The 120,133-nt window shown below is 39.2% G+C and overlaps 4 protein-coding genes across 13 annotated transcripts; 3 read left to right on the top strand and 1 right to left on the bottom strand.

Annotated features, from left to right (window-relative positions):
• The first annotated feature begins 35,349 nt into the window (after window positions 1-35,349).
• LOC108951714 (uncharacterized) lies at window positions 35,350-36,694 on the top strand. The gene has a single exon (XM_018820529.2). It carries the CDS (start codon window positions 35,374-35,376, stop codon window positions 36,433-36,435), a length of 1,062 nt encoding a protein of 353 aa, XP_018676074.2. The 5' UTR covers window positions 35,350-35,373; the 3' UTR covers window positions 36,436-36,694.
• A 2,740-nt stretch (window positions 36,695-39,434) lies between these two features.
• Window positions 39,435-42,944, top strand: LOC135597186 (mitochondrial import inner membrane translocase subunit TIM17-2-like). Its single transcript, XM_065089804.1, has 2 exons — window positions 39,435-40,267; window positions 42,623-42,944. The coding sequence occupies exon 1, from the start codon at window positions 39,505-39,507 to the stop codon at window positions 40,234-40,236; it is 732 nt and encodes a 243-aa protein (XP_064945876.1). The 5' UTR covers window positions 39,435-39,504; the 3' UTR covers window positions 40,237-40,267; window positions 42,623-42,944.
• A 653-nt stretch (window positions 42,945-43,597) lies between these two features.
• On the top strand, window positions 43,598-51,330 carry LOC135597185 (indole-3-pyruvate monooxygenase YUCCA2-like). Of its 2 annotated transcripts, none has more exons than XM_065089803.1 (5): window positions 43,598-43,745; window positions 46,245-49,888; window positions 50,404-50,652; window positions 50,745-50,867; window positions 50,958-51,330. In XM_065089803.1, the coding sequence occupies exons 2-5, from the start codon at window positions 49,163-49,165 to the stop codon at window positions 51,174-51,176; spliced, it is 1,317 nt and encodes a 438-aa protein (XP_064945875.1). In that variant the 5' UTR covers window positions 43,598-43,745; window positions 46,245-49,162; the 3' UTR covers window positions 51,177-51,330. The 2 variants fall into 2 exon arrangements, with proteins under 2 accessions (XP_064945875.1, XP_064945874.1); XM_065089802.1 differs by having other exon boundaries at window positions 43,599-43,745; window positions 50,952-51,328.
• A 3,275-nt stretch (window positions 51,331-54,605) lies between these two features.
• Window positions 54,606-93,085, bottom strand: LOC135583118 (helicase and polymerase-containing protein TEBICHI-like). 9 transcript variants are annotated; one of them, XM_065089797.1, is made up of 29 exons: window positions 92,858-93,085; window positions 92,289-92,749; window positions 91,883-92,108; window positions 91,069-91,798; window positions 90,806-90,999; window positions 88,362-88,426; window positions 87,407-87,512; window positions 87,109-87,309; window positions 85,048-85,257; window positions 78,696-78,857; window positions 78,362-78,598; window positions 69,650-69,862; window positions 69,195-69,545; window positions 68,930-69,082; window positions 66,687-66,908; window positions 65,690-65,908; window positions 65,469-65,586; window positions 63,101-64,140; window positions 61,040-61,237; window positions 60,680-60,939; window positions 57,869-58,058; window positions 57,685-57,798; window positions 57,255-57,607; window positions 56,434-56,542; window positions 56,223-56,363; window positions 55,767-55,863; window positions 55,587-55,685; window positions 54,966-55,180; window positions 54,606-54,875 (listed from the first exon to the last, which is right to left on the bottom strand). In XM_065089797.1, the coding sequence occupies exons 1-27, from the start codon at window positions 92,891-92,893 to the stop codon at window positions 55,603-55,605; spliced, it is 6,489 nt and encodes a 2,162-aa protein (XP_064945869.1). In that variant the 5' UTR covers window positions 92,894-93,085; the 3' UTR covers window positions 54,606-54,875; window positions 54,966-55,180; window positions 55,587-55,602. The 9 variants fall into 9 exon arrangements, with proteins under 9 accessions (XP_064945869.1, XP_064945866.1, XP_064945864.1 ...); XM_065089794.1 differs by having other exon boundaries at window positions 54,966-55,508; window positions 90,806-91,798; XM_065089792.1 differs by having other exon boundaries at window positions 90,806-91,798.
• Between the last annotated feature and the right edge of the window lie 27,048 nt (window positions 93,086-120,133).

Here is a 120,133-nt window from a genome sequence, read left to right as displayed (position 1 = left end):
AAGACCACTTGAGAGAAAATTCAAGTAATGAGGACTATGATGATGACTTAGCACTCTTGACAAGAAAGTTTAAAAAATTCATAAAAAGGAATAAATTTAAAAATGATACTAAAAATAAAATTGAACCCAAGAAAGAACAAGTTATATGATACGAATACAAGAAGCTAGAATATTTCAAAAGCGAATGTCCCCAAGCAAAGAAGAAGTAACCAAATAAGAAGAAAGCTCTTAAAGCAACTTGGAACGACTCAAGTGCATCAGAAGAAGAGGAGCCAACCAACACAGAGCAAGTTACTCACTATGCACTAATGGCTATCGGAGATGAGATAAGTAGTTCATTAGATGCAAATTTATCTTTTGATGAATTATTAAGTGTTTTTCATAATTTATTTGATGAATGTAAATTAGTTAGTAAAAAATATAAACTATTGAAAAAAGAGCATGCTTCTCTTGTTAGTAATTTTAATAGATTAAAAATTGAGCATAATAATAGTTTAGCTCCTTGCACAAAATGTGATGAATTAGAAACGTTTAAAAAGGAGAATTTGTAACTACATAAAACCTTAGAAAAATTTGAAATAGGTAGCAAATCCCTAAACATGATTCTTGCAAGTAAGAATCATATTCATAGAAGAGATGAAATCAGCTTTGTGAGTAACACTCATAAAAATCCAACCATCTTTGTTAAATGCCCAACTTTTCATGTTTCATCCCGAAACAAATGCAACTTTTATTACAAATTTGGACATATTGTCTATCAATGTTTGTTTAAGAGATATAGTCCACACAAATTGATTTGGGTTCCTAAAATAACCATTAAGAACTCCATGCAAAATGATAAGTTAAATCGACTAATTTTTTAGACACCCAAAGTCAAATGAGTACCTAAAAATCACCCTTTTTTGTAGAAATATTTACTATCATAAGCTAGGAGCAAGAGATGGTACCTTGATAGTGGATGCTCAAGGCACATGATCAGAGATACATCTCAATTCTCTAAGCTCACTAGCATAGACGAAGGGTATGTCATCTTCGAAGACAATAACAATGGTAAAATCATTGGCAAAGGAACCATAGGTAACAAATCCAACTTTTTGATTAAAGATGTATTGTTGGTTGATGGCTTAAAGTATAATCTTTTGAGCATTAGTCAATTATGTAATAAAGGATACATCATTAGATTTGAATCTAATGCTTGCATTATTGAAAAATCACACAAAACACATCTATGATTGCCCTAAAATAAAATAATGTATACACTATCAACATTGATGATCTTTGTGATAAAATATATTTTTTGATTTTGAATGATGATGCTTGGTTTTGGCATAGGAGATTAGGTCATGCTAGTATGAAACTAATCTCTCAAATCTTATCTAAAGAACTTATAAGAGGTATTCCTAACATTAAGTTTGTTAAAGATAATGTGTATGATGCATATCAACTAAGAAAATAAATAAAAGGTAGTTTCAAACCAAAGAATCAAATAAGCACCTCTAGACCATTATAATTGATCTATATGGATTTATTTGGACCAATCGATATATTAAGCGTTGGAGGTAGCAAATACGCCTTTGTCATTATGGAAGATTATAGTATATACACTTGACTTACTTCTTGGCACACAAAAGTGATTGCTTTAGGTATTTTTTTAAGTTTTATAAATTTATTCAAAATGAAAAAGGCTTTATGATTTTATTAATTCGGAGTGATCACGGTGGCAAATTTCAAAACCATGATTTCTAAAATTTTTGTAAATCAAATGGATATAACCATAATTTCTCTACTCCGAGAAATCCTCAACAAAATAGAGTAGTAGAAAGAAAAAATAGAAATTTATAAGAAATGACAAGAACTATGTTAAACGAACATAGCCTACCCAAATATTTTTGGGCCGAAGCCGTTAATACGATATGCTATGTTATGAATAGGGTTCTAGTAAGGCCATTGCTTTTCAAAACTTCTTATGAACTATGGAATAACAAAAAGCCCAACATTTTATATTTTAAAGTTTTTGGTTGTAAATGTTTTATCTTGAATGAAAAATATACCTCAGGAAAGTTTGATGCAAAATACGATGAACGAATTTTTCTTGGCTATTCTTCTATTTCTAAAGCATTTCATATCTTTAACAAAAGAACTTTGGTTATAGAAGAGTCTATTCATGTTATCTTTAATGAAGTTTTAGAACTTAAAAAAAATGAGTTTGATGATGATCTTAATTTTGATGCTTTGAATTTAAATGAATCCTCTCTTCAAACTAGCAACTTGGATACATCTTTCGAAATATCACCCAAGGAATTGAAGTATGTAGAAGCTCATCTTGAGGAGCTAATCATAGGAGACACATCAAAAGGGGTTCAAACTCGTTCTTCTCTTAAAAATTTTTGTGCCAACATCGCTTTTCTTTCTTAAATTGAACCTAAATGCATTGATGAGGCCTTGAAAGATGATTTATGGGTTATCGTAATGCAAGAAGAGTTGAACCAATTTGAGAGAAACGTGATATAAAAGCTTGTTTCTAGGCCAAATAATTATTTAGTAGCCAAGAGTTTCAACCAAGAAGAATGTATCGATTATGACGAAACCTTTACTCCTATGGCACGATTAGAAGTCATAAGGATGCTCCTTGCCTATGCTAGTAGTAATAATTTTAAATTATTTCAAATAGATGTCAAAAGTGCTTTTCTTAATGACTTTATTTTCGAAAAAGTTTATGTTGAACAACCTCCCGGATTTGAGAATGATAATTTTTTAATCATGTGTTTAAATTGACTAAAGCTCTCTATGGATTAAAACAAGCCCCAAGGGCTTGGTATGAGAGACTTAGCTCATTTCTTATCCAAAATAATTTCTCTAAAGGCAAGGTCGATACTACATTGTTTATTAAAAATTTTAAAAATAGCTTTCTTATTGTTTAAATTTATATTGATGATATTATTTTTGGTTCTACAAATGGATTTTATGTGAATCGTTTGTCAAGAGTACGAGGATAGAGTTTGAAATGAGATTAATGAGTGAACTAACTTTCTTTTTAGGCTTACAAATCAAACAACTTAGTGATGATATTTTTCTTAGTTAAATTAAATATGCATTAGACTTGCTAAAACGATTTAATATAGATAGTTCAAAGACTCTCAATACTCCTATGAGTACCTCCACTAAGTTAGACATTGACGAAAGTAGAGAAAGCTTTAATCCAAAAGCTTATAGGGGTATGATAGGTAGTTTACTATACCTCATCGCAACTAGATCGGACATCATGTTTAGCATAAGACTTTGTGCTAGGTTTCAATCTAATCCTAAGCCATCTTATCTTAAAGCAGTTAAAAGAATTCTTAGATATCTTAAAGGAACCACTAATCTAGAATTATAGCATCCAAAATCCAAAAACTTTGACCTAATTGCTTATGCTAATGAGAATTTTGCTGGATATAGAATGGATAGAAAAAGCACATCCGGAACATATCAATTCTTAGGTTATGCACTTGTCTCTTGGTCTTCTAAGAAATAAAACTTGGTTGCACTATCTACAACCGAAGCCAAATACATAGCGACGAGTGTATGCTATGCGCAAGTTGTATAGATGAAAAATACATTAGAAGATTATAAGATTTACCTTAAGAACATTTCAATAAAATGTGATAACACAAGTACAATATGTTTAACAAAAAATCATATTCAATACTCTAAAACTAACATATTGACATTAGACATCATTCCATAAGAGATAATGTTAATAACTATGACATATCTTTAGAATTTATTGATACGAAACATCAATTAGCCAATATCTTTATAAAACATTTAAATAAAGAATAATTTGATTTTATTAGAAGAGAGTTAGGGATGTTAAATTATCCGAATGCATGAATTTGATGTATATCTTTTTCAAACTTTTTTGATTTTTTTAAAAAGGCTTTCATGAAATTATTTCATTTCATATCTAAGGCCTTTATGAAATTCGGAATATCAATTTACTTGGTATCAAATTTATTTCATACCCTTGCTCCATCACTTAATGATTCTTGATACACTTAATCACTTCACTCATAGAATTCATTGATAAATGCATCTCTCACGAATTTCACTCTTGTGAATGTTTAATGAGAAATAGATTTGATTTATGAAGTTTTATTCATGAATTTATTTTTCATGTGATGCTCCTCTCCCATGAATTCTTCCTTATTCTTCTCATGAAAGATGAATTTTATGAATTCTAATGGATATCTTGATCCTTGAAAGATGAATTTTAGTGTGTAATGATTATTTGCAAGAATGGCTATTTGATTTCATATGGAAATCTTGATCCTTTTCTTGAATCCCTTCTCTTTGTTAAAATTGAAACATGAGTTAATGAAACTCATTTATTGTTTTGAATTTGACTTGATTCAAATCATTTCATGTATTTTGTTCTTAATGGATTCTTTCGTTACCTTTCTTTCACTTCTTCTTATTTTTATGATAAAAAGAAGAAAGAAACCTACATATCTAAAAAAAAAAACCCAAAAAGCTCTTGAGTAAAAATATTAGTTTATCCAAAAAAATTATCATGCAAAGTTTTTGCTTACCTTTCTTTATGGCTTGGATAAATTGGTGTGAAACTTGCTTAATGGTTCTCCTTTTTGTTTATCACACTTGCAGTGTTGAATGGTTTGGTTCTCCTTTTTGTTGATAACAAAGGGGGAGAAATGATATCAAAATGTGGCAAATTGATGATAAATTAGCATTGTAAATGTATGCAATGTATCTTATCATAAATGCTTATATCTTATCTTATCTACTTGTATGTTTTGCGAATGCTTGAAATATAATTGGAATCGTCAAATACATCGCAACACATCGCAAATGCTTGAAACATATCAAAATGTATTTTATATGCATTGTATATACTTGAAATATTTTATAAATGCTTGATAATTATCTATCATTATGATAAGATATCATGAGCTCAACTTGCTATTTATAATTGATATCTTGCCATGGAATGATGAATTGCTATCTTTGTCATCTTGCTAAATTTCATATTTGAAATTTGTATCATACTTGAAAATGATGATTGTCTATCATCATTAGACTTAAAAATGGATGCCAAACCTTAACATCATTTTTTATTGATAAAAATATGGTATCGTATTGATAAATCATGATAAGTATCATGATGTGCATGTTTGATAAGTTTAAAGAAATATAACTTATCGATTTGATGCTTGAATTCAAAGGCCTTGAATTTAAGAACATCTTTTAAGTATGGCATATAGATAGAGGGAGTTAAGGTTAACTTCGTCATTAATTGATTGTCATCATAAAAAAGGAAGAGATTGTTGAATCTCGGATTTTGATGATGAAATTAATTGGTAAAGTATTTGATCTAATCAATATGTTGAGATAAGTATGCAGGATTAACTACGATAGCAGTAAGGCATAAAGCAGATGTTGGGCCAGAGTAAAAAATCAGACGATACGTCGAAGATTCGAACGATGTGCTGGAAATTTGCTGGAAGCTCGCCGAGAGTTCATCGGGAGCTCACCGAGAATTCATCAGAAGATCACTGAGAGTTCGTCAGGAGCTCGCTGAGAGTTCGCTGAAAGTTCATAGAGAAGTTTGCCGAAAGATCACCGAAAGAACAATCGACATACCAGACAAGAGATTGCTTGTTTAAGTTTCTTAATTATCATAGTTAGACCTTAAGTTGAGTTAGGATCGTGAGGTAATCCCACTAATTCAATTAGGGGCCAACTGAGCCCCTAACAGGGTTGAACTGGGTCGATTGAACAACCCATTCAACACCTGAAGTCATGGCCAACAGTGGCACTGCTTGATAACCCAGTCTCCCAGGTGGTCTGGGTGGTGGTACCACCCAGACCGGGTGGTAGTATCACCGGCAATTAATACTGCCAACAGTGGTACCGCCCCTGTCAAGCAGTGGTACTGCCAGAGCTCGGTCTCCGAACTCTGTCAGGCAGTGGTATCGCCCGGTGTTAATATGCAAGAGGTAATACTACCCAATAATGGCGATGGTACCGCTAGTAGCCCGAAATCTAGAGATGTAATACTTTTTTACTCTAATTCTGAAGCCATTGGAGCCTATAAATACCCCACCCTTTTTTGCATGAAAGGGCATGAAAGTATGAACAAAATCTTGAATTCTTGGGGTGTTAGAAGTGTTGTAAAAGTGCAAAGAGTCCTCCTCCTCCCTTTCTAGTATTGTGATTATTCAAGAGAGGTGTGAGACTTGTAAGGGTTATCTCCTAAACCCATGAAAAGGAGAAAGTGCTGTGAAGAGGTGGTTGGTCTTCGTCTATTGAAGGAAGACCATTAGTGGATGTCGATAATCTCGATGGAGGAGGAATAAGAAGTGGATGTAGGTCACATCGATCGAATTACTATAAATTTTGGTTTGTATTTCTATTATTGCTATTTACTTACTTTGCAATAGCTTCACTTCCTTCTTACTTTGCTTTCACCACCATTACAAACAAACATGCTTTCCAATTATCTTCCGAGATTGTTCTCAACATACAAAGATTTTTAAATCGATGTTTTAATCCACTGCACTAATTAACCCCCCCCCCCCCCCCCCCCCCTCCCCTCTTAGTGCCGACTTGATCCTAACAATACTCCTAGAAAGCGATATCCCATATCTCATCGGTATAAGACCTTTCTTAGAATTTTTCATGTCAAACATTTTGATAATGGTGTCTATGTACTTAGATTGGGACAATCCAAATATCCTCTTGGATCTATCTCTATAGATCTGAATCCCCAAGATATAGGATGCTTCCCCTAAGTCCTTCATGGAGAAGTGTCTAAATAACCAAGCATTTACTATGGATAGCATTCCTACATCATTCCCAATGATCGGGATGTCATCCACATATAACACCAAGAAGGTGCTAGTGCTCCCACTTACCTTCCTATATACATAAGGCTCATCTTCATTCTTAACGAAGTCATAAGATCTGATTGCCTCATCAAATCTTATGTTCCAACTTCGGGAAGCTTATTTTAGTCTATAAATGGATTTAAGCAACCTACACACCTTATCTAGGCAGTCCTTGGATACAAATCCCTCGGGCTACATCATATATACCTCCTCCTCGAGATTGCCATTGAGGAATGTGGTTTTCACGTCAATATGCCAGATCTCATAATCATAGTGTGCTATAATAGCCAATAGAATTCAGATGGATTTTAGCATGGCTATGGGTGAGAAGGTTTCGTCATAGTCAATACCTTGCCTTTGACAATACCCCTTAGCAACTAGCATTGCTTTATAGGTTTCTACCTTTCTATCTACTCCGATCTTTTTCTTAAAGATCCACTTGCAACCGATGGATACAATACCCTCGGGCACATCAACTAGGTTCCAAACCTTGTTGGAGTACGTGGAATCCATCTTAGAATTCATGGCTTCTTACCACTTCTCGGAGTCTATACTCATAATAACCTCCTCGTAGGTCTGAGGATCAATATCCTCAATATCCTCTTCTCCAATATGTCCCACATATCTCTCAAGATGATGAGATACTCTGCCGAACCTACGTAAAGTTGGAACTTGTGTGTTAGGTACCTGAACAGACTTGGGCGATAGAGTGATTCTTGAGCGACGTTCTCCAACCTTGCTCAACTCTATCATGCTCACACTGTCTCCGCCAAGAATATGTTCCTTCTAAAGAAACATCGCTCTCTTGGCTACAAAGACCTTTTGGTCCTTGAGATGATAGAAATAATACCCACAAGTTTCCTTGGGGTATCCCACGAACTTGCACTTCTCTATTCTTGATTCTAACTTATTGGGGTATCTTTTAATGTGGGCAGGGTAGCCCCAAATCTTAACAACCTTAAGATCGGGCTTTTTCCCTTTCCATATCTTATATGGTGTAAACACTACCGACTTAGTTGGAACTCTATTCAAAATGTAAGCTGCGGCCTCTAGGGCATATCCCCAGAATGAGATGGGTATGTCAGCGAAACTCATCATGGACCGTTCCATATCTAATAGCATATGATTCCTCCTTTCAAATATACTATTAAGCTGAGGTGTATGAGGAGGTGTCCATTGTAATAGAATCTCATGGTCCTTGAGGAACTGGGTAAACTCTGTACTTAAGTACTCACCTCCTCGATCTGATCAAAGATTATTGATACTCTTTCCAATCTGGTTCTCCACTTCATTCTTATATTCTCTGATTTCTTAAAAGCCTCAGACTTATACTTTATTAAGTACACATGTCCATACCTTGAGAAATCATCAGTAAAAGTAATGAAATAGGAGTAACCACTAATGGCATGAGTTGACATGGGTCCACATACATCACTATGTATGAGTTCCAATAATTTAGTGGCTCTTTCTTTAGTTCTATTAAATGGAGAGTTGGTCAGTTTTTCACGAAGGCAAGCCTCGCAGGTTACATATGACTCATCGAATGGATCTATATATCTATCCTTTAACAACTTTTGAATCCTTCCCTCGTAGATGTGACCTAGCCTACAATGTCACAAGTATACACTATTCACCTCATCTCATTTCCTCTTAGACATACTCACATTCATGATATGTGGAGTAGTGTCTAGCATAAATAAACCATTATGCAATGTTCCTCTTGTGATGATCTCATCATCTAACAATATTGAACAACCATCGTTCTTAAAAACTAATTTATATCCACTAACTATCAAACATGAAATGAAAATAATATTTTTGATAATAGAAGGAATAAAATAACATACATCCAATACAATAATAGCTCCACCAAGCATATGTAAGGTGACCTCACCAACAGCTATTATAGTAACTTTTGCTTAATTATCCATCTTGAGGTCCATCTCGCCTCTCGCTAGTCTCATAGGCCTTACCAAAACTTGTAATGAATTATAAATATGATAAGCACTACCACTCAATGTAGAGAACTGGCTTCTCTTTCTTAATAGTGCTCTCTACCTCCCTCAATATATTGAGGAGCTCCGGGAGAGTCACATCAAGCTTGTTCATTTTAAATTTCATTATGAACTGTGAAAAGGAATTTGGTAGGGACTGAAGCACAAGATCCACACACAGGTTTTCCTTTAGGACCATTCTTAGACCTGTGAGTTTCTCTATCCACTCAATCATCTTTAGGACATGGTTCTGAACCGGTGTCCCCTTAGTCATCCTAGCATGGAAGAGGCTCTTGGATAATTCATATCGCTGAGTCATTCCCTGTTCCTTAAACAGTTTATGAACATGTAGGAGAATGAATCTGGCATCCATCATTTTATGTTGTCTCTGTAACTCAGGAGTCATGGAGCCCAACATGTAACACTGAGCAAGAGTGGAGTCATCAATGTACTTCACGTAGCGTATGATCTCATCCTCGCTTGCCTCTTCCTCGGGCGTAGGCATCACTGTATCAAAGACGTACGCGATTTTCTCCGCTGTGAGAATAATTCTTAAGTTGTGGAGCCAATCCGTATAATTTAGACTAGTGAGGCGGTTGACATCAAGTATGCCATGTAAGGGATTTGAAAGCGATATTTTCTAAAAATAAAGATGCAGTAGAAATAAATAACATGCAGATTTTACAAAAATAAACAATCAAGATATGGACTTCTATCTTCTTAATATGCTCCAACTATTTTATTGGTAAGTCACGTGACACCCTCAACACATGAAACAGAAGTCTCCAACAAACTTCTAGTGGGGATCGAGATCCAATAAGTATCTTAGTGTGACCTCTATTAGGATTGAGTCCGCACTAAGAGGGGGGGTGAATTAGTGTAGCGGATAAAACATGTTGATTCAAAAAATTCTTCTTACGATAAAAACCAATCTCGGAAAGATAACTTGAAATCTCATTCGTATATGTAGTGAAAGCAGTCGGCAAGTAAAGTAGTTTGTAGTAAAGGTAAATTGCTCAAATATAAACGCAAATCGTTTTATAGTGGTTTGGTCGTTGTGACCTACATCTACTCGATCGATTCCTCTTTTGTCGAGGCCACTGACATCCACTAATGATCTTCTTTCAATGGGTGAAGATCAATGCCCTTTTACACCCCTCTTCTCCTTTTCACAAGTTTATGAGATAACCTTTTACAAGCACTCACTCCCCCCTAAATAGAATTCTAAACTTAGAATTAGAGGAGGGATTCTCTTAAGTGATTGCTACAGCGTTTTCCCACTTTTAAGCTCTTTATGCTTGTGTCTCTTAACCAGGGATGAGAGGGGTATTTATAGGCCTCAAGTGGATTCAAACTTGGAGCCTAAAAGAGTCTCATCTTGGGTTTCCTAGGTCCTGGTGGTACTGTTGCCTGTAGCACTGATACTGGGTGGTACCACCACCCAGTGTGGTGGTACAACCACCTGACACCCTGTTATTGGGCGGTACCACTACCCAGTGTAGTGGTACCATCGCTTGACAATCTCTCGGAGACTGTGTTTGGGTCATACCACTACTTGACACAGTCTCAGAGACTGTGCCATGACCGTTTCACCTATTGGGTCATTGTTTGGGTCTTCCACTTGGCCTAACACAGCCCAAACTTGGGCTTAGTTGGCCTAATTACATTCTAAACCAACTCAATTAGACTCTAAACTAACTCGATCTAAATATAATCAATTACAAGCAAATCCTATGTTGTTCGACATGTCATTGGTTCTTCCGGTGCTTCGTTTGATCTTCCGGCTCATCGTCCTCTCCTTCAGTGTATTGCCCAATCAGCATGTTGTCTTCTCGTAATATTTGATCTCCTTGGCATAATGTCTGGTCTTCTTGGCCCGATGCCCGAATTCATGAACGGAAGCCTTATGCCGACACGTCGACCGATCCTCTGGCCCGACGTCCAGTCTTCTGACATGTTTGCTCCGGCCCAACATTTGATTCCTCCTACTTTAATTGATTTACCTTTTCTAATTGAAGCTAGTCCTGTATCACTTAAACACATATTAAATCATGAACACTATCAATTGGTTTCATCATCAAAATTCGAGATTCAATAACCTCGAGGGACTCGACCAATCACACTAAGCCCGAAAGGTAGGCAACTCTTGCCGATCACAACTCCTTGTGATTTTCGTCCCGTTCGGCCCCCGAATCACCATGGTCTCGAGGGACTCGACCAACCATGATATTCAGTCAAGTTAATACCATTGTTACAAGATAAGTCTAATTCGATGATATACCCTTGAGGGACTCAACTAAGTATACCATGTCCTCAAGTCACCGGTGGCATCTCTATGCCATAGGCAAGATAGCGAATCGCGATATAGGTGAGTCTCAAGGACTCGACCAACTCAACCTACACCAAGAATCGCTCCCTACCTATAATGATGGAAGGTCGCGTGGGTCAATCTAATTGCCTCCCGTTTACCGACTTAATATTATCGAGAGAGGGGTTTTTTTTATTTGGTCTCCTAATACGATATATCATACACATACATATTTAATATATATCAACATCGCATGCAAATATATATATATATATATATATATATATATATATATATATACATATCTATTGTGTATATAAACAATCACACATCACATGAGCAATTATACCATATGATCATGGACCATAGTCTAATGTGATCAGGCCTGAGCCAGTGGGTATAATCACTCACATCAAGATCTATGTGTGCAACGGTGCATCTTCATGCCTTATTATCCTCCATCTCTTCATCGTCAGTTCCATCGGCATCTCGACGCATCTCCATGCATCGCGATCGTCCGTCTCGTGGGTCTCGCTATCGCTTCCACGCTCCCGCTGCGCCTTCTCTTATGATTACAACTTAATCATAGGCAAGCAGGCTTGACAATAAATGAGAAATAAAATGGAGGCTCGTAGGTCCCAATAATAATAATCACAAGTACACAAAACATACGGTCTATGATCATTCGTCCACGTATCGTACATCACATGTATAAATCATCATCATGTAAGACTACTAAATAATAATAATAATAAATAATCAATTAAACTTTTTAATTAATTAATTTTTTTTTTTTAATCAGGGACATGTAGGAAAATTTTTAAATTGTGAGGGGTATTTTCATAATTTGGGTAAAAGATAGAATCTGAAATTTCTAAAATTCCGAGGGGCAAAACTATATTTTGCCCAGAAAACCCTAAGCCCCTTTCTCCCTCTTCCCTACCATAGCCACCGCCACCGCCACCGCCACCGCCACCGCCACCTTGCAGACGGTGGCCTGTGCGGCGGGGGGGTGCCGCCCTTGCCCACGTGCAGTATGCCCGCGGGTAGGCGCCCCTATGGGCGCTGCCGCCTCCGCAAGAGGTGCTGCCCTACTAGGCAGTTCTGTCCGCGGGCGCAGCACCTACAGACACTGATGCCCTGTTATCACAAACAAAATTCTAAACAGGATGTTTAATATAATGCTTATGTATGTCCGTGTCTTTTGGTTTGTTCATACTTTGTACAGCATGTAGAGAGACGGTCGAAGGCTTAACAGCCCCATTTTAGTTGGATTTGGTGGCCTTTTTAGGCTTGTAAATAAATGTTGTGTCATGTGAACACTTGTGATAGATATTCGATCTATAGTGGACCATTTTGACCCTTTGTTGTGCTATCATTCAAAGCTTATAAAGTCTGTTTATAATTTGTATTGGCTATGACGTGTTTTCAAAAATGTTTGCTTGTAAATCCCGAGTAAGGCGCTTTCTCTAATCCGTTTTTTCTTTTGTAGTTCCTAAGGGACCATGAGAGGTTTCGGGGAGACTGGCCTTTACGAACGGACACGCAAGGGTGCCGCATAACTTAGGCAAAACCAGCTAAGTCTGTGACAGATGGTATCAGAGTGGGATAAGCACTCATAGAAACACTTGGCATGCAAACATAGGGAACCTAGCTGGGCTGCGTTGAGGGCAGTCAACACGCGCGACCATTTGAGGGAAAATGGGTATGGAGATGTAGGGAAAAGGAAGCGCTTGGAGGAACGAGCATCTGAGAATGGCATTCAGAGGAATGGCTAACCCTTCGCGCAAGAGGCACCACAAGAACAAGCAAGCTTGGAAGAATGCATAGCGCATAAAAGTTGGGATGGCTGAGTTCGAGCTACGGCTCAACGTTGACAACTATACTTGATGGTGCTCAAGGCAAGCGAGACATTTGGTAAAGGATGAGACTATGCAAGGTGAAATGGGTTGCTCAGTAACCAAAAGAGTTATGCAAAGCTCACAAAGGTGAGGGGAATTGCTAACTCGAAGAATTCGGTACTCATGCAAGGGCTTGTATGTGGACGATGGAATGTTTGCGGTTATCCCAAGGCGACCGAAACTCAGCGTCATGGAGCATTGAAACTTTCTTTTCAGCATGAGAAGGATACGTCCGTAGGAAGCTAAAGTGTGTAGCGAGTTCAACATATTGTTAGACTTTGAGTGGTGTAACGGGGGTCGTATTGATGTGGAGTCATAATTTAGCAAGTGCGTTTGCAGGAGGCAGAACAATGCATAGTTTGTTCAGCAAGTCAGAGTAGTCCAAGGGGATGGTGGTCTCCGAAACTTTCAGAGGGAAGGAAACGAAGAGAGATGTTGCTCCAACGGAATAGATACCCAAGAGGGATATGTCCCGACTCTCTAGAGGGAGAATCATGTGCAACGGACCACACATGTTGAAGAGGAGTACCTCAAAAACAACAACTCCACAAAGCTCAATGGACCGAGTGAGTGGCAAGGAGTCGTCGCATGATCTCGCTTGAGATAATGCATTGGTGGATGCATTGCGAGATCAAGTGGGGAAGCGACCCAAAGCAACACAAATAAAGGCACACTTGGAGTCAATATAGAGATTAGACTCAAGGGAGGGTTGACCCATGGAATGGTGGGTGCGAGGGTCACCATCAACTCAATGCAAAACGAGGAGCGGAGCAACCTGGGTGTAACTTGGCGAAGTACCCAAGTCGCATGAAGGGAGCCGACATAGAAGATGGAACATGGAGCGGAGGCACAAAGCTTTCCTTGGACAGAGGTCAAGGACATAAACTCTTGTAAAGGCAAGACCAGGATCATGTTGTTCCATGGGTCCCTCATTCTGATAGAGCAGGCTCATCTTGCATGATGCCAAAGACAAAGAGAGCTTCTAGGCACATGCACCTTACCTTAGAGAAGCATTTGACGAAAGAACTAAGGTGACTTAACTTATAGAGGTATAGTTGGGTTCAGAAGGCCTTGGCATAGGGCAAGAGGACACGGAGGGCGGTACTCTTAAAGAATATGCCACAATGTTGTCATTCAAGTTGCCATGAAGGAAGCAGTGTGTAGCAAAGACTGTGTTGGTAGGGGCAGAGGCCCAGGATCTAAACAATGGTGCACTAATTTTAGTAAAGTCGGTGGACTTCGAGAGCTATTAGGTGAAGTACTGTCTTAGAGTGGTGCTTTGTCCAAGTGTGACCCGAGAGTAGGGGAACGAAGATTGATTACCAAAAGAGCAAACACAATTGAAGGTGGAAGAGGCCTTGTGATGTATTGGCAAAGGCCACACATGGAGGGATCACAAATCAAATTTATCACACAAGGATCATAATGCAATGGAAATGTCACCAGGAGGTGACATGGTGCATCGGATCATGGTGGAACAGTTTGTGGCAATACGATACACATGAATCTAGTCACATGAGAGACTATATCATACAGAGGTATAATCGGGAGCTAGTGGGAGCTCCACTTCGGTTAATAACACGACGGCAAGAAGGGCTATGGATTCAAGGAGTGAAGGCCATGGTATCGCAGAGGCGGGTCTTCCGTGCGTACATCAAATTTTACATCAGATGAAAGCCTTTGTCATCAACATATGAGGGATGTGTACTACCGAGAGAAAAAGTTCGAATGCAAGTACCAGTGAGTCCCATGGGAAGGACATGATCATGGAGAGGTATGATCGAAGTAGTTGGAGAGTTGGACTACTCCAAAGCCCATATTCGCTTAAGAGAGTCTAACAAGTCAGAGGACAAGATCGAGTAAGCGAATGTTGCTACCAAGAAAGCTAAGGAGAACAGAATCAGTGTGAACCCTATAATATGATGGTAAAGACCATGCATGGGAGTTGTAGTCTATCTTTCCATCGATCAAGAGGAACTGCTTGGAGAGCACAGAGGTGTTGAAGCAGAGGATCAAAAGGGGCGAGGAAGTGACAACGAGTCCAGAGGGACTTAGCTACCCAAAAACCAAGCATCGGTTAGAATGAAGGTGGACTCGGAGGAGTGTCATAGTGCTATAGAGGCAAATCTACCGATCGTGAAGAAAGGGATATAGATGTGAGGCGACCAAAACTATTAGAGACTTACTCCAAGTTGGGGTGAAAACTTCCTGTATTCCAGAAGTTCGATGGCATTAAGAAAGTGAATCACAGTAGCCAACTCAACGCAAGGAGTGCAAACACTTCAAGTGCTTTAGAAGTGTGAGTAAAAAGCAAGCGAAGGCCAGTAACTAGCTCGATACATAGAGTACAACCCTCGAGGAGGTAAGCAAAATCAAGTAATCTTTACCTTATCAACTCTTAAGAGAATGGGTGAAACCGAGTACCCCAATTCTCTTATTTATCCAGCAAAGGAGCTCTACATAGGTTCAAAGACCCTTCGAAGATAATGGAAGATAATAATTGTCAAATCCTCACCAATGGTGATCATGCTAGTCATAGGTGCCCAGCAAGCTAATCACGTGAGTGATGGCACGTGTGACTTGATACAAAATCTTTTTACTTATTATATTTTGGCGTATATCACTTTATATATATATATATATATATATATATATATATATATATATATATATATATATATATATATATATATATATATATATATATATATAGTGATGTCCTTGGATTTGTGCAATGGAAATCGGATCGTGATGAGATCACGATAATGAGATCGATTCACCTTTAAACACATATCCTAAATAATCCCGGTCATAGGTTACTCGAGAGGGACATCGTGATAACCGGATAGACTGGTGTGCTGTATACCCGTTCATATGATGGATGCAGCTGGTCTCATAGCTGCTCATGTAGGGACACTAGGGATACAATACAGGTGCTCATTGGAGAATGAGTTCACGGATTGATCCGCTTATGGAATGCTGGATGGTTGATGATGCCTTATTGTCAGACAGCGATTCCGTAGTCCTAGTGGTGTATCTGGTCCTTAGACTTGAGACACCAAGGATGTCCTGTATGAGTGCTCTACTCTTTGATACCGGACTTATAGGTTTGGCTGTCCCAGTTCTAATACAGCTGGTCATTGGGAATGGTAGTCGACCTTACGAGGGCTATTGAGTGTCGATAGAGGATCAGCCACTCTCGGCGTCATGAGAGGAATATCCCATATGTTCTTGCTCAGACAAATCCCTGGCCAGGGTCATTCGGGTTGAGAGAGAAAGAGTTCTCTGGGAGAATCCGATTAGAGCGAGACTCGAGTAGAAACCGTATGGGTCTGACAACACCATGCTCGATATACGGTCTCTGAGATATTAGATGGATGAGGGACTATAGGTACACGGTAACTGAGGACAGATAGGTCCAATGGATTGGATTCCCCTGTATAATCTGGGGACTATGGTGTAGTGGCCTAGAACGTCCGTAGTCGATGAGTCGAGTGAATTATTACAGAGATAATAATTCACTGAGTTAGAAGGAGTTCTGACAGGTATGACTCACGGCCAGCTCGATATTGGGCCTAGAGGGTCACACACATATGGTAGGCATTGCGATGAGTAGAGGTTCGGATATAAGATATCCAACGGAGCCCTTGTCTTATTGGATGCAGATCCAATACCCATTAGGGGAGGACCCATTAGGATTTGACAGGGGACCTCTATAAATAGGAGGGATTCAGAGTCTCATAGGCTAGAGAGCCTTTGCTTGCCTTTCCTATTCTCCTCTTCCTCTCCACCTCAGAGCAGGCTTGGAGTTTTGAGGAGCATCGTCGCAACCCTACTGTGTGGATCACCGCTAGAGAGGAGGACGCTTGACCTCCTTCACCCTCTCCTAAGGATCTGCCAGGCAACAGGGATATACGATCTCCCTAGGTAACACAACCTACTTTATACGCAGTTTTAAGTTTCGCGGATTTTGCGCACCAATCTTCGTACGACGACGAACATCTCTTTGGGAATCGGGGATTTTGTTTTCTTGTTTTTCCGCTGCGTATGTGATGTCGCCCACATGATTTCCCAACAGTGGTATCAGAGCCAGGTTGTTCGTGCGAATGATTGGTTTTGAACTGCGTGTGTTGTGTTTAGGAAGAATTTTGACGTCAAAATCGTTGACGCAAAAGCGAGGAAGGGCAGCAACAATTGCTGCCCTCGATCTACATGCATGCAGCCACCTGCAGCTACAGCCGCAACCGCAGCCAGGCAGCACAGCGTCGGCGCATGCGCAAGCGCTGTGCCTGCAGCAGCCGGCCGTTGGTCAGCTTGCAGCAGGCTTATGGCCGGCAGGGCTGGCAGCCCGCGGGTAGAGGCGCCTGCGGCCGCTGAGCCCGCGGGCAGAGGCGTCACGGGGCAGCAGCGCCTGCGGCTGCAGGCTGAGGCACCGCAGGGCAGTGGCGCTGGTGGCCGCTGCTCCCACGGGCCAAAAAAAAACCCGCAGGGGCGGCCGCCTGCGGGCGCTGCCTCGCGGGCAAAACCGCCCGCGGGGGCGCCCACCTGCAGTGGCAGCGCCGCCAGCGGGCGTGCTGCCCACAGGCGAGGGCAACGCCCAACCCCTCGCCGCACAGGCCGCCGCCAGCGGGCGTGCTGCCCGTAAGTGAGGGCAGCGCCCAGCCCCTCGCCGCACAGGCCGCCGCCAGCAGGGTGGCGGCAGCAACAGCAAAGGGTAGTAGGGCATTAGGGTTTTCTGGGCAAAAGATAGTTTTGCCCCTCGGAATTTGAGAAATTCCAATTTATTTCTTTTGTCCAAATTATGAAAATACCCCTATAAATTCAGAAATTCCCTACATGTCCCTAATTTCATAAAATATTAATTAATTCAAAGGTTTAGTTGATTATTATTTTTATTATTATCTAGTAATCCTACATGATGATGATTATTTATACATGTGATGTATGATGTGTGGACGGATGATCATGGACCGTGTGATGTGTGTACTTGTGATTATTATTATTGAGGTCTGCGAGCCTCCATGATATTTCTCGTTTATTGTCGGGCCTGCGTGCCTATGATTAAGTTGTAATCACATGAGGAGGCATAGCGGGAGCGTGGATGCGATAGCGGGACCCACGAGACGGACGATCGTGATGCATGAAGATGCATCAAGATGTCGACGGAACCGACGAGAATGAGATGGACGATCACAGGGCATGGAGATGCACCGTTGCACACATAGATCTTGATGTAAGTGATTAGGCCTACTGGCTCAGGCCTAATCATATTAGGTTGTGGTCCATGATCATCTGGTGTGATTGCTTATACACATACTAGATATGTATATATATTTGCATGCGATGTAGACATATATTAAATATGTATATGTGTGACTTGTCATATTAGGAGATCAAATCATAGAAACATCTCTCGATAATATTTAGTCGAAAAACGTGAGGCAATTAGATTGACCCACGTGGTCTTCCATCGTTATAAGTAGGAACCGATTCCCGGTGTAGGTTGAGTTGGTCGAGTCCCTCGAGACTCACCTATATCGCGATTCGCTATCTTGCTTACGATATAGAGATGTCACCGGTGACCTGAGGGCATGGTATACTTGGTCGAGTCCCTCGAGGGTATATCATCAAATCAGACTCATCTTGTAACGAAGGTGTTGACTTAACCGAGCATCATGGTTGGTCGAGTCCCTCGAGGCCATGGTGATTCGGAGGCCGAACAGGACGGGAATCACAAGGAGTTGTGATCGGCAAGAGTTGCCTACCTTTTAGGCTTAGTATGATTGGTCGAGTCCCTTGAGGTTACACTAAGACGCTGATTGGATCCTGATCCCCACTAGAAGTCTGCCGAAGACTTCCGTTTCACGTGCTAAGGGTGTCGCGTGACTCGTTAGTAAAATAGTGGGAGCATATTAAGATAGAAGTCCATATCTTGATAGTTTATTTCTTGCAAAATCTGCATGTTATTCATTTCTGCTGCATCTTTATTTTCAGAAAATGTCACTTTCAAATCCCTTACGTGGCATACTTGATGTCAACCGCCTCACTGGTCCAAATTATATGGATTGGCTCTATAACTTAAGAATTGTTCTCACAGCGGAGAAAATCGTGTACGTCCTTGATACAGTGATGCCTGCGCCCGAAGAAGGGGCAAACGAGGATGAGATTGCTCGCTACGTGAAGTACATTGATGACTCCACTCTTGCTCAGTGCTATATGTTGGGCTCTATAACTCCTGAGTTACAGAGACAACATGAAAAGATGGATGCCAGATCCATTCTCCTACATGTCCACAAATTATTTGAGGAATAGGGAAGGACTCAGCGATATGAGATATCCAAGAGCCTCTTCCGCGCTAGGATGACTGAGGGGACATCGGTTCAGAACCATGTCCTAAAGATGATTGAGTGGATAAAGAAACTCACAGGTCTATGAATGGTCCTAGAGGATAACTTGTGTGTGGACATTATGCTTCAGTCCCTACCAGATTCTTTTTCACAGTTCATAATGAATTTTAATATGAACAAGCTTGAGGTGACTCTCCCAGAGCTCCTCAATATGTTGAGGGAGGCAGAGAGTACTATTAAGAAAGAGAAGCCAGTTCTCTACACTGGTGAGACCAAAAAGAAAAAGAAAGCAGAAAGATCCCTTAAGAAGGTTAAGGGCAAGGGCAAACCAGGTAAAGCAAAGGTTGCTAAGAAAGACCCAGCAAAGGACAAAGGCCAGTGCTTCCACTGTGGTAAAGATGGGCACTGGAAGAGAAACTGCAAAGAGTACCTTGCAGAAAGGGCGAAATAGAAGCTTGGAGAAGTTTCAGGTACATTCATGATCAATCTCCAATTGTCAGATTTTTGTGATAGTGCATAGGTATTGGATACCAGTATTGCTTATCACATCTACAATTTATTGTAAATTCTAGCAATGTTGAGGGGAGATTGACGAGAGGAATATTGCATAAAGGTTTGTTTATGCAAGACACTACTCCATATATCATGAATGTAAGTATCTAGGAAACGAGATGAGGTGAACAGTGCATACCTATGACATTATAGGTTATGTCACATCCATGAAAGAAGGATTCAAAAGTTACTAAATGATGAATATCTAGATCCATTCGACTATGTGTCATATGCAACTTGTGAGCCTTGCATTCGTGGAGAACTGACCAACTCTCCATTTAGTGGAACTAGAGAGAGAGCCACTGAGTTGTTGGAACTCATACATAGTGATATATGTGGACCCATGTCAACTCATGCCATTGGAGGTTACTCCTACTTCATTACATTTACTGATGATTTCTCAAGGTATGGATATGTGTACTTAATGAAGTACAAGTCCGAGGCCTTTGAGAAATTCAGAGAGTATAAGAATGAGGTGGAAAACCAGACCGGAAAGAGTATCAAAACTCTTCGATCAGATTAAGGAGGTGAGTACTTAAGTACAGAGTTTACTCAATTCCTCAAGGACCATGGGATATTATCCCAATGGACACCTCCTTATACACCTCAGCTCAATGGTGTCTCTGAAAGGAGAAATCGTACGTTATTAGATATGGTACGGTCCATGATGAGTTTCACTGACCTACTCATCTCATTCTGGGGATATGCCCTAGAAACCGCAGCTTACCTTCTGAACAGAGTTCCAACTAAGTCGGTAGTGTCTACACCATATGAGATATGAAAAGGGAAGAAGCCTGATCTTAAGGTTGTTAAAATTTGGGGCTGCCCTGCCCATGTTAAAAGACACTACACCGATAAGTTAGAATCAAGGACAGAGCGATGCAAATTTGTGGGATACCCCAAGGAAACTTGTGGGTATTATTTCTATCATCTGGAGGACCAAAAGGTCTTTGTAGCTAAGAGAACAGTGTTCCTTGAGAAGGAACACATTCTTGGCGGAGATAGTGGGAGAATGATAGAGTTGAGCGAGGTTGGAGAACCAAGCTCAAGCACCACTCTACAGCCCGAGTCTGTTCAGGTACCTAATACACAAGTTTCAATTTTACGCAGGTCTGATAGAGTATCCCATCCTCTTGAGAGATATGTGGGACATATTAGAGGAGAGGATGTTGAGGATATTGATCCTCAAACCTACGAGGAGGCTATTATGAGTATAGACTCTGGGAAGTGACAAGAAGCCATGAATTCTGAGATGGATTCTATGTACTCCAATAAGGTTTGGAACCTAGTTGATGCGCCCGAATGTATTATACCCATCGGTTGCAAGTGGATCTTTAAGAAAAAGATCGGAGTAGATGGAAAGGTAGAGACCTATAAAGCAAGGCTAGTGGCTAAGGGGTATCGTCAAAGGCAAGGTGTTGACTACGACGAAACTTTCTCACCCATAGCAATGCTAAAATCCATCAGAATTCTATTGGCTATTGCAGCACACTCTGATTATGAGATCTGACAGATGGATGTGAAAACCGCATTCCTCAATGGGAACCTCGAGGAGGAGGTGTATATGATGCAACCTGAGGGATTCGTGTCTAAGAACTGCCCAGATAAGGTGTGTAGGTTGCTTAGATCCATTTATGGACTAAAGCAAGCTTCCCGAAGTTGGAACATAAGTGTTAGGACTCTAGCTTGGAGAGTCCTAATTGAGAGGGACATTCATGTAAAACTGTTAGGACTCTAGCTAGGAGAGTCCTAATTGAGAGGGACATTCTGTTAGAACTCTAGTTAGGAGAGTCCTAATTGAGAGGGGCATTCATGTAGGAGGTTTTTTCTTAGAGAAGAATTAGGAGTTGTAAGGGAATAGGAGTCTTGAGTAGGAGTCCTATTAGGAGTTGATTAGAAGTAAGAGTCTTAAGTAGGAGTACTATTAGGAGTTAGGGTTTAGAAGCCCTATAAATAGCCATGTATTCCTTCTCTTTTTTTAAGCAATAGATGAATCTTTTCTGCAGCCTTTGAGCAACAACTTGGAGGGAGGAACCCCTATAGAGTTCCAAGGAGGCCGATCCCCTAAAGAGATCAACCCTAAGTCTAAAATTTGCAAGGGTTCTAACACCTGGTATCAGAGCAGTGTTCTTGGCATCTTGTTGCCCTTTCACAGCCATCCATCAACCCTCCACAACCGCTTAAAGCAATTCCCACAATTGCTTAAAAGATCGTCACCAAATTCTGTCGTCATCTCCACCACCGCAGATCATCCTTTGATCTCCCCGTGAATTGCAATAGGTTCTGGTTTCCTACCTTACTGCTGCTGCAATTTAGTTATCCTTATTCAAAAATCCAAAAAAAAAAAAAATTATTTCTATATTGCTGCATAAACCTTTCGTCACAAAGTTTTCATCTCTACGACGAAAGACATATTGTAGAATTCCAACCGCATAGCACCATTTGTTTGATCTTGCTACTATGCTTTTTCTATCCAAATTTTTATGAAATTTTTATGACATCTTTGACACTTCCTAACAGCAGATTTCCCTTTGGTTTTTTCAAAAAATTCTCAATATAAACTATTGATCTTTTACGTCTAATCTGCTATACTTAAAAATATGCACTGTAAAATTTCAGCTGCATAGCACTGTTTGTTTGATCTTGATACTATATTGTTTCTATCCAAATCTGTACGAAATTTTTATGATAACTTTGAAACTTCCTAACAGTAGATTTCCCTTTGGTTTCATTAAAAAATTCTCAATATAAACCACTACGTCCAATCTGCTATATCTAAAAATCTGTGCTGTAGAAAATTTCAGCCGCATATTGTTGCCTTAACCCATCTATTTGCAATCTTTTTTTAATGAAATTTCTTATACACTTCATAGATCATCTTGGCTTCCATCTAAGATTGATCTATTAAGAAAATTCATCTCTAAAAATGATTTTATGTTACTGCAAATTTTCATCGTATCCCGCTAAAATTTTTGACGAGAATTATGTAATTGCAACTTGCACCAATTTCCTTGCTGTTATACTATCGAAATTTTCTTGATTAAATTAGATATCCTTGCTGTCATATAAACTGTGATTTTGCTATCAATTCCCTCCTCAATTCTCTCAAGTTTTTGATGGAAATTACGTCGAGAAATCGTTGTTTCTTCGACGACAATTCTACTCTTACAAGACAGCACATACTTGCTGCAACTTCCACGGATTTCTGTCAAACCTTTGCTATCATCTACCACAGATCTAAAACTTTCATCCATAACCCTAAAACTTTGCCAAACCACACCCTCAAACTGCACCCAAAACAGCCACAAAACAAGCCTAAACCACATCCTACATCCACCAATCCACCAACCCTTTCAACCATCACTTCTCTCAACCTATACATGCCTTTAACCCAACAACAAAAGAGAGATCTTAATATCATAGATTTGGGGGCATATACTATGGCATCTAAGGAGGCAATCAATGCTAAATTCGAAGCCTTGGAGGCGCGAATGGAGGATAAGATTCGGATGCTCTTTACCGAACTTAGATTGGGCCGACCACTAAGCCCGAAGAAATCATATCAAGGAGAGAGCTTTGCCCAATCACACCAAGCCCGAAGAGATGACTTCCAAGGGAGGGGAGGCTATATGACTGACCCCAACTATCCATGCATGAGAGTGGGCTTCCCTAGATGGGAAGAAGGAGACCCGATTGGTTGGATCTCGCGCGCGGAGCGATATTTTCGGTACCACAAAATCGCGGATGTATCTATGGTGAAAATTGCAGCTATACATCTTGAAAGGGATGCTATACAGTGGTTTACTGGTTTGAACATACTTATGGAGTCCTTTCATGGCGACAATTCAAAGTAGGACTACTGATTCGCTTCAGACCAACCGATTACAAGAATATTGACGAACAACTAGCAAAGATCCGACAAACCTCCACCATTCAGGAGTACCAAACCAGGTTTGAAAGGTTATCTAATCAAACTCATGATTGGTCTCAAAAATAGCTATTGAGGACCTTCATTGAGGGCTTGAAGCCGGAGATCCGAGGAGAAGTTAAAGCGCGACAACCGTATACGCTTATGGCAACCATCTCTTTCGCACGACATCAAGAGGAGCAATTGAACCATGAAGCTCGGAGGACTAGGGTCACTCCTCAACCAGTAATATTGAAGCCCTCAGCCCCCCCTACTATTGACCAAGTCCCTACACCAAAGAGGTTAACAAGAGAAGAGCTTCGGGAGCAATATGCGAAGGGGTTATGTTGGCATTGTGACGAGCCGTGGAGCCATGAGCATCGCTGTAGTAAAAGAGGACTTCTTATGATTGAACCGATAGAAGAAGAGGTCATTGAACATTTAGAAGAGAGCCTTGAATATGAAGAAAAAGATGTAGAAGAAGAGCCACAACCGACCGAAGTTACGGCACATACACTAGCTGGCTACTCAAACCCGCAAACGATGAAAGTTGGAGGCCTTCTCAAACAACAACCGATCACTGTTCTCATCGAGACGGACAGCACTAATAACTTCATAAATAGTAAGGTTGCTGTCCGTATGAACTTACCTATTGAGAATTGCAGCAGGTTTGTCGTTAAGGTCGCCAACGGACGGATTTTGAAGTGTAATCATAGGTGCCCGCAGGTGAAACTATTGCTGCAGGACCAAGAGATAATTGCATATTTCTTCCTCCTCCCTCTTGATGATCATGAGGCCATACTCAGAATTAAATGGTTGATGACATTAGGTGATATTTCTTGGAATTTTATGCAACTAATTATAAAATTTTATAGTAAAGAGAAACAGGTGATACTGCACAGGAAACGTAAGGGCGATGTAACGACGATTTGCACACAACAAATGGAGAAGGTTTTGCATAAAGCATGCAGCGGCTTTTTGGTACAACTTGAGCAGCAAACTAAGGGAGAGCCAACAAAATTTGAAGATCCAAATCTACTTCCTTTGTTTGCTGAATTTTCAGATATATTTGACGAACCGCGCAACCTACCTCTTACCCGTCGGCATGATCATTGTATAACGATTCTTCCAGGCAAATCTCCAACAAATGCTCAGCTATATCGGTATCCACATCTCCAGAAGGATGAAATAGAAAGGATTGTAAAAGAGATGCTCAAAACAGGAGTTATTCGACCATGTTGCAGCTCCTACTCCTCACCGGTGCTCCTCATACGAAAGGATGGAATATGGCGATTATGTGTTGATTACCGAGCTCTCAATGACATAACCATCAAGGATAAATACCCTATTCTAGTAGTAGATGAGTTGCTAAGGGAGCACAAATCTTCACAAAGCTAGACCTTCGATCCGGGTATCATCAAATACGAGTATGCGAAGAAGACATACCGAAAACCACCTTTTGAACACACAACAACCACTATGAATTTTTGCTTTCTTCAAAAGAAGGTGGAATATCTTGGGCATATCATATCAGAGGAAGGTGTGGCAGTAGACCCCTTCAAAATTGGAGTAATGCAAAACTAGCTGACCCCGAGGAACATAAAATTGCTATATGGCTTTCTGGGTTTAACAGGCTACTACTTCAAGTTCGTGAAAAACTATGGAGAGATTAGTGCACCAGTTACTTCCTTACTGAAAAAAGATGTCTTCCAATGGTCAGAAAGAGCCTCCGCTGCCTTCGACAAACTTAAGACAGCCATGACGACGACGCCGGTGCTAACACTACCAGATTTCAACCGACCCTTCATTATTGAGGCCGACACATCTGGAGTCGGAATTGGAGCCATTCTCATGCAAGATGGTCAACCACTTACATACACTAGCAAGGCATTATCTCCCTCCCATCAAAATAAGTCAACATATGATAAGGAGATGCTTGCCATTGTGCCCACAGCAACGAGGTGGAGACCCTACTTGATTGGTCGACGATTTCAAATTAAAACCGACCATAAAAGTCTCAAGTACTTTTTAAAGCGAAAGATATCATCCCCTAAGCAGCAAAAATGGGTAACAAAACTTCTTGGATTTGATTATGAAATAACTTACAAAAAGGGGAAAGAGAATGTTCTTGTAGATGCGCTTTCGCAGCTACCTGAGCAAGCTGAATTTTCGATCGTTTTACTTCCAACCAGCGACTTCCTTGAGGATATTAAGATGGAATGGCAGGAAGATTCGGAGACCAGTAAGAAAAAAAAAAAAATAGAGGAAGCACCAAGCTCCGTGGCTCATTACAATCGGGACTCAAAAGAATTATGCTATAAGGGACGTATTGTGCTTGTGACAAATTCTACTTGCATCTTCAATAGCAGATTTTGGACAAAGTTATTCCATATGCAGGGTACTAAATTGAAAAAGAGTACGACATATCACCCACAAACCAACAGCCAGACGGAAGTTTTAAATAGGTGCTTGGAGACAGCCCAAAGCCACCCACCAAATATGACTACCCAAAGAGAACTCCAGACCCAGCCAAATGCCATTATTGATCGACGGATCGTGACTCGACGATGACGACCCACTAATGAAGTGCTAATACAGTGGGTGAACCTACCAATAGAAGATGCCACTTGGGAGAACTATGACGATTTGAAGATCAAATTCCCAGAATTCACGAATCATCAGCCTCGAGGACAAGACTAATTTGAAGAGGGCGGGTCTGTTAGGACTCTAGCTTGGAGAGTCCTAATTGAGAGGGACATTCATGTAAAACTGTTAGGACTCTAGCTAGGAGAGTCCTAATTGAGAGGGACATTCTGTTAGAACTCTAGTTAGGAGAGTCCTAATTGAGAGGGGCATTCATGTAGGAGGTTTTTTCTTAAAGAAGAATTAGGAGTTGTAAGGGAATAGGAGTCTTGAGTAGGAGTCCTATTAGGAGTTGGTTAGAAGTAAGAGTCTTAAGTAGGAGTCCTATTAGGAGTTAGGGTTTAGAAGCCCTATAAATAGCCATGTATTCCTTCTCTTTTCTTAAGCAATAGATGAATCTTTTCTGCAGCCTTTGAGCAGCAACTTGGAGGGAGGAACCCCTATAGAGTTCCAAGGAGGCCGATCCCCTAAAGAGATCAACCCCAAGTCTAGAATCTGCAAGGGTTCTAACAATAAGATTTGATGAGGCAATCAAATCTTATGACTTCGTTAAGAACGAAGATGAGCCTTGTGTGTACAGGAAGGTAAGTGGGAGCGCTATCACCTTTTTGGTATTATATGTGGATGACATCCTCATCATTGGGAACGACGTAGGAATGCTATCCACAATAAAGGCTTGGTTATCTAAACACTTCTCCATGAATGACTTAGGGGAAGCATCCTATATCTTGGGGATTAGAATCTATAGAGATAGATCCAAGAGGATGCTTGGCTTGTCCCGGTCTAGGTACATAGAAACCATTGTCAAAAGGTTTGGCATGGAAAATCCCAAGAGAGGTCTCATACCGATGAGACATGGGATATCGCTTTCTACGAGTATGTCCCCAAAGACTCCAGAAGAAAGGGCGAACATGAATATGATACCTTATGCCTCAGCAATAGGGTCTATCATGTATGCCATGCTATGTACTAGGCCTGATATAGCGCATGCTTTGAGTGTCACGAGCAAGTATCAAGCGGATCCAGGCTTGGAGCACTGGAAAGCAGTAAAGTATATCCTTAAGTACTTAAGAAGGACTAAGGATCTTTTACTATGGAGGTAATAGCCTTAAGGTTGAAGGCTACACAGACTCAAGTTTTCAGTCGAATGTCGATGATAGCAAGTCGAATTCAGGGTATGTGTACACCTTGAATGGAGGAGCAGTGTGCTGGAAGAGTTCCAAGCAAGATACTACCGCTGACTCGACCACAGAGGCGAAGTATATTGCTGCATCAGATGCAGCAAAGGAGGGAGTCTGGGTGAAGAAGTTCATCACAGATTTGGGAGTCGTGCTGGGTAGCGAGGAGCCGATCTCCTTATATTGCGACAACAACGGGGCGATTACTCAAATAAGGGAACCCGGGTCTCATCAGAAGTGTTCTGATGAGGTTCCAGCTTATCAGAGAGATTGTAACCCGAGGAGATGTAGTAGTGGAAAGAGTTCCTTCCGAAGATAACATTGCAGATCCACTGACAAAGCCATTGTCTCATTTTGTCTTTGAGCGTCACAGGGGTCTGATGGGGATCAAACACATATGTGATTGGCTTTAGGTCAAGTGGGAGATTGTTAGTCATAGGTGCCCAGCAAGCCAATCACGTGAGTGATGGCACATGTGACTTGATACAGAATCTTTTTGCTTATTATATTTTGGCGTATATCACTTTATATGTATATATATATATATATATATATATATATATATATATATATATATATATATATATATATATATATATATATATATATATATATATATATATATTGTGATGTCTTTGGATTTATGCAATGAGAATCGAATCGTGATGAGATCACGATAATGAGATCGATTCACCTTTAAACATATATCCTAAATAATCCCGGTCATAGGTTACTCGAGAGGGACATCATGATAACCGGATAGACTAGTGTGTTGTATACCCATCCATATGATGGATGCAGCTGGTCTTATAGCTGCTCGTGTAGGGACACTAGGGATACAGTACAGGTGCTCATTGGAGAATGAGTTCACTGATTGATCCGCTTACGGAATGCTGGATGGTTGATGATGTCTTATTGTCAGACAGCGATTCCGTAGTCCTAGTGGTGTATCTGGTCCTTAGACTTGAGACACCAAGGATGTCCTGTATGAGTGCTCCACTCTTTGATACCAGACTTATAGGTTTGGCTGTCCCAGATCTAGTACAGTTGGTCATTGTGAGTGGTAGTCGACCTTACGAGGGCTATTGACTGTCGATAGAGGATCAACCACTCTCGGCGTCATGAGAGGAATATCCCATGTGTTCTTGCTCAAACAAATCCCTGGTCAGGGTCATTCGGGTTAAGAGAGAAAGAGTTCTCTGGGAGAATCCGATTAGAACGAGACTCGAGTAGAAACCGTATGGGTCTGACAACACCATGCTCGATATACGGTCTCTAGGATATTAGATGGATGAGGGACTATAGGTACACGGTAATTGAGGACAGACAGGTCCAATGGATTGGATTCCCCTGTATCGTCTGGGGACTATGGCGTAGTGGCCTAGTACGTCCGTAGTCGATGAGTCGAGTGAATTATTATAGAGATAATAATTCACTAAGTTAGAAGGATTTCTGACAGGTATGACTCACGGCCAGCTCGATATTGGGCCTAGAGGGTCACACACATATGGTAGGCATTGCGATGAGTAGAGGTTCGGATATGAGATATCCGATGGAGCCCTTGTCTTATTGGATGCAGATCCAATACCCACTAGGGGAGGACCCATTAGGGTTTGATAGGGGACCTCTATAAATAGGAGGGATTCAGAGCCTCATAGGCTAGAGAGCCTTTGCTTGCCTTTCCTATTCTCCTCTTCCTCTCCACCTCAAAGCAGGCCTGGAGTTTTGAGGAGCGTCGTCGCAACCTTGCTGTGTGGATCACCGCTAGAGAGAAGGACGCTTGACCTCCTTCACCCTCTCCTAAGGATCTACAAGGCAACAGGGATATACGATCTCCCTAGGTAACACAACCTACTCTATATGCAATTTTAAGTTTCGTGGATTTTGCGCACCAATCTTCGCACGACGACGAACATCTCTTTGGGAATCGGGGATTTTGTTTTCTTGTTCTTCCGCTGCGCATGTGATGTCGCCCCCATGATTTCCCAACATATCAGTGCTACTGAGAGTAGATTATCCGCTTCATTTCCCAACAGAATGCCAATCAAAAGCGGAAGTGGTGCAAATCTACTTTGAAGTGACAACTAAGTAAAAGAAGAGTCGATGGACAAATTTGGTGGAGAAATGACCTAAAACTTCAAAAGTTTACGAGGCGATGCTCGTTAAACAAGCATCCACCCAGTTCAAGCAGTATGAGACATTTGGGAGACTGGCGCATACTGAGGATGGTCTTTTCTTTCATCTGAAGGATCCGTAGGAACTAATAGGGATCAACACAACTCAGCCAACCCCATACTAGAGTTAGAGTTATTGGCGAGTTGAAGCAACATGGTGGATCGAAAGTTCGACTACTCCACAATAGTAGTAGAGAGCAGCTAGGAGCCAAGAGGCATATTGTAGCTAGAGTAGAAGATTGAAGACTCAGCAAAGGCAAGGAGTTGTAGTGTCGGCAAAGGCTTCGATGAGGACGTCGAAGGAATAAGTGGGGGAGAATCTCACGGACAAAATTCTAAACAAGATGTTTGATGTAATACTTATGTATGTCCATGTCTTTTGGTTTGTTCATGCTTTACACAGCATGTAGAGGGACAGTCGAAGGCTTAACAGCCCCATTTTAGTTGGGTTTGGTGGCCTTTTTAGGCTTGTAAATAAAGGTTGTGTCATGTGGACACTTGTGAGAGATATTCGGTTTATAGTGGACCATTTTGACCATTTGTTGTGCAACCATTCAAAGCTTGTAAAGTCTATTTGTAATTTGCATTGGCTATGAAGTATTTTCGAAAATATTTGCTTATGGATCCCGAGTAAGATGCTTTCTCTAACCCATTTTCTCTTTTGTATGTCCTAAGGGACCATAGGAGGTTTCGAGGAGGCTAACCTTTACGGATCGATACGCAAGGGTGCTGCACGATATAGGCAAAACCAACTAAGTCCATGACACTATGGTGCCTCACCCCGCGGGTACAATGGCCGTAGGTGCCGTTGCCCCATGGTGCCTCTGCACGCGGACTGCCAGTGGCAGCACCAGCGGTTGTAGGCTGCGCCAGCGGGCTGTCGGCCCTCGTAGGTTGCCGGCCGCCAATAGCAAGCCTACTGCATGCAAATGGCAGCGAGAGCAACAAGGACAGCAACAATTGCTGTCTTTTTCGCTTTTGCGTTAATAATTTTGATGTAAAAAGCTTCTTCAAAATACAACACACGCAGTTCAAAACCAATTTTTGCACGAACAACCTAGCTTTGATACCACTATTGGGAAATCTTGGGGGTGACATCACATGCACAGCAGAAGAACAGAAAATAAAATCCCCAATTCCTAAAGATATGTTTGTCGTTGTGCGAAGATTGGTGCGCAAAAATCCACGAAATAGAAAATCACATGTTAGATAGATTGTATTACCTAGGGAGGTCATATATCCCTGTATCCCTACAGATCTCTGAGAGAGGGTGAAGGAGGTCAAGCACTCTCCTCACTAGTGGTGATCCACATAGTAGGGCTGCGATGACGCTCCTTAAATCTCCAAGCTTGCTTTGAGATAGAGAGGGGAAGGAGAATAGGAGAGGAAGTAAAAAGCTCTAGCCTATAAATTATTGAAACCCTCCTATTTATAGAGGTCTCCTATCAACTTAACCCTAATAGATCTTCCCATATTGGGTATTGGATCTCCATTCGACTATCCAAGCCTCTTAGATTAGTGGATCTCTATCCAATAATCTATCATGAGCTCTTATTGGATCTCATCCATAAGATCCAATAATTCATGGGCTTATTGGATATCCAATAAGATAGGAGCTCCGACGGATATCTCATATCCGAACCTCTACTCATCGCAATGCCTATCATATGTATGTGACCCTCTATACCCAATATCGAGCTGGTCGTGAGTCATACCTATCAGAACTCCTTTTGGCTCAATGAATTATTATCTCTATAATAATTTACTCGACTCATCGATTGCAGACGCACTAGGCCATTACACCGTAGTCCCCAGATGATATAGGGGAATCCAATCTATTGAACCTATCCATCCTCAGTTACTGTGTACCTATAGTCGCTTATCCATCTAATATTTCAGAGATTGTATATCGGGCATGGTGCTGTTAGACCTATACGGTTTCTACTCGAGTCTCGCTCTAATCGAATTCTCCTAGAGAACTCTTTCTTTCTAAATCCGAATGACTCTGGACAAGGATTTATCTGAGCAAGAATACATGAGACATTCCTCTCATGACACCGAGAGTAGATGATCCTCTATCGACACTCAATAGCCCTCGTAAAGTTGATTACCACTCCTGATGACCGGTTGTGTTAGATATGAGACATCCAAACCTATAAGTCCGGTATCAAAGAATGGAGCACTCATATAGGACATCCTTGGTGTCTCAAGTCTAAGGACCGATACACCATTAGGACCACGGAATCACTATCTAACAATAAGGCATCATCAACCATTTAGCATTCTGTAAGCGGATCAATCAGTGAACTCATTCTCCAATGAGCACCTATATTGTATCCCTAGTGTCTCCACATGAGTAGCTATAAGACCAACTGTATCTATCATATGGACGGGTATACAACACATCAGTTTGTCCGGTTATCTCGATGTCTCTCTCGAGTAACATATGATTGGGATTATTTAGGATCCGTGTTTAAAGGCGAATCAGGCTCATTATTGTGACCTCATCACGATCCGATTCTCATTACACGAATCTAAGGACATCACTATATATATATATATATATATATATATATATATATATATATATATATATATATATATATATATATATATATATATATATATATATATATATATATATATATATATATAATATAAAGTGATAAATATTAAAATATAATAAATAAAAAAGTCACATATGTCATCACTTACGTGATTGACTTGTAAAACATCTATGATTACATGTTTGTATAATGATAAAATATGTCTATAATCTTAAGCACAGAATAGAAGATACGATGATGTACAAAATTACAGATATATTAGTTTTTACTTGTTTCAGATATATAGAGTTTTCATTATATTAATGGAGTTCTCCTGTAAATCTAAAGGTAATTGTGATCCACCTATTGGAGCAGACAGGCAGTAACAATCCCAATTGCTACAAACAAGTTCATCAAGTATTTGTCTCTACTAAATCTTAAATGTACAAACCTAAGTATGCACTGATACATGGCCATTTTTGAATTCAGACAAGTAGAAACCTCCACCACATTGAGACTAACATGGAGGACCTCCCCATGCTTGTCCTCAAGCACTTGGATTACCCCCTTGTGTGTCCTAAAATGGTTGGATCCATTCCTTGCAATGCAGGTGAGCTTTTTGAACCCACAAGCTAAGAGGGACATGCCCATCCCAATGACCTTTGTGGGAGTCAGAAACAAAGATCCCCCACATACGCCAAATTCTCCATCAGTAACCCCTAATCAAATGAAAGAAATTTTTTTTGTCAACCTTCCTCTCTGTTTCTTTGCTCTTTTATTTCTTTCATCTTCTAAGGGCCACATGTCCTCTAAGGGTTTGGAGCCAGGCAATGGACAGAGACAAACTGACATTTGTGATTGGGAAGTGAGCCCACAAGGACAGGAGAGGTGACAAAGCTCACCTCCGCTTTTGTCCACTCACTCTTCCCTCGCTGCATGGATTTCAAAAACACTTGGTAGGAAGGCATCAGTCCCTCTTTCTCTCACAACCTCTAACTTGGATGCATTCAGCAGTGCTTGGGATAGTGTGATCCCATGAGGTAGGACAATGGTTGGGCTTGGAGTTCGGGTTAGTTACCAACTATTTTGTTTGTTCATGGCTTGTTAATGTCCAAAGGCACTGTTTGAGTTGGGGAAAACACTGAAAGTGGCACTGTAGATGTTTGGGAGTCAATGGAGTGGTCACTTCACTGTTGTACTTCCAATTATATGGATATCCATGCTGTAATAGTTTTCTGTCCTTCTGAGTTCTGGACAACAGCAGCAAGCCTACTGTTGTCAAGCACTTCTGCTGAATTGGCTAATGAAATCCATATCTCATATCTATAAGCTCATGGATGGCAAATCTGGCCTCATGTTTTCATGCTCATTTGTGGCAATCTATACAAGAATAGACATTTGAAAATGAACACTCATATGAAATGGAATGTGGTGGTGCTATATGTCTTTTATGCAGAGTTCAAACTTTTACTTGCAGAGCATCCCATTGCTTACAGTGTGAGTGAACCATCTATGGAATACACATGAATGACAGGGGCATGCCTTGAATTGGGCAGTGATGCAGCTCAAGAACATCCAACTTTGAGGAAAGGGGACAGCAGATCACCTTTTGGACATTATGAAGTGTAAGGCTCCTTTAGTATGAAGGAGGGTAGTATATATCTGTCACAGTCAATGTGTAGTGGAGTCGTGGTGAGTGCATTGCAAGAAATCAAAGTAGCTTTGCTGAGCCATCAATGGCAAATATACTATTTTTCACATTAATTCCCTTTGCCAAATGTTGAAGAAAGAGTAGTGATAGGTGAAAAGATTTAGCTGGAGAAAGAACAGCATGACAAAAGAACATCAACAGTCCTTGTGGAATGAATCACAACCACTCCCCTAGCAATATAAAAAGGGAGACATTTGATGCATCACAAAACCTTTTTGCCATGTTTCTTGCACAAGACTTGGTCTCTAATCTTCATCTTGTATTTTTAGCTGCTGTATATATTTTTTATAAAAATAAAAATAAAATGATGAAAATAAGATTTTTAACCCTCACTCAATGCTTGACACATCACTACTAAATCAATATGTTTTATATAAAAATTATCAAATAAAATTTTATATTCTCAATTTTTATAAATAGATGAGGTACATAAGTAATCTTTTCGGTATAAAAATTTATTAAATATAATTTTAAACCATAACATTTGATAAGTGAATATGATACGCTATTAGGAGACCAATATATTTCGAGTAAAAATTCATCGGATGAGGTTTCGAATTCTCAATAACTGTAAGTGGTTTTGATACATCATCAACGGACTAATATTCTTGATATAAAATTTATTAGACCAAATTTGAAGACTATAAATGGGTGAATCATATTTGCCTAATCATCATTCTTATTTATGCATAAACCATACTGAATAATAGTCTATTCAAGAAATGTATATTGCCGCATCTTTCATGAAAATGGATCTTATCTACCCAACATTCGTATCTTCTTCATTTTCATTGTTGTTTTCGTAGAGATTAGGCTGAAGTTGATAGCATGCCAAACAGGAGAGGATTACTTGAACTTTCCTGTTCCTGTCGATGGATCAACGAGCTACAAGCCGCGTCGTTGTAGGAAGACTTACTGATGTATCTGTCCCTTACGAGGGAGTCAGTGTCCTCGCGAGGACTGATCTCACAATGATGGTAGGGCCCGCATGTTGCTGCAAGCATCCACCACGTCGAACAAGTTCATGAAATATTGAGTCCCATTAGACACACCAAATGCCGACCACAATTATTAGCCGATAATATAAGATCCCCATATCCATCATGGATTCCCCCCTCGCATCTAACCCCACATTTCAAGCCTTATAAATGGTGGTGCACCTCCCTCGCTCTTCTCTCACACCATCTCCTTTCGGTATGTGAGCACCAGAGAGCGAAGGAAGGACATGGAGAGCAACAGAAGCAGCAAGAAGAATGGTGGTGGTAAGCTCACTCAACGACTCGCTCGCATGTTCCGGTCCTCCTGCAAGCCTTCCACCTCCGTCTCGACCAATCTGAGCTCCACCGCCTCTACTCGGGCCCTCCTCGACGATGCTGTCCTTGAACCCGTCTTCGTGCCTTGCCGTCGAGACCGCAGCCTCGGTCGTCCACTCTCTTTCCCTGTACCGAACGATCGTCTCAGGCATAATACGGTGGGCGTCTGCAGCGGCTGCCGGCCGAAGCGTGCGGTCGAGTGTGAGCAATCTTCTCGATTGATGATGAGGAATGAGAAGTGGAAGGATCTGAAGGCGAGGAAGAAGGAGAGGAGAGTTAGGGAGACGGGTGGGTACTATGAGACCGGCGCGTGGGAGGGGAGGACGTGCCCTCCGTCTTCCCCTTCTTCCCCCTCGAACAGTTCTTACTACTACTACTGCTTTAATGGAGCCATGAAAGAAGAAACGAAGGAGATAAAGGTGGTCAAGAGGAAGAAGAAGAAGAAGAAGAAGAAGAAGAGGCTTGCGTCCAACAGCTATGGGTTCAACTGCTCTTCGTCGATGGAGAGCAACAATGACGGAGATGGTTTCTTTAGCAGCGAAGGAAGGGAAGTCGAGGAAGAGGAGACGGAGATGCTCTTCTCATCGCGGAGCTTCTCCTCCGACTCCTCCGAGTTCTACCAGAGGCCGACGTCCAAGAAGAAGAACAAGAACGTAAAGAAACCCCAGTGGGACAGAAGACGAGGGAGGAAGCGCGAGGCTTGGGGAGTCTGCAAGGGGTTTCAGCGCTTGCTCTCCGTCAGCTCTCCGGCAGGCAGGAAAGAGAAGAAAGGCTTCGCCGTGGTGAAGCGGTCGAGCGATCCTTACAACGACTTCCGCAGCTCCATGGTGGAGATGATCACCGAACGGCAAATCTTCGGCGCCCAAGATTTGGAGTGCCTGCTGCAGTCCTACCTGTGCTTGAACTCTTCCCATCTCCATCCACTTATCCTGCAGGCTTTCTCCGACATCTGGGTTGTTCTTTTTGGTCACTGAGTTCTGCTAATTCAAGTCACCGAATGCTATCTATCGCAGTGTCTTATCTTCTGATGTAATCCTAATCATGTTCATCAGTCCTCCGAGAACCATTCAACTCTGCTGTGTTTCCTTCTCCATTTCTGTTTACCCCATGGTTTGGAGCTTGAGCTGATATTAATGGATCACTTCTACTCTTCATGGGAGCCAAAGAGGGAAGATGTTGGAGCCTTGAGGAATTCTGGTGCAATAACGTAACATTGGTCTACTTTTACTCTGATATGGATGCTTAGCTGATAAATGTATAGAATTAGGTACGAAGTCATGTACCAAACGTTTGTTCCCTCGTTGTTCTGTAAGGATGATGTACCCATCAAACTGTGGCGCCCTTAAATTTAGTCTAAAGCAAGCTAGATTCTCATCTCTCTAGCTGCTTCGTCCATGGACGAGGCAAGCTCTCTCTAACAAGCCTCATCTTCCCACAGTGCCTAGCTATAACCTGCAAGCTTAACATAGACTAGCAAGACAATGCCTTACTTGAAGTGCTTGCTTGGTTATCAAGCAGCTACGTTGCCTCCAGTCCAAGAATCTTTACAGATGAAACAATAATTAAATGGTGCTGGATGATCTCCTGCATGCATAAGAAGGTCGACCTTCAACACCTCGAGTAATTCCCAACTCTGCTGTGTTTCTTCTCTGTCTATGTTCTCTATCCTACTGCATATATCAGGATGATTTTGGATTCCATGGGAGCCGAAGAAGGAAGAAGAAGGCTAGGGATGTTGAAGCCTCGAGGAATTCTGGTGCAGAAAAGTAACATTGTTCTGCTTTTACTCTGAATCCAGCATATGGATGCTTGGCTTATAGATATTACTGGAATAGGTACAGACTCAAGGATGACTTACAAAGTCATGTACCAAAAGTTTGTTCCCTTCCTATTGTTTTGTAAGAATGATGTACCCATCAAACTTTATGGCCCTAATCTTTCTTGTCCGCAGTCTAAAGCAAGCTAGATTCTATCTATCTCTCTCTCTCTCTCTCTCTCTCTCTCTCTAAGCAACGTAGCTGCGAGGCTCATTGACAAGACAAGCTATCTCCATTCCAACATGCCTCATCTTCCCACAGTGCCTGTAACCTGCAACCTTCACATACAAGAGCAAGTCAATGCGTTGCATTTAGCGCAAGCTTCCACAGTGAGTGCTTGGTTATCAAACAGCTACGTTGCCGCTTTCCTGATGAAATTATAATCAAAGTGTTGGACGAGCATCTAACACCACACGTACTTTAAACTTTGCTGTAACACATGGAAGAAAACATCGCAGGAAAGTTGATATGACTTGAATTTGAATGAGACCCAACAAGAGAACTAAAACCTTTTCAATTAGAATGAGTAATGTGCATGTGGAAACAAAAGGACCCTTGCAAAAGCAAAGGACAAGTACTCTTTGTCTTTCTGGTTTTTATTGAATCAATTAGAATAACCAGACGAAATATTTTCATGTAAAAAATGGGGATAATTGCAGCCAGTAAAAAGCTGTCATGCTCTGCTCTGCTCACAGAGAATGCTTGTTTGCAGAGGGGATACTGGAACCAGATGCATAAAACTGTGGCTTCGTCCTCCCAAGTTGTCAGCTATTTCTTCAGAGGAGAGGAACGTTTCATCGGTTACGTAGACACAGCCACCAAAGCTTCGGGGATACAGAGAGAGAGAGAGAGGGGTTGACAGGCGGCAAATGGAGACAGGGTAATTAATGGCAGCAGCTTTTTTTTGCCGACATCGCCTGTGTACTAGAATGGGCAACTCAAGAAGAAGAAAGAAGAATGCAGTGGTGCTGTGTGCCTCAGCTGTCTGTCATCAGTTGAAAGAGGCTTAACTGGGCGGTGTGGGTGGATGGATCGGTGCCTCATGTAACCTTCTTTTTCTTGTAATGTTTTCACTCTTATCAACTGATCTTATCTCAAGGACTTAATGGGTTCCTCTCTCTTCTTCTTCTTCTCCTTATGAAGCTGCATGTCTTTTCTGAGCTGACGACTTCTGCTGGATGCAGCTTTATAGAACACTCGACATGTAATTCTCCTGACCTATGATTGGATGTTTCTGCTTAAGAACTTTAGGAAATCTTCATAGAGAAATTGCTCGAAGCCTAAAGATGGATGGGAAACAAAGACTTTTGATGTCTTGATTCCCTGTATAACTTACGTGACTTAATTGATCTGGAGTCATGTGTTAGTGATTAGGATTCACATGCCGATTGATAATAAATATTAATTTTATTATGCTATATACTTAATGTTATTGCATCATATACCTATTTATAAAATTAATATTACTATTTCATTCTCAATGGTAGATAGGTAGAACAACAAGAGAGAGAACAATCACAAAAGAAAAAAGGTGTTTGTTTTGGGGGGTCAAAAAAATTATGATAGTAACTTTTAACGATTTACATGAACCATTTAGTCATTATCAAGCCATATATTTTCTTTTTTAGTTAAGAAGTAATTATCTATAAAAAAATAAAAATCATAATATCCTAACTATTTAAAGTCCACTTCATAAATCCATTTGAGCTAAGAGTGCTTTTCAGTTCATATGCTTAATGTTAATCATATTATACATTAATTCTTTACTAGTTTTTTGCAAACCAAATAAGATTTTTAATATCATAGTATCATAGTTTCAAATTTTTTTTAAATATATATAACATTGTAAAATTGGGAAAACATAGACAAGATCCAAAGAATTTCAGGAAATTTCAAAACCAAAAAGAAATTTAATTTGTAGAACATTTACAAAACATATAAGTTAGAGGTTTCAGTTGTTGCCTATTCTCTACATAGAACTTTTCTTTTTCAAAATAAAAATCATAATGAAAAATATAATATTCTCAGGATTGGATTTCTCGGCCGTGGTGTTCTTGGACCGATCCGGTCTTGGTCGAACCGACCCAGTCCAATACTATCACCGGGTCGGATTCGCTCACCGCCGTAGTCATATATTCGTGGTGTGCGGTCTTGCGACAACCGCTTCCTTGGGTTTCTTTTCGGAGGTAGGGTTTTAGATAGGGTCGGAGGAGGAGGAAGCCGGCGATGGGGACGCCGGAGACGTCGCGGGAGCCGTGCCCGGATCGGATACTGGACGACGTGGGCGGAGCGTTCGCGATGGGCGCCGTGGGGGGCTCTGTCTTCCACTTCATCAAAGGCCTCTACAACTTCCCGAACGGCGAGCGCCTGGCCGGCGGCTCCCAGGCCGTCCGCATGAACGCCCCCCGCGTCGGTGGAAGCTTCGCCGTCTGGGGCGGCCTCTTCTCTGCCTTCGACTGCTCCATGGTCTACCTCCGTCAGAAGGAGGACCCCTGGAATTCCATTCTCGCCGGCGCCGCTACCGGAGGCTTCCTCCAGATGCGCCAGGGTCCCGGCTCCGCCGCTCGTTCCGCTCTCTTTGGCGGCATCCTCCTGGCCCTCATTGAGGGCGCCGGGATCATGCTCAACCGCGTTCTAAGCGCTCCCCAGAACCTGCCCCCCGTGTTGGAGGACCCCAATGCCCCAGTCGTCCCGCCCAATATCACCGCCGCGGCCTCTGCTTCCACTCTGGGGTTCCAGCAGACGGCTTACCGAGCAGAGCCCCTCGGCACGACGTCTTCTTCTTCTTCTACTTTGTCATCGTCATCATCTTCTTCATCTTGGTTCGGGGGGATCTTTGGTGGTGGGAAGAAACAACAAGAGAATGAGGCAAAGAGCGAAAGTGGTGGCAGCAAGACGGAGGTGTTGGAGAGCTTTGATAAACCTAGCACACCTATTCCGAACTTCGACTATAAGTAGATGAAGCTAGGGAGGATTTTGCAGGAAACAGGTGAGTTTGTGATCTGTTCTACACTATTTATTTGGGACCAAATGAATTCTAGTCATAAAATGGGCATATGCATTTTATGTAGCTTATTGAAAAGTATATCTTTGTCTCTTCTGTGTTCTTTCAACATTGGCTTTCTTCTCCATTCTTTTATTTGTATTGACAGCCTTTTCCTTTGGTGGATATAACTTGTACATATATTCTTTACTATGCCTGCTTACCTAAGTTACCGCCACAGGAAGCTTGGTTTATTACCTAGCACTTGTTCAATAGTTCATGGTTGTTGCACTCTTATTGAAGCACTTTCTTGAAAAAATGTAGGAAATAGAAAGGTGTCACAACTTTAAACAATTAGTTATCATAAATCTTCTAGTTCTAGTTATTCTTTGCATTCTAGTCTATCACAGGAAGTAGCGACAAGAGAAAACATAAAAGAGATAAACTAGTTAATATAAGGCATGGGATTGATTTTCAATTCCTTTCGCCAGCATAAACTTCCTCCAGTAGGAGGGAGGGAGATTGTGGGAAGGGGAGAGAAGCATGCAGGAGGGAATGGGGAGGGTGTTGTCGGGGACGCTCCATAGGGGTGATGGCGAAGGAGGGGGAGAGACAACAAGAGGGACGAAAGAGGAGGGAAGGGGATAGGGGTATTATGGAAGCTCAACAGGGCGGCTATGGGGGAGGGGAGAGAGATAGCAGGTGGGAAGGAGAGTAGGAAATGGGAGAAGCATGGAGGAGAGAGGGGGTATCAAGGAGGCTTGATGGGGACGGCTTTGGAGGGAGAGATGCCATGATCGGAGGGCTGCACATGGATGCAGGGAGGAGCGACAGCGAGGAGCTATGGTCGCTAGGGAGGGAATCATCGTTGAAGAGGCGGTGATAGTGAGGAGCTACGGTACCAGATGACGAGGAGATGGGGAAGTGTCTGAAGAGGAGGTGGCGACTACAAGGAGAAGCGAGCAATCACAAGAATGAAAATAGGGTTTCAATCCGTCAAACTCCTATTTATTTGTATTATTAGTAAAATTACATAATATATACTTGGATCTTAGTTCTCCTTTTCTAAGAGCTTTAATGACTTCTACATAACTCATTTATAGAATTAACTCTATTTAGATTTTCTTTCACTACAACAATATTATTAACAAATAAAATATATGCCTAGGAGGTCTATAGCATACATGTTTGGTAAGTTTGTGCATTATTGATTTGTAAGGATTTAACGTGGATCTTTGATGAAGTTCTATGCTAATAGAAAATTCACTACACTTTCTATAATTCTAACACTAGTGATTACATTTTATAACATCAATAAAATTAGTAGATATATATTATTTTAAATCCATTATAATAAATTTCTAGGAACTTTAGCATTCTCTAAATGAATGAAAAGCATATACAAATTTATTTTCTTTTTATACTTTCTCAATAATTGTTTTAATAAATAAGTAACCTTAATTGTTATTGATCCTAAAACCAAATTGACTTTCAAAGATATTTGTTTCACATCTTATTTGACTTTCAAGCACTCTTTCCGAAGGTTGTATTGTGTGGTCCATAATCCTAATTCATCAATAGTTAGCACAGTGCTAGATATCACCCTTATTTTTTATAAATTGGTGTTAAAAGCTCCTCTTCTATTCACAAGATATCTTTTCTAAGTCTCAAAATTTTGTTAAATAAGCTATTCAACCAAATTATATCTTGGTCTCCTAAACTCTTCCAAACCTTAGTAGGAATGTCACTACCTGTTTGGTAGTTTTGGGCTTTTAGGATGAAGTTGCCATGTTCTTCAGTTACCGAGTACATATAGCTGTGGAACAATGATCGAGACCATATAGTATGAAGTGTACCAAAAGTATGTACTTGTGGATGGATTACCTATATACTGCACACTAGAAGTAACAGGTTAAAGATTTAAAATAATGGCCACATGCTTTTTATTTGCAAAAAGATGTCGTCAGGTTTATCATTTGCTCAATGATGCTGCCCTCAAAGTGAAAAATAAAGTGGAAGGTCCTGGTTGTCTTATAATAGATATTGTGATTTTGTGATATCAGCAAATGTACTATTTGGTAAGAGTAAAGCCTAACTGATTCAGTGGTTCAATCTATTGTCTACATAATGATGAATGGAGTTTTACTAGTGTTTTGATAACGGTATTACATTTTCATTTGGATTCCAAGATGCATCAGGATTTCTTTTTTATGTTTGGTATCGTGGTCCTAGTATTGATTGCCCATGTGGCAACCAGAGATCATATGCATGCACTGGCACAGGTGCTGCATTTTTAGGAACAAAATTTTGTTTGTTCTCATGGGAGCATTAATTTTGTTTTTGCCATTTTTGGTTTTGTAGGGGATCTGATCATGGATAAGCTGTGAGTATTAATAATTTGGCACCTGAAGGCGACAGCACTAGAGCAGTAACTTGCATCTTTGTATTTGAAGTCTTCACAAACACAAAACTGGCAACAGCCTGCTACTCAGCTTGAACACTACCTGCCCTACAAGATGGCTGAACATTATCATCCTAGTTAGCTAATGTTTTATATGCTAAAATGACAGTTGGGCCATTTTGTGAGGATTCTAAAATATGTTTTTATATGTATTATATGAAGCCATGGGAAAACTCAGCTGAGTGTGTTTGTATGTATATATGCTCCCTTTCTGTGGCTCAAGGAGTGATTGTGCTATGATCTTGTCTATTATACATGAGTTTTTTGCAATGGGTAAGTGACAAAAGGTGAGATACGAATCCAGGATCTTGCGATATAGTATCAAAATCAAAGTTTTTACTAGTTGATAATTTAAAAAAATGTATCAGTTGAGGTTTTGAACCTTCAACCTTTGATAAGTCTATTATATATGCATTGCTAAGGCTGCCAGGTGATGGACATGATATGCTGGCTGACTGTGTGGAGTAACATAGGGATTCAAAGTCCCAGTCTAGAGGACTTATAGCTTCAGTTCTTAGGATCATAAGATCATGTGTTTGTTTGGGAGCCGACTCATGGGAGCATAAACTCAAAGGATTTCCAACATTTGCTATGGCACAAGTTGTAGTAGGAAATCTGGGTTTAATAATTCATATTTGTCACACTGATTTAAACTTATTAGATATTATTTGGTAATGTTGGTTGTAGTTATTTAGTTTCAGAAATACTTTCATTGAATGATGTCAGATAAGTTTGCAACAACATGGTGTGTTAACTCTACATTTTTTACTGACATCTTGCACTTACCATTGTTGACTTAGTTTAATCAGGAGTCATATCGAGAAAGTGTGACATTCTTCTTTTTTTCCTTTCTCTAGGTACTTCATTTGCTGTTTGGACATTATTATGTGCAGTGCTCAGGGTGTTCTTCTACTTGTTTTTGCCTAGCTGCACATTGGATCAGGACTCCTGGGGTGCACCACCTCCTTCCTGAGGAAGCTTAAAATTATTGTCATTCTTTAGGACTTTGTCAGGAAAGTAGAGGTCAGTATTCTGCCTACCCAATCTCTCTCTCTCTGAACTAGCATAGTGAGAGCCTGCCTATTCTTCCATTTTTATGATCAAATCATCTGTTTGGCAAATGCTAACCAATATAGCTGTATCCCATGACTCCCACGTGGCAAGGAGTCTTTGCTACATTATTGAGCATTACCAGGATCCCCAAAATCTGTGGTCAGAAACAGGGAATGTTATTGGTAGGTAGGTCCTAAAGGCATCACAGTTGTGTAATGTGAATCATCAGTGGTTGCTTGTCTCTCTTACCTAATTAGATCACTGTTGTAGATTATTCTCCTAGTTTAGTTTGATTAGGAAAGTAGGCGGCTGAGAATATATTGATCTTGAACAACATTTTGGCTGCCACGATTCCTGCTTCAAAGATAAACATCCTGGTTTCTTAGTTTGCACTGTAACATCAGTCTCAGAGCTGCTGCATTTGTTTCTCTTCTCTTGGTATCAGCTGAACATTGAACTACTAGATCTTGAGTTCCTTATTTGGATCCATCTTCTAAGTTCTGTACACCTTGATTTCTTCTTCAAGTTCACCGCACTTCCGTTGTAAATTGCATTTTCTAATAATGATTCCTGAAATGAACCTCTCATTACATTTGCTGCAGTGGGACAAGCTTGCCAACTTCTCCACCATGGTACTTTGTAATTTATTTCCTCAGTCTGTAAAGTTGGCAGCATCTAGAAATCATGCTTCTTTTTCCTTGCTCTTGATTTGAGATTAACGGGTTCTCCTTGCAACCCACTTGCCCTTAATGGCCATCCTTGGATTAGAATTGCCACGAGTAGAAGAGTTTTATTGTGTCTTGTGGAGGAAGTACTATTAGAATGTTTGGTATATTATGAAAGTGCTATGGCCAAGAAAATCATGGAAAAGTTGCATTCTTTAGGCTATCTAATCACTCGAGTGTCATTATAATGAACTCAAGTGGTGCTGGGTCTAATCGTCCCTGCCTACTGATAGTTTGTGGATGAAATGATGTTGATTGGATGGGAGTATATGATGGAAATCATATGAAAAATTTGGGCAACTAATTGAATTTATGGTGTTGCCCAAATCTTCAAGTACACATTGTGCCTCAGCTTATATATATATATATATATATATATATATATATATATATATATATATATATATATATTAGCCACTGAAAGGTTTGGGCAACTAATTGAGTTCAAATTTATGGTGTTATTGTTGTAAGTCAATTGTTTATCTTGTCACTTGAAGTCTTTGTTCAGCCTTACTAGAGTACCTTTGTATTGCAACTTCTGCAACTAAATAGTCACATTAATGTCTTCCTTGTGGCCAAGAGTTGTACCTTTCTGAAGAAAACAACCTATGGTTTAAGCATGGTACAAAACACCATTGTTCTGCTTTGATACGAAAGAGAGAGTCTTATTCTGCAATGTTGTCATCAAAGTTATGTCCTCTTCTAGTTTATAAAGCACATCTTCAGTAACACTCATCATCAAACTTTATTAAGATGCTCCACACATTTGTGATGTTTTTCTACTAGTTAGCTCTTTCAAACTGACTCATTGTTTAACTTAAGATGATTCACAACGAATGTTGGAAGTGAATTGTTATTTGAAAAGTACAGCCATGTTATACAAAAGAACTCGGAGGTCTTTCAAGTTATGGGACGAGACACTAAAGTTTGTCCCACATTAAAAGTTAAAAAGGATGAATGTGATCGTAGATAGAGCTAGATGATTATAATATGACTCGTTTTATCGATTTGTATAAATATATATCAATCGATCATTGATACAGTACATATCGAACTATATCGATATATCGTTAGACATACTGACAAATCGGCATGTATCGTCATATTGGTCTCCTATCGGATCAATATGTATTGCTTGTACCGGACAATATGCTATGGTACGATGAATATTGAATTATACAATTATTAACTCGGGTTTATGCATTTTAAACAGACCTTTAGTGTGTTTTGAGGTGATGTTTTTATTTCCGTCCAACATGTTAGATAGAAAATTCTATGCACTTTATCTAATCTAGGCATGGTTGACCCCACTAGTTTGTATTTCTATTTGCCATTTGAGTTGGTTAACTTTGCTCTTCATGTGCTTTTTAGGCAACTTATTCCTTCTTTAAACAGAAGCAAGAAAAAAAGATGTAATGAAGCTGAAAAGGTGTGTGTAATATCACTTCTCAAAAATATGACTTGTGAAAATGATCTTTGAGCTACAGATGGTTAATTAAGACTTGATGCTTTCACCTTGTTAACAACAACGTATTGATCAAGAGCACAGCTTTTTCTCATCTCTGTTTTACACCCTGCAATGACTGAACTCAGCTGAATTTTCTGAAGTCAATGATAAACCTAATTCTATCTTGTCTTGGTGGGCTTGCTTGATAAATAAGAGAATATGAGTACATAAATAGGAGCTTGTCTTACAGTCTCAAAGAGAAGATTGGTTCTTGATCTTATGTTAACATTACTGCAGGAAAGGTGTTCTTCATTAAATAATAGCAGCAAACAGCCTGAGCTTGACATTTGGCGCACTTGGCAAAGGTACTAATTTCGTTCCATCCTATCATTTACGAGTACTATGACATTCATTCTTAGGTACACATAAGGAACCTAAAAAAGTGTATTCATATCATAACATTTTCTCTGCCATTTAGCCTATTTATTTAATAAGAGTAATTTGCATAATTACTTAGTCCTTCTTGAAGTCATTACTAAACGAAGACATAAAAGGAATAGAGTAATAAATGAGAAGCAACAAAGTTAAAGCGAGATTTGTCATATATCTCGATGTATTGTTCGGTATGGATGATATATATCGGTCTAATAGAAGATCAATATGAGTGGTATATATCATTCTGTTGGTATCTCCCATCGTATCATATGGTATCTCCCATCGATACAATGGTATGGACCAATAAGGTGAATCATGAGTTAAAGATGGAAAACTGATTTAAGATATAAAAAAGATTGAATTTTGAACTAAAAGAGAAAGACATTTGTTGGTAATTTCTTATTTCAAACCTTTTTTAATTTGAACTCTTCGGCGTAGATGATTGCACATGGACATTTAGCACTCGGTGGAGTACTTGTGCTGAAAATTAATAATCAAACTTGATTGTGTAAATTAATAACCAGGCTAGCATTTGTTATGATGGCAATCAAAACCACTTCTTTGGTTTACTAGATTATTCTCAACGGTGTTGATCAACCTTATATTCAATGTTTTTCTGTATTCTAACTCAACTATATACTAGTAGGCTGTAGCACTAATCAATCAATGTTGTTTGTTGATTAGTGGTAGTGTACCAAATCCATTTATTAGCTGTCGAGCAATTGAAATCCCATCCTATAATTTTTTTATTTTTATTTTACATATACTGGTTTGATGATAATCCACTTATAAAAGATTGACGGTCGAACCCTCATCCAATAAGCCTTTTTTTTTTTTTGAACTTACCACTTTTGAAAAAAGAAAAATGTTGCTTGTCGAGGACAGCTTATTGATGACTAAACTAGATTAATCTTATATGCTTTATGCGACTAATCTCTCCCTCTCTCTCTCTCTCTCTCTCTCTCTCTCTCTCCTCTCCTGTTATCGTTTACCTGTATTCCATCTTCTATTTAGTGGCATTCTGGTCTTTAGTGTTATTTCACCAAGGCATAGTTGGGATTATACATTTCTCTCGATCCAACATGATGTAACCAAAACACTATCCATTCTAGAGAATTTGGGGCAATTTTTGGTATTCTTTGTGCATTGAAGTTTGATGGACATCCAAATGAACATCCAAATGCACAGCCAAAGAAGTTCCTTGGGTGCTTCACTTCCTTTCTCTCGAAACATCAAAGAATTTCCCAGACAAGGACAATGCTGTTCTCAAGTCAACCTTGATAACCTAGTTTGATGGAGAATGTTCTCTCCCAAAAAATTAAAAAAACACAAATAAATAAATAAAGGCTTGATGGAGTATCTTTGTATTCCATCACACACAGCACAACATTTGTTTTTAAGGTGAAAGGCCCCACAAAAAAAAGAAAAAGAAAAAGAAAAACATCATGAACTCAAATCAATATGGAAGAGGCCCACAACACAGCATTATAAACTCTAATCACTCATGTAAGTGTGCTTTATTTTACACTAAACAGCCGCACTTTGAAAGCTTTTCACAAGATAGATGTTTAATCTATAGATGTAGCTTTGTTGCAGCTTTCTGAGTGTGATATGTTTTAATATATAGAGACAGATTGGTAGCTTCGCATAATATATATGCCCAGTGTCTTAACTGATACAGTTTCCCAAATAAGTTGGCCATGTCTTTTCACCTTAGTCTTATGATCATCTTTCTGATGGAACATTTTTATCAATTTGAGTAGCACTAAATTGCCTGTCTTAAAAATTCATGGGTGGATTCATAGACTTTGTGCTACATCTGTAACATCACAATATATATTCTCCTATTAACTGAAATGAGGTGGTAGTAGTAGTAGTAGTAGTACTAGCAGTACAAGTTGGTTAGGTTTGTGCCTAAACCTTGTGTCTCAACAATTTTCATGTGCGAGTGATCGTCCACACAGCTTTATGTGCATCAAATGTCAGCAAATTTATTTCCTACCACTTTTTGTGTCTCCTCTCATCTATTTCCTGTTGCAGCAATAAATTATTCCCATTGTGATTAAACTAGAAAATGCTGTTGGTTGATTATACTTACCTAATAATGAAAATACCACAATTCAGTCTTATAATGATTATAACTCAGTAAGGACAAGCATTTTAAACTAGTGATTCCAGCTCATATGATCTCGATATATGTGTGGTAGATCCATTGGTGGTCAATAATGTTGTGGGGTTAGGCAACATTTACGCCATAATAATTAAGAGAATGTTGAGTGAAACCCACAATTAAAGGAGAAAAGAACAAAAAATAAAAAAAATAAAAAAAAGAGGAATGAGAACAAAATTAATGGATGCTTGAGCTTTGTTCATAACATGTGAGTTATAGTAGTGGTGATGGTGATTGATGACGAGAGAGATTGGAGATGGCAGAGCTGCATCTGTATAATTAGCTCGCCACAACCTCTCACTCGCTCTTCACTATCTCCTCACCTCTGCAGCTGATCTAATGCCAGCGTTGAGGCCTTCCCCATAAGAGTAGGAGAAGTCCCGCTTCTTTCTCTCAGCCTAACTCATTTTTGGATAAGAGCAGAAGAATCCTTCTCATCTGTTGAGCACCAACATCCTCCGGATCCACTCGCCTCTCTCTCTCTCCTCTCCCTCCTACTTCTACTTATACCAGTGCAGGAGCCAACCATGGAATCCCTGTGAAGAGAAGATCTTTGGTGGTCTCCGTGCGCGCCACTGCCGACCCCACTCCTCGCCAGATCTTTAGCTTCATGAAGCGTTGGCGAGAAGCTGAATGCAAACGAGTCCATGACCCATTCTACGCCGGAGATGGCCGTAAGGTGGCGGTGAACCCTGTCGAGATCGACGGGAAGTGCATATGGGTGCTGGGGCCGATCATCGTGGGCGGCGGCCCGTCCGGGCTGGCCGTCGCCGCCTGCCTCAAGAAGAAGGGAATCCCGTGCGTCGTCCTCGAGCGCGCCAACTGCGTCGCGTCGCTGTGGCAGCTCAAGGCCTACGACCGCCTCCGCCTGCACCTCCCCAAGAAGTTCTGCGAGCTGCCGCTGATGCCGTTCCCCTCGTGGTTCCCTACCTACCCCACCAAGCAGCAGTTCGTGGCCTACCTCGACGCCTACGCCCGGGAGTTCGGCATCCGGCCTCGCTTCGACGAGGCGGTCGTCGCCGCCGAGTACGACGCGGTGGTCGGATTCTGGAGGGTGAAGACGGCGGTGGTCAATCAGGGCAGGGAGGAGGGCGGCAGGGAGTACATGTGCCGGTGGCTGGTGGTGGCCACCGGGGAGAACGCGGAGGCGGTGGTGCCAGGTTTCGACGGCGCAGGGGACTTCAAGGGGCCCATCCTGCACACGAGCCTGTACAAGAGCGGCGACGCCTTCCGCGGCAAGCGGGTCCTCGTCGTCGGCTGCGGCAATTCCGGCATGGAGGTCTGCTTGGATCTCTGCCACCACGGTGCCCACCCCACCATCGTCGTCAGGGACTCGGTGAGCTTCGTAATACGTATTTCTCTTCCTTCCATTTACATATTCTTTTCTGTAGCTTCTGCATGCATACCACATTCTGTCGTTCGATAGGAATAGCAAATCATTAAGTTCATATGTGGTGTTAAATTACTAATACCTTTTGACTATGTGGTTAATGGCACTGTCACTAATCACCGGCAAAGCGCGTTAAATGAGTAGTTCTTTGGCATGCAAACAAAGACGCTACTTTTGCTCCACTGCTAAATATCTTTAACCAAATTCTCGCGTTCTCAGTTGCCACATCCAAGAAGCAGGCTCTTCTAACTCCAATACTGACAAGAAAAAGAATGAGTTTATCCTCTCTCTCTCTCTCTCTCTCTCTATATATATATATATATATATATATATATATATATATATAGAGAGAGAGAGAGAGAGAGAGAGAGGGGATGTGGAGACTCCACCTGCCAAGATTAGTGTCGAATATTCCCCCACCTTTTTCTGATCTGCGTGGTTGTAATCTTCGACGTCTGCAGGTGCACATCCTGCCACGGGAGATACTCGGACGCTCCACCTTCGGCTTATCCATGTGGCTGCTCAGGTGGCTGCCGGTGCGCGCGGTCGATCGACTGCTGCTGCTCGCTGCCCGTCTCCTGCTAGGAGACACAGCCAAGCTTGGCCTGCCGCGGCCGCAACTCGGGCCGCTCGAGCTCAAGTTGCGCTCCGGCAAGACCCCGGTCCTCGACGTCGGCACCCTTGAGAAGATCAAATCGGGAGCCATCAAGGTCGTTCATCATCCCGCCACAACTCGGGCAGGTTGCATCGTTTTCATCCTTCTCACCCTCGTTCTCACGGTCTCTACCTGCGCCGCATGCAGGTGCGACCTGCTATCAAGAAGCTCATGGAACATGGAGCGGAGTTCACGGACGGCAGATGGGAGGGATACGATGCTGTAGTTCTAGCGACTGGCTACAAGAGCAACGTGCCCTACTGGCTCAAGGTACGCCATCATCCATCCGATACGCACAGAGAAACCGGTGCGTGCTGTCATTGTAGTGATTCGACATTGGCATTGGTTGGGCAGGAGCAGGAGTTCTTCTCGGAGAAGGATGGGCTGCCGAGGAGGGCCTTCCCGTATGGCTGGAAAGGGGAGAGAGGGCTTTACGCCGTCGGATTCACCAAACGCGGGTTGATGGGTGCTTCCCTGGACGCGACGAGGATTGCCGAGGACATCGAGCGATGCTGGAAGGCTGAAGTGAAGACGACGATGGCCTTCGCATGCGCACCAACACGACAAGCGCAAGAATGAGAGGCTTTGAGGGGTTGATTGCAGGAGGAGGGAATCATGTAATGACTAACTTATCTGTACAGACGTATATTGCCACAAAGAGTTGTTGGGAGTCAAAATCTTTGTTTTATGTCTAATGCAATAAAACAGACAAATCAAACTGAGACTCAAAGATCTTAGAGACTTGAGACGTCCACCTCTCTAAGGACCACTACTACTGCGCCATGATCTCATGCCCCTCACAATCTGAAAGGTTGTAGATTCAATGACCTATTCACCATGTTTGCTCGTAACTCTCTTCCTTTGGGCCTTGAGAAGGCCAAAGTAGAGAGTACCTCGTTTCATCAACATGATAGTTAGAGAGAGAGAGAGAGAGAGAGAGAGAGAGCAGAATCCAGTGGGGGAATCGAGACCATGTGAGGATTCCCAAGGTGAAATGATTGAGGAACGAAGGGAGGAGGAAGTGGCGGTCCCAAGTACACTGACATACCAACAAAGGAACAGGGAAAACGCACGCTGGGGGCACCTGATGGAGCTCCATCGACGCCCCCAACATATGAGTGGGATCTCTGTCACTCGCCCCCCCAGTGGCCCGCATCCATCTGATGATTGACTGCACTTTTTGTACTTGCAACGCCGTGCAACTAATCTCATCCTTGTCATGGAAGTTAACACCCCGTCTGGAACCAGATTTGCGTCCATGGATGAGGAAGGTCGATGTTCCCAAGTATAGACCTGCGTACTTTTCCATGCATGTTCTCCAACACATCTCCTCTTCCTGCATGCATACTTTTGGTTAAGAGCCGAGTTTAGCATCGGGAGGGAAACAAAACACATGTACTCCTCCTTCCATGTTTTGTACTGCAAAGTGCGCAAAAGTGGGAACCTCCTCCTTCTGCAGCCCTCCGGAGAGTGCATGCGCGCGGTGGCTGCTGCTTTTGGCCCCTCCAACTCGGTGGCAAATGGGTCCCCGGACACATGCGGCGCTAAGAATTAGCACTCAGTTACTTGATTGCCTTTGTGGCATCATTATTGGCCATTAGGACCATTAAATGGCTGTGATAAGGCCAAAAAAGAAAGAAAACACCCTACGTTAAGAGCCGCCCCACTTCCATGCAGCAAGATGGTCACCGCCATGCTTTTCTTTTCTTCTTCGGTGGTCACGAATGATGATGATGGCTTGGTGCAAGCTTTCAATCAATTCACATGATTCCTCATGGCTTTCAAATATAAACACATCTGTCGATCTCATCAGGAGTGGGACTGCGGCAACCTTGTTGGCCCTGATTAAGTGAAGAGACTGATGGCAAGCAAGGCCACACACTGCTCTCTTTCTCCCCCCTCCACCCACTTGAGGTCATTATTGCGACCACAGCAACAGGGACAGCCTCTCCGGTCTCTTGTCTCTCTCATCCACCGTCCAAGTTGGAATGGGAGAGCGGAGGGAGGCGATTCGTTGCCGTCATAAAGGAGGGCAGTGAGGAGGCAGTAGACCAGTTTGGCTGTTGTCCATTCACCTCCGAACATAGTAGTCAGAGAATCTAGAAAGGAATTAGGGATCTTCCCAGTGAACTGCACTCACCACTCCATGATTCTTACTTTCACTTTCTCCATGTTGTTTGCTTGCATATCTCTCGGTCAGTTCTAATAATTATCATTTATTAATTATCTATAATTAACTATCTTTAATATTTCGATCCTTTGATTTATCACTAAGTAGGTATAGTATTTTCATCAAAATAGTAAGAATAACTAACTACAGAAGATAACATATAATTAGTCCTTGTTTTATGAATACCAATAACCGAAAGAAAAATAAGATCAATAAAAACTCTTCTTTCAATACCGAGAGGGAGGTGTGGCGTGGGAGGCATATCAAAATTCAACACATGGCCGATCATCTTATTGATCGGTGTGAAAAGATTATGAAGATTAAGATTAATTTATGACGGCTGTATTTTCATAAGTTAGGATTAGGATTTATTAATTCTAGTTATTTGAATCCTACTGGCCCTTTGACATCAGGTATATGCTCTTCAAGGTTCCATTCTGACTTTTGTTTGAGACAATTGAGTCAGTCAGGAGGTACTGACTGCTTCAACTGGCCGGCTTCGGGTTAGAGTGAGGCGGGAGGAGCAGCGCTGCGAGGTTGCAGGTGAGCGGAACTCGATGGTGAGCGTTGTCAGATCCACTGATCTTGAGCAACTCATGTAGGAGGTGGGAAACTCGGTGCATCCCAACACCAACAGTTGCCTCGGCCACCCAGCCAGTAGTCTCTCGGTGCAGCAACCTAACTTTGTCGCCGGGCACCCACATGGCCGACCCCAGCGCCATCCCACAGCGGCCCTTCTTCCTTGCTCCGCCGGCCCTCTCCCAACCCCCGTCTCTCTGCCACTGCCGCTCCCAGCCTGTAGCCCAATCACGTCGCGCGGAGGTGGTGGAATCTTCAGCCATGATGCCAAAAGGCCACCGCAAAGGCGGTCTTTGTTACCATGTGAGGAATGTACTCATCGTGAGCACATCAACAACAGCACACAAATGTGGGGTTGGTGCCGGATGTCGATCCTCTGAGAAATCCCCACAAATTATGGACGACAAATCCGCCAGGACGCATCTTAGTGACCACATGATGATGCTTCGGGGTGACCCCTGAAAACTTTTTCCAACAGGGTGGAGAGATGAGTTGTGAGGGACGCTGCCTCCCTGGGCTCAACAAGTTCCAATGGCTATGTCACTGCAGCACACTCTACTCTGCGGTTGCCTTCGTTGTGGGACTGGGTTATTCTTCGGCTTCACCACCATGCCATGACAGGAAGACGTCAACCACGGTTTTCTAAAACCAGCGAATCCAAGCCAACCCAACACTATCAGAAGTGGCATTCTGCTCGCCTGCAGGATCGACAGCATCAGTTCGCAAACAACAGGGATCAGGTTTCACGACCACATTAATCATCCTCGTTTTGCAGGGCTCATTGAATAGAAAACTCTGTTGAACGTCACGACAAATACACAATTTATCCAAAATGGTCATCATATCATGTTGGTTTGGGTGATCACCTTGTGTGGAAGAATATCATTTTTGTTGCTGACGTGAATGGCGCAACACGTCCAATGTCATCCTGTTTGCTTCTGAATTATATCGGCTTTACATCACAAACCAAATGCAAATTCCCTATTTGCCCTTTCTAAACCCCATTAACAAGCCCGCTAATCCAATTTTAGCAGATGGTATATAGACCAATACAAAAGAACCTAACATCCTAAACGAATGCAGGGGATTCTTGAATCTTTTCTCCTCGCAAAATTGTTACAATGATTGCATTTACGGTACATTCATTATGCTACACTTGCTAAAGTACAAGAACACTAATCCAACAAAAAATTATAAAGTACACATCTAAAGTACACAACAAAAAAAACACACACATATCTAACACACTATACTTAGGCTTGACAAATTCCCAACTGAATTATTTTAATTTACGCTTCAGAAGTCTTTGTTCAATCCAACATATGTGCTAGTCATCATTTTGGTTTGAAATTTGCTTGTGGAAGAGTAAGTTGTCAATGATTCAAGGGCTATGGGAAATGAGAATCGGCTACAACATTTGCTCCTTACCTAATTTGTTGGTTTTGTTAAATAGCTCATGGTCCAAAGATTTGCACTTCCATCACCAATGTAATGACCAGCTCCAGCTGAATGCAGACCAAGTCATATAACTGGTAAAAGCACAAAACCCATGTTAGAAAATCTGGAAAAGAATCAGTTATGAGTTTGTATGCTGTCAAAAGGAACCAATATAACTGCACCTATTTCCTTTTTCTGCTCTCTATTGATTGTGATGAATTTATGGTTGTACTTGGCTTCTCAATGCGTTCAGTGGCTCATAGGAACCGCAGCTCCTAAATCATAGGCAGAGTTTCTATGACCTGCACCTATAGCTGCATGATACAATGCCTGCTTACCCAATGGTCTGCAAGCAACGGTAACCGCTCCTGTGGTGTCTGTGTGATGAACCAAGCACCTAATAAGATCCACAAGTATTGAAACATGACTATTGCAAATCTGTTATGGGCCATATCTTGAGCTTCAGAGCCAGACAAAAAAACTGAACAATGAGGGCGCTGACTGCAAGAATTCAACTATTAACTTTGTCTGAAGATGACACTTTGCATAAAAGTAAAATAGTAGCAAAACTTGTTTTCAGAGGTTCTAATGTTCCAAGGATACACCTGAGAGCCAAATGAATAGGTCTGAAAGTCGGGACTTCAACCTAGTTGAAAGTTCCAACCAATGGCTAGAACTTTGTTAGGCACACAATTGTCATGACTATTCAAAAAAGCCTAGTGGCACTGTCACAATATCACAAGAATTAAAAGGCATAAAGAAGTAATATGCTCTTAAAAATTTCTTTAAAAAAAATCCAATACCTGAATATTGATTTCTTCAGTGAGAGTTTGAAGGTTCGACCCTGAAAGGCTCCAGGGAACCCCATGCTTTTCCAACCATTAGTTTGACACGCAAAGGTACTGGAACAACCAATAAATCACTTAGTGAAAAAAAAAAACACGAGGCACTTCAAGCATCCCTAATGTTTTAATGGGAGGTACCCAGAAGTGACGCAGCATTCTCCATGTTCATTTGAAGCAAAATCCCTGCTTCCTTGATGATACCTGGGTCAACCTCCAATACCAATTCATCATGTACCTATACAGCCAGAACAAGAACAATATTCATCAACCTAGATGTCAAAGTTATTATATAAATATGTCACTTTGTTGTTTGATGTCAAACTTATTATATAAATCTAAATACTTCGACAGTCCTTAACTAAAATATACGACACGGTAAGGAATTGCCCAACAAAGAAAGGAATCAATTGATTTATTTTTAATCCAGAACTTATGTTGTTGATGGAAAGCAAACAACAAAGTAGCCACAACAATATTAACTTGTTGAGCAAATTGTGTAATGAGTAGAGTAAATGGCGATGCCAACATCATTTTCATTTTAAGTTCTTCAAGGAGAATATTGAAGAAATTTCAGTATGATCTGATGATAACAACCTGCAAAATTATACGACAACGGCCTTTGACATTTGAGAGTTTCACTGCAAGATCATTGTTCAGATTACCATTTGATCGCCCATCAACAATTACAGAATGAATGTTTATCATAGCCATCTTAATTATGTCTGCAGCAGATCCCTGAAAAATGAACATTCAATAACATTGAAACATGGAGAACCCAGAGATAAGTTTAAAAATTCCTAGCCACCTGACAAATGGAGTTTACAGCTTGTCTTTGAGCTTTAGCCTTCTCTTTGCTATTTCCAAACTTTATTTTTGATAGAAAACGTTTCCTGCCCATCAATGTTTCGACATATCTGCATCATAGTATGGTAGTGTAAATTGTCAGTGGAAATACAAAAAACAAGCATGACGCAAGCCATAATTCACAAACACAGTAACAAGAGCAAACACTCTATTAGCTGAACTGTTTGATTGAAAAGGGGAAATAACGAAAAAGAGTAGATAGTTAAAGTAGATCAGGCATCTCCTCATTCCAAAAATTGAAAAGCACTGATCAAGAAGTAATTGAAAGGGTAACCATGATGAAATGCGTATTCTCAAATCAATAAGTTGATAAACATGAATTTCAAACAAGAAATTCAAGAAGGTACACAAATCAAGGCATGTCATAGAGATTCAAACTGTCGCCAAGATTAAACAAATCCCTTACTAGTTGCTATCATTTTCTTTAGGCTGAAATACTAACACCACATGCCGAAAATCATCAGCTGGATATAAAGTCCAAGATGATTAAGGCCACCATTAATATGAACCTTAACTATTGACTGTGAAATTTCACTTTATTCATGATAGATTGCACATTCAAGATGATACATATTGATTATTATATTATGAAGTATGTACAGAAAGGCCACCACTTTTGTAACCTAAAATAATCAAAATTTGAAAGCTCAAACAACAACAAAGTTGATGTTTCACGTAATTAATTGTAGAAACATTACCAATATGTAAGATAAAGGCAAAGAAATAGAGATGCACACATCAAGTATTTGAAGATGAACCAACCCTTTCTGCCGGCAAGATGCAACTGCTTCAGAAAGCCAAGCAGAAACACCAGGAAATGAGTTTTTAAAGCTTTGTATTTTCTCTGCAGCTTCTTCGGGGCTGCATTGAAGTTGTTCTCCAAGAGTGTTAGCTCCCATACCATACAGGATACCGTATATCAACCTTTTAGTGTAGTCTCTCTCCTCAGAATTAATTGCAGACTCTGGCTTACAAGTCCATCTTGAAGCTATCATTGTAAAAACATCACCATCTGGCTTACTTAAAAGTTCAATTAGTGCTAAATCTTTTGAAAAATGTGCCATTATTCGTAGTTCTATCTGGGAGTAGTCAGCTGTTAGCAGCAACCAGTTATCCTGCAACCAAATGCCACTGTTAATGATGCCAGACAAGTCAGATCTATACAGAACATGATTTCAAAAAGAAGCATTACTTGAGTAGGAACAAAGATGTCACGAGCATTGATAAGATGATGATCACATTCTGATGAGCTTGAGCTGTTTTGATCAACTCGATGGGTCGTAAAAACTACCATATGTTGAACACACTACAAAATCAGATTTAAAAGGTCAGTCAATTATTCAATTTTATGGCAGATAAGGAAAAACAGAAGAAACCTGAAGATTTGGTTCCTCCATAGAAAGGCGTCCTGTTGCTGTCGAGGTCTGGAGCCAATGTCCTTGTATTTTGTACTTTTGGGACTTCACACACAGCTGAGCCCTTGAACAAATTGATCCAAGTGTACTGTTCAAGAGCTTCGACAGGGTTCTGTGTTCCTTAATTACCGAAATGATAGGATGTTGACCCCTACCATTGACACTTGAGCACTCAGAAAAACCATATATTGAATCAAGAACATTAAGTGTCATTATTACAGGCATAAGTGTCAAAAACATGTCAAATCAATTGTTGATGCCTGCATTGTCGTGTGATGAAAATCATCACATGACAAAATGCAGGGTCTGCAAATGCTGTTCATGCCCATTAGAACAATAATTGAAGTAACATATGTTAATAATAAAACAATAAAATATCAAAATAAAAATATTCAATTCATCATCCATGATGGAACAAAATATTCTATGACAGCATTTCTGAATCCATTCCAAGTTGGTTTTCTGACAAGGAAGATGCAACTAGTACCAACACCACTAGTGGTGCCATGGGATCATCAAAGTAGGAACATGCTCAAAAATTGCTCTACCCTAAAGATACAATATACAGGGCCACCATCATTGACATTGCGACTATGATAAAAGTTTGACAACAAAGTTCACTGCCTGCCAGCATAATTGCTTGAGGGAATAATGTTGTATCGACTACTAATTCCAGCCACTGATTGTCATGGCAGTTCAGGACCGCTGATCAGGCAAAGAGACATTATCTAGACATCAACAACCATCCAATAATTTATTTCAGGGTTCTAGTCCGAAAGAGCTAATGATCGATCTATAAAGTAATTAATATAGGAATTCCATTAGATAATGATGGAAATCCTCCACTTCAACCACTAGGTCAATCCCTCCCGGGTCCTGTATCATCCAGTAGGGAGAAATTGGACCATTATTATTGCTAACAACAGTTGAGGAAGCAACTCTGTTGTGCAAGCCAAATGTGACCTACGTTCATTGTGCTTGTTGCACAACACAACACCTGACAATTGTAAGATTTAGAACATACTAGCTATGTCAGAGACAATTGGGTTCAATGTGACTGTTGTACTGGTTCCCACAAGGGTGGCTCCCTTATCCCACGAAAATCTACTTCTAGAAGGTAGGAACGTGAGAATAAAATACAAAGGTTTGTGTCTTACAAAATTCCTATTGGCCCAGAAAAAAATCTAGAAATTTATATTAAATGTTTTTTAATGATTTTAATGGTAGTGAAAATTAAAAAAAAAAGATCTTCCTAATCAAACAGTGGACACTAAAGATACAAGCTTGTTCTCTGAAACCATGATCTAAGTTCTTACAGTGGCATTCATCTCTTGTTTACATGTTAAAAAGGAAACAGCAACGAAAAAAACCAAATCCCCAGTGATGACTGGATATGGACTTACTCCAAGTGGTGAGGCGTCAATTAAGAATGTACACCATGAGAGATGGAGTACCATATAAGAATGCTACTGTGGTCCGACAGGAAGGCGCTATGGTAATTAAATGTTTATCTCAAAATTAAAATTTTTTTTATGGAAAATGCTGTGGAATAGATTGCATACTTCCGACTACATCACCAAAGTCATAGACTCACAGGTCCTTATGACTGGTGTGCAAGTGTGTGGAAGAATCCTCAATTCATTTTTGTTTTCCACCTGTTGCTTTGCTTGCTTATTATGGAACATGACCACCTGAGATCACTTTTAATTGAACTTCAATGATTCTGGCAACTGGATGGGAAATGGTTGGAGGGACAACATGGCAATGTAAGAGAGGAGACGATCTTATCCAGGACAGTTATTGCAAACTCCATATGGCAACTGTAGATAAACAGAAATGAATGTCATTATCGTAACCACCAGACCAATTTACATTCTATGCTTAGGAAACTGGATAAACAGAAAATAGTGTCAGCCACTATCAATTTCCTGAGTAATATCCAGAGGGAATGTTCAGATATATAGAGGCAAAGATTCTCCACAAGAGAAGATGCGTGATTTTGTAATACTATGTGATGGATCTTATTCTTCTAATGATGCAGGTTTGGGATACATAATCAAAACCAAGGATGGTCTACTACTGGTTGTGTGGGCTGTATGGTGCAAGTCCCAAGGCAGGCTGAGGGCAGGGCCATTTTGGCAGCCTTGAACAAGGCAAAACTTCAAGGATAGAGGAATGTAGTTGTTTGTACAGACTCTCTTGAATGAATCAACTTTGTAAATGATCACAAGCAGCTGCCTTGGCACCTACAGAATCTACAATTTACTTACTTTTAGTATTACTTAATTCAACTCACAAATTCCACAATGAATCTGTTGATTCCGCATCATAGGATCGGTCAGTGTCACAATGGATGAATCAAAATTTTCTACCTATGTCACACATAGTCTTCATCTATAATGACTGATGAATCCAGAATTTTCAATTGGACCTAAACTAATTCTGTCAATTGATCTTTTCTTACCATAATATTTTGTAAAACTTGAAACTTACGTAAGTGTCTTATCAACATATGTAGCAAAAGAACATACGGCTTGCCAAGGAGGTCGACGTTGTTAAATTCTAACATATACAGTGAATCTATAATGATTCAGCGCATAGACTAGTGAACTGGGGAAAGGTGACTAATTCTATAGCTTTTTGGGAGGACAATTTTGATGGGCATGTAATGCCTTTATCCATGTTCTACGAGAAGTTTGAGTTTTATTGAAATTACCGTTCCTTCTCAAAAAGAAAACAAAAAAAAGAGATAACATATAGCAAAGTAGATACCTTAACTGATCTAAAGAATGCTTATCTGTGCTAGGATGTAGTTTTCCCTTATTACGTCCCTGAGGAATAGGCAACTTTAAATGTGTATATAGGACATTTGCAATATCTGCAGCAGTATAAAGTGAGAAGGCCATCCCGGCAAGTCTGTAAGCTTCCTTCTCCAGCTCCTTCAACTTTCTCATTAACACATGCCTCTCACGAAGGCATGCCTCCATGTCAACAGCCATGCCCCAATGTTCCATGTCAGCAAGGACTTCAACCTACAATGATTTGTGAAAAAATAGGGTAAGAAATCAGATGTGGTACAAACAATGCAATGACTAATTATTCTGTGAGAGCTTAAAAATCAATAAAGAATACCAATGGATTCTCGATCTTCATAAGCACTTCAACAAGTCCCTCTGCAACCAGAAGTTTCCATAAAACAGAACCTAAAGCACGTACTTGTGCCACACGGCGGCAACAACCATTATGTGCTGCTTTACGCATTTGATTTCTCCACCTACCATCCCGATTAGCAGCTGCAGCAGCCTCATTAGATAACCGTCTTTTGACCACCTATATAATGGCATGAAACAACACATTTCCAGTTGTCAAATGTTACTTGAAAAGTTCAGAGTTTCCAATAAACATTCTCATTGCTGGTGTATAAACCAAAAGATGAAGTCCAAATAAAAACTTCTGTGACTAATAGGTGGTCTAAATCTAAGAAGATCTAGAAACACTAGGCAGAAAGCCAAAGCATACATATGAAGTATGAAACAAATAAAGAAAATTTTCTAAATCTCTAATGGTAAACTTGAAAGTTCTATAAGAGGGCTAGCAGCAAACATTGGTTCTGGCACTACAAGTCCATATAAAACTTGGCATGGGTTCAAGTAAACCAACTTCTCTGAATGCAACTGTCAGATTGTACATCTAACCCTCCCCAAATCCAATGGTGATAGGAACATCATGTAAGATTGAATGATCAAATGACGCAATACACATAACCGCATGTGCCATCAACCTTGACATTCTCAGCAAATGAAATGATTAGAAGAATAAGCCCACTAAAGAAAAGAAAAAGGAGTAAAATGCAAGAGACTAACATAGAAAAACTAAAACATGATAAAAACCAAAAAACAGACATTATTATGTAGGACACTATTATATGTCCTAAGGAATGTGCAAGTTCAATTTTAAAAAATAATGTTAGCAGTAAGTTAATATCTCAACTTCTATCTCTCATGGAACAATGTGGAGACAAATCAGGTCCTTACAGCCTTAGGACATGTGAACAAAGATGTCAATATCTTAGCACAATAAGTACAAGTTTTTTGTAGCATTTTGCCATGTAGATAGTGTGCAACAGTGGAATGTGACAACCAGCATGGTCCCATACAAACCAATATTAATGAGACAAGTTACAGAATGCAGCATCTATATTGGATACTTCGAAACACATTAGACTATGTGGATCACCAAATACATATGCAATGCTCATACCATCTAAAAAGGCAACCAGACAACAGGCAATATGTACATAATTTGGGAATTTGACATAATATGATATAGACAGTCTCCAACATCAATTAAGTATTTTTGCATGGTTGGTATACATTACATATGTGTTTCTGAATTAACAAGCTGTAATATCCAAACCATTTTGAGCCAGCTATATAAATCCTTTTCCTCAGCAAGCTTAGTTTCATACAATCTGGAAGATTAAAATAATTACCTAAATAGCAGATTAAGTATCCTATATGCAACAAGTGTAATTAAATGCCATGTCTACACGTCATGCCTTACTTTCTAAAAAATCATTGTGTCATGTGCATGTCTCATGCCCTGTCCAAGATTCATAGTATAAGCTGTTGATTCGATATATAAGCATACCTTTGGCAATGTAAAGGGTGAAGCACCAGTCCCTAACTGGGATATGAAAGGGTACAAAAGGCATTAAAGACAAATATGACAGACATATCAAGGCCCTTGCCCATCTAAAATTCAATTGGTAGAGTTTTAGCCACTAAACAATTTTTTTAAACCATCCTATATATATATATATATATATATATATATATATATATATATATATATATATATATATATATATATATATATATATATATATATATATATATATATATATATATATATATATATATATATATATATATATATATATATATATATATCGAACTCTACCAACTAACAACTGAAACAAATAATAATAATGCATCTGAAAATTACAGCATTGTTGAAAACAACATCACAAATTAGCCTAACAAAGAGCTAACTGGAACCCTATGTCAAATGTTCAAGCAAAATGTTCCCACATGAAAATAAAACATGGAACATAAATTCAATATTCAATATAATACATATAATACAATTGACATCATTAAACTAAATGGATCATGAATTTATTAAAACTACCTTCTCGAGGTTTGGAGTTGATTTGCTTTCCTCATCAGGCCAAAGAATCCATGACACCAAGCATAGATCAACTCCATTATGCACAGACACAGATGGTAATAAAATAAATGAGTCATCAATTATCTTAATATCGTCCCATTTTATATAGTCACCATTGAGCCACCCAATTTTCTGGACAGAAGCACAAGGAAATTTTAAAGCCTGAATCTGTATTTTTAAGTTCCAAGTTGTCTTCCTAACACCATCTTGCCCCATGATTTTAGTAATCCTGTTCCATCTGCTTCTTGCAAGCTCCCATATGTCAAATTTATCTAAATTACTGCAGGCAGCCAGATCTTTAGATAAATTGCAATAGTAAACTGGTGATTTATCCCAACAAACGGCCAAGCCAAAAACTTCATAAAAGACAGAAGATTGCGAGTTTGGTCGTTTTAAGAAATGAAGATCAAAACAGAATTCATTAACTGAAGCCCACTTATCCAGGAAGCAGTCAAATCCACCAGGAAAACTGCTTGCACTAATAGGACCTTCAGATTTCTTATTGCTGGTATTCCCATTTAAACCAACCTTATCTCCAGGTCCAGGGTTACACTCGACTCTCATCTCTATAGCAGCATTAGCATGGTTAGCTGTTTCCCTCTTGATCAAGCTCCCAACATCGGTATCATTACCATTATACTGCATTGGTATTGCTGAACTTGTTTCTCCAGCAGCCTTCATTGTCTCGACTAAAATTTCTCTGTTACCTATAGGAGAAGCACTATCAGAGTTGACAATTTTATGATCTGCAAGTAGACTTTCAGCAGGCTGAACATCTTTGCTAGGATCTTCTCCGAAACAGGGCATTTTACCACCTCCAGGGGACTCGACTATATCAGAAAGCAAGGGTCGTGAAAACTGGGGCACATGAACTCCAAGTGACTTTAAAGCAGAAAATGCAGCAAGTCTTGATTCCTCTGCTTGGTCAAGAACAATTTTTCGTGCACTATTCTTTATCTTCTTGGCTACACCAAACTGCATGCGTCGAAGCTTTGAATCATCTAACGTACATTCCAAAAACATAATATTATCACGAAAAGTTCACACCAAAAGGTATTAATTGGAAAACTAGCATAAAAACATGATCAAGAAAAAAGTAGTAAAATTATATATTAATATGAATAGAACCAATCAACAAGAAGAAGAAGCTCCAATATCCTAGCCATTTGGGTCACTTATGTTTTTCTTTTGCCGCCGCTGAGCTCGATAATCATGCACTGTACCAAGCATGATTACAAATTTTGCCAAATTTCTGAAGAATTGGAATATTTCACACAGTGATACTCATGATAGTGACATGAATTATATTACTGTTTCACTATATAGTCTGAAAACATCACATAGTATTGGCAAATTAAGCATCAAAATTAAACTGATCATTGAGTTTCATTGATGACTACAAATTCACATATAGTCATTAATAAATCAAAATGTAAAGCATACATCCTTTGCTTACAAGTTGGATCCATCTACTTTATGTTAACTACTGGTCCAAATTCCTTGCCATATAACATCTTCCTCCAACAAGCAGGAACATGCTATGCCACAAGCCTAAAAAGCCTGCAGCACTGCACCTCTCCTATCACAGGAAGCTTCAAGCTTTTAACCCAAGAAAACACATCATTGACAATGCAGAATCAATTTACCTGTACGAGTTTTAAATAACCTCTAGTCCATGTTTTGAACTTCTCAACAATTACCTCCACACTTGGTGTACAGACCCTTTCTGCAACATCATATGCCATAACAGCAATTATAGATGAAAACAAATTCTTTTGAATATTTTTCCATGTTCTGTTTTTAGAAAAAGATGCAAAAAATTATAACCATTACAATTTTTTTTTTAAGGGCGAAAAACAGTCTATACTTAGACGACAACTATCAGATGATCTTGTTATAAAAATTCTACGGTAATACAAGGACAACGTCTTTAGCAGGAGAGAAAATATAATTTATATGGTGCCAACACCAGCAATCAGTTATTTGTGTGTAAATTTTATTTGAATTTAGAGCAAACTATTTGGTCGCCCAAATAATGGAAGAATTTATAAGTAAATTGGCGAAGAAAAGGAAAAGCAACATAGCAAACTTTCTCATTGACTTCAAACAAAGCTAGGCAAGCACAAGTTAGAGACAACGACTGTTAAACTCAATTATATTTAGCTTAGTTTTCTTTACAAAAGGCCAAGAATAAGTGTGGGTACTCAAAATATTAAAGTTAGTTTTCTTTACTCAGACCAAGAATAAATGTGGGTACTCATAATATTAGAGGTCAACTGCCATGAAATGATAAGAATTTGGAGGAAGATCACATAAAACAAGAAATCACCTTGGTGAGTCCATGCAGAACTATCAAACATAGCTTTAACAATCTCAGTAACTGATGCTTCAGCAATGGCTAGAGGAGTCCGCAGACCAGCCTTATAAAGTGCCCGTGCTCTTGAACCCTTTCCAAGGATGGGAAATAACAAGAAATATGAAAATGGTTTTTCACATAACATAAAGTACAAAGAACAACACTATTCAGAGTAGAAGTTTGAGTCGTAGTACTTTAACATGTGGTATTGTAGTAAGTTCAACAATCTCTGCCCTCACTCCAAATGAAACACGATTCTGGAACTTAGCAACAAGCCCTTGTAAATCATGCCAGCCAAGCCTCTCACAGAATACAGACACCATCAAGGCAAATCTGCCAGCACTTTCCTGTAAAGCTTGAAGCATGCCTCTAGCAACTCTGAAGGCTTCACAAACATCAGAAACAGGGACCTCCTGCATAAAGGCAGATTTATAAGTAATTCACAGAAGCAATCTGAAAATATAATCATGCAGAGTTGTAGACAACTCATTTTATACAGAAAAGCCTGGAAATCTTCTACAAGGAAAGAAACAATGTAGTCAACTATGACAAAGTTAATGAAAACAGCCCGAACATAATGAACCAAAAATTATAAAGTAAGCAGCTGCATATTAAAGATAAAGATTAGTTTGAGGCATCAAAATCACATACATACACACATGAATATCCACTTCATGTGATTCCAACAACAATGCAAGCAACCAGCCACCAAGCCAAAGATGAACCATCAAATGCAACTTTGATGAGTCATATGTACTGTGAAACAGCCACTTGTTCGAAATTTCTCAATACAAATGCGACAGACTGGCAATAATTATGGATAAAAAGTTAGCCTATCAACATTTCTTATATGATTAATTATTAGCCAAAAATTTCAGAAAATATCCTTCAACATGTAGTGATGGCAACAGGATGGTATGCAACAACAGAACTAACAAATTATGGCACAAGAACAAATGATCTTATCAAGCATCATATAAGCAGTGGAAAATTTAACATTCACATCCAAGGTTGTCCTTCGTTTCAACATTTATTCCTTGACAACCATCTTCATGCGTGAAGATGATCTCATCATCGGAAAGGTCTCTGCTCTTTTTTATCACAGTTATAACAAAAATGATTAATTATAACAAAACTATAGCTCTTAAGTTAAACAAAAAAATTCCCGGAATATGATGAAAATCAACTCACCTGTACAAGCCTTGATAACATCAATGCAACATAAAAACGTTTTGATACACGTAGAGTTTGTTCATTGGATAACATTCCATTGTCAACTTCCGAATTTCGAGTTTGAAACTTTTCATTCAAACCACTCTTTTTTCCTCTCAATCTATTTTGAACAGGCATCGGTGCACCATGAGCCATGCGCATCAAGAAGGGTTCTGTTACACCCACTCGATTGCCAACTGACTGCATTTATCAGATTTTGGAGAAAATCAGAGGGATATAAAAGCAGCATGGGCTAGCAGTAATTGACAAAGACAGAAGGGAAAACTGAATGTCAAAAGAAAGCTGTACAGTTGTTACAAACTAATAGCTCGAATATCTGCCAACAAATTACAGCTATTGCAAAGTTGTCTAGCATAAAATAAACTGTAAAAAATGTTCAAGGTGATACCATAGAGAAACAGCACAAGGATCCCAACTTTCAGCAACTACATTAAAAATGTTAAGAATTCCAACATTGAAAATTCCAAGGCATCACATCCAAGGTTCTTAATTTCATACCGTACCGACGTTTCGAACTTTTCTCAATATGGTACGGTATGAGTGTACCGAGCGGTACATCAGAGTGTACTGCTCGGTATACATATATATATATATACACATATATATATATATATACACATATATATATATATAAAGAAAAAGGAGGCGTATGCTGCCTCGACGACGTTGCGTCCTTTTCGTCTCCTTGTCGCGTCGGATGAGGAGAAGACCGTGTCTTCTCCTCATCTGCGGTGTTCGATGAAGACGTCGAAGGCCGCAAACATCTCTGAAGAACGCAGCGACGACTGCAAGCGTCTCCAACCTTCGGCAAAGAACATGGCAACGAAGAAGCCGAGCCACCACCTCTCCATTACCTCTTGGACTGGGATCGTCGAGGGAGGGCGACGTCGGATCGGGAAGCGTCGAGATTCTCTCGATTCTTCTCCCTCTTCTCCCTTGACGCTTCTTCTTCCCTTGTTGCAACCAGGCTGATACCGTCCAGTAGCGGGTGGCGACAATTGAAATTGACCGTTACCGACCTGTTTCGAGCAGTAACGGTTGAAATATTAACCTTACTACCCAATACAACCCTGTAATGTCCGATACAGGGCTAGATCAACGGTACCGCCCGATAGCGAGCGGTCCGTGTATCAGTCTGCTGGCGGATCGGTACATACCGTCCAGTACGGGCGGTATCATTCAAAATTAAAATCCTTAATCACATCCACCCCTAAAAATTCACATATAGTCAGTTCTCGAAGTGTCTCAATGATGACTTAATCCAGCTAATAACAAAATGAGCAAAGCACAAGAAATATTTGCACCTCAATAGCAGAAAAGGTATATCTACACCTCATAGTACTGTAAACTAATATTTAGGATCGTAAGACATTTTGTTTAAAATTTTTCTGATGTAGACAGCATTTTGTAATTGACCACATATAATTTCTTAACAGTGGCAAATGTTACATCCTTGTCTAAAATATGATATTGGAATATCATATCACCTTGTTCTTCATAACTTGAGTATCCCCACCTCACAGGAGCGAGAAATGCCTATGGCAGCAAAACTCTCCAACAAACCAAGCAAAAGGAAAGAAATGAGTAGAATATGATCATTAGTTTTTTCAAGGTTTCTAGTACCAACCATGGACATAATTTCTTTTGAAGCAAAGAAAGACCAAAGTGGATTTTATGCTTGAGTGTTGAACACATCAAGAATTTTGCAAAATTAGTAGCAGAAAACTGTATAAACTTCAAAAATGGCGGCAACCTAGACCTTCAAGATTAAGAAACCAATAAAATGGAATCACTGGAAAAGTCTCTGAAAAAACCCATATCCAAAAGATTCAATCTTCCATACTCATGATAAACGTTTCAGTAATAACTCTAACCAGGTGATACAATGCTTCCCTAAAAGTGTCTCATCTTTTATTTATTATTAGATTACTTATCCAAAGCAAATCATGCTGCCATGTCCGACCAGTTTGCAGCCTAAAATAGAAACAGGTACTATAATCCTTTTCTATGCAATACAGAGCAGAAACTACAAGCTTTCATAACAGGAGAACAAGTATCAAATACATGTATAAACACGGGGAAGGAATCAATATCATAATTGATGCAACTAACCACAGACATGTAAACTTTGATAAGCTAACACATACCAGGTTTTCAATGAACAAGACGAAGAAGAAAGAACAAAGGGCTAATGATCACACCTGGTCAAGAGCACACATTTCCATAAATCGTTCATAGTATAATTCCCAGTCAGGTTCAACTTCAACATTAATGGGAGTAACCAAGTACACTAAGTGCAAATCAGATGCAAGAACAAAACCCTCTCTTGCCCTCAAAAGATCATCCAATACAACCTGCAGAGAGGAAGAGATGTGGAATAAAGTCGAGCAAAGAAAATTAAGTTTAAATTAAACCTATAACAATAATAGACAGATATATATGACTTTAAAACTTGCACAATCCTACCAGTGACTCTTCAGGGGTAAGAGAACTTCCAAAAGCAGCACGTCCAAGCGGGGTTGTGCTGTACAACTTGGTATCTTCATTCCATTTGAGAAATTTCTTGTGACACAACCATCGAAGAGAATCTTGAGCAGATTTAACAACATCTTGGAATGGCTTTGTTGAGTTCAGAAGTGTGCATCTAACATAGCGATTGATGTCATGTGCAGTTTGCACAATCCCACCAGCAACAACTTCCATTATCGCATGAGTCATCCCATTTTTATCTTCAGATAGACAAGAGTGCAATGGGGGGCAGCAATCATTCAGTATAGCAGCAATTCTTTTGGCCTCATCGGCCTTGCAGATAAGAATCTGGTTTAGAAAAAAAATGAAAAAAAAATTAAAAATTTATGTTACTCATTCAGAGATACCCAACCAAACAATGAAAAAGACACCCATTGAAGACAGCAACTTACACTCTCCCCTTTTGTGTCTATCCCAGTTCGACCTGCCCGACCAGCCATTTGTCTATAGCGTGTCCCATCAATAAAATCACGACCAACCCTTGGTTGTCTGAATATAACCCGTCTTGCAGGCAAATTGACTCCAGCAGCCAAGGTAGAGGTAGCAGTCAAAACACGTACAAGTCCTTTACGATAGCATGTTTCAATAATCTCTCTTTCCTCAACCTGTAAATGTTGTGGTGTGATATGGCTACAAATACAGAATAAACACACTACATATATGACAGCTTCATGTGTTCAATAAAACTACTAAACAATGTTAAAAGCGAGTTCACAGCCAGTTAACTCTACGACACACACACATACTGTTGAAGTAAAGAACGCTTCAAAGAATTACAATGACATCAAAGAAAAATGGGAGCTTTACTAAAATTTTATGTTTATGCCTTTTAGTGCCACAAGTAGTCTAGGACAGAGGAAGAACATAAGGATGATCCAAATTTATATGGGCAAAACCATGACATAATCAACACAACTTAGCGATATCCAGAAACATATAAGTGCACATATGCACAATCATTAGGAGAAACCACATGTGCACACCTAGACTCCCACTAAAAGTTTATGCAAGCCAAAGGAAGAAATAGAAACAAGCACATTAACTTGATCATAACTTGTAAGAAGCAAAGTTCCTAAATTATTTGTACTTAAGTGAGCAATCAATATATGAGAATCCTGCTAAAGAGTCCTGTATTATGCTGCCCAATATGTAATGTATACCATGGGTATATATGTCTCAGTGAAGTCACCAGGCGAGGCGAGGCGAGGCCCGGGAGCCTCGTAAATGGTCCTAGAAAGTGCCGCCCAAGTGCGTGACTGAGCTCATGAGTCGAGTGGTTCAGAGGTAAATGTTGTTCGAGTCGAACTTGAACCGAACCTAATTGGAGTGGCCCCTTGAGATCAAACCATAACAATGTGTCTTCCAAACAACCCCCCAACACACACACACACATGCACAAAACCTACCCCTTGGAAAACCTAATCAACAATGGGTATTCCTCTCCATCGACAAACGATGACAATGTCTTCTTCAAAAAAGAGGCTTCCATGCATTGAGAGGATTTATAGGAAGCTCTTCTTCTCACAACAACTCTCTTCTTTCCTTCCCATTGTCATCTCTATTCCCTCATTGTTGCTCCCCCCTCCTCCACCTCGGTAGATCCCCTCACTATCCTCGCCTTATCCTCAACCCTACCTCCCACCCCTGCCATCCTCCAGTGTCAAGCTTCCCAACCTCAACAACCCCCTCTCCTTCCTCCTCCCACTTCCCCTCCCAACTGATAGCTACCACACCCTCCTCCTCTAATAGCTCTTTACTCTCCTCCCAATCAACAACAACCCCCTTCTCATACCATGGTAATCCCCTCTCTCCTCCTCTAATAATCCCCTCTCTCTCCTCCTCCAATAGCTCTATGCTCTCTTCCCATCTGACAGCAATCCCTGTTCCCAACCCTAATAGCCCCTCCTCATCCTCCTATGTAAATTTTCTTTTAATATAATTAATAAATTTTTTAAAAGATTGAATTTGTCATTCCTACTACCTAGTGTTTTGGATTGTCACTACAATTTTCGATCTTAAGTCATGGTACCTCAAATGAATATCAATAACAAAATAAAAAGAGGATCATGTATGGAAGTTTAATTATTTAAAGGACCCAAAGGATCCTAATTTTGTATCATGTATGTTTTATGATAAGAAACCGAAAGGTGCCATGATTTGTTCAAAACAACATCAAGTAGGGACTTTCAAATATGTTTACACATCTTAAAAGTGACGTGCAAAGGTGATAGAGGCATATATGAACAAGAAAAAGATGCAAAAGATTGAATCACATGGTTGATTATCTAAAGAGGAAGAGGAAGATGTCGAGAATATTGGAGATAGTGTTCAAGAGAAAGATGGCATAGAAGAGGTAAATGCCAACGATGAGAGAGTATCGGATAGGAGAGCAATGAAGTTGTTATTGTAAATATGTGAAAAATTACACAAAAGAAAGGACAAATGGGCTTGTATATGTTTCAAGAATCAGATAAAATTATGTAAAGCCAAAAAAGGGCAAGGTTAAGGCAGATATGATAAAAAAGCAAGAAAATGAACAATTCAATATATTGGAGATAGTGTTCAAGAGAAAGATGGCATAGAAGAGGTAAATGCCAACGATGAGAGAGTATCGGATAGGAGAGCAATGAAGTTGTTATTGTAAATATGTGAAAAATTACACAAAAGAAAGGACAAATGGGCTTGTATATGTTTCAAGAATCAGATAAAATTATGTAAAGCCAAAAAAGGGCAAGGTTAAGGCAGATATGATAAAAAAGCAAGAAAATGAACAATTCAATATGTTACTTCTTTTATGAGGATGTTGCTCACTTCTTCTACAAGGAGGTATTCTTTTCATTGCAACCCGTTAGATAGCTCTAAGCATATGATTAAAACTATTGGAAGACATGATCCTATATTAAAGTCTTCAACATATAATAAGTTGAGAGTTACAATATTAAAAAAGTTGAATTACACAAATAGTTTGATAAATAATCATAAGGATGCATGGGCAAAACATAATTGTAAATTATTCTATTATGTTAGATGCATGGACCAATAAAAGATGAAGTATAATCAACTTGTTGGTCAATTGTTAATTAGGAGCTATGTTGGTTAATTTGATTGATGTATTTTTTATAAAATATAAAGAAAAATTTTTTTAATAACATGACAAGTTTGTAGAAAAATAAGAGCAGAACATTGTTCATGTTATAACACAATGGAAGCAATTATATCTTAGCCGGTACATAATAGATGCAACTATATTTTAGCTAGTACGATTTTTTTCTTTGAATATTTTAATTATCTTGATTTTATGTTTTAGACACTTATCAATTATAATTTCCTATTTTTAGGTAAGTTACTCCAAGCAAAAAGGCTGCATTTGTATTGGACTCCATGTGTGACACATTATATTTATATGATATTACAGGATATTAAAATGGTTATTTATCTAATATTAGAGGATATTAGAATGGTTATTTATCTAATATTAGAGGATATTAGAATGATTACAGACCTTGTAGATTGCATCTCTATGATCTTTCAGCATATTATTTGTGTAATTCAACTCCTTTTCAAATGATGGAACTCTCAACTCATGATAAGTTAAAGATTTTAGGACTGTCTTACAATAACTTCAATCATATACGATAATTTAGAACCATAGCTATGCATGACTTTAACTAGTTCTTGAAACATATACAAGCTCGTTGGTCCTTTTTTATGTAATTTTTGACTTCTTGGCAAAATTGACTTCCTTTGCTCTTCTATCTATTATTTTATTGTTACTAGCAGTCCTTAAAGATTGCATCTCTATGATCCTACATCAGACTTCACCTTATACTCTCTTGTCGCTAGCATTTACATATTTCGTACCATCTTCCAATGGAACGTCATCTGCAAGATTCTTAACATCTCTCTCTTCCTCTTCAGATAATCATTCAAGTCATTCAATCTTTTGGGTCTTTTTTTCATTTACATAGATGCCTCTATCACCTCTACAAAAGCACTTTTTACATACATAATCATTTCTATAAATCCCTACTTAATGTTGTTTTGAATGAAATATGCCACATTTAGTTGTTTTATTGTAAAAAATGCATGTTAAAGCATTATGATCCTTTGAATAATTATAATTTCATGCAAGATCCATTTTTGAGTTACTTATAGATGAATCACTTGAGGTATTGCCTCCGGTATTAAGGATTCAAGATCCCAAAACTGTAGTGGCAATTTCAATCATTTAAACAATTCATATATTAACAGAAAAAATTAACATAAGCGAAGGAGGAGAAGGAAAAAGAGGATGGAAAGGGGGTTATTGGGGTATGCTGAGGGACTGATGTCAGATGGGAGGGGCACAAGGAGCTATCAGGTAAGGAGGGAGAGGGGACTATTGGGGTATGGAGAGAGGGTTACTGTTGGTTGGGAGGAGAGCAAGGAAATAATCGAGGAGGCTATGGTTGATGTAAGTTGAGAAGGAAGCAGGAAGCCATCGGAGGAGGAGAAGGGTGTGGTGGTTATCACTTGGAAGAGGAAGAGGGAGGAGGCAGGGTTGCAATTGTGGTGGAGAAGAGGAAAAAAAAGGGCGTTATAGGGAAAGAGGAGGCAGCAACGAAAGAAAAATGAGAGGGGGTTATCGTGGAGGAGAATAAGCAAGCAACGACAGTGAAGGAGGAAGGAGAGGGGGGTTGTCGGGAGGAGAAGGGGGTGGTGGCGAAGGATGAGGCTATCAGGTTCGAGGGGCAACATTAGAGGACAATAATGGGGGCTATCGAGAAGAGGGGTCAAGGGAAGCTCGATGTGGGAGGGTGGGAGGGATGACTACAGAGGAGGTGTAGGCATGGACAACAAGAGCTATCGAGGAAGAAGAGAAGGGAGGGAGGATGAGGAAGAGAAGCAATTGTAGCAGAGGAGGGACAGGGGGTTGTCAGGGTTCAAGGAGGCTCAATAGGGAGGGGTAAGGGGCAACTAGATAGGACGAAAAGGAGGGAGGGGAAGTAGAAGAGAGTTATCACTAGAAGAAGCTGTCAAAGATCGTATGGAAGCCTATTATCGAAGGAAGATGCCATCATCAATTATCGATGGAGAGGAAGGCGCTAACGCCCTTCATTAATTAGGTTTTCAAAGGGGCATGGGGTTGATCCAATTCGATCAAAACAAAATTAACAAACCATAACATGACTCAAATTAGATTTGGATGGATGCTGATCTGGTTTGATTGAACCAACAACTCAGATTGGGTTTGGCTCATGAGAGTGCCAAAACCTCACGACACCTAGGCTCAAGCACGCACCTGCGCTACCCCAATTCATGGCACCCACTCGAACCACTTACCGGGTCCTTGGGCCTCGCCTCACCCAAGCACCTAGTCAAGACTACGATGATCTTATTAACACAGATAATAAGACAATGTCAAAATCGAAAAATATATACATATATATACATACATATACATACATATATATACATATATATACATACATATATATATATATATATATACTTATATATACATACATATATATACATATATATATACATATATATATATACATATATATACATATATATATACATATATAAAAGCTTATGGTAGAGTCGAGGAAACAATTCATAAATTTTACATGAGAATTAAACAATTATAAGGACAACATTGCAATCATAATATAAGGACACTATTTAAACCCAAAATTGTTTTATAGCAACTCCATTATAAAGTTAATGCAGAAGTTGTATCCGAATTATATCAGGGCATTGCAAGATTAATTCTTAACAATAAAGCTCATGATAAGATCATAAATGAATTATCAAGGCCATTTTAGAATCTCTATAGCAATTCGATCTATTGAATCTCCGACTTAATCTCCAGGTATTTGTAACTTCATATAATTAAACACCATGTAAATGTTTAAAGTAAATTTACAACTAAATAATGGAGTCTATTTGGAAATCACACCAAGCATACACCAATTTGGTATTAATATTTCGAGGTTGACTTGTAACACTTCAAGTTATGTACGAAATTATAGTGTCTTTAAGAATATAACTGTACAGAAACAATTTAGTTTTAACAAATATATTATTTTTTATAAATGAAGCAACTAATTACACTTAATTTGTATGTCAACACATATTCACAAAGAAAAAAACTTAATGGAGCATCAAGATGGAGCATCAAGGACTACATGATTTTATTCGCATAAAATATAATCAAGCACTTAAGGCTCATTATAATTTATGAGATACCATTGATCCCATTGCATTAGATGATATCGATGATTCAAACAAATGGCTAGCGGGAGAAATGGGTGCTAACTTGTAAAATGCCAAAGAAGATCTTATTTTTTATGACAATTTTTCGTCAGGAGTTATAAAAAGAGATTAGGGTGTTGAAGAAATATAAATATACACAAGATAACTCTTGAGAACAAAGATGGATGCAAAAACTTCAAATTTATCGCTTGCCTGTCGAAGAAGAAGAACCTTATTCCGAAGAAGATATATAAGAGCTTAAGGGATATAAATCAGTTGAAGAGGAAGATGAGATAAGATTAAGAATGATGAAGTGGATTTTGATGATCATTGATGTTAATCTTGTTTTGTTTTGTCATTTTGTTATTAGATTTTGACAATGTAGTTTCGTACTTTAAATGAATGTAATTTGATATGTTATTTTTATTTTAGTGATCATATTCCTTAATGATAATACATTTTTTAGAAACTTTAATATTCACGAGCACCAAGTGCTTAGAGCTTCGGGCTTTTTTGGCACCTTGGTAGCACCTAACGCTTTTAACTACATTGATATCTTGACACCAGACATGTATTGATTCCTGGCCAACTGATAAGGATCCGATAATGCACCACCAGTATATCAATACAAAGCACATTGGCATACCAATTCAAACAGGTTGGAGGGGGAGGAGAAGAGGTGAAGGGGAAGGAAATATAAGAGAATGTAAAGAGAAATGGAGTAAGAGGAGGCAGAGGAAAAGTATGGAAACGGTGAGCCAGCAGACGACCTAAGAATATGGGCAACAACAACGACCAACTAATGCATCATGTAACAGCGAGCGACAACAATGAACAATGGGTGATGCAAGCATCAAATGATGTCAAATAGTGGACGATAGTAGCAAGAAACAGGAGACATGAGTAGTGGACAAGACGAGGCAAAGAGAATTGAGATCGAGAGAGAGTGAGAAAGGGGAGTTAAACAAACAATTGTCACTATCAGAAAAAAATAATTTTGAACTATAGAATGAAATTGCATGGTCCACATGTCATCCATGCCTAAACTGATAAATAATGCCTAATACACAACAATCCAAGCAAAATTTAAAAACATGGTACATATGACTTGTCCAAAAGGATCTGCTCAAATTACCAAACCAACCAAAACAGCCCAAACCATTCTTGATAGCTTTATTTCTATCGATTTTGGTTAAAACTTAGCGAATTTTAACCCAAAAAAAAAGAAAAAAATTCAAGCAGTTTGCAATAAGGATATAAAGCTAAGCACCTAAACTAACTTGCGAGTGATGATTGAAGTATTTGACACACCAAATTAAGGCTTTTACAACAACAACCATTTATTATCCTTCAATTTGCATAGAGAAAGAAGCAAAAAGGACATGATGCAATCCAGTGATTTAAAAAGCATTAGGCACCAAAAGGCGCCAAGGTCCAAAAACGCCCGAGGCGCTAGGCGCTCGTCCGAGCGAAGCGAGACACTAAAATATAAAAATATATAATACAATTAATAAATATAATTATTTAAATAAAAATATGATATTAAATTAAAAAAATCTTACAAAATCACAATATCACATTAACAAAAAATCTCAAAATTCAAAACAATAACAATAATTTTAAATAAATAAAAATTAGCAGTATTAAAATCAAAATAATATATTATTAATCTAATAAATAAAAAAAATTGTTACTAGTACACAATTAACAGTATACTATTAATATACTGTTAACAGTATACTATCGAGTCGATGTGAGAAGAGGTAGCAGCGAGCAACGACAACGGCAGCGGGAGCGGGAGAGGCGAGCGGCGATAGTGGCAACGGCAACGATAGCAACAAGAAGCGACAGAGCAGTGAGCGACGACAATGGCAGCGAGCAGCGGCAACGACGAGCGACGACAGTGGCAGTGGTAGCAACGAGAACCAACAGCGGGAGTGGCGAGCGACGACAGTGGCAGCGGAAATGGTAGTAGCGAGCAGCAACAGCGGGAGCAACGAGCGGCAATAGTGGCAACGACAGCGGGAGCGGGAGCGACGGCAGTGGAAGTGGGAGCGGCGAGCGACGATAGTGGTAGTGGTAGCAACGAGCAGCGATAACGGTAGCAACGAGCAGCGACAACGGTAGTGGTAGCAGCGAGCAGCGGGAGCGGAAGCGGTGAGTGGCGACAGTGGCAGCGACAACAACAAGCAGCGGTAGCGACAAGCAAGGTTAGGGCTGGGAAGTCACGAGAAGAAGGCTGATATTGGTGCTTTAGTTGGTTTGATTGAACCAATTAAAGCACCGGAGATCGAACCAGACCTAAACCGCTGGTTCGGTCACCTGGTTTAACTCGGGCGCTCGCCCGAAGCGCCCGACACCTGGGCTCAAGCGAGCACCCAGGCGACGCCTCTTTGAAGAGTGCCGCCTGGAAATGAAGTGAGGCACTCAGGCCTCGCCTCACATCGCCCGAGCGCCTGGCAAGCGCCCGAGCGTCTATTGAAATCACTGATGCAATCCAAGTTAAAGGGTTTGAACAATTCAAGTCTATATTGTTTTTAATTTGTCTAATGTCAAATTAGTTAGAACAAAGGGACTTCTTATTTTTTGATATTCTCGTTCAAATTTGTATTTCTAAATAAAAAAATAATTCAGTTTGAATTTATTTTGATTATGAAAAACATAATTTTTAGGATCTTCTAGAAAAAGAATGACAGTAAAATATAAGCCCTAAAAAGGAACTAAACCAAATTAAAAAATTAAATGATGAAGAAAGATAGATTTGATGGATTCAACATTACACGTGTGCCCACGTATGCAAATAAACACAAACATGATTACACATGTATAGTACTATTATGTAATTAAAAAAAGAAAATAAATACCGTGAGGCCAGCATGATGATATGCAACACCAGATGGGAGAGTTTGTTCAAGAATAGGGTCCAATCCAGCAGGAGACCTCCTTAAAGCTTCAATTGCAGCAGAAGCATCATTAAACTCACAGTCTTCGTGAATACCATCAGAAAATTTCTTTGAAAATCTGGCTACATGCCTTGCAGTTGACTCGCATCCTTTACGGCTGGAACAGAATAAAAGAACTGAATGACCATCTTGAACAACCTGCACAAAGGGTGATATAAGGCACTCGAGCATGTTAGGCAACCAACTTTCTTAAATGTCAAGCAGAAAGCCCACAATGTGCACAATATAATCATACCTCATTGCACAATTCAATGATGTGATCTGGATCTTTACCCCCAAGATCAGCAGTTTTTGAGATAATGCGGACGACATTCATTTTCTTGTCAAAAATGGTATTTCCAACTTTAACGAACTCTTCTAATGGAACAGGCCGAAAATCCGTCTGATAAAGAGCTGCCTAAATCATATAGTAATAACCATTGAAATATTTTAGTACTTACACTAGGACATACAGAATTCAGGAAGAAACTCACAGATATAAGACAGCAACCATGATGTTCATTTTGTTTTCCTAACCAACGTGGTGAGCCTTTCTTAATAATCATCAATTTTCATATCCTAGTGAATTATGCATCTGACTATCCGCAGATACTTCTCTACTGATCATTATGTGCATAATTGTTAATTATCAATTGCTAAAAGATAAGAATTTCTTTCAAAAACATAATCAGCGATTCAGCTAATCACCAACAGATCAACTTCATGTTGAAAAATGCAAGTAACAGAATTCATGCACAATGACTGAAATAGTGTTGAATTACTAACCTCTATGATCAACAAAAGATAAATACAAATTTAGAAAGTATGAAAACTCCATAAAAAGGACATACCTAGTGCAGGAGACTCTTACCAATACAACATCTAGGTAAAGCAGTATTATCTCATTTATAAAGAGGTATGAAAACTCTCCAACTGCCCTTTGTGCTAGAACATGGGGCTAGAAATGATACATTGGTCGTTTCTACTCTTTAGTTTCTACCAACTAAAAATTACTCAAAACTTACTTGGAAGGCTGTTTCCAAGAACTGAGAACTCTATACAATATGAAAATTTACACTGCTTAGCTAACTAATAAAGACGCAAAGGTCTTAAAGAAATCAGAATTGATGTTGAAACTTGAAACGAACTATAGTTTAGTTTGATTTTATAACTGTCTTGAAAAAGAAGAGAAATCCACATACAAATTTACTAGCAACTACTTCTACTAGATTGACATAATGCCAACCACACTTTTTTTTTCAGTCTGAGCACTTTATCCCAAAAGCACTTAAAATAATGCCCAGAGACCAGTTAAATGTTAAGTACACAGATATACACCTCAATGAATATTTTGGAGCAGAAAAGATCTGTGTAACTAATGCAAGAGAGCATCTGTAAATTGTATCCATCAAAGAGTAGAGTACATCATTTTGGATAGTCGAATTCCCGTTCAGTTCTATCATGATCATTCTATTCATTAAAAAAAACCACAAGTATTTATCTCGGTTAACAGGCATGAGTGCAGATTGTTTAAATTTGATACGTGCTGACAAGGCAGAAAGCTACTGGATTACAACCCAACAGAATAAAGAGAATTATAGATTTGTTTACAACTTGCAAGCACATCAAAAGCACAACACACAAACATGTAAATAATTTCCACTGTCCCAAACAGACTTGGATAAAAAATGATCAAAAGAAAGCACCAAGAGAGAAGGCAAAAAACAAGATGCAACAAATAAAAATAATTATATACCCAACAGATTGTAAAACAGGAAAAAGTGCCTCCATGAAACCAAGAATCTTATGATCCCAAGCAGGGACTGCAACGATTTGTGAATTCAATCGAGACTAATTTGGAAAGATTAAAAGGAAGACCTTTCTAATCAGGAGGTATTTATTCGCTTTCTTTAATTAGAGAGTAATTAAGATCTTTAAGATTATGATTAGTATGTTTCATGCATATTAAATATTGAATAATATTTATGATAGTAAAATAAGTTTTATTAAGTTTTATTAAAGTTATTTAATACTGTGATTAGTCATTTTAATGATGATTTAATCAAAATTTATTCGATTTTATATCAATTTAATGTCTTTAATACCTATTAGGGTGTTTGTCATGTTTATAATATTGAAAGAGAAGTAATTAATGAAAAATTAACTATGTTAATCGTATAATTAGTGTATCTAATAATGATTTTATCATAATTTAAATTATATTGGATTAAAATTACATATTTAATGTTTCTTTTATGTGTTTGACATATATATGATGATAAAATAAGTTTAATTATGTTTTATTAAAGTTATTTAATACTGTGATTAGTCATTTTAATGATGATTTAATCGAAATTTATTCGATTTTATGTCAATCCAATATCTTTAATACCTATTAAAGTGTTTGCCATGTTTATAGTGTTAAAAGAGAAGTAATTAGTAGAAAATTAACTATGTTAATCGTGTAATTAGTGTATCTAATTATTTTAATACTTCTTTTATGCATGTAACATATTTATGATGATAAAATATGATTAGTTATGTTTTAATAAAATTATTTAATATTGCGATTAGTGATTTATGATCGATATTTAGTCAATTTAATATGTTTATACTTTATAGTTTATTTGATTTAAATTTGGTAGGATCATGGCACCAAAGGAACAGCCACGTGATGATGCATGGGTTCATGCCCGAAAGATAGATGGAAACCGTCATCATTGGCAAAGTATTTATTGTGACTACATTGGCAAAGGTGAAGGAATAACTCGGGTGAAAATGCATTTGGCTGGTGGGTATCCTGATGTTGCAAAATGCAAGAAGGTTCCAACAGAGATCCGTAAATTATTTCAAAGCAAGCTTCAACAAGCAAAGGAAGATACATTAAAAAAGAAGGCAAGAGTTGAGGAAGAATATTATAGGGCTACACAGGAACGAGTTTATGATCAGTATGAGGGTTACGGCGATCAAGTCGACCCGGATCTCATAGTTGGGATTCGTGCATCATTGGAGCATCAGTATGCGGTCAATGAAGCAATGAGGCATCAACGACCTGACTCATAATTGGAGCATGGCAGTGGTAGTGGAATCCAGAGGTCAACCAACATAAGGCAACCAACTGCTCCTTCTCAGTTAGGCCGAACTAGTAGCATGAGGTATGGTGGACTCCGTGATTTTATGAGAGGTCTTGGCAGGAGGTTTGCACCAGATATTGTTGATATTGATCCGCAAACCTATCCCCCACAAACAGCGAAACAGACACGGATAGATAATGCATACACAAAAGAAAAAAAATGGGATATTGGGAAGGCAATCTCAAAATGGTTCAACTTCCATAGGATTCCAGCCAACACAGCCCAAGGTCCATATTATCAGAGCATGATCTCTTCTATTCAAAAGTCTAGCATGGGAATCCAACCTCCAACACCGAAGGAGATTTACGGCGTGTACTAAGATGAGGAGGTGGCAAAACTAAAGGATTGGATCAAATCCTTCAAGAGGTAATGGGACGAATATGGGGTGACATTGATGTGTGACAGTTGGACAGGACCAACAAGAATGAGTATCATAAACTTTCTTATTTATTGCAATAGAAGAGTGGTGTTTCATAAGTCTGTTAATACTTCTGAAAAGATCCAAGATGCAAACTACATTGAGAGCTTGACGGACACTATGGTAGAGGAGATTGGACCATAGTATGTTGTCCAAATAATAACCGACAATGGAGCGAATTTCAAAAAAGCCAGTTTGCAATTGATAGAAAAAAGAAAATCTTTGTTTTGGACTCCATGTGCAGCTCATTGCATAGATCTAATGCTGAAGGATATTGGTGAGTTGGATGCGGTCAAGAAATGTGTAGCTCGAGCACAATCAATTACAAAGTTTATATATAATCATCATTGGGTCCACGCTTTAATGCAAAAGTATATAAACGGTGAGATACTTCGACCTGGAATTACTCGGTTTGCTACCAATTTTATTGCATTAAAGTCATTACAACAAAAAATGCATGGCTTGAAGGCAATGGTTACCTCACAAGAGTGGTCTGAATCCAGATATTCGAAATTGAGCGATGGAAAGAAGATAGAAAAGTCCATTCTTTTCTCAAGATTTTGAGAGACTACGGCAGAAATCATAAAAGGTGTGAAACCACTTTATATTGTCCTTCGTAAGGTCGATATGGACAAGCATCCACAGATACCGTATCTTAAATATATGCTGATTTCAACAAGAGATGAGGTCATGAGAGCATTCAAAGATGATTTTAAGGTCGACCAATACGTACGATTCATTGATCGTCGGACCAAAGTTTATATGGATCAAGATATCCATAATGCAGGTAAATTCATATTCAGAATAATTTAATTTATTATTATTTAGATAATAAAAAATCATATTAACAAAATTATGTTTTGTAGCATATTATCTAAACCCGGCAATTCAATATCGATATGCTCTCGGAACGCAAAATAATTTCCTAACGACACTACGAAATGTTATATATCGGCTCATACCAAACACTACTGAGGCAGCCGATGCTCTTATGGAGGGTCGATTATTTCGAGAAACAGTTGGTTCATTCTCCGACGTTGTAGCTGTATCGTGTCGTTACACTATGGATCCTGGTGAGGAAAAGTTATGCATATTGATTATCAATTATATTTAATGTTAATTATTTGTTATGCTAGTAAAATCTTATTTATATCTTTTTGCAATCGAGTGGTGGCTACAATTTGGAGGGGATGCACCACATTTAAGGAAGGTTGCCGTTTGTATACTTTCACAGACAACAACATCTAGTGGTTGCGAACGTAATTGGTCAACGTTTGCATTGATTCATACGAAAGTCCACAACATACTCTACTACAGACGGTTAGAGAAACTAGTATATGTCCATTATAACATGTGGCTAAGATTGCGATGTGCTGAGTTGGATAAGGAGTCAGAGGAACCAGATATTGATCCCATTGACCTCCAATTCTACAACAAAGATTCAGAGCCAATGTTAGACTGGGTTGAAGTAGCAAAGAACCAAGAGGATCCTCTACTTGATGAGGCGGGAGATCCTCAGCGTCCTTCACGTTTTATCACCGAGGCAATAGAAGAAGAAGAAGCACAACCCCAACAGATGGAAAATCCCCCTCGATTACAACGTGGTAGAAGTCAAACTGCTCGAGGAACTACCGACACCCAACGGTCACACTCGTCCGCACAACGTGCAAAGGCAAAGGGGAAGGCAGTAGCATCAGTTGCATCGTTGGAAAGAATCGAGTCGGGAGACGAGACACCTTCACAATCACATTCAGCAACTCGCTCGGTCCAGAGACATGACAGCAACATGAACAGCAGTGCCTCGACAGATGATGGCGATGATGCCGGGCAATCGTTGGTCTCGTCTACACAACTTGAGGGTGGTGAATGGACTGAGGAATGTTTTACGCATGCCACTCAAGATTCAGATCATGGAATTCGACAAGGTACTGGTCAAGTTTATGCGCGGAAGGAGAAGAGGAAGGGGAAGGCGGTGGATGAATTTGAACAAATGCAACAGAACATACATGATATAGACACAGAAAGAGGCTCATCATATTCACAACTATCGTATTATGGAGAATCATACGGGCAACAACAGTATGGTAATAGTTGGTCATCCTTCTCTGAGCAACAGTATGATACAGAACAGCAAATCAGTAGCGAAAGTAGAAGCTCTGACATTCACCAATATATGTCTCGAGAGCTGCCTTGGACAAATATGGTTCATAACGATCAGTCTACGATCAGCACCACATTGATGCATCAATGGTATACGGTGTATCAATACACTATGTCATGGGATCAATTTCATGATTGGGTCCAACAAATGTATCATATTGATATGCAGATGTATCGGATTGAGGACCCTGATCCACCACCCGTGGAGGCCCATCGTTCGTTTTGGTGGTAGAATCAACAATTAAGTATATTTACATATGTGATTATTTAATTCATTTGAATTTTAGAGTTTATATTGTAACAAAATAATCTAACAATTCAAATGATTTTTCTGTAGATATTTCAATCTATGACGGGCTGAAATACGAACCTCGAACAAGACTAACTCAAACACCAAAAAAGATATGTGATACTATTCTTACCTAATTTACATTGAGTTTGCTAAACTTATACTATTACCATATTTATTTGTAACTTAAAAACCCTATCCTAACTTTTTTTTTTTTTCAGGTATTTTCGGAGGGTTTAACGAACTAAAATCAGGTGTACCGCTCGGTACACCGTACCATACCGTACCGAGCCAAGCTTGAAACACCGGTACGGTACGGTATTGCGAACCTTGGTCCCAAGTATGAAAGAGAAAACCAAAATAATACACTAAAGACATAAAGGGTGAAAGTTTGAAACCACTAAAAACAAAAAACAACTAATCCAAAGAAAATAAAACCAGCAGCAATGGCCACTGTCTAACAAGTGATCATCATAGAAAGGTAAAACCATGCAATCGCAAAATACATCAATGTCCTGTGTCATAACCATTTTGGGATCATACATATACAAGTCAAACTATCCATAAGTAAAGAATATCTGAAGACAATAACTAACTTCCCACATACCTGAAGCCAATCAGCAACAGCTGCTACATTAGGCATGGTGGCACTCATTCCAACAATCTGCAAACCATGAGCTGGGTCAGCCTTCCCACTACTAGCTCCTGAACTTCCTAAACTTTCTCCGTTAGATGAGTCAGAGCTTCCTTCGCCAGCAGCATAGCGAAGCTTTGTCAACATTAGCTCCAACAAATAACCTCTGTGCTGATCTGCAACCTATAATAGCAAATAAAACGGACAGCCTTATGTCAAAATTGTGGAGTTCAACTTCCGGAAAAATATAAACAGCTGCAATTATACCTATATATAGGCCATCGTGTCAAAGTTTAAACCATTGTTATCTTCATAACTAAATGAGGATGGCAGTTGTTCCTATTCTCCAGATGGCCACATAAACTGAGAATTAATATAGGTGCTACTTGGTTATGTTTGGCTCGATTCTCAGAATCTTATTCTCAAAAACATTTTTCTTCATGAATGAGAACAGATAAGAGTTTATTATTACTTTCATTATTAGATATTTGCTTGACCAGTCATGTTTCAAAAACAGATTTACAGAAAGAAACAGAGACAGAGGGGGGGGTAGAGAGAGAGAGTCTTGCTAAAAGCCTACATGTGGTGGATGTCTACATCCTTATACTTTATTTCATTCTCAGAAATTTGTTTTCATTTATTTGTTCAGTTTTATTTAAGCTTATGCAGGTAAAAAGAGCATCAGATAATAGAATATAATCATATATATCTACAGTATGTTTTTGTGTTATAATTGTTCTTATTATAACAAATAAACCTCTTTGAGAAGGAATGGAGGCCTTTCTCATTGGGGATTCTTACAAACACTAGGATTGACCGAAAGGAACAGTAGGCAGAAATACAAGAAGACAAAGATCTCATTGGGAAGAAGAGAAAACTCCCACAGATTACTTATTATGTTGCTTGGCCCCTACAAGCTTATATTAAAGGCTTAGCGTTTCCACTCCACCTTCTGAACTTCTTCCTTGGCATTTCACTCCACCTTCCGAACTTCTGATGCCAGATGGTCACATCCATGGTTTGCAGTACCGGTCCGTACCGCCCGGTACGGGCGGTATGTACCGGTCCGCCAAACTTTCGGTACGTAGACCATATGTTACCGTTCCGACACTGTAGTAGTACTGTAGCAGTGTAGCACTGCTACAGTGCTCGACACGCCTGAATATACCGCTCGGTACACCTGGGTGTACCGAGCGGTATACCGTACCATACCGGTACCGAGCCCAGGTCGAAACTCCGGTACGGTACGGTATTGCGAACCTTGGTCACATCAAGGTCAAATTAACTGTCTAAGTTAGAGGTAGTTTGGGTCTGATTGGTGTGAGACAGTTTTCCTAATCCCTGATGTTCTTGTGATATATTTAATCAACTTTTATTTTGACTGTAACCGAATCTAAGCTGGAATTGTATCATCATGTTGTATTGATTAATTTCCAAATTAACATATTATTTACCTCAAAGTATTTATTAAATCACTAAGCTACCAGTAAACAACCATCTGAGTAATGCTATTTATCGCAATAATAAAGGTACAGGAATCATGCACCCAATTGGCAACTTATATTGCACATTATGTAGTTTCCTGCTCAAAATATTGCCCAAAATTAGACAGAGCTGAGCAAATTAACAACCTATTATCGCCAAACTTGATGGACGACATGCAATGGTGAAAAAAGCCACACACCCCCTAATTTCTGATCCAACAACCCTTCTTGCTTCTGGTTTGGCTACACAACTCACCATGTTCTTTCTTGTAAAAGCATAATATGTACCCACAAATGTGGGTTGGTGCCTAGCACTTAAGATTCACTTTATAAGCGCCATAAACATGGAAACTACGATACGCTCATTATCGATCATTCCATACTACAGAAATCAGGATGAAGAGGTTTTGGAGAGTTTGAACATTAATGATCGTTAGAAATCATTAATGATCATTAGAAATCATTCCATACTACAGAAATCATTCCAAAAGAACAAGAGTTGGAACAAAATAAAAGATACAAGGTCAAGGATCAAATATAAAATAAGTACCATATGAAGTTCATCTATCACGATAATTCCAAGTTCAGAAAGGCGACCTTCCTCCAACAAGCGGTTAATTAGAGAGTTTGCCTTCTCAATGGTACATACAGCCACGGATGTATCTTTAGGAAGTGATCCACCACCTTGATTTCCATAAAAACTGCGAACATGCTTACCAAGTGGCTCAAGAAGTAGTTCCAAATGTTCAGCCTAAAATAAAACGAGTGGCCATTTGTAGCACATCAAAAAGTATTAGTTTAATATAGTAATATGAGTAATTAGATTTGACACAAATAATGAAGTGCACCTTTTCAGCACAAAGGGATACATATGGAAGGACAAGAAGAGCCATTTTTCCGGTCGATAAAACTTGCCTCAACATCAAAATTTCAGCCACGAAACTCTTACCAGAACTGTCAAACAGCTGCAAGACCATCAACATTCACATGCTTCACATAAAAAAGTTCTGAAGCCAATATATGATAGCCAACAAAGAAAATCAAGAAAAGCAAAATTAATTCCAATGATTTGTAGGTAGAATAACTTGGATTTACGGGGATGTAGGATCAATAAACAGTGAATTTAATGTATTCTTGTATCCAAGGATTCAAGTAATGAGCATGTCGCTCAATATGTCTCCAACTAGTGCATTATCCATAACAATTCCAGGGCGTATTGGATGTGATATAATGGGAGAAAATTTTCAAAAAAAAGAATCAGGAGTTTCCTAGGGTTAATTATTCTTACTAAAACTGCTCTGTAACTAGAGATCTTTGTAGAGAAATGTTAATATTTGAAATTCAAAAGATAACCCTCTAAATAGTTTGGCAAAGAAGCAACCCAAAAGGATGCAAACATGAACTCACAAGAAAGATTGAACAAGTTGCAAAATGTGTTTATCCCTCCAGTTTTTTCTCAGGCTAGGGTATTTCTTGACTGAACTTTGTGATTTCAAGGCCAACCACATTAATATCCTACCCTTGGTTTAGGTCTAGCAATATGAATTGGAGAAAGGACTTTCCTGGAGTGCCAATTGAAGTAACAGTTCTCAATATTAAGAGCACTAAATAAGACCATTGACATAAAAAGGTCAAAAACAACAAAAGAACAAGTGGCTCAATGGAGTGAACATTAAAATCTTGTAAAAATTCATGCAACAAGAACTAGAAAAGTTTGAATGCAAAAGTCAGGAAACAATTTCAATCAAAATGCTCCATAAGTTGGATCATTTCTTTTTTCAAAATTCCTTAGTGTACACGTACCTTGTAGTTGCGCAATACACAAGATTTCTTTTCTCTAAGACGCCATCCACAAGGAGACATTCCACCTAAGATTCATGAAAGTTGTCATAAGTATATGAAAGTCAACATGTTTCAAATAACATTATGTTGTAACATGTTATGGTTAACCGTGATTCATCTAGTCCTTGCTGAACCTCTTATAAGACCCACTATATTCGACATGTTAAAGAACAAGTGCAGATCTCGGTGCAAGAATGAACATTTGTAAGTGGAAGTCATGGTTATTGTGACCATGCATAAATTTTGTAAGTGCATGACTAATAATCCAATTTATATTCATATGTACTCTTAGCCACAACAACTTAAATTTATACAATCGGAAAACAATCTAAAAATTTAGTAGGCACAAAATTTTAAATTTAGCAACAATATTTGCTATACAGATGCAAAGAACAAATATGAATAGGTGAATAAAATAAGAAGACTGTCTCATGAATCAAGGATGCCACCAATATATCGAATATTAGAATATTAGATAAGATGAATAACAAATACTGAAAACATGGGTCACCTAGGGGCTGTGATTCAACAACCAAATCAGAAATTCAAATCAATCCTGCTATTTGCTAAATGAAACAAACTAATCAACCAGAACTTTCAACTATCAAACCTAGTCTAAAACACTTATGAATATTTTCTAGGTCAATTAGGGCACGTCATGGTCAGATTTAGACTCTCTTTCATCATGTCTAGTTAACATCAGCTTAGCTTTTTTCTTTTTAGGTTTAAGTGCTAAACGGCTGGAAAAATGTGCCAAAGAATCAAAAAGGAGAAGACAACAGCAAATAGAAGCATGGTTGCAAAGACATGGTAAATCAAAATATCTTTACAAGAAAAATTATATAACTATCAATGTCTCCCAAAATTTGATACGTTCAAGAATAATGCAGGTAAATACGATAGTCAAGAGAAAACATCAATAAGGATACACACATCAATAACGACAATGCAACTTTATGTATAGTCATAAGTCATAAATGTGGATTGTCATACAAAATGGGTTGTACATACCGATCCAACGACTCACCAAACCGTTTCAGTCAATACATTGGACGTGTGAGGCGTATCAGTAACAATAAACATGCCTCATGTATCACATGATACGATCAAAATATGACTGTCACCAAACAATACCAGGCTAAATTTGATTCACACCAGCCCTCAATGGTCAAATTAACGATTGGGTGTTGTTTTGGGCTTATAAGGGCCCCTCCCTCCCCCGTCTTCCACTCACTCTCAATTAACTTGCTTAGTCCCTCTGATCGATGATTCGTGGCAGTCATTTGGATAAAAGATGGATTGGAACTCGAGATCCAATAGAATTTGCCTCAAATTGAAGGTATTTAGCTATGCTCTATGTTTTCTTCATCGTTTATGTAGTTAGCATCAAGAATACTGATAAATATTGATTTATTAGGGACTAATGATTAATTAAGGCCTAATTAGAGGTATTTAAGAAAATTATTTAGATTAACAAATGATGAAGGGTCGTTCAACAAAGTTCTTGCTCATGAATTCGAAAACATAAGAATTGCAATTTTCGATCCTTATAGTCTAGAATTTCAACTCATTTATGGCATAGGTATACTTTTTATTCTTATTTAAATTTAGTTTATATACCAAGAAATTAGGATTAAAAAACTTTAAAATAGGGTTTTTCTAATTTTGACTGAATTTCAGCCATTTTTTTGGTTTACCGGTACTGACCGGTATTTATCGGTCTGGCAAAGGGCCGATACAAGTGGTATATGAGACGACGACCCATGATCATAATTCATAAAACTATTGTGCAAACTTGATAACAAAGGTCGTTCCCTAAAAAATAAGAGGAAATGTAACATCCATCACATTCCAAAAAAAACATGGAAGAACCAACACGTGAGACCCAAGGCTGCAAAAACTAATTATAAGACACTAAGACACCAAGAAAGTTCTCATATGTCAGTTTGGCCTATTGGACATACAGCTTACTAGCAATGGCATAGGGGTCTAAAATACCAGGAAGAACTCTAGCCATAAAGCAGGCATTAAGCAAAAAAAAAAAAAAGGAATTCACAAAAAACAATGAAAATCAAAGGAATATTTTCCATATAGTTAAAGAAATTAGAACATTAACCAATCGATTAAAAATTAACTAAATAACCTAGCAGAAAGGCAATCGCCTTTGGGTAATATAAAGTGACCCTCCAATTTTCAATTTCTGCTAAAGAAATTTAAATATTTTATGGACATCCAAAAGATCTAGAACTTTCTCCCAATATCTCTTTAAGCTTTAATTTTAAAACATTTAGAATTCATATTATATAACACCACAAGAACTTTGCAAGCTTCCAAATCTCTCATTTGCATAATTTTCAGCATCCACACCTTCAGTTAAACAGAATATAAAAGGTTATATGTTAAACCTGCCAAGGATAAAGTTCTGAGATTCCTTTCCTCTTGTATATGTTGCAAACCTCTGGAGGAAGCCAACTGTGAAGTTGCAAACGGTATTTTGGAGGCACAGAACTGGAGGGAGTGCCAAACTCTTCATAATTGCCATTAGCGATTAATTTGTTCTTTTGTTTTCTCTCTAAATTAGCTGAATCATAGCCAGTTCCTGGCAGACAAACAGGCAACCTTACACTCCGAATTTGACCCATGTTGTTTTCTTGAGTTGGCAAATTACCTTTCCCAGGACATGCATCCAAGTCAGAACCAGCTCCAGTTTGATACGATTTTCCAGTCGATGAAGATGAACCACCAGAATTACAAAAAGAAAAATCAGAATTTTCTTTAGGAGCTAAGCAGTTTTCCATATCTTCCGAATGTTTCTTAAAAAGCAAGCTGTCTAGATGTTTCTGTTGTATATAATTACTATTTGCAGGTTCGACACTGACACCAATAGCACTTTGATTTTTCTCTACACCACGCTGACGGAAGCTATCCTCACAAGAGAAATCAAAATGCTTTACAGGCAGCGGGGATACTTCAATATGTTGACTGATCTTGAGCGATGTTTTATTTTCTACAATAGGTTTCTCACCAATTTTCTGAGAAATCTTTGATGCCATGGAGCCACTATCTAAAACACCATTAGTAGCTCTACAGGAAGATTCATCTGTCCGTAACTTATTATCAGATGTTCCACATTTTGAAAACTGCAAACCTTCAGGCAAATTACTAGCTGCAGGAAGTAGACCATCAGCGACTTGAATTGCTTCAGACCAAAACTCGTCTCCAGGTGAGAATATCGAACATCTTAATGCAGATTTTGGGGTATCATTGGTAACCCTATTATTACAACACATACCAATCATATAATGTCTTGTCTTAGTGAAGCTACCATCCGGGGTAGCAGTGCATCTTCTCAAGCTTACAACTCCATCAATTTCACTGCAGAGTTTAACACCTGGCACCTGCATATACTTGACCTTTTAACTTCTGCCATAAAATATGAAAATGAATTAAACAAAATTGTAACAACGCATATTAAGTTCCACCTTATTATTTACCACTTCTTCAGCCACAGGATGCAACTTGTGTGTTGGTGGTTCAGGAAAAGCATGGGAAGTAGTTTCTGCCTCAACGAGCATATCGCTATGGTCCAAGGCACATTGCCTTTTACTCAATGTCTTGCTGCAAACAGCTACAAGCGATGGACTACCATTTCTCTTTTGGCCCTTTTGATCTGGTTCCAAAGGAACACTTTCAGCAGATGGTAGATCACTGGTCACAGAACATGTGTAAAATTAAATCAAAACAGAAATCGCTCCAAAGCGACACAAAACACATCACCTATCAAAAGATTCAAGATAGAGACTCAAAGATTTACAAGAACACAAAACCTAGTGCATTATAAGGAAAATGAAAGGGGCACTTGAATCATAGCGGAAACAAGGTCATCACCTGCAGTACAAAGACAGAAAATCGGCGGCAAACCTCTTGAGTTCTAAATTTCCTTCGTTGCTGGTCTCGCAAGCCAATACCGCCTCTGGAGAATCTTTCTCTGCAACAACAACAGCAGAAGGAGGCCGAACGAAATCAAGATGATCCCCGGACCCACTTTCTTGACCAGGAGCAGTTCTCGATGAACTCCCAGTTTCCGCGGAATCTGAAACCAAGTCGGGCTTGCGAACAGCATCAGCGATCGAATCAATCTCCGAAACCAGATTTCTTTTCACAAGGTCATGCCTAGGCGAATTCCGAGTCTGACCCTGGCCGGCGACCGATACAACGTCCGGAGACCTGGCCAGGAAGCCATCTAGGGTTCCCTTGGCCCCAGGAGATCCAGCGACCGGGCTTCTGGATTCTTTATCCGGCTTTCCATCCTTGGGCAGAGGGGTTTTACGTTTTCTTGAAGCAAAGAACTGGTTTCCAAACGAAGAACACGCTATAAGCTCCAAATCTTGGCGAGATGGACTCCGAACGAGAAATAGAGATGAATAAGAGAAAGGTAAACAAGGGTTTCCAGAGACCTGATCGATGCGAGCTCGAGAGGGATCCGAGGCCATCGTCAGAGCGAGATAGAGAGAAAGAACGCCGGCGTTCCTCCTTCTTGGCAGAGGAGGAGATCGGTGCTTGTCCGCTCGACGACAATAGTGGGCCGCCGAGCCGATTTTGAACGCGAGGAACAGCCAAGATAACCACACTCGAGGGCAAAATGGTGCGTCGTTGTATCGCGTCTGCCCTACCGGACCTTCTTCCTGCGGCGATGGAGACTGACGCTATAGATGATTGATGGACGGTCGCGATCACTTTTCAATTAAAATACATGATCAATATCAAGATCCAGAGGAGTAATGATCAGGGCCAAGATGTTAACACACGAACGGCTAAGATTGGTTCCTGACACACTACCGACTGTCCGAGGACCCGGATGCGAAGAACTACGAGTTATATCGATCATAAGAACTATGATTGGTTCTCCACACATTACACATATATGTTATTCTTCTTCTTCTTTTTCCAAAGATAAATCTATATTAATTCAAAACTCTAGAACATCAAAGATTTTTTAATAGAGAATCTTTTTGTTAACGAGTTTTTCGTAAAAGTCGATGCTTAGAGCACTATGATATGACTATTTTGTCAGCTTCAAATATTATCATAAATTTTTTTTTAACTAAAAAAATCAATTGCTTATTGAATATCAGGGAAGGAAAACAATCTGCATTGGCACAACAAGTTATTATTATGAGCCATTGCTTGATCTCAATATAATATTTGACTTTTATGAGATCTTGGTTTTATTCTTGAATGGATACAAGATTAAACATGTTCATCGATGGTTAAAACAAGCATCTATGTGTCATCAAAATTAACTTATTTAGTTAAGAAATTATCATAAGAAATGAAACTTACTTTTTGTTGATGTCTTGATGTCATGAATCGGTACGGCTTGATTATGTCCCGAAGGCATGAAATCATCTAAATGACCCTCGTGATGGTTGGATGAGGGGGTCACACTACCGGAGACATGTTAGTCAAGATGGACTTTGGGCATCCAAGGTAGCTTGGAGGTTATGTCAAGGTAGGCTTTGGTCTCCTCGGGGATCTTGGGGGTGTGTTGAGGCGTGCCATTACTTCGTCAAGGACTCTGCACAAGAGGTTAGTATCGGGGAGATTTCCTTACCCGACCCTTTCAATAGTAAAGTTAGCTATTTATGGAGTAATAAAAGCAAGGGGGTTCAGAGTGTGGGGGTCCAATCCTTGTTCAAACATTAGGGATCAATTTTTATACATGTGGAGCCGACTAGAGGGGACTAAGGCTAGTAAGGACTGCCTATACCTTCTGTAACATGGTTGGGTGGGCGACTAACCCATACACTCCCTACGATGTGAGTCAACCTATTTGGGCTCCTGTAGTGTAGCATCGATCTATGTAATCCTATATAGTGCGGAGCTAGTGAGGCACAGTTGAGAGAGCATCGCCCACCATCTCAACTCTTTTCTGCATCAAACGAGAGCTGAGCTATCTTCCATACTGACTCCATGGTGGTTGCAACTTGCAACCTATGGCTAGTGTTGGAATATTCCCTATTCATTTGTCTCCCCCGGAAGGAGTGCTTCAGGGCTCTAGCGAGGGGGCTTAGGGCATGTCATTTGGCCTTTTCATTGGTTGGGGCCAACTTTTTCTAATCGGGTTTTTCTGATTCATAGGTCTCGGGTGCATTTAGCCTACTATCTCTATCATAGTAGATTTATCATAGCGCAGGTTAGATTTCCCCGACTCATGTGTCTCGGGCACATTTGGCCTTACGCCTTCGTTACAACAAATTTATCATAGCGCATATTGGATTTTCTAACTCACACACACCTTGGGCACATTTGCCCAAAGTTGCTGTCATAGCGGATGTCTTTAGTGTGGGTCGAATTTTTCTGACTCATATACCTTAGGTACATTTGCTAGAAGTTACCACTGTGGTGGATTTATTATGGCACAGGTCAGGTATCCTGACTCACACGCCTCGGACACATTTACCCCAAGTTGCCACCGTAGCAAATTTATCATGGCATAGGTCGGGTTTCCCTACTCATACGCCTCAGTTTGCCCCAAGTTGTCACCATAGTGGATTTATCATGGCACGAGTCGGGTTTCTTGACTTACATGTCATGGGCACATTTGCTTGAAGTTGTCATCATAGTGGATTTATTATAGTGTAGGTCGGATTTTTTGACTCACATGCATCGAGCACATTTGCCCGAAGTTACCGTCATAGCAGATTTACCAAGGCTTGGGTCGGATTTTCCAACTCACACGCCTTGGGCATGTTTGCTCGAAGTTGCCGCCATAGTGGATTTATCAAAGCGTGGGTTGAGTTTCCCAACTCATACGCCTCAAGCACATTTACTCGCTACCATAGCGGATTTACTTAGGCGTTGGTTGGGTTTTCCGATTCACACATCTTAGGCACATTTGCCTGAAATTATTGCTATAGAAGATTTATCAACACATAGGTCGGGTTTTTTGACTCACACATCTCAAGCACGTTCGCTTGAAGTTGTCGTCGTAGTGGATTTATCATAGCGCAGGTCAGGTTTTCTGACTCACATGCCTCGGGCACGTTTGCTTAAAGTTACCGCCATAGCGAATATATCAAGGTGCGAGTCAGGTTTTCCGACTCACATGCCTCGGGCATGTTTGCTTGAAGTTGCTACCATAGTGGATTAATCATGGCACAGGTCGGGTTTCACGACTCACATTCCTCAAGTACATTCACTCGAAGTTGCCACCATAGCGAATTTATCAAGGTGTGAGTCGGGTTTTCTAACACACACCTCGGGCACGTTTATTGAATCTTGGATTTTGATAATGAAACCAATTGATAAAGTTATAACTTAATGTGTAAAACTATCTTCGATCAAAAAAGATAAATTGATTGAATCAAGAAGAATCAAACATTGGGTTGAAGTGAACATGTCAAAAAATTGGACGTCGGGTTAGAAGACTGGTCGACATATCGGTAGAAGGTTTTATGCCATGAGTTCGGGCATCGAGCTAGAAGGATCAAAAATGATGCCAAGCAGATTGGATGTTGTGGAGGTCAAAATGTCAATTGGACAATACGCTAAAGGAGAGGACGATGCATCAAAAGGTCAAACGAAGCGCCGAAGGGTTGGACAAAGCGCTTGATGAACTAATGATAGGCCGGACAACAAAAGATTCAAGTTTTGTAATAATTTATCAATATCGAAGTAGTTTAGAGAGCTAATTGAGTTGGTTTCAGGTGTAAGGTGTTGGTACCACCTAGTGTCAATCTATAGGCGGTGGTATCGCTAGTACCCTGAAAACTCGGGATAAGACCCTTTTTAGCTCCAAATTTGAATTCATTTGGGGTCTATAAAAACCCTACTCTTTCCTGCTTGGGGTAGCAAGAAAAAGGAGTAGAAATAGTTTATTATTCTGAGTTGAAAAAGTGCTAAGTGTCCTCCTCTTTAAGTTTTAGGCTTAGTCTAAGAGAGGTATGAGGCTTGTAAAGGTTGGCTCTGAAACCTATGAAAAGGAGAAAGAGTTGTAAGAGGATAGTTGATTTTCGTTTATTGAAAGAAGATCGTTAGTGAACGTCGATGACATCGACGAAAGAGGAATCAGGAGTGGACGTAGGTCACGATGACCAAACTACTATAAAACTCAATTTGCATTTTTATTATGCTTTTCATTTATAGTTCTAACTGATTTATTTGCTTACTATACTTATTATGTTTATAAATATTTTTAAGTTAAACATCTTTCCGATACGAGTTTTATCGAATGGAATTTTAGAATCGCTAGAAGTTTTATGAAAGCATTAATTCAACCCCCCAGTGCCGATTTCGGTCCTAACAGTTGGTATCAGAGCAAAGTTTCTCTCTGTTTGGTTTAACACCTAAGAGAGATGGCTTTTTTCAGCTTTCAAGAAGATTACTTTATCATTCATTCTCCTATATCCAATGGGACGAACTACACATATTGAAAAATATATATGAGACATTTCTTATTTTCTATGAATTTAAATTTATAAAATATTATTGAAAATGACTTTCAAAAATCCTCTAGACTAATGAATGAATGGATTTATCTAGAGAAGAAAATTTTTTCTTTAAATGTTAGAGCTTTGAATGGTCTATTTTGCGCCTTAGACAAAAATGAGTTTGATCGTATTTCTTTATGCGAAATAGCACATGAGATTTAGCACGCAGTAGAAATAACTCATGAAGGCATGAATAGAGTAAAAGAGTTTAAGGTCAATCTTCTAATGCATAGTTTTGAATTATTTCGAATGAAACCAAGTGAAACCATTGGAGATATGTACACTCATTTTACAAATGTTGTCAATGATTTAAAATCACTTAGTAAAAGTTTTTCAAATCTTGAACTTATAAACAAAATTATAAGATCTCTTCCAAAAAGTTAGGATCTTAAAGTAACAGTAATACAAGAAGCAAATGACCTAAATAATTTTTTGCTTGAAGATCTTATCGGGTCTTTAATAACCTATAAAATGACTTGTTTGAAATATGATGAACATGAGAACAACCTTCTAAAGAATAGGAAGGATTTGACACTTAGAATAAAAGAAGACCACTTGAGAGAAAACTGAAGTGATGATGATGATAATAATGACCTTGAACTCTTAACAATAAAATTTAAAAAGTTCATAAAACAAGAATTAAAGAATAAAAATGAACTTAAAAAAAATATAATAACTTATTATGAATGTACTCGGCTAGGGCACTTCAAAAGCAAATATCCGCAAAAGAAGAAAACACTCAAGACAACATGGGATGAAACGAGTGCATCCAAAGTCGAGGTTGCAAACTATGCTTTGGTGGCTTTCGGCAACAAGGTAAGTGACTTAACCAAAACCCCTTTACTTTATTATGAAATTACTTGATGCATTTCATGAGTTATTTTTTAAATTAGGAAGAAATATAAAATGTAAAAAGGAGGGGAGAAGAGGGTTTGGGGATCATGCTTCTCTTTCTAGTGATTTTAAAAAATTAAAAATTTTGATCATAATAATTACATGTTAACATCTTGCAAGAAGCAATAATGTGTATCTTGATTATTTGCGTATTACCTTTCATTTCCAAATGATGATGTAATGCATTTGTATGAAAGACCAGAGCATCACACAAATTAAAACTAATAAGGGAATGCAATTTTTTTGGAAATTTATCTATCCTATCGAGTTTTCAATAAGAGATTGAAAAATCAATTTATGTCATTTTGAATCTCTTGAAAGTGATTTTGAAAATTTGATGCTTTGAATTTGAATGTTTTATCTAAATCTTACACTTGATACTTGAAATTTTTTTATTATAATCTTGATAACTTGAGATTTCTTATGTATGAATCAAGTTCTCATATGTTTCTCTTTGCTATAGAGATGTTTTTATCCTAATCATGATCTTGATTCCTCAATATTTGACACTTGAGATTTTTTTATGAATCAAGATCTCTTATTTGATCTCTTATTTGATCTCTTATATTTCTTTTTGTCATTTACTAAAGAGAAAAATTATCGAAATGAATCATGATTGTTCTTTTTTATTACAACTTGAAAGTTTTCTATGAATCAAAATTTTTCCTTTCACTAAAGAAGAGATTCATCCAAACAAATCTTAATTCTTTCACTTGATATTTATGAATTAAGATTTATTATAAATCAAGATTTTTCATTAATTGTCCTCCTATGATTCTTCTTGGTATTTTCTAAAGAAGAGTTATTCAAATTAACCATGATATGTCATTGGACTTCTTGATGTTTATGACTTTAATTTTATTATGTACAATTGTCTTGTATTTATGATTTGTATATCTCATGATATGATTGAATCATTGATTAAAAAAAAATTTATATTATTGTATTCTTCCCTTCTCTTTGACAATAACAATGGGGGAGAAAGTCTTACTAGCTTGCATATCACAAAGAAAAGAAAATTTGCTAACTTGTACATTTCAAGGAAAGAAAACTTGCTAACTTGCATATCACAAAGAAAAGAAAATTTGCTAGCTTGTACATTTCAAGGAAAGAAAACTTGCTAACTTGTAAAAGGAAGCAAAAATTGCTAGCTTGTATGTTACAAAACAAAGCAAAATTGCTAGGTTGCACATTTCAAAGAAGCAGAAACTTACTATCTTGCACATCTGGATGTCCTGTATGAGTGCTCCACTCTTTGATATCAGACTTATAGGTTTGGCTGTCCTAGATCTAGTATAGCTGGTCATTGGGAGTGGGAGTCGACCTTACGAGGGCTATTGAGTGTCGATAGAGGACCACTCTCAACATCATGAGAGGAATATCCCATGTGTTCATACTCAGACAAATCCCTGGCCAGGGTCATTCGGGTTGAGAGAGAAAGAGTTCTCCGGGAGAATCCAATTAGAGCGAGACTCGAGTAGAAACCGTATGGGTTTGACAGCACCATGCTCGATATACGGTCTCTGGGATATTAGATGGATGATGAACTATAGGTATACGGTAACTAAGAACAAATAGGTCTAATGGATTCGATTCCCCTGTATCGTCTAGGGACTACGGCGTAGTGGCCTAGTACGTCCGTAGTCGATGAGTCGAGTGAATTATTACAAAGATAATAATTCACTGAGTTAGAAGGAGTTCTGACATGTATGACTCACGGCTAGCTCGATATTGGGTCTAGAGGGTCACACATATATGGTAGGCATTACGATGAGTAGAGGTTCGGATATGAGATATTCGACGGAGCCCTTGTCTTATTGGATATCCAATAAGCCCATGAATTATTGGATCCCATGGACGAGATCCAATAAGAGCCCATGAGAGATTATTGGATAGAGATTCACTAATTTAAAAGGCTTAGGTTATTGGATGCAGATCCAATACCCACTAGGGGAGGATCCATTAGGGTTTGACAGGGGACCTCTATAAATAGGAGGGATTCAGAGCAGGCCTGGAGTTTTGAGGAGCGTCGTCACAGCCCTGCTGTGTGGATCACCGCTAGAGAGGAGGACGCTTGACCTCCTTCACCCTCTCCTAAGGATATGTAAGGAAACAGGGATATACGATCTCCCTAGGTAACACAATTTACTCTATACGTAGTTTTATGTTTCGTGAATTTTACGCACCAATCTTCGCACAACGACGAACATCTCTTTGGAAATCAGGGATTTTGTTTTCTTGTTCTTCCGCTGCGCATCTGATGTCGCCCCCCAAGATTTCCCAACAGTACCACCACTTGCAGCCTGACACTAGGCAGTACTACCACCCAGTCTAGTGATACTACCACCTGGGAGACTATGTCTGGGCTATACCACCATCTAACATAGTCTCAGAGATTGTGCCATGACGGTGCCACCTGTTGGGTCATTGTTTGGGCCCTTCACTTAGCCCAACACAGCCCAAACTTAAGCCTAATTGACTCCTAATTGAGTTTACTCAAGTCCAACTCAATTATGTGCTAACTATGAATTTTAAGACATACACTAAGTTAAATAAGCTCGGTTAGTCTATGTTTCTTTCGGCGAGCTTCCGACGATTTTCCAACGAACTTCCAACGATCTCTCAGTAATGTTCCAACGGACTCCCAGCATGCTCCTGGACTTCATGATGATCTTCTTAGCAAGTTTTGATGAGCTTCTTTGGCAAGCTCCTGGACTTCTCGGTCAATTCCAATAGAACTTTCGATGAACGTCCGGACTTCCGACGAACTCTCGAACTTTCAACGAAATCTCGTTCTTGACTCTAGGACTTCATTTTGCTTTATGCCTTGATCGTTATCATAGTTAATCCTGCATACTTAAAGTCTACTTCGATCTAAACAATTATTACTAAGCTAATCAAATGTTGTCCGGCATGTCATTGGTTCATCGATGCCTCGTTCGATTGTTGGGCGCATCGTCCTCTCTTGTGGCTTATTACCCAATCAGCCAGTTGACCTCCACAACTATGATTTCTTTGGTCCGATGCCCAATCCCATAGCCCGATGCCTTCTGTCGATATGTCGACCGATCCTTCGGCTCGACGTCCAATTTTCTGACATGTTTATCTCCGGCCCAACATGATTCTTCCTGCTTTAATTATCTCTCCCTGATCGAAGCTTCCTACGTCACTCAAAATACAGATCAAATCATAAACACCATCAATTGGTTTTATCGTCAAAATTTAAGATTTAATAATCTCTCCCTTTTTTTTGATGGCAACCAATTGATGACGGAGTTAACCTTAACTCTCTCTATCAATATGCCATATTGATAGAACCTTGAATTCAAATTGAATTCAAGTCAAAGTAATATTTAATCATGAATATTTGTAACATATGATTATAAAATCATGCATAATCAAATTTTCAATACATCATTCCATGCATGATCATCAACATAACTTCTCTCCCTTTGTTATTAACAAAAAGGAGAAGTGCAACTAGCAAGTTTTAGAGATATGCAAATTTTGTAACATATTGTTTATCAATTTACAACATCCTTAATCACCAAATCATCATTAATTTTAAAGATATGCAAGATTGTAAAGTTTGCACTTTTGCTTCTTAAGATAGGTAAGCTAGCAATTTTTGGTGATGTTCAAGATAGTAAGTCTTTTCTTCTTTTTTGAGAAGTGCAAGTTAGCAATTTTGCTTCTACTTGGGATGTACAAGCTAACAATTTTTGCTTCTCTTATAAGTTGGGCAAGCTAGCAAGTTTTAGATATGCAAGCTAGTAATTTTTGCTTCTCTTTTGAGTTGGGTAAGCTAGCAAGTTTTAGATATAAAAGCTAGTAATTTTTGCTTCTTTTTTGAGTTAGGCAAGCTAGCAAGTTTTAGATATGCAAGCTAGTAAAATAATAAGTTTTACATCAAGCAAGCTAACAAATTTTGCACTATGCAAGCTAACAAATTTTACATCATTTTAGAATACACAAGCTAGTTCTTTCTCCCCCTTTGTCATTGTCAAAAAGAAGGGAAGAAAATAATTTTGTAATTCTTTTTCCCTTTACAATAATTTTTAAATCATGATAAAAGTAAAGTATCAATCTTATTTTAATATATTTGTGCATTATTATAGTTTTAAATTAAAACATGCATAATTTCAAAACCTTACATTTCATCCTTCATGCATGATACCAAAAATAAATCATCACTATGGCATATTATACATGATACTCAAGCATTCATGATACATCATTTTAGCAATAAATTATAGTATTACATGTATCATTCCAAATCATAAATAATTCAAATCATGATGGTATCAAAATATTAAATTATATTACATCCTACCATGCATGATCATAACTTCTCATTTGTATGCATCAACATAAATTCATGAGTATTTCATACATAGTATCATATCATCACATGAAGAATATCAAAAGAATTTTGGTGATGAGATATACTGAATATAAGGAATTATAAAAATCATATCATGAAAGATAAGATCATGTGAATACCAAAAGACATAATTCATATAGAAAATTTTCTCTTAAACAAAATGCAAGAATCATATGAAAATAAAGAGTAAGAAATCTTGATTTATAAAAGAAAATCTCAAGTTAAGAAATTAAGAAAAGGTTCATGATTCGATTAGAAAAATCTTATTTAGATTCAAATCATCAAATCATCAAAATCATAAGAGATTCAAAATGACATTAATTGATTTACCAATCTCTTAAGATACTCGCGATTTTCTTTCTCCCTTTTGTCATTGTAAACAAAAACGAAGAAGGGAAGACATTCATAACAAAAATAAAGTCATAAATTCTTAAGATATCAAGTAGCATATTATGGTTTGTTAGGATAAGTCTCCTTTTTTTTTGGTGAATAGCAAAAAGAAACAAAGAGAAAATGATCTTAATCCATAAAAAGATTTCAAGTATCAAATATTGAGAAATCAAGATCATGAATTGGATTATTTTCCTCTTTAGTAAATGGTAAATAAAAATATAAGAGATCAAATAAGAGATCTTGATTCATAAAAGATTTCATGTTATAAATCTCAAGAAATTATGATTTCGATAAAAGTCATTCAAATTCATTTTCATAGTCCAAGAGATTCACAAAAGCATAATATATATAGATTCATACATCTTTTATCGAAAAATCAATAAGCTAGAGATGTTTCATTTTCAGTTGTTTGTTTCATACAAGCATGCCTTTGTCTTTTTTATGCCAAATAAAAACATACATCATTGTTTAAGACTGAAAAATAAATTTCATTATCATGACAAAAAATGACACATTAAACATATGACTTCTTTAAACAAGAGATTTGATTTATCATTTTAATTCTAATGATCATATATTTTCCTTTTTATGTGTTTTATTTTATATTTCATATAAATATGCTCAAGTTTTTCATATGAAAACCATCCATCTTGTTTAAAATCGAAAAAATAACTTCCATTGTGACAAAGATCAATAAGCCATGAATCACAAAAATCATCATGCATAATTTTGAAATATAAATTTATTAAGCATGATCATTATGCATCACTACTTTGGGCATGACATCAAAATATTGTTTGAAGTTTTCAAGGTATAACATGCACAATTGCAAACTATAAACTCATTAAGCATGATATCATGATTTCATAAAGCATTTTCAATCAAAATAAAAAATCATCAATTTAGATACACATTATTTTTTTTAACATACATAGGATTAATCATTAGATTTAAATCTAGCATATTGTTATATTTTTATAAAACATGTAATTATCATTATCATTTTCAAAATTAGCTAGAAAAAGAAAAGCATGATCCCCTTTTATTTATTTATTTATATTTTTTTACATATTATATACTAAATTAAAAACAACATATGAAATGCATCAAGTAATTTCAAAATAAAGTAAAGGGGTTTTGGTTACCTCATTGTTGAAAACCCTTAAGGCATAGTTTGTCACCTCGCCTTTGATAGTTTGTTCTTCATCTTCGGATGTAATCGATGTTGAATCTCGTATTTTGATGATGAAACTACTTGATATATGTTTATGATTTAATCTGCGTTTTGAGTGACGCAGGATGCTTTGATCAGGATGAGACAATTAAAGCAGGAACATCATGTTGTGCCGGAGGAACATGTCAGAAGATTGGACGTCGGGCCGGTGGATCGGTCGACGTATCGACAGAAGGCTTCGGGCCGTGGACTCGGGCATCGGGCCAAGAAGAGCGGGTATTGTGCCAAGGATATCGGAGTTGCGGAGTCAACAGGCCGATTGGGCAATAGGCTGCAGGAAAGGACGATGCGCCGAAGAATCGGACGAAGCGTCGAGGGACCAATGACATGCCGGACAACTTGGTTAATTGCTTAGGATTAATTGTCTCGATCGAAGTTTTATTTTAATTGTGCAGGATTAACTATGATAACGATGAAGACATAAAGCGAAACAAAGTGTCAGAGTCAAGCGCGAAGGATTTGTTGCGAGTTCGAGAGTTCGACGGAAGTCCGAAGGTTCATCGGGAATGCTACCGGAACTAGCCGAGAATGAGTTGGGAGCTTGCCGAAGGGTTTTTCGGAAGCTCGTCGGAAGGTTCGTTGGGAGTTCGCGGAGCTCGCCGAGAAAGATCGGAGCTTGCCGAAGAAGCTTGTTGGAACTCGCTAAGAACAAATCGTGAAGTCTAGGAGCTTGCCGGGAGTCCGCAAAATGGTTTCCGAGAGTTCATCGGAAGACCGCCGAAAGTTTGCCGGAAGCTCGCTAGAAGAAGTCTTGACTTGCGGACTTTGTAATAGCTTAGAAAATGTCTTTAAAATCATAGTTAGCACATTAATTAGGGTTAGGATTAGGTGTTAATCCTATAACCCAAGTAGGGGCCAATTAGGCCCAAGTTCGGACTGGTTTGGGCCAAGTTTGGAGCCAAACCAAGTGAGCTGAAATAGTGAAAGAGGTGGCACCGCCCCAGCCAGGAGGTGGCACCGCCTGGGCTAAGCCTCCCAGCGAGACTGGGCGGTGCAACCTCCCCAGCCAGGAGGTGGCACCGCCTGAGCTCAGTCTTCGAGCAAGACTGGGCGGTGCAACCTCCCTAACAGAGAGGTGGCACCGCCTGAGCTCGGTCTTCGAGCTCTGGCAGAGAGGTGCAACCGCCTCAGTCAAGAGGTGGCACCGCCTGGGCTCAGTCTTCGAGCTCTGCCAGGCGGTGCAACCTCTCCAGTCAGGAGGTGCAACCGCCTGATCCCGGAATTCCGGGATTTGATCGTTTTGAGCTCCAAATTTGAATTGGGTTGGGGCCTATAAATACCCCACCCATTCAGCACTGAGAAAGCAAGAACTTACCCGAAATCTTGATCTTTTCAGTGGTTCTTAGAGCTCAAAACTGCTAGTTTTCCTCCTCCTTCTGTTCTTCAAGTTTGAGTTGTGAAGAGAGGAGAGAAAACATCTGTAAGGGTTGTCTCCTAAGCCCGTCAAAAGGAGTGAATCTGTAAGAGGGTAGTTGGCCTTCGCCTATTGAAGGAAGGCCTCTAGTTGACATCGGTAACCTCATCGGTGGAGGAAGCCAAAAGTGGAGTAGGTCAAGACTGACCGAACCACTCTAAATCTCTGGTTTGCGTTTATTTTGAGCACTTTATCATTACTGCAAACCTCCTACATAGCTACTGCTCTCTGCGCTTTTACGAACGAGTTCTGTGCAGTTTACGTTCACGTCTTAATTCCATTTACAAACTGCAAACTGCTCTCTGCGCTTTTACGAACGAATTCTGTGCAGTTTACGTTTACGTCTTGATTCCATCTACAAACTGCAAACTGTCTCTCTGCGCTTTTATGAATGAGTTCTGTGCAGTTTACGTTTACGTCTTGATTTCACTTACAACTGCAAACTGTCTTCTGCGCTTTTTTTACGAACAAGGTTCTGTGCAGTTTACGTTTACGTCTTTTGATTTCATTTACAACTGCAAATTGTCTTCTGCGCTTTTACAAACAAGGTTCTGTGCAGTTTACGTTTACATCTTGATTTCATTTAGAACTGCAAACTGTCATCTGCGTTTAGACGCAAACTGCGTTTAGACGTAAACTGCGCTTAGACGCAAACTGCGCAAACTGCGTTTAGACGTAAATTGCATTTAGACGTAAACTGCACTTAGACGCAAACTGTGTTTAGACGCAAACTGCGCTTAGATGTAAACTGTGTTTAGACGCAAACTGCGCTTAGACGCAATCTGCGCTTAGACGCAAACTGCACTTAGATACAAACTGTGAATCAGCTTTTGCATCATAATAGTTTCTATCGAATGAACGCAGCTTTCGGTTTTAATCGCTGTAAAATTTCCGCTGCACTAATTCACCCCCCCCTCTTAGTGCTCTCGATCCTAACAATCGATTCATCCCATGTCGCCTTGAGTGCCTTCTTTTTCTTTGATAACTTCTTCTTTTTAAGTTTATTTTTAGATTCTTGTTTAATGAATTTTTTGAATTGAGTCGTGAGAAGTTCAAGGTCAACATCATTATCACTTGAGTTATCACTCAAGTAGTATTCTATTGTTTAAAGTGTTAAATTATTTTTTATAAGAATTAAAATGGATTCAAATTTAGAGCTAAAAATTTGAATCCCTAGGATTTCGGGGTACTAGTGGTACCACCGCTTGCTAGTCTGACATTGGGCGATACCATCGCCTGACACTCTAACACTAGGCGGTACCACTGCCTAGTCTGGCGATACCATCGCCTGACACAATCTAAGAGATTGTGTCCGGGTGGTACCACCGCTATACCCTACTATAAGACACTGAATGAGCCAAACATTAGGCCCAATTCAGCCCTAATACAGGCCCAATTAGCCCCTAATTGAGTTGGTATTGTTTCACCCCAATATCTACTTAATTAGACCTAAACTAACTCGATCTAGATAAATTATTATAAAGCATGAATCATATGTTATCCGGCATGTCATTGGTACTTCCGACGCTTCGTTTGATTCTTTGGCGCTTCGTCCTCTCCTTAAGTATATTGCCCAATCGATATGTTGACTTCTGTAACTTCTGATCTCCTTGGCGCAATGTTTGATCTTTCGGCCCAATGCCCAAACTCACAGCACGAAGTCCTTCTGCCGACACGTCGACCGATCCTTTGGCCCGATATCTAATCTCCTGACATGTTCAACTCCGACCCTGTTAGTCGTAGGTGCCCAACAAGCTAATCACGTGAGTGATGACACGTGTGACTTGACACAGAATCTTTTTGCTTATTATATTTTGGCATTTATCACTTTATATTAACTATTGCTTATATACATGTATATATTGTGATGTCCTTGGATTTGTGCAATGGAAATCGGATCATGATGAGATCACGATAATGAGATCGATTTACTTTTAAACATAGATCCTGAATAATCCCGGTCATAGGTTACTCGAGAGGGACATCGCGATAGCCGGACAGACTAGTGTGCTGTATACCTGTCCATATGATGGATGCAGCTAGTCTCATAGCTGCTCGTGTGGGGACACTAGGGATACAGTACAGGTACTCATTAGAGAATGAGTTCACTAATTGATCTGCTTACGGAATGCTAGATGGTTGATGATGCCTTATTGTCAAACAGTGATTCCGTAGTCCTGGTGGTGTATCTGGTCCTTAGACTTGAGATATCAAGGATGTCCTGTATGAGTGCTCCACTCTTTGATACCAGACTTATAGGTTTAGATGTCTCAGATCTAGTACAACTAGTCATTGGGAGTGGTAGTCGACCTTATGAGGGCTATTGAGTGTCGATAGAGGATCATCCACTCTCGGCATCATAAGAGGAATATCTCATGTATTCTTTCTCAGACAAATCCCTGGCCAGGGTCATTCGGATTATGAGAGAAAGAGTTCTCCGAGAGAATCCGATTAGAGCAAGACTCGAGAAGAAATCGCATGGGTCTGACAGCACCATGCTTGATATATAATCTCTGGGATATTAGATGGATGATGGACTATAGGTATATGGTAACTGAGGATAGACAGGTTCAATAGATTGGATTCTCTTGTATCATCTAGGGACTACGGCGTAGTGACCTAGTACATTCGTAGTCGATGAGTCGAGTGAATTATTATAGAGATAATAATTCATTAAGTTAGAAGGAGTTCTGACAGGTATGACTCACGGCCAACTCGATGTTGGGCCTAGAGGGTCACACATATATAGTAGGCATTGCGATAAGTAGAGGTTCGGATATGAGATATCCGCCGGAGCCCCTATCTTATTGGATATCCAATAAGCCCCTGAATTATTGGATCCCATGGACAAGATCCAATAAGAGCCCATGAGAGATTATTAGATAGAGATCCACTAATCTAAAAGGCTTGGGTAATTGGATACAGATCCAATACCCACTAGGGGAGAATCCATTAGGGTTTGACAAGAGATTTCTATAAATATGAGGGATTTAGTGGTTCATAGGCTAGAGCATTTGCTTGCCTCTCCTATTCTCCTCCCCCTCTCCACCTTAGAGTAGGCCTGGAGTTTTGATGAGCATCATCGTAGCCCTATTGTGTGGATCACTGCTAGAGAGGAGGATGCTTGACCTCCTTCACCCTCTCCTAGAGATCTACAAGGAAATAGGGATATACGATCTCCCTAGGTAACATAATCTATTATATATGCAGTTTGTTTCACGGATTTTTGCACATCAATCTTCGCACGAGGACGAACATCTTTTTGGGAAATTGAGAATTTTTTTTTCTTGTTCTTCCGCTGTACATATGATGTCGCTCCCAAGATTTTCCAACAGTGGTATCAGAGCCAGGTTGTTCGTGTGAATGATTAGTTTTGAACTGCTTATGTTGTGTTTAGGAAGAATTTTGACGTTAAATTGTTGATGCAATAGACGAGAAAGGGCACCAATTGTTGTTGCCCTTGCTGCGCTCAAGGATGGTTGCATGCTTGCCGCCATCTTCGTGCAGGCAGGCTGCCTACAGCGGTGGCGTGCAAGGGTGGCGCCTGCGGGTGTTGGACCCGCGGGCAGAGGCGCCGCGGGGTAGCGGCACCTGCAACTGCTTCTCCCGCGGGGTTAGGCGCCGCAAGGCAGTGGCGCCTGTGGCCACTGCTCCCACGGGCAAAACCCCTCCGCAGAGGTGGCGGCCCGGCGGGGCGGCACCGCTAGCGGGCGTGCCGCCCACAAGCGAGGGCAACGCCCCGCCCTCCGCCGCACAGCCTACCGCCGGTAGGGTGGTGGCAGCGGTGGCTACAGTAGGGGAAAGGGAGAAAGGGGGTTAGGGTTTTGGGCAAAAAGATAGTTTTGCCACTTGGAATTTGAGAAATTCCAATTTCTATCTTTTGTTCAAATTATGAAAATACCCCTAGAAATTCAAAAATTCCCTATATGTCCATGATTTCAGAAAATATTAATTAATTAAAAGGTTTAGTTGATTATTATTTTTTAGTATTATCTAGTAGTCCTACATGATAATGATTTATCCATGTGATGTTTGATGTGTGGACGGATGATCATGGACCGTGTGATGTGTGTACTTGTGATTATTATTATTAGGGTCTACGAGCCTCCATTATATTTCTCGTTTATTGTCGGGTCTATGTGCCTATGATTAAGTTGTTATCACATGAGAAGGCACAGCGGGAGCGTGGATGCGATAGCGGGACCCATGAGACGGACGATCGCGATGCATAAAGATGCACCGACGAGAACGAGATGGACGATCATAGGGCATGAAGATGCACCGTTGCACACATATATCTTAATGTGAGTGATTAGGCTTACTGGCTCGGGCCTGATCACATTAGGTTGTGGTCCATGATCATCTGGTGTGATTGCCTACACACATATTAGATATGTATATATATTTGCATAGATATATATTAAATATGTATATGTGTGACATGTCATATTAGGAGACCAAATCATAGAAACATCTCTCTCGATAATATTAATTCGGTAAATGTGAGGCAATTAGATTGACCTACGCGGCCTTCCATCATTATAGGTAGGAACCGATTCCCGGTGTAGGTTGAGTTGGTCGAGTCCCTCGAGGCTCACATATATCGCGATTCGCTATCTTGCTTACAACATAGAGATATTACTAGTGATATGAGGACATGGTATGCATGGTCGAGTCCCTCGAGGGTATATCATCAAATCAGACTCATATTGTAATGATGGTGTTGACTTAACCGAGCATCATGGTTGGTCGAGTCCCTCGAGACCATAGTGATTCGGAGGTCGAACAAGACAGGAATAACAAGGAGTTATGATTGACAAGAGTTGCCTACCTTTTGGGATTAGTGTGATTGGTCGAGTCCCTCGAGGTTACACTAAGACGTTGATTGGATCTTGATCCCCACTAGAAGTCTGCCGGAGACTTCCATTTCACGTGTTGAGGGTGTCGTGTGACTCGCTAGTAAAATAGTGGGAGCATATTAAGATTGAAGCATATATCTTAATTGTTTATTTCTTGCAAAATCTACATGTTATTCATTTTTGCTGCATCTTTATTTTCAGAAAATGTCAGTTTCAAATCCCTTACGTGGCATACTTGATGTCAACTGCCTCACTGGTCCAAATTATACGGATTGGCTCCGTAACTTGAGAATTGTTCTCACGGCGGAGAAAATCATGTACGTTCTTGATATTGTGATGCCTACGCCTGAGGAAAGGGTAAGCGAGGATGAGATCGCTTGCTACGTGAAGTATATTGATGACTCCACTCTTACTCAGTGCTATATATTGGGCTCTATGACTCCTGAGTTATAGAGATAACATGAAAAGATGGATGCCAGATCCATTCTCCTACATGTCCGCAAATTGTTTGAGGAACAGGGAAGGACTCAGTGATATGAGATATCCAAGCGCCTCTTCCGAGCTAGGATGACTAAGGGGACATTGGTTTAGAACCATGTCTTAAAAATGATTGAGTGGATAGAGAAACTCACAGGACTAGGAGTGGTCCTAGAGGATAACTTATATATGGACATTGTGCTTCAGTCCCTACCAGATTCCTTTTCACAATTCATAATGAATTTTAATATGAACAAGCTTGAGGTGACTCTCCCAGAGCTCCTCAATATGTTGAGGGAGACAAAGAGTACTATTAAGAAAGAGAAGCTAGTTCTCTACACTGGTGAGACCAAAAAGAAAAGGAAAGCAGAAAAGTTCCTTAAAAAGGACAAGAGCAAGGGCAGACCAGGTAAAGCAAAGGTTGCTAAGAAAGACTCAGCAAAGAACAAAGGCCAGTGCTTCCACTATGGCAAAAATGGGCACTGGAAGAGAAACTGCAAAGAGTACCTTGCAGAGGGGGCGAAACAAAAACTTGGAGAAGCTTCAGGTACATTCATTATTAGTCTCCATTTGTCAGACTCTTATGATAATACATAGATATTGGATACCGGTAGTGCTTATCATATATGTAATTCATTGCAGGTTCTGGCAAGGCCTAGGAGACTAGAGAAAGGCGAGATGGACCTCAAGATAGGCAATGGAGCAAAAGTTACTGTAATAGCTGTTGGCGAGGTCGCCCTACATCTGCCTGGTGGAGCTTTTATTGCATTAGATGCATGTTATTTTTGTTCCTTCTATTATCAAAAACATTATCTCCATTTCATGTTTGACAGTTAGTAGATATAAATTAGTTTTTTAGAATAATGGTTGTTCGATATTATTAGATGATGAGATCATCACGAAAGGAACATTGCATAATGGTTTATTTATGCTAGACACTACTTCACTTATCATGAATGTAAGTGTGTCTAAGAGGAAACGAGATGAGGTGAATAGTGCATACCTATGGCATTGTAGGCTAGGTCACATCCATGAGGGAAGGATTCAAAAGTTGCTAAATGATGGATATCTAGATCCATTCGACTATGAGTCATATGCAACTTGGGAGCCTTGCCTTCATGGAAAACTAACCAACTCTCCATTTAGTGGAATTGGAGAGAGAGAGCCATTGAGTTGTTGGAACTCATGCATAGTGATGTATGTGGACCCATGTCAACTCATGCCATTGGTGGTTACTCCTACTTCATTACCTTTACTAATGATTTCTCAAGGTATGGATAAGTGTACTTAATGAAGTATAAGTCCGAGGCCTTTGAGAAATTCAGAGAGTATAAGAATGAAGTGGAGAACCAGACTGGAAATAGTATCAAAACTTTTCGATCAGATCGAGGAGGTGAGTACTTAAGTATAGAGTTTACTCAGTTTCTCAAGGACCATGGGATATTATCCCAATAGACACCTCCTTATACACCTCAGCTCAATGGTATCTTTGAAAGGAGAAATCGTATGCTATTAGATATGGTATGGTCCATGATGAGTTTCGCTGACCTACCCATCTTATTATAGGGATATGCCTTAGAGACCGCAGCTTACCTTCTGAATAGAGTTCCAACTAAGTCGATAGTGTCTACATCATATGAGATATGGAAAGGGAAGAAACTCGATCTTAAGGTCGTTAAGATTTGGGGCTGCCCTGCCCATATTAAAAGATACAACCTCGATAAGTTGGAATCGAGGACAGAGCGGTGCAAGTTCGTGGGATACCCCAAGGAATCTTGTGGGTATTATTTCTATCATCTCGAGGACCAAAAGATCTTTGTAGCCGAGAGAGTAGTGTTCCTTGAGAAGGAACACATTCTTGGCGGAGATAGGAGGAGCATGATAGAGTTGAGCGAGGTTAGAGAATTAAGCTCAAGCACCACTCTACAGCTCGAGTCTGTTCAGGTACTTAACACATAAGTTTTAACTTTACGTAGGTCCGGCAGAGTATCCCATCCTCCTGAGAGATATGTGGGACATATTAGAGGAGAAGATATTGAGGATATTGATCCTCAAATCTGCGAGAAGGCTATTATGAGTATAGACTCCGGGAAATTGCAAGAAGCCATGAATTCTGAGATGGATTCTATGTACTCCAATAAGGTTTGGAACCTAGTTGATGCACTAGAAGCTATTGTACCCATCGGTTGCAAGTGGATCTTTAAGAAAAAGATCAGAGTAGATAGAAAGGTAGAGACCTATAAAGCAAGGCTAGTGGCTAAAGGGTATCGTTAAAGGCAAGGTGTTGACTATGACGAAACCTTCTCACCCGTAGAAATGTTAAAATCCATCCGAATTCTATTGGCTATTGCAGCACACTATGATTATGAGATCGGACAAATGGATGTAAAAACTGCATTCCTCAATAGGAACCTCGAGGAGGAGGTGTATATGATACAACCTAAGGGATTCGTGTCCAAGAACTGCCCAAATAAGGTGTGCAGGTTGCTTAGATCCATTTATGGACTAAAGCAAGCTTCCCGAAGTTGGAATATAAGATTTGATAAAACAATCAGATCTTATAACTTTGTTAAGAGCGAAGATGAGCCTTGTGTGTATAGGAATGTAAGTGGGAGTGCTATCACATTTTTGGTGTTATATGTGGATGACATCCTGATCATTGGGAATGACGTAAGAATGCTATCCATAGTAAAAACTTGATTATTTAGACAATTCTCCATGAAGGACTTAGGGGAAGCATCCTATATCTTGGAGATTCGGATCTATAGAGATAGATCCAAGAGGATGCTTGGCTTGTCCCAGTCCAGGTACATGAAAACCATTGTCAAAAGGTTTGGCATAGAAAATTCCAAGAGAGATCTCACACCGATGAGATATGGGATATCGCTTTTTAGGAGTATGTCCCTAAAGACTTCAGAAGAAAGGGCTAACATGGATATGATACCTTATGCCTTAGTGATAGGGTTTATCATGTATGCCATGCTATGTACTAAGCCTGATATAGCACATGCTCTGAGTGTCATGAGTAGGTATCAAGCGGATCCAGTCTTGGAGCATTAGAAAGCAGTAAAGTGTATCCTTAAGTACTTGAGAAGGACTAAGGATCTTTTACTAGTATATGGATGTAGTAGTCTCAAGGTTGAAGGCTACACGAACTCAAGTTTTTAGTCTGATGTTGACGATAACAAGTCGAATTTGGGATATGTGTACACCTTGAATGGATGAGTAGTGTGCTGGAAGAGTTCCAAACAAGATACTAATGCTGACTCGACCACAGAGGCGGAGTACATTGCTACAATAGATGCAGCAAAGGATGGAGTCTGGGTGAAGAAGTTCATCATAGATCTGGGAGTCATGCTAGGTAGCGAGGAGCCGATTTCCTTATATTGCAACAACAATGGGGTGATTGCTCAAGCGAAGAAACCCAAGTCTCATAAAAAATCTAAGCATGTTCTAAGGAGGTTCCATTTAATCTGAGAGATCGTAACGCGAGGAGATGTAGCAGTGGAAAGAGTTCCATCCAAAGATAATATTGCAGATCCACTGACAAAGCCATTGTCTCAGATTGTTTTTAAGCATCATAGGAGTCTGATGGGGATCAGACACATAGGTGATTGGCTTTAGGTCAAGTGGGAGATTGCTAGTCATAGGTGCCCAACAAGCTAATCACGTGAGTGATGGCATGCGTGATTTGACACAGAATCTTTTTGCTTATCATAATTTAGCATTTATCACGTTATATTAACTATTGCATATATACATGTATATATTGTGATGTCCTTGGATCTGTGCAATGAGAATCAGATTGTGATGAGATCACGATAATAAGATCGATTCACCTTTAAAATAGATCCTGAATAATCCCGGTCATAGGTTACTCGAGAGGGACATCGTGATAACCGGACAGACTGGTGTGTTGTATACCCGCCCATATGATGGATTCAGCTAGTCTCATAGCTGCTCGTGTGGGGACACTAGGGATACAGTACAGGTACTCATTGGAGAATGAGTTCACTGATTGATCCGCTTACAGAATGCTGGATGGTTGATGATGCCTTATTGTCAAACAGTGATTCTATCGTCCTAGTGGTGTATCTGGTCTTTAGACTTGAGATACCGAGGATGTCCTGTATGAGTGCTCCACTATTTGATACCAGACTTATAGGTTTAGATGTCTCAGATCTAGTACAACTAGTCATTGGGAGTGGCGGTCGACCTTATGAGGGCTATTGAGTGTCGATAGAGGATCATCCACTCTTGGCATCATGAGAGGAATATCTCATGTATTCTTTCTCAGACAAATCCCTGGCCAGGGTCATTCGGATTGTGAGAGAAAGAGTTCTCCGAGAGAATCCGATTAGAGCGAGACTCGAGAAGAAATCATATGGGTCTGACAGCACCATGCTTGATATACAATCTCTGGGATATTAAATGGATGATGGACTATAGGTATATGGTAACTGAGGATAGACAGGTTCAATAGATTGGATTCTCTTGTATCGTCTAGGGACTACGGCGTAGTGACCTAGTACATTCGTAGTCGATGAGTCGAGTGAATTATTATAGAGATAATAATTCATTAAGTTAAAAGGAGTTCTGACAGGTATAACTCACGGCCAACTCGATGTTGGGCCTAGAGGGTCACACATATATAGTAGGCATTGCGATAAGTAGAGGTTCGGATATGAGATATCCGCCGGAGCCCCTATCTTATTGGATATCCAATAAGCCCCTGAATTATTGGATCCCATGGACAAGATCCAATAAGAGTCCATGAGAGATTATTGGATAAAGATCCACTAATATAAAAGGCTTGGATAATTGGATGCAGATCTAATACCCACTAGGGGAGGATCCATTAGGGTTTGACACGGGACCTCTATAAATAGGAGAGATTCAGTGGTTCATAGGCTAGAGCATTTGCTTGCCTCTCCTATTCTCTTCCCCCTCTCCACCTTAGAGCAGGCTTGGAGTTTTGAGGAGTGTCGTTGCAGCATTACTGTGTGGATCACCGCTAGAGAAGAGGATGCTTGACCTCCTTCACCCCCTTCTAGAGATCCGTAAGGAAACAGGGATATATGAACTCCCTATGTAACACAATCTATTATATACGCAGTTTGTTTCGTGGATTTTTGCGCACCAATCTTCGCACGATGACGAGCATCTTTTTGAAAAATTGGAGATTTTATTTTCTTGTTCTTCCACTACACATGTTATGTCACCCCCAAGATTTTCCAACAAACCCAACGTTTGATTTCTCTTGCTTCAATCAATTTGTCTCTCTTTGATCAAAGCTAGTCCTGCATCACTCAAAACGGAGATTAGATCATAAATTAATCAATTAATTTCATCATCAAAATTCAAGATTCAACAATTGACCCATGCACTCCCTACGGTATGAACTAGCTTATTCGAGGTGTTGAATGTTGGATTTTGATGATGAAATTAATTGATAAATTATTGATCTAATTCATTTGTTGAGATAAGTGTTGTAGGATTAACAATAACAATAAATAAGGTATAAAGAAGATGTTGGGCCGAAGTCAAAGATCGAATGATACATCGAAGATTCGGACGATGTGTCAGAAGCTTGCCAAGAGTTCATCGGGAGCTAACTGAGAGTTCGTCAAGAGTTTACTAAGAATTCATCGGGAGTTCACCAAAAGCTTGCCAAGAGTTCACTAGAAGTTCGTCGAGATTTCATCGGAAGAATAATTGACATACTGGACAAAGATTGCTTAGTTAATACCTTAATTGTCATAGTTAGAACTTAGATTGAGTTAGGATTGGGAGGTAATCTCACTAACTTAATTAAAGGCTAACTAGGCCTAAAATAAGGCTAAGTTGGGCTGGATAAATGGCCCACTCGACCACTTGGAGCCATACTAAGTGGTGGCCCCACCCAAGGTGGGCGGTGGAACTGCTTGGGGCTCAGCCTCCCAAGTAGTTTGGACGGTGGTACCACCCAGACTGGGCGATGGTACCGTCAACAATTAATGTTGCCAAGCAGTGGTACCACCATAGCCCGGTCTTCGAGCTTTGTCAAGTGGTCATATCGCCCAGACTAGGTGATGGAACCGACCAGTGTCAGTCTGTAGGTGGTGGTACCGCTAGTATCCGGAGACCCGGGATGAGACACTTTTTGGCTCCATTTTTGAAGCCATTGGGGCCTATAAATACCCCACTCTTTTCTGCATGAAAGAATAACAAAGTATGAATAAAATCTTGAAGTGTTGAGGTATGAAAGTATTGTAAAAGTGCCAAGTATCCTCCTCCTCCCTTTCTAAGTCTTGTGATCATTCTAATGAGGTATGCCCTTTGTAAGGGTTGTCTCCTAAACCCAAAAAAGGAGAAAGTGTTGTAAGAAGGTGGTTAGTCTTTGCCTATTAAAGAAAAACCATTAGTGAACGTAGGTCACAACGATCGAACAACTATAAATGTGGTGTGTTCTTTTCTTATTATTTACTTTCATTACTTAACTACACTCTACATTGTTCATTTACTTCAAGTCGATATCATCTCGATACGATTTTTTCGTTATATTTTTACTAACTCGGAAAGATTTTGAATAGCAACGGTAATTTTTATCACTGTACTAGTTCACTCACCCCACTCTTACTAGCGTATTAATCTTAACACAAGTTCCTATAACACTGTCGATCCTTATTGTCTTGTGCAGATCGGAGCTAACGAGGTACAACCGATAGAGCGTCACCCATCATCTCAGTACTTTTCTGCGTCGGATGAGAGTTTGAGCTATCTTCCACGCTGATTCCATGGTGACTATCAATTGACAACATGTGCTAGGAATATTCCCTACCACTTTTAACTCTCGAAAGTGAGATCAGTTTGTTCTAGATTTGAAATCTTAAGAAAATCTCTAAATTAGAAGCTATCAAATACTGCTTTTTTGCAAACTGTTCCTCTACAAAAGAATATACTTATGTCTGCATGCCAAGGATCCAGATCTTAAAGTAGCAACCCTCTTGCTAGGATGATAGAGAAGGAAAAGTAGTCTCCATCTTACTATTTACTATTGACAACCACTATAATTTTATTAAAAATAATAAAATATTATATTATTATCTATAATCTCATTAACATCGATTTTACTATTTTATTTTTTTCTCACAATCTTTGCTGCCGTTATTTTCAACAACGCTATCTCAATCATACTTCGTTGACACTCCTTTGGCATGCTCCTTATTATCTCATGCTTTATTGATAACTTATCTCATCGTTTTTTTATTATCTTATATTTCATTGACCCTCCCTCTCTATGTTTTTATTGTCATGTGTTTCGTCGATGCTTCTTTATTTTCCTATATTTTATGTTGCCTTATACTTTATCAACACTCCTCCTTTGGCGTCGACTTTGCTTGTTATGAATGTTATCACCATCGATCTCCTCCGACACCAATTATCCCTCCTTCCACACTTTGATATCTTCGACTACAACAGAAGCATATGATATTTACATTTATTTGTAAAGGAATAGTTTAAACATATTATGTTATAAATTATTCAAATTAAAAAGAAAAAAAATTTCTTTTCAAAAGATTTATTTGAAAAGATGGTTTCTTTTGTAGTTATTTTGATAGTTATTTTTCAAAGGTTGTATCTTTTAAGAAACTATAAATAGGTATTTGAGAGTAAATAATATAAACATCTCTTTCATACTCTTCTTCTTTACTCTTCAAGTAATTAAATTAGATATTCTCTAATTACTCTTTGAAGATTGTTTATTATTTGCTCAATACAGATCTTCTAAAGGCTTGTTATATTCACTAAAACTATTTGCATCAAACCCATAGCAGTCTTATTGAGAAGAGGGTGCAAATATCGTTTTTAGGAAAATGTTTATACATGTTTCAAGCCTAAATATATTTCCTATAGTATTTTTGATCTTGTATTTGTTATTTGTTTCTGTAGTGTTTTCATCCTCTTCTTTATCGTATTTTTCCAATAATCTAAAAATGATATTTTGTGAGTTTATACAAATTCACCATGGAGGCTATAAATACCATCAAATTATTGAATTAAGATTTTATTCGTTTTGATCGTTTTGATGAAACGAATTTTACCCATTGGCAAGATAAGATGAAGTTCATGTTGGCTGCTTTGAAGATCTTCTATGTGCTTGATCCTAATCTTCGACCAATTCCTGATTCAACCGACGATGACACCGATGAAGTCAAGGCTGAACAAAAGAAAAGAAATGAAGATGAAGTCATATGTAGAGTACACATTCTCAATGCTCTTTTGGACCGGCTTTATGATCTTTATATGGTAGAACCATCTGCAAAAGCAATTTGGAATGTTTTGGAATTCAAGTATTATGCCGAGGAAGAAGGTACAAAGAAATTTTTAATTTCTAAATATTTTGATTACAAGTTTATGGATGACAAGCCAATCTTGGCACAACTGCATGAGTTGCAAGTCATTGTTAATCAATCGAAGGCTGAAAAAATTGAACTTCCTGAACCTTTTCAAGTAGGGGCTGTAATAGCCAAGTTGCCTTCATCTTGGAAAGGGTATAGAAAGAAGATTTTGTATGACTCTAAGGATATATCACTTTGGAGCAAATTAAAAAACATCTTCGAATCGAGGATGAGAGACAAGAGTGAGAACTCTTTTGGCAATATAAAAGCAAATGTTGTGAATCAGCCTAAAAATTTCAACAAAAGCAAACAAAACAAGAAGAATCATTTTGGCCCCAAAAGGGATCAAAGAAAATTTAAGAAGCCAAAGAGTAGAGGATGTTTTGTTTGTGGAAAACCTGATCATTTTGCTAGGGATTACAGATTTAAAAAGGGCCAGAAACCAGAAGTCAACTCCATTGAGGGATATGATAATATAATCACTATGATGAGCGAAGTGAATGCCATATTTGGCAAGGTTTATGATTGGTGGTATGATATTTGTACTATCATCTATGTTTGCTATGATAAGATACTCTTCAAAACTTACAAAGAAGTTACAGAAGGGCAAGAGATTTAAATGAGGAATGAAGTTTGTTCTAAGGTGATTGGCAAGGGAAATGTGGAACTCACTTTCACTTCGAGTAAGAAAGTCACTCTTATTAATATTCTTCATATACCATATATGAGTAGAAATTTAGTGAGTGGGAATCTCCTTGGCAAACCTAAATTAAATTTATATTTGAATCCGGGAAGTTAATTTTATCTCGTAATGGAACTTTTGTTGGAAAAGGCTATTTCGCTGAGGGAATGGTCAAATTATCTATTGTTGACAATGATTCTAAATTTAATAAAGATATTGCTTCTATTTCTATTATTGATTCTTATTCATTATGGCATAATAGATTAGCACATATTGGAACTAGCACCATTAGATGAATGGTTAAGTGTGGCTTAATAAATTATTATTTTGATTATCTTAATAAATATGAAATTTGTATTAAATCAAAGATGATGAAGAAACCCTTCAAAAGTATTGAAAGATATACTAATTTGTTAGATTTATTATATTCTGATATATGTGAATTAAATGACATATTAATAAGAGGAGGTAATAGATATTTTATTACTTTTATAGATAATATGTCTAGATTCACATATGTATA

Source organism: Musa acuminata, chromosome BXJ1-11, assembly GCF_036884655.1.
Source record: "Musa acuminata AAA Group cultivar baxijiao chromosome BXJ1-11, Cavendish_Baxijiao_AAA, whole genome shotgun sequence".
Taxonomy (NCBI): Eukaryota; Viridiplantae; Streptophyta; class Magnoliopsida; order Zingiberales; family Musaceae; genus Musa; species Musa acuminata.
The sequence above is the reverse complement of the archived record's forward strand: the minus strand, read 5'-3'. Positions and strand labels throughout refer to the sequence as shown.

What these genes read in the sequence shown, in the direction of transcription:
- LOC135597186 (XM_065089804.1), top strand. Translation starts at nt 39,505, where the DNA reads ATGGGGACGCCGGAGACGTCGCGGGAGCCGTGCCCGGATCGGATACTG.
- LOC108951714 (XM_018820529.2), top strand. Translation starts at nt 35,374, where the DNA reads ATGGAGAGCAACAGAAGCAGCAAGAAGAATGGTGGTGGTAAGCTCACT.
- LOC135597185 (XM_065089802.1), top strand. Translation starts at nt 49,163, where the DNA reads ATGAAGCGTTGGCGAGAAGCTGAATGCAAACGAGTCCATGACCCATTC. An exon ending in CCATCGTCGTCAGGGACTCG is followed by an intron (nt 49,889 to 50,403) that starts GTGAGCTTCGTA and finishes CGACGTCTGCAG; the next exon opens with GTGCACATCCTGCCACGGGA. An exon ending in ACGTGCCCTACTGGCTCAAG is followed by an intron (nt 50,868 to 50,951) that starts GTACGCCATCAT and finishes TTGGTTGGGCAG; the next exon opens with GAGCAGGAGTTCTTCTCGGA.
- LOC135583118 (XM_065089794.1), bottom strand. Translation starts at nt 92,893, where the DNA reads ATGGCCTCGGATCCCTCTCGAGCTCGCATCGATCAG. An exon ending in CTACAATACCACATGTTAAA is followed by an intron (nt 65,587 to 65,689) that starts GTACTACGACTC and finishes ATCCTTGGAAAG; the next exon opens with GGTTCAAGAGCACGGGCACT. An exon ending in GCATCTTGCCGGCAGAAAGG is followed by an intron (nt 56,543 to 57,254) that starts GTTGGTTCATCT and finishes ACTATGATGCAG; the next exon opens with ATATGTCGAAACATTGATGG.